This window comes from Aulonocara stuartgranti (genome assembly GCF_965226115.1).
Source record: "Aulonocara stuartgranti genome assembly, chromosome: 7".
Classification (NCBI taxonomy): Eukaryota; Metazoa; Chordata; class Actinopteri; order Cichliformes; family Cichlidae; genus Aulonocara; species Aulonocara stuartgranti.
The window spans coordinates 30588540-30732718 of record NC_138945.1 but is presented as its reverse complement, the minus strand read 5'-3'; the positions used below and the strand labels follow the sequence as shown (position 1 = coordinate 30732718).

Here is a 144179-nt window from a genome sequence, read left to right as displayed (position 1 = left end):
AATTTGCAATAACCTGAAGACACTTTGTTTGCTTCCCTCTTGCTTTTTAACATAAATTGCTATGGAAGATCTGTTTCTATGCTTCAGACAGTACAACGACATGTAAATCCTTATCATCACAATCTTTCCTGTGTGATACATGACAAGATATTGCATTTGCACAGTCAGAACATGCTCTCACTCCTTCATGCCATTCTATGTATTTGCTTTTCCCTGTTCACTCTCTTCTCTAACTTTAAAAACCAACATTTCTTATGGTCATATAAAGCAGCACTGGTTTATACCATGTTAAGAAGATATCAAATGGTATATGACGTAAAAGGGCCACTCTATCATTGTTGGGTACACTAACCTTTTGCCTCTTGTTGAAAGTGTTCTGCAACACCTGAACAGCATTCTGCTCATTAGCGAAATTGCACATCTAGCCTCTGCACCAAGTGCTCCTTGACATTTGACCACTGAGCTCTGTGTTGTGTGGTTGCTAGGAGTTTTCCTGTTTGGTAAAATTTTAAATTTGTCCTTTGAAACTTACTTGTGGCAAACATGTGAAGCCTCAGTCCTTTTATGAACCTGCATGTAAGATAGTGGAAGCACAGCAGGGGTTCTTGCCCTGGGGTTTTATTTTAACCCTCCATAACCTGATAGATTATGAATAAACTGCTGCTGATTACTGAGAATCCTGAAAGGAAGGGGAAAACTGATGAAGATCCTGAACATCTAAATATAACTTTAATACATGCTTATTATAAGCTTGTATTAAATTAAAGATCACAGGTAATGACACCATTGTAGCTCACCTGCTTGAGCAGGTGACCCATATGCCAAAAGGCTACAGGCGGGTTTAAATCCAGCCCTGACTATTTCCTGTAGTATGAAGATGGTTATAATTCCCAAACAGTTAACGCAACGCCTTTTTGTTCAAACTATGAAGTAAAGGCTGAATTTCATCAGGGTATGCATGTACCTCACTGTATATTAAAAGCAACAGTTCAGGTGAAGAGAGTGTCAGCAGCCATATAGAACAGAATTAGCAGAGTAATTATGGTCTAGATGGATGTATTGAAATTGGAGCATTCACCATAGTTTGCAGTGAGTTACGTGTCATTTAACTAGAATTTCTTTTGTATATAGGGCCTGTCATTCAAAGCATCCAAACCTTTTATCAAGATTCTTTTTTTTTTGTCTCTTTCTTTAAGCTAGGTGTGTGCAATGTGGGGGAGAAATGACAACACTAAAAGAAAAGGGAGGTAGATGAAAGACAAATGCAGAGAGACAGTGATAGAACAGGGCCGGGGGAGAATGACAGGTGGGCAGGGAAGAGGAGAGTAGGAAGAGAGAGACATTGCAGATCAGCTGGAGCCTTGAATGTATAATAGGCTTATGATGGATGGATGGCCTACAACCACATCAACTGCGGGTTACTTATGCATGCCATTAACTGCAAAGAGAGTCAAACTGCAGCGCAAAGCATAAACACTTATGGTGAATGATAGATGGACAGTCTGGCAGGTAAATAGGCAGGCAGGGAGACAGACACATAAATATGCTGGAAGAAGGAGAACAAGTCAAGTAATGAGGCAGGTAGGAAAATTAAGTCAGACTTCTGCAGAGCTGGACAGATAAACAATTTACAAGCAGAAAAAAAAAAAATAGGGCTGACTCACAAGAAGGGTAGTTTGTAGCCACCTCACTGCATAAGCACTTAAAATTGAGGTACTTGGGGTTATTTAAGTTTTGGGAGATAACTAATCTCTTCAAAAACAGACAGATTAAAGCAATTTCTTTTGTTTATCACTTCGGTAAATGCACCTTGGGCCTGGCGACAGGCCCATTTTACAAGCACTAAGTAATAATAACCCAGCTATCGTTTGTGCTACAGACAAAATTCACATGATTTTAGAAAGAACAGAATACAAGCTTTACAAGGATATTCTGTTTATCATGGTAGCAGAAAACATTAACAAGATACTGACAGACGGAAAAACAGGCTCTGCCTGATTGTTCTGTATTTATAGCCAAAACTCCAATAAGTCCAGGTGTTCTGTAAATGACTGAATCTGAGTGTCACGGCCAGTGGGGGCAGACCGTCTGGAGAGTGTGTGTGGTGGACCCAGGCGCGAACACAGGCGAGGAGACGGGAGTGAACTTAAACTGAAAGCGAGCCTTTATTTGGGCTGATGTAGAAGGGAGTAGACAAAACATAACAGGAACAGACTGCAACTAACCAAAAACCTAAACTGGAAAAACCCTAACCTGACTGAAAGGAATAACTATGATCACTGTGAACAGAATGCTGTGCAGATGCATGGAAACTGTGAACCAAATGGCATGACGAAACAGACATGAACATGACCTGCACGGAACCTCATCGTGCGGCTGCATGAAAAACAACATAAACTAAATGGCAAACATGAATTGCACAGAATCCTGAAAAACACTTAACTTGACCAGAGGGGAAGTACACAGACGACGCGGCAACAAACAAAGAAAGACTGAGGACTTAAATACACACATGAGGTGATCAGGGGAAGTGGAGACACATGAGAACACAGCTGACTCGAATGAAACATAATGACAATACAGGGGAGAGAAACACTAACTACAATGAACAAAGAACACCAGACTCTCACAAAATAAAACAGGAAACACGGAGACATAGACATGGAGATAAAACATGACATAAACTTAACCGCATAGACATGAAATGTAGGTGCAGGAACCAGGGAGACTGAGTACAGGCGGAGATGACAGAAATAACTAAGAAATGGCCTGAACAGCAACCTAGAATTTAACTAGACTGAAAATGAATACAAAAAATACATAAAAACTCAAACACTGGGTCACACGACCCAGTACCGTGACACTGAGTTAGTGTGTTAACAAATTATTTGAGTAAAATGATGTAGGTTTGGTTACAGAGGAGGAAAAAAATAGTATTTATCCTTCGTACCGATTTCTTAATTTTTAACATTTATCACACTTGCATGTTTTGGATTGTCAAACAAATTTTAATGTTAACAAAAAGAACCCAAGTAAGTCTAAGTCTCTGGGACTGCAGTGATCCAGAGAGAGCCATTATCCACAAATGGGGAAAACTTAGAACAGTATTGAACCTTCCCTGGAGTGGCTAGCCTGGCAAAATTACTCAAATAGCACACTGATGACTCGCTGGAGGTCAGAAAAGAACCCAGAACAAGAACTAAAGAACTGGAGGCCTCACTTGCCTCGGTGATTTTAGCTACAGGTCGGTGTTAAGGTCAGTGATTCAACAAAATCAAAAAAAATGGCACCCACTAGAGATCTATTACAACAACCACTGAACACAAAAGCTCTTCTCACATTTGAATGAGTTCCAAGACTAGAAAATTTGTAATTTTAATTGTTGAAAATCCTGAAGTCCAGCCATCAGACTGTGTGCAAAAAAAAAAAAGGAGGAAAACATGTTCCTTTTTTGGGGGGGGGGTGCATTTCACTTTGGTGCTCTAGGATGTCATCAAAATGCTAAAGCTACAAGACTAAATCATCAAACTCGAGGGATTTGCTCCCTGTATAATTCTCCCCTGTCTTCCTCTGCTTCATAGAGTCTTTTTGTTTCTGTGTTTTAGTATTTAGATGGATGGATGTATATTTCACATGCACCTGTATCTTGTTTCCCTTCTGGTTCTTATTCTTCAATCAGCCCTCATGTATTTTTAGTCCAGGTTTCCCTTTGTCAAAGTATCTGATTACATTTGCTTATGTAAGTCTCATTTCTTGCTGTGTTTTTGATCTTACTCACTGGCTCCTGTGCTTTCTGGAAACTGTGTATTTTTGAACTTTTGTATCAGCCACAATACAGGTGTGCTTTTATTTCATTGTTTTCTGTACTGTATTTTCTCTGAAAGCCCACAGACATGCAAACAATACAAGGATGGACAATTACACAGGTGAATAAATGAATGCATAGATACAGCTCTACTTGGCCTCTGACATAGACACAGCTGTGAATAGAAAACAGCGGTGATCAAAAAGCTAGCAGGTGTTTCAGAATATCAAGTGGCACTATGTGTGTGGTGTGTAAGACAGACAGGTCTGCATTAAGCCACGTGCAAAAGAATCTTTTTTATTCTTCATCCTTTGCTTGGAGACACTAATCAAAACCTTTTTAATCATCATGATTTCAAGAGATAAATTCCAGTCATTAACTCATGGGCAAGGCATAATATTCAGGCTGAAAATCAATAGTTGTTGAATTAAAATTTTAAATACATTTTAACCGTGGCTAGAATAATTTTTTTTTTCTTAATTTTTCCCAACTAATCAAATGATATTAAAAGTCTGGGGTCTGCTTACGAGACCAAATGTTGAAACAAGTGTAAAAACAGAATATATGACACATACTTTGTCATTAGATTCAAAGCATTTCTGATTCCTTTTATATGGCTTTCTCACGTAACACAAAGACACTTGTAGATTTATAGTAGGTAAACTTTGAAGCACATGTTTATCTGTTGAAAGCTTGTGGAAGTTGCTTCCCCTTTGTCTTTGTTCTTAATGTAATTGGAGTAGTCAGGTTTGCATTTGGGCTCCCTGCCAAAATAATTGCTGGTGTGAATTCCTAGATAACGATATTAGATATTTAAGCTGTTAAATTTTTTTTCCTTTTTTTTTTTCAAAGTCCTTTTTCATATTTCTTTGGGATAATTGCAGTCACAGTGAGAAACAACTCCAGTATTTGAGCCGAATTTCTGTTGAGTCCCACAAGATTATAATAAAGAGAAAGATGACAGGCTCACAGAGCTAGAGGAGAATAAAGAGTTTCAACTGTTTACTAATAGCTTTAGATATTGATGAGTGGCAAATTTTATCAGCTTACTGTACGTAAACATCTGATTGTTGGTCAATTCACATCACTTTGACATGTTTCAAATACCTACCTAGATGGTTTTTGCAAACCTGATTGTTTTGAGGGTTTTGCAGTGGATCACACACTGCGTTAAGGTGCAGCCCTTCACACAGAGCATGTGCTCTAAAAAGGGCATTTTCATCTGTGCCAGATTCTGCAGTAAAACAGAATGCAAGGTGGACTTTTTACAGTGTGACAGCAGTGTGACAAGAGTTACATAGAAGCCTGTCTCAGAGGTTAGCTGTTTTCTTAGGGAGTGTATCGTGAACCAGGTCTTTACTTTTGCAGCACTGACCCAGAAATGTAGCAGCCATTTATCACCACCACAGTGCATTGACACAAACTGCAAATGAGGGTTTTTGCTAATGCTGAATGAAGGAAACTTTTAATAAGGAAAAGTGATGGAAGCATTAGATGAGTGATTGTGCTGAGGGAGCAAACGATCACCCAGTCAACCATTCAGCAAAAAAGAAAAAAAAAAAGGTTCGGGGGGGAGGGCAGCGTTATGCAGCTCTTCTTTTATATAATGACCTTGCTATTATATCATTCTGTGTCTGGGGCTGTTTTTGACAATATTCAATAGATTAAACATAGGTAATATGGAAGCAGCAATACACCTTAATGTCTGCCCCAAAGCCTACATTCATTACGACTATGCCTGAAATGGCACTATTACTGTGCTATGGCAGTATTGCAATAACTAAATTATATTTTGTTCTGCTAAGTAATTAATCTTTTGTTCAGAAGAACTGCAAATATGACTCATACAGTAAAACTGTAACTTAAAGTGTCTAAAACATAATGCTAGAGGGAGCAACTTTATGTACTTGTCATTATATTCAGTGAAACTGTCAGTAAAAGAGCATTTAGGAACAGTTTGGCGGCATTTAACTTGCAGTTTGCGTGTTTGATCATTTGTTTCTTTTTAAACTGAATGTATATATTGTACAGTCACATGCAATGCACATGATTGTCTCTCATGAAGTGACAGGCAAAAATAATCCATGTTGCACACGAGTGTTGCAAGCCATAACCGAAGGTAAAACACTGATTTTCTCTCAAGTGTTTCGTTTTATTTTTAAACAGTCAATGTTATTGACATTCAATACATTTAAAGTAAGGGGACTTTTTTTTTTTTTTTTTTTATCTGTAGGAGCATGTGCGTGTAATCCCTTTCTACACCCATGGGCACTCCACACATGTTTCTGTTCAGAGCCTGATAAGACCTCTTCTAGGACTATGTTTTGATATTGAAGTTGTTTCAATGTCCTTTTTTTTTTGTCAGATTTAAGCACTTTAGACATGCAGTGTTTGATATCAAGTTTTCCTTCCAACAAAGCAGGGTCACATATTGGTATGGAATGAACTGACTGAATTGTCACATTATGAAAAGTAGTGGTGGTAAAATATTTAATGACTGAATTTCTTAAAAGGTAATACAAATTTGAGGTAAAAATAGCTCATTCAAACTGTATGACAATTTAACATTTGTACATATGTTCATCATCTTTTTCTCAATATGTCGTTCACATTTATTATCATTTTCATGTCAGGCTCAAGTGTCCTAAAAATTACACTTTCCCTCTGATAAACAGTTTAATTATATTCTCACATCATATTAGTATCACTAATAGTGGCTAACACTGGCAAAAACAGCAGCGCAACAGAAAGTTCACCACATTCAACATCTCAGCTCAATATCCCTGTCACTAGAAAGAAGTGAGCTTCACTGACTTCACATCCATTTACCTCCTCAAGAGTAAATAGATGTGGACACAAGCTGAGGTAAACAATAGACTGACAGCCTAAACGCACTATAGATGAATGGTGATTGTTTGTCCCGCAGTGGCCACTGTAGCTAGGATGATACACTTGAATTAGGAGGGGCAAGAAAACAGAATTTGGTCGACTTTAGTCTGTAATCTACTGACATCTGATGGTGAGACTTTCCAAACTGTACCTTTTAGGACCTTTAGTTACAGAGCAGATACTTGGTTCATTAGTACAACATTGGCCCATGTTTTTACATTTGGCTAATGTGGAACAGCTGGGATATAAGTAAGACAAAATAAATATTTTACACGAAGTATGAACAGCTCTAAGTTTATATGTGAACGCACATAAGGCACGCTGAGTGTTCCACTGAGATCCAATAACTGAGATCATATTTTGAGGCAGTTTGGGCTGGAAATGGCCGACATCTTTCAACAATGTGGATGGAAATGTGTCACAACATACTGTAGGACCACCTACTCAACCCTTCATCTGCCTCCTGCTGATGAAAAACAACAATGTCCTTTGGCAGAGTCGTGCTCTGGCTTGGGTACCCACATCTGTCATTTAAACATTTCTCCGTGAAATGTTTAAATGCGTCATAAGACATATAAACCAATAGTGATCCACACTCTTGTACACAAACTAGATGTTGTAATCTTATGAAATGCTGACTGAAGTAAATAAATTTTTCAGTGTCAAATGTTAGCTGGCTCCTATATGAAAGCGGCTCCTACAGTATGCTATTTAGATTTACTTGAGTTGTACTGAGGACCATGGGAAACAAGAGGAGTAGGGGCGTCCATTAATAAGGTTGAAAGCACAGTCAAAGAGTAAAACATGACCACCTCCTGAAACGAGCAGGGACATAGGGGAAATAGTGAAAAATGCAGAGGCTTGTGTAGAAGAAAGAAAGATTAGAAAAGGGCAGACAAAGCTTCACAGTTGACAAGACCTCCTGCTGAGACCCATTGGGGAGAGGTGGTGTCTGGGGAATAGAAGGAAACAGAATAGAGGAGGAAAACAATGACAAACATGCACCAACTGCTCAAGCTTGGATACAGAAAAGAAACAAACAGAATGAAACATAAATTATACCATGTCCACCCTTCAGACTTCAAGTCTGAGCCCTTGTAACCTTTTGTACAGTGATCTATTCTTAAGTCTCAAGCAAGTAAGCTGAATCTAAATGTCTATGGTATTCTTGGTATTACTTCTTGATTGTAATCCTCAGTTTTTAGAGTGTACATCCTTGCAAGTCCTAGTAAAAACAAATACAGTTCACAACTTGAGAAACCAACAGTTAACCTGTCGATCTTATGCAAAGCCAGCCTCTTCTCCAAAGAATCATGATCCTGCGTCTTCGACTCGGTATTTTGAATTTGTTCTGTACATATGATATATTTCTTTGAAATGAAGAGAGAATTTGTGTTTGAGTTATTGAGTACGGTGTGGTTTTTTAGTGTTTCTGAGTTTATATTTACTTCTTGCTTTCTTGTTTGTTTGCGTTAGTTCCCTTCTGTGTCCTTGTGTTTGTGTGGTCTCTCTGTGCCCTGTTTAGTTTGTCTTGTTTCCCCGGTCAGTTATGTCTCCATGTTTTACTTCCTTTTGGTCTATGTCTCTGAGACTGTCCCTGTACCTCAGTGCTAGATTTCTGTTTCATTGTGATAGCCCCTTGTCTCGTGTGTGTGGTGCTCAGTTTTGCTTTCTGCTCCTCATCAATAAGATTATGTTCATCTGTGTTCTCCAGGTGTGTCCCCTCTGCCCTGATTCTGTCTTGTTTCCTCCATTATGTTTCTTCCTTGTTCATATGTGGCATGCCAGTTTTGTATTTTTTGTGAATTCCAGCAATAAAGCTGTTTTTTGAGTTTTCATTTTGTCTCTGGAGTCCTGCATTTGGGTCCACCTTCTTGTTGCACACAGTCACTGCATGACACAGTGTTACACCCAAATTGAATGAATAAAGTGGAACAATTTTTAACAAACTGCCACCTTAGCAAACACACAAAAGCTTTTCATACAATGACGTGCAAAAGTCTTTAGTCACCTCTCATTTCTTTTAATGTTGCTTTTGTAACCGACCCAGAGTTTGGGCCGGTAAAAAAGATTAAATGTTCCTGCAAAACAGGGAAATGATGAGACGGAGACGACTGGTGAAGTTTCTCTTTGCCTCGCTTCTGCCATATTTATTTATACAATCACATGTATTTTTAATTTGCAGCATCACCATTCTCCATATACAACAGAAATAACAATAAAACAGTCTGTATGTTCAGGCTGCAATACCACGATCTTTACATGGGAAACAAGAATGCTTCACGTGTAGTGACCTTCAAATCATTTACTCGGCTATTCTCTCTGAATGACAATTCAAAACAATATGAAATGCATGTTCAAATAAATTTTTACCTCTATTTAACTTTTAACCCAAATACCTATGTATTCTGATTGTTTTAACCAACATACCAGTGCTTGGTCTTAAACCAATTTAGCTTAGTAGCTCACAAATACATGAAAGAGTCATGTGTATGCTGGCAGGCTTAGCTTTAGCTTTAACATTCTCAAAATCACTTTTCAGAACCAGTAAACAGTCGTTCTTCACTGCCAACAGCAGATTAACATTCATATTCACAATATCAGGACACAACAAGGAGCTTATTCAGCTAAAACAACCTGAAATAAGTGGAGAAAGGAAACCAAAATTTCTAATATTTTCAAGTGCCCCTTGGTGTTATGGTCCGGGTGAGTGCAGGGTTTTTTCCATAGAGCCGGTGGTCCAACCTCTGGGCGGAGTCACCACATTCAAGCATGCAGTCCAAACCTGTTGGCATTTAAGCTGCCAGCACTCAGGACCAGGGCTCGCAACTACTCTTCGCCAGATCTTCACCTAACCTCTGTTAGTGTAGGACATCACAGTTCTCGTGATGCTGTTGATAGCAATATTCTCTGCTCACCTTGTGCTTCTCTGCTTGCAGTCATCCATCCGATCTCCACGCTCTAACTCTGACAATACTCACCTTCATTTGGACCTTGGTTTTCTTGGCAGCTCTTCTGCCACAGCTCATGCTTACTTCACCTGCCTGCCTGCCTCCCTGCCACAGTTACTGGAGATCATCACCGGCTGTAACCTTCACCATCTCACCGCCCACCTACAATAAGTAAGATAGAACTTGTCCGTGTTTGCTCTCACCTGACCTGATTACCTTCTGAACATTGTCTCCTCTCATTACGGTGACTCAAAGACTGCTGGTTTCACTCCCCGGCCTGACTTCCCTTTTCCCCACACCACAGGATTCGTGTGTATAAAGTTCCCTAGTATTCAGTGTTGTGGTAAAGGTCATATTTGCTACTCTACTTCTTAGAATATCATGTACATCTCATAGTTCACGTAGCATCATAGTTCACATTTCATAGTCATGTTATAGTTGTACTTCTCTGTTTGTAAATAAAGTCTTGTAATCACATTTACCAGTGCCTCTGTTTGTATCTGCAATTGAATCTGTTTATCTGGTTTGGCCTTCAGCCATGACACCTGGTACAAATAGTTCTCCAGGCTTTTCATTGGACTTGGCTGCTTCACTCATTTCCACTCATCCACTCATCCACTCAGTCCTCGTACCTGGCCTTTCTCAAACGATTTGTTTCATTAAATCACCTAACACAGCGGTCCCCAACCCCCGGGCCACAGACCGGAGTCGTTTGGTACCTGGCCACGGAGTTGAGGCTCGGGTGTGAAATTGATGTTTTTCAGGTTTCCTTGGATGTTTTCCTGTGTTGCAGTTGTGTCTTATTTTGAAAGGAATAATTACGTGTAACCATAGTGACCAGAGAGCATTAAGGGGCAGAGAGGAGGATGCTGCTCTCAATGTTGTTGGCGCATTTCAGGAGGACGCTGTTAATAATTACACAGTGAATTCGCATTTATTATTATATTTACAAAATACCACAGTTTTTGTCTTGGTCATATCATTTTATTTTGTTGCATTTATCCGCGACACCTTAAAGGCCTTTCCATGAAAATATTTTCTGACATTAAACCGGTCCGTGGCACAAAAAAGGTTTGGGACTGCTGACCTAACACTCACATGTGAATATGACACACATCATTTAACCAATGAAAACTCAAGGGATGAAGCAGCAACTTCAGCAGACAGCTAAGGAATTTGAAATGGTGTATTTAGCCATTTTTTTAAAACTACTACTATGTTACATGAACACATGATTTGTATCCATTTCTTTAACTGATTTGACAAAAAATTCAAAAGATAAGTTTGCCAGGAATAAAATAGTATTTTGGAACCAACAAGGTGATTTACAAAGGGCTGGTATTTGAAGATGTAGCATATCACAACCTGGTATGTCATGTGTCATTAAAACATTTGAGGGAAAACTAATCAAGTGAAGAACAAAAGAGGTGGCTGAACAAGAAAAAAAAAATCTAATAAAGAATTAACACTGGGCCTGAGGGATATATTTGGCAGAGGATGTACCTACTGTTTGCTGAAACCTCATCACAAATGGCAATCAGAAATGGTGGCTATGAAGGAGCCATTCTTTAAAAAAAAAGGAAATGGGAAGAAAAGGGTTATCTATGCCAAATTACATGAAAACTGGTTTGAAAATCAGTAGCAACAGGTCTTATGAAGTGATGAATCCAAATGAAAATGATTTGGTTCAAATCATCCTTAGTATGTAGAGGAGAGAGGTACAACAATGAGTGTCTACAGGCATCTGTAAAACATGATGATGGCTGTATGTTGGGGATCTTGTCAAAATGGATGGAATTATGAATGCAGAAAATTGTCATCAGATTTTTATGTACCATGCAATGGTACACCATCTGGAAAGTGTCTGACTTATAGCAGCTACATTTTTCAGTATGGCATCCCAAACACACTGCTAAAGCATACCTTGATAGGAAAACATACAATGGAACACTCCAGCCTTTTTTCCCCTAGTGCCTACTCAAGTCAGTTTCAGCCGTTTTCCATTACAACTGAGCACAACCTAATGTGCATGGGGTCGTTATAATGAGGCAACCAAGAGTCCTGTGACTGGCCAATCATTGGCATGTAGCCTGTTCACATCACATTTTTGGGTTGACTAAGGTCGTTTGGAAGTCCAGCCAAGGAGGTACTAAAAGGGTACCTAGTACAAGGTGCTACTACCTAATGAAAGAAAAAGTTGAGTCGAGCTGAGATGAGTTGAGTAGGTACTAGTGGAAAAGGACTATCAGTGATGGATTGGCCTCTCCAGAGTCTGGGCCCCACCATTATTGAAGCAGTGTCAGTTCATGTTGACGGGGAATGCAAAAAAAAAAAAAAGCAGTCAATATCTGGAGCACAGATGGATTATGTAATGCTAGTGTGCACACAGGGGGTAAATGTAGTCTAAGCCAGTGGTTCTCAAACAGTGGTACGTGTACCACTATTGGTACTTGGGCTCTCTAGTGGTACGTGGGAAATCTCCCAAAATTTTGTTTAAGATTAAAAATTATATCATTGTGGAGGTATGCAAAGATGACATGAGAGTTCCTGAGGCGTCTCCCGAGTGTGAGCTTTTCCTTATCGCCAGCTGTCGCGGCTGCCACAGAGCACTGGCGGGCTTGTTTCCCTGGTCCTTAAAAATGCAAGGCGGTAGACAGCGCCGTGCTGCAGGGCCTAAATGCTGATGGCAAAAACACAGCCCTTTTCCGCGGTGTCGCTGTGCCGCAATCCCAGCCACCATCGTTGAGTCAGAGGCTCCTCTGGGAAAATCGGTGGGGGCGCAGGAGATGCCGTTGGTGAGTCGGGAACTATTGCCTGGATGCTGAAGCTCCTAGTAGCCGGGAGAATGCGATCTACAAGTAATCCTTTGCGGCCAGCAGCGGGGAGTTGGCAAGGCCAGCTTGCACTGGAGCGGGAAACCGTCGGAGGAAGAGGTGAGTAAAGAGGAGTACCTCCGTCATCTGTTCTTAGCAAGGACAGCGTGCTCTCCATGAGCTCGAGGGCAGTACCATCACCCAGGCCAGAGAGAAAGGAGTTTCTCGGCTCGTTCTGTATCAAAGAGGGAGTAGCACTGCAGCAGCAGCACCTTGAGGGTGGAGGGATCCCGGAGGAGGGTCATCACACGACGGGTGGACAGCGGATCGAGCGAGGCCACCACATGATGGTATATTTTGGTCGTTGGCTGAAACGCCGCAAAGAGCAAACTGAGCTTCGACGTGCACGAACCACGAAGGAGGGTCGTGAAGCCAGAAATCTGGCAGCTTAACCACCACAGCAAAAATTAAAACGTACAGCTCTGTTATCACTTCTAACATAAATGAAGACAGGAAACTAAACAGCAGTGGCGTTTGTAGGGTTACTGAAGTTGGGCTAGCTGGTATATAGTGATGTGCTACATGGTGGCTAGCTACTGTAACGTGCAGTGGAGATGAAGCCAGCCGCAGAGGTGTGCAGATGGATAGCGAATGAGCAACAGCTTCCGACTTTCTAAAAAGTACTCATTTATTTACAATATCAAAAATAAGAGTGCTAAATTACATGTGCAAAACTTTATAAATAAAGATTAAAAAAATAAAAAAATAAGAGTGCTACCTCTACCACACATTACTAAAGAGCACACTAGTCCACGTACACACGGGAGCATCCATTACAGGAGGAGTGCGAAGAAGAACCAAAAAAGGGGGTGACACACCAGTCATGAGACAGGAGGCGCCGCCATGTGGTGATACACTGCATTACAATAGCAACTGTTACACTACACAACAATGGTTAGTATAACATAAACCAACATGTTCTCACTCCCAAAGCGTAACATTTTATGCTAGGTGACAAATCGTCAACATATTACGTTTTCGGCTACCCACCACGTTCCTAAATGACGACCTCGGAAAAAAGAGGAAATATGAGAACCGTCTGGACTCCATCTACACATGTTCGCTCTTTTTCTTCAAATTGCTTAGAAACACGCTATTTAACATCATTATAGTCCTGGTTAATATCAGGAATAAGGTTATGGTTAGGGCTAGGGATAAGGTTAGGTTTAGGGCTGGAATACAGGGCTGGAACGTCTATTCCCGCGGGAGCGTCATTGCACTGGATTCCAGCCATAACCCGCCGCGTACCATAAGAACGCCGAAGGTCTCCTTTCGCGTTCCTCAGGAACGCCGCGGGACGTGACAAAACATCGACATGTTACGCCTCGGGAGTGAGAACCGGCTGCATAAACACAGTGAAGCTGGAGGATGAACGCTAACGTTTTACCACTCAATAAAAGAATGTTTTAATGCAGTAAAGTTGTTATTATTATCACTTGTTACATCCTGTTTATGAGTTAAAATAAATAACATTCATATAAGAAATAAAATTGTCTCTTGTAAACTGTATATGGTGTTAAATAGCCCTATATTACTGTACTTTGATGTCAGTCATAAGGGTGGTACTTTAAGAGCCATATATTTTATGAGGTGGTACTCACTGTGAAAAGTTTGAGAACTACTGGTGTAGGCTTAAACCTGAAAGTACATATTCTTCTAAGACCTATTATTGTATCAGTGTGCTTTATGCACAATACAAGTACTTAAACAAAGTAAGAGCAAAATAGAAAGGCTGGTCAAGAGTTTGTTTAAAAAGTGAAAGCAGAGGGGTTCATCTTTATGCTCTTGACTTCAGATAAATCCTCTTTAAAAGGGATTACAACAGTGATTTTACTTTGGGCATTGAAATGCTTAGATGTTCAAACAATAATCTGTATGCTAATGACTCTATTTGATATTTCATCTTAAGTCTATTTCTTTGTTGCCCTCTGATGCCTGCAATAAGCTATAAGGCAAAGCATGCATTTGGAATGGAAGTAGAAAATCTCTATTTAAAAGAACAGAATATGTGTTGCAACATTGAATAAAACTGAGTTACATCTCTGGAGGCGTTATATTAATCATATGAGCTTTTCTTTAGTGTCAGTTTCCAGAAGGCTGATGAGTATCTCAGGCTGACACAATGGCAACTGCGGTAACAGATGGGAACAGAGAATGAAACAAAAGATTGTTTCATGGTAAAATAAGAAATGCTAGAATACTATTACATACAGCATGAGGATGCAAATTTAAAAGAATTTAGCAATTTGATTCATTATTGATTCTCTTATTGTTTCTCATTGGATTCTCATTGGCTCCCCCTTCAGTCACCACCATCGCTAAGCAGCATATCAAAGACATTACATTTGTGCACATTAATTGCATGCTTTGTGGTCAAATATTTGTGCATGTTGAAAGTATGTCCACTCTTTGTTGTGAAGAGTTTTGCTGTCTTTACTCAAAAAAAGTTATGTATTACACATTGCTTGTTGCCTTTTTTAAAAGTAATGAGTACGTTACTTAATTATTGCTGGAGAGAGTAATTTGTTACACAACTCATTGCATTACACATTTCTAATTTCGTTGTACTATTGTATTAGGTATGACTGTGCAATGACAGTAAAGAGTTATCTTATCTTATTACCTTCTAATTTCTCTGTAAAATAACCTGACAATTATTGTTAACAATATAAACCTCAGGCTACAGACCCATAGGCCAACACAAACGTCTGTCCTAATGAGGACACACATACAAGCTTTCTTGTAGTTTTTAGGTATGAACACAAAGTCAACAACACAAAACAACCCTGACCACAGAAACTTCAAAACGATCTCCACATTGATTCTACAGTAGAAACATAAACAGATAGAAACATAGGCTGCAGCCTGACTGATCGTCACTGCCTTTGTTACCTGTTGAAGTTCAGGGTCTGGCTGCTGGGCTTGGGTCGGCATTCACTCAGCTTTAACATCATTCATTCTTGGCTAGCTTGGCGTTACCATGCTATCTGCACATATGCTTGCAAAGATCTAAAGTTCTCTCTCACTTTTGGACATTGTCTTCTGTTGTTTGACACTGCAATGTAATGTGTCATGTTTCTCGATGGCTACCAATAGTATGTGCTCAAGATGCAACTTGCTAAGAGACATTTAATGAAATATTTGTTGTCACATATACATATTTTTGACCTGTATGGAACAGAGAAAATTAAGAAAAAATTTAAACTCCAGGTTTTGTTTTTTTTTTTGCCGTTAAAGATGTATGACATTTGAAAGATTTGAACCAGGAAAAAGAACAGTTCAAAGAAACCATTAAAAACCCATTGCGATGATATTCACATCTCTGATGAGTGTATATGTATGTTGTTTTGCGTTGTTTCATTATCTAACAATGAAATAATAGCATAATTTTCAAAACCTGTGTGAATCACGATCACATATGTGTTGCACTACAAATTTAACTCAATGTCAGTGTTGACTGGGTATGTTCATCTACAGTAATTGCCTCCAATGATGTTTCACAGAGGGCTAACATTTTGCTGAATTTCTTTACTACCAAACACTGGAGCTGCTGATTACACTGATTAGCACCTTCAACCAGAGAGTAGGGTGCAATCACTGAAATCACCTGCCGCTGTGTTTGGTTGGAATTAAATTATGGTTGCTCTTGAGCTTCGACGACATATGGCAGGAAACCACTGTGCAAGAAATATGAAAATCTATTAAGGCAGACTCAAATTTCAAACAAAATCCCAGTGATAAGGTTTAAAGAATAGAAGGCATATGCATTTGAGAGGTGTACTAAGACACAACAGTGAAGTTAATAAAAATTGAGTCAATGGCATCATGAATCTAGAATATAAGGGAATTTCAAAATTTTCAAAATATAAAGAGCATCTTTTGTTTCACTTAAAAAAAATTATAAATAAAAGCAATATCTGGTGCCACATAGTTTCCACTTTTTGTGGCAAGCTTTTCCCTTACCTCTTTATGTATTCCATCCTACTGAATACTGAGAGCCTGCTTCAGCTGCGAGTGTGTTTTGATCCAGAGTGACATTCCTTAGTAAAGTGCTAATGGCGAGGCAGCGCTTTGGCAGAATTCCTTATTGTATTGAAGAGTTTTTGCCCCTGTGGCTTGTGGTGGAAGATCAGAAAAGTGTAATGGATTTAATGAGGCCAGTTGACTGTGAAAATAGTAGCATCTCCAGGAAGGTTCTGCAGCACAAAAAATGAAAAATACTCAACTGCAACTGCAGGCAAGAGTTTATATATTCATGTTTTAACTTTGCTAGACAAATATATGAAGCCATGGCATAACTTAAACTAGGACAAAGCCTTTTAGTAAAGTTGAATGTTGTTTTCTTCTTCTTGTGCTGCTTCTTCTAGAGGGCTAAACATACTTCCAATCAATGGCCAGTGGATCACTTTTAGTTACAACTGTGTCATTTGACTTTTCTCAGTGTTCTGTTTTGTCTTCCTTTTTCACATTGCACCCAAGATTAAGTGGCCGAGTACTTTCCCAACTCTGACAAATCAAAAATTTCTCCTGTGAGGAAGGTCCATTGGGAAATGAGCTACTGTGATAGACCAGCAACAAGCTAGTAAAATGGATTACCACTTAGTACCTTCCGAAAAAGCATCTACCTTTGCAATATTTTAGTTTATGTGAAAGGATTTCTCTTTTCTCTGTGTGTCTTTTCTCTATTTACACAGACCAATAACTCTCTACTCCTTGCTTGCCAATAACTGTGTCTTTCCTGTCCGACAGGGCCTTCAAAGAGAACTTTGTTTAATTCATGTCCATACAGTTAACATGAGTCCAACAGATACGTCGATTTCGACAGGTTGTTCTAATAGTAGGGCTCAACCAGAGCCACCACAGAATCAACAGAAAGAGAAATGGGCCAAAATGTCTCCCGCAGAGAGCCCACTGGTGTTACCAGCTGAGACAAAGCAACAATCAGCAATCAGACTATGCTGCACAACTGAAACTAACAGCTCGCCCTGTAGGGATTAGGTCCATTGTTTGAAGTCTAGACAGAGAAATACATTGATCTGCAAAGGATTTAACCCAAGCAAAAGTATAGCAATAAGAAGACTAAGCATCTAACTTGTGTTCGAATTCGGTCAGTGGAATAAAAAGACATTCAATATATTTCAAGTGAAACAACTTTATTCACAACCATCAAGTCAAAAATATTGTCTTTATGGTATTGTTTATCCTGATACACCATGTTTTGGCTATCTCGCAGCAATGCAAATTCTAATAGACACTATAAGTTTTAAGGAGCGTTAAAGTCCAATCCCTGACTAATGCATTGAGTAATAAGGTGATGTCATCTCTCCTTTAATAACAAATTCCATCTGCTTTATTTCATGTCCGTCTGAAATTTTTTCCGACAACTTATTGATAACGTTTCACGTTTTTCCTAACTATTCCATGATGACTATTAGTAAGTGATAACATTCCTATTCTGAAGTAAACAACATTCAATAGTCGGATGCAATTCTTCACTTCTGTTGTTTTATTATGTTTATCATAATAAAGAATTTTGTGTCTCTATTTTTAATGATTGAATCTGATGATGTGAAAAATTGCAGTGGGGGAAAAAAAAGCTGGAAATCGACATATAAACAGCTCACAACTTCACTCTCGTGATGAAGTAATAAACAGTGCATTTATTACTTTTCAATGATGTTTGACAGCGACACGGTGTTTAAAAAGTCATGAGTCCTAAGTGATAGAAAAGGATTTTTGTTTAATTGTGCATCATCATGCAGCTTCCAGTTAACAGTGTAAAGCTATTATGCGAGTGTATAATTTCTGTTAAAAAATGCCTAAATGAATAGAATAAAGGGCTGCATGAATATATGTATGAAAGGGTGAAAGTGGCCTGCGGCCTTAAAGAGTTTTGAGTGCTCATTAAGAATAGTGCTGTGTAAGTACCAAGAATCCTGCACATGCATATGAATTTAATTACACTTCTTTTTCTATCTCTCTTATCATGCAGGTAATTAAAGAGCTTACGAGACATAAGTAATGGCAACCCTGCTTGATTAATAATTACTGTGTGACTACTGGTAATATATCACATTACTGTACTAGAGATGTAACTTGATTAATGCTGTATAGAAATTTCTTTTACTTATGTATTAATCACATTATTTTATTGTATAATGCCTTGGTGCCACTGGATTTTAACAAGTCTCACACTCATACAGTAAGACAAATGGTGGGGGTCTAGTAAGGAAGTTGGGGGAAGCAGACAGCTCCACAGGAAGAATCTATTGTCTCTTTGAGGACTCTGGGAGGTAGCAAGGAAGTGTGAACCTTAAGGTGTAAATTTTGAAGTTTTATTTTCAAAATGTAAGTAGTGTTTTGTCTGTACTCGGTTTGTATTTTTCCCTCGTTTTTCTCCCTGATGGACCCCCTATCTTTCCCCCCATCTGTTTGTGGTTCCATTTCACTGTTACACTGTTTTCAGAGCACATATTATATTCCATGTTTGACAACTCCTTAGAGCTTGAGTGTTATAATTGGGCAGAGGAAGATGTTCACTCTGTCAGAATCCACCCTAAAAAAAAAAACTTGCGCTGCATTGAAGCAACAATCAATAAAGAATTCCTTTTGCCTCTTGAGCTATCTTTTACTTTATTCTTCTTCTTTCCCATTTGTTTTATTCACCCACTTAGCTCCCACTACTTCTAATTAGGCTGCTGCTGCCACTTCAGTGTTGTGTGAGCGTTGAGTGTTGTACTCTCAAGCTTGTCCATTTATTCTGTGTGCATGGACGAATGCGCAGAGCCACTGGCATGTGTATCTGTGCATGAGTGTGTGTGTGGTTTAACACAGAACACAGATTGTAGCTATGACAAGTCAGCTAATTAGCTGCTCAACTAACAAATGTGCCGATAACAACTTTTTTACTTTTTACCAACAAAACTTTGATGAACAACCGAAATTTGGGATCAAAATAAGACTGACAAGTAATAAAGAAAAGATGAGTATATGTAGGTAATGAAGTGCCACAGGTGTAGAAATTGTTATAAATCTGTGTGTGTGTGTGTGTGTGTGTGTGTGTGTGTGTGACCTGATACAGCTAACAGTGGTATGGTAATGGTGTGTCAGTGACAGTAAAAAAAGAATTCTGGCATTGTGGAAAGTTATGTTGTTTCTGTGTGCCTTGTAATGCCATCATAGTACAGTACTGATGTTAAATGAGCTGGTTCTTGTGTAGGTTATCATCATAACACTTTACAGAAGTGGGGACTATTGACATTAGTGCTATAAAGCTGAGCTCTTGACACAGACAGGTAAACAACATAAATTTACAACATCATGGATTGTATCCAATTTCACATTTTAGTTTTACCTTGTTTTCACTTGCGTTTTGATCCATCTTAAGCATCAGAACTAATTAGTTATATTTAGGGCTCAATTAAAAAAATACTGTTGTTAAATTGAAACATAAACCCTACAACAGATTTGGCCCCAGTCACCCAAGCCTAGAGACCATTTTTCATCAGGACCAGGCAACCGTGTGTCCCTATGGGATAAGTTTTCCCTGAGCATTTGAGAGTGGCTGCTGAAGATACTTGCAGTTACTGCCCAGTCAGTTCCTAACACAGTCATGTATTCCCAAAGACCAGATTGTAGCTCATGGTAAATGGTTGCTGGTTTTTTGGAGTCACTAGGTGAAACTGCTTACAAAGAGGTATACAATGCTGCAGCGAAAACCTCATTGCAATATGTGTTGGTTGCAATAAAATTGTCACAGTCATCTGTAGGTTGCATGGAAGGTGACAATTTCTCTCCAAACATTTGGCAGCTACTAAACTGCAAAGAGTGTGATGTAAACCAACAACAGAGGCCATTCAAAGTAAAGGTTGCATCTTTTGAAACTGTTGGTTTCAGCAATAATGCACAACTTCTACTTTGAAAGGATATGGCCTTGTTTCCAGCTTGCATCATGTTATTTCAAGCGTGGTTGGTTAGTGAGTTTTTGCAGGCAAGTCAAGCTCTTCCATGCAAACTATGAGTGGTTGCAACACTTTGGTAACCAAAGTAATGATAAGATGCAGCACACTCTTTGTGACCAGTTTCACCTAGCAACTTCTAGCAATTTCAGGAAAACACTCACCATTTGGTCAGGGAACACACATCTTTCCCTAGCAACCAGAGCTTACCAGGGGGTCACCAATCAGTTCTTAGGTCTGTGTGACCAAGCCCTCAATTTTACTTAAAAGCCTGCTTTTTGTCCAACTCAGTATCGCGGTATTAAACTACCATCATATCACACATCTGCAATTTAAATCATGCAAAAAGAAATACATGCATAAATGTCTAATGCACTGATAAGGGGGAAGCAACGACAGCATGCATAACTAAGCTATATTTGCAGTGACCTGGTTAGTTTGTGTGAAATTACAGTGATTAATTCAAAAACTGACCTTTTCATTTGTCGCTGCCACTACTGCAATATGTTTAATGGAAACTAATGATGTGAAAATTGCATTCCTCCTCCTTGAATGGCTGATGTGATAATAGCATGATTTGGACAAGCCATTTTCACATCTTTATGTGTAAAAGTGAGCTAACAGTTAATTATAGACCCCACAGTCATGTTGAGGCAAATATTATTTTAATTTCTCCTCCATGACACTTAACAAGTCATCGAAATAAATTTTTTTTTTTTTAAATGGGCTTATTTTTTGAAATACTGTGTGATGGTCTCTCACCATACATATGCATGTGTGAAGGTTTTTCAGTTTCAGTGTATGTTTTCAAAGAGTGTGAAGGCGAGGGACATTAGATTAATGAGTTATTCTTCAGCCCATAGCCTGGTGAGGCCACAGCCTGTGCTGTAGGCGGCTGAGGTTGCAGCCGCTGCTGTGAAAAGACCAAGAGATTGTGTAATACGCACAGAGGAAAACGTTTCGAGGGGCAAGTGTGCAAACACAATTCATAAAAACCTGTAGCTTGCATCCCACAACCTTTCTTTATCGAAGGAACTGTCTTATTTTGACAGAATCTTATTTACCACACCCTGAGGTTATCAGCCCAAGCTCACCCATACCTGTCCCCCCAACCACCACTACCACATGCACACATGCTTACTAACACACCATGAACCTTTATTGCCTATCCCTCTGCTCCTGTTTTTTTTCCCACTCGCCCACTCCCTCTGTGCACCTCTTTATTTCTGGGTTTTCGGTTGTTGTTGTTTTTTTGGTCTCCTTTCCTTCTTTTGTTTGACGGTTTGTTAAAGTCAGAGACAAAACAAAACAAAAACACATCTCTCCTTCATGAAAGAACTTGCCATGCTCTTTAGAATTAATGAAATTTATTTTTTTCAGGAAAGCTTTTTGAAGGTCTTCCTTAAACAAGGCTGAAAGGGTCTTCAAGCGCAGTATTGTTAGATAATATATAATAATCATTAAAAAAATAAGTAAGTTAACCAAAATATTTAGGAAATAATGTGTGTATGATTGAGTCTAGTGCCAATTCCAACTAAAGAAAAAATCAGGCAATTTAGTTGACACAAATTGCAGTGTACAACATTCTAAGAAGAAATACATTCATTATTATTTCCGGTTAATGAAATTGCAGTCTTTGTAGCCATCAGCTTTTTTATTTTCAAAGCCTCGCTCCATTTGAAACAAAGCAGTCTGCATGACATGCCTGAGACAAAAGTGTTGCTATTCAATGAGACTGTCCTCCCACAAGAAAACAACCCTACAGGTCATCTGTTCAAGTTGTTAAGACAGCCTGTCATTATGTTTTAAAGTTTAGCAGCCTCTAAAGCATTTGTAAAGAGCTATAATGAGACTGTGTGCCGTTGTTGTCACCTTTGGAGAGAGCGTATCTCAGCACCGTGTAAACACACAAAGCTTGTAATGTGTTTAACACAGTTAAAGGATGTTTTTGAACCCAAACTATGATGTCTTTCAAATCACCAGGATGCCGTTTTTTATTCCTAGATCCAAACAATTCGAGTAAAAGTCAAGTAAAAACAAATTTAATCCTAAAACTGATCCCATATGACATTCAAAAACGTAATCTAAAATCCAAAGTCCCAGTTGACAATGTTGTATTTTTAATCACATTTACCTCTTACCTTTTGACCCCATCCATGGAAACACTGAAATAATTTCATGTGCATATCAGAAAGTATGATAATTTAGTAGTGCGACTTGTGTTGTGTTTGGAACATCAGAAATTGGTTTAATTTTGATTCCTGGAGGAATTTTCTAGCTTTTCGCTTATTTGAAACCAGAAAATTAATGGAATTTGTTGTGTTAATGTTGACAAAAATAAAAAAGACATCACATTAGTGTAACTGTTGCAGTGGTATTTTCAGTTAGTTGCAGGACTTGATTTGTGTCACAGAGATATACAGCAGATGTCTTCATACACATTAAAGGTTTTGTGGAGAAATAACAGCCAATAACTCTGCACAATGAAAACATCACCCTGGAAGAAAGTTCTGCTTGAAGTATACTTGCATGTCACTGTTTCACTGCTAACTCTCTACTCCTTGCTTGCCTTAGGCTTGGACTTAAGAAGGCTGATTGGGGGCCATTCTCTCTGCACAATACACCACCTTGTTGCCCCTTTTACTCTGTCCTCCATCCTACACCTCTATGCTTTGCTGCTGTAATGACTCAATTTCCCCTCTAGCATGCCTGGCCTTCAGGGATCAATAAAGTTAATCTCATGTTGCCTTACCTTATCTCACAGTGGATCCCAGCCTCATTAAGACATGCTGGAACTTTTGCCACATAGAGGCTGAATAAAAGTAGGCCCAGGGCCCAAAAATGTGCCTGAAGCTTAGTTCTGGTGGCAGCAGTGGCAATATGTTATAATAAATCTCAATTTTAGACTCACAGGGAGTGCATTTCTCATTTTTATCCCTGACTGAAGAATCTTTAATATCCCTGGGAATATGGGTTTGTGAAGACCACAGGGCTTCTCCGGTTCATCTGTCAGACATCTGTTCATTTTACAAAACTTACCTTTTTTTCCAGTTAAATACTTGCTGATAGCAATAAAAGAGAAGACTAAGGAATTCACCTGAGATCATTCGTATCCATATTCATCAAAACTGTGTCCTGTGTTTAGTCTTGACCATTTCTTTTCATATTTTTCCTAAAGACAAATAGCAAGAAGAAAATCACATGCTCTTGTTTTTAAGTTTGTTCCTGTATGATCTGTCTTCTTGCAGACGCCATTACACTGTTTTGACCTTTTTTCCTTTGGGAAAATACTTTCAATCACAGAAATAAGTCAAGGAGGCATATTAACCTCCCACTAGCATACCCTCAGGTGCATGGCAGCACACACAAGTGCAACTGTATGCATGTATGAGTCATCCTGCTAGTACGATTGCACCCTTTTGGGTGCAAATTTTGGGCGGTGCTTGTTGGGTCAAACAAACTTTGCCTTGCTGTCTTGGTGTAGTGTCAAGCAGCCTAATCTTCCACCTCCAGATTCCTGTGCAAAATCAACACAGGCTGCCTCCTTCATTTACCTTGTTAGCTAACTGACAGCGGACTGTCTGGCCTCCAGCTTAACAGTTTTAATGAGCAGAGGGCCTCGTTAGTACTGTGTGGATAGCTTGAGACAAATGAGCTTGTTAAGTCCAAGCCATGCATATTCTTAATTAGCCTTTTGTAGTGTGTTTGATAGCACAATGATTTTGAAGGTGTGGGATAGAGTGTGTGTTTTCAACATTAAAGGCATTAAAATTTCCTAAATAATACCCCTAAGTTTAGTGCATTATTTTTATTTTTATTTTGTAATTTATACAGGATTATTAGGAAGAAGACTCTTTGCTTTTAGAGGTACACTATAATCAGACAGTTGAAAACACATTCGCAGTGGAAGCTGTCCAGTCAACTCAGTTTCATAGCACACTCACAGTCCAAAACTGCTGAACATTGAGCAACACTGCGTCAGCTGTTGGGTTTAAGGGCCTTGGTCAAGAACACAGTAACTGTGTTAAAGATGAAATAACTTGCAATGTTTTGTTTGCAGTTCTGCTTCTCTAACTACCAGTCCCCATTTAGAACAATGCTAATAGAGTGCTTCCAGCTGCAGTAGCAATGTCTGATAATGACCTTAAACATAAACTTAACACATACCAAAAATTTACCTTGTCTCTCACACAATTTCAGCCCCACAGTAGCTGCTTGAGTTGGCAAAAGACTTAAGCAGATGGGAACAAACACACCATTTCACCAAAGCATGAGACAGAACACTTTCCTACAAGACTAGAGGAAACTTCCAACAGTTACTGTTAGGTACAACATAATGCTTATTAAGTGGGCAATGTATTTTAGATTTATTATGTACATGAACGTATTAATTATTGTGGATTACAATCAGATAAAAAAAATACAAATAATTACTTATTGAGCACTTTGCAATAAATTCACATTCATCTTTCTCACAAGTGTTCATACAGCAATTTATTTGCATGCACTTCAGCACTGCATTTAACTTCCATTCACTCCTACAACACATTTTTAAATCACTATGTCACCTAACATGCATGGGAGGAGCTGGAGCTGGAGGGAAATCTGTGCAGATATACATGCACATTCCACACAAACAGGTCTCAGTCAATCAGGAGGTTTGAATCTTCTTTCTGCAACAGCACTAACCACTTCACTACCATGTCAACCAACATGGTGCTATAATAATACTATCCAAGGCTCAAGTTATCAAACCCAGAAACAGAGTTAAAGATACTGGCCATATCATTCCTACTGGGATGGATGATCCAAAACACTCAAAAGTTCAGTCGAACAGAGATGAAGAATTTGGCTGGACTTTGTGGCAGAAGCATTAGCCTTTGGCTACATGAAGAGGGTTTCTTTAAATTAGCTCCACTGGTATTGTGGTCTCCCCTTCTGCTGCTGGCAGCTGCAGAGCATCTGAGACAGAGACCTCAAGCAGGATTCTTGTAATTGGAAGATGAAATCCTCGGAGCCATCGCTGGCCTGAAAGACACAGTCATAATTGTAAGATAAATAATGTATGTTTACATAATATATGAAGCCATGTTTTGTCCACAGTTTTTACAGAATCTTTTCTTGAGCTGCTGGCCTCTTTTTCCAACTGCTCTGTTTTCTCATCTTTTTATGAATGACATACTTATTGAAAGAAACAAAATGGTGTTAGAGTTCTGAATTCCCTCATTTCTGTGCTTTGTGGTTTACCAGTCTAACTTCATTTTGTTAACTATAGCTGTCTGACAAGAGATAAATGACTACATAATTGGCAGCCTTTCTGAATTTCCCAGTTCTCTAAAACTTTAATTTGAGAGGCTGTAAACAGTGTCTGGGTTGATAAAAGTAAATTGATTGAGGTTTTTGTTTATTTTCTTTAATGCCACCAGTGGTCAGCGTTAACTAATCAAAAATACCGCAAATTGCAATGCTCAAGATAAATAAATAAAATAAAATAAAATAAAAAGCAATGGCGACAACCTTTTCTGTACAAGACCTCTAATTTGCCACTCACTTATTTCTGAGTGCAATCTTGTTTTTGTTTTGATGGCAACTGAAAGCAGTTTCAGAAGACCTGGAGTGCAATTTTTAGTCATTATTTTCCTGCTATCCCAAGGACACAGGGAAAATGCTTGGAAATTCATGGGTTTGTAAGTGTGTGGGATATCAACCTCATTAACATTTTTGACATCATTTCAGGGAGATGGTGATAAATCGGTGTAGGCAAAGCAAGTAATTGGCTCCCTATGGTAATTATGGAGTGGACCTTTGAAGCAAATACTCATATAAATGCCTCATATTTTGGAACGATAACACTAGAAAACAATCTGTTTCTTCCCCACCATCTCAAATGAGAGCAAACTGACTGTTTGTTGTAATTTGCTGATCAAACACCAAGCTCTTCTCCAGCAACACAATCTTATTGGAGATTCAAATCACTCTCTGAATTCCTTTTGGGTGCTTTTAGATGGAACCGTATTCTCAAATTTGGTTTCTTTGACAAGCTTTAAACGATAAAAAGTGAATATTTGGATATAGCTTTTTACTAAAATGAAAGAAGCTGCCCTTGATTATAAGTCTCTACCAGCTCCACAAGGGTTTCTGAGGTGGTCTTTAGGCTTTAAAGTGGCATCTATGCCAATTATTTTAGAACCTACCCAAATGAAAAAACACTCTAAAAGGTCTGGACATCCACAAAAGACAACACCAACATCCCAAACTAGTTGGGCAAGGGCCCTTTGTCGTTATTATTTGCTACAGAGATTTGTCATATCCCATATGTCCCATCATGGGGTTATAGTGAGCAGTCTGGAAAATCATTTCCCCGCTGCTTTTTGTTACCAGCAACTGGGTGTGTTCCTCTTTCATGCGACTGTCATGACTCAGTTGATATAGTCTGCCCCTAACCATCACAAAATGTGGGTAGGTCAGTGCAATGTCAGGGTGCACCATTTGAACACTGATTTTCATCATCTTGTCGAAGGTCGATTGTCGTCTTGAGAGTGGGAATTCTCCCATGGAATAATTCACTGGAGACAGCGGAGCCTCTGTCACTAAAGAGAAGCGTCACTACTACAACCTCACGTCACCACTGAACGCAGCAAAGACACTACAAATCGCTTATTGGTCATGAAAGCATCCCACACACTTCCCCAACAGGTTATTAAACCCCAGTCAATATGTTCCCTGAATTAAAGACTGCATCAGGTGGGAGCTAACTGCAGTCTTGAATTTGTGTGTTGCTCTTGTAATTTCCATAGCGATAAAGGGATGTTTGTGTATGTCCCCATGTACATACCTAACCTCCACCTACACTGCCTCAGCCAGTGTCCCTGGCCGAATTAGGGTTTGGTGGTGGTGTTTAGCATGTTTGGCGTGTGTAGTTAATGTGTTGTCTTGTGTAGTTAGTGTGTAGTGTTGTGGATAGTTTTGTGTTGTGTGTCAGAATAATGAGGTAACTGCTGTCTCCAGGTAGAGAACAGAATAATTTTTTTTTAAGTAACACAATAGCTACTTTTCAAGTAATTAATTACTTTTAGAATCTTGTAACTCAGTTACTTTTTTTGAAGAAGTAACTAGTAACTATAATTAATTAATTTTTCAAAGTAACTTGCCCAACACTGGTGGTGATGGGACCAGCTGATTTCATGCCACCGGTTATGGCCACCCCATGGTTATGGCCACCCCATCGACAGGTGGTATTCCTCCAATGTCACTGCAATGTCCAGACTGGCCGGTCAGTGGCAAACATTTCATACCATATATCAGGTAACGTGTTGTAAGGGTGATGATTTTAGCTTGTTTTTCAACCAACAGACCTTTTGCAGTAAGAAAAGTACCAGCCCACTTATACCTGGAGGAGCTGCTCAGGCTTTGTGCTGATATTAATGCTCGAGTTTTCTGAACTGCAGTTGTTTGGTTAGCAGAGTGTTGGTGACTTTTACACACTGTGCCACAGTACTCAGCCTCAAAGCAGCACTGATAGAGCATAGGGTCACTGAGTTGCTGTAGTCCGCTTTGCAATAGTGTAGTTAAAATAAATAGAGACATTTCTAAAACACAAGAAATTAGACCAACTGACTTATTGCAGATGTCACACCCTTTGAGAACAGTGTCTTTATTGCGGCTGGGGATTTTAACCACGCTGGCTGTGAGGCTCCTGAACTCTCTGCCCCCCTCTCACGGACAATAACCATATCCAACTTCTTAATAGCAATGAACTGGTCTGCATTGGTGCATCATATCTTTATTCTCTTCCCCCCTCCTGCCCCCCCCCCCCCCTCTTTCTTAAATAGATAACTATCATATCTGATATCATATCTCACAGTACAATAATATTGAATGGGTTGCATTGTTGTATTTTGTCATGTTTCTCAGGTCTTTGTCTGAATTTCTACGAACATTATTGCTAAGGATTGTCTTATTGCATTGGAGTCACACTGGGTTAAATATGTACACTTGGGTTTTAAGGGGTATTTATTATTTTCTTCTTTTTTTGGGTTGTATGGAAGCCCCAAACGCAATTTCATTGTTCTTGACAATGACAATAAATAAATACTACTACTTTTTCAGTACTACACTCATAGGCACAGAGATCTTTCAAACAACCAGTTATTTCAAAAATGTTTGTAAAGGCAAATGGCATTGCTAGGTGCTTGATTTTACATACCTATCACAACTAAAAATGGAGCAGTTTTGTTTTGCTGGCACTATTGAAAATGTCCTCCCATTTCTCTTTGTGAGCTACTAGTCTCTTTCTCATTGACAGGAGTAAAAAATGCTGATATATTCATAATCATAAACTTCCAGAGCCCATTTATAATGTCAAACAATCCTACACATTAAATATATTTTTCTTTAAAAAGTCAGGAAATGTGAGTAGAGGCTAAATAACCCCCAAAACTCCTGCAGTATAAACCTACCATTAGAGAGGCCAAGATCCTAACGGAGAAAATTAGGTAATTTCATCAATAGTTAGATCATGAGTTATTGTGCTTAAGTACTTTGGATTTAAAACTAAACATGCCCTTGACTCATGCTAATTTACACTCTGTTTGATTAATAAGTTATATATCTGATTAAATAATTGATAGTGAGGCTCACATTAACATTTTTCACGGGTAATTGATAAAGCAATTAACCATATGTTGATGAAGCAGATCTCTGAACACATGCTGACTGATAATCCATACACACACTTTGATAAAGATCGGAGGTTACACACTCACAGCTGTCACCACAAGGATTCCTTTATACCAAGAGAAAGTGTACGTGTACATTTCCACCTTAAAATGAGACCATGTGTTTCACTGTTGACCCAGCAAGTCATAAGCGTGTATCAGTGTGTGTGTTTTAGTTTGTGAGTCAGGTAGTACCATCTGTTCTCCCAGTTATAGGGCATGCTGTGCTTTAAGAGAATTTGAGACAACAGAGCAGTTCACTCATCTGAGACCAAACCATATGACTACACTATTTAGCACATATAAGAGTAAATGTCATTGAACTGCTCCCACCTGTGCTTTCGTGAAATAAGATTATATTTTTACTGGACTTTAAAAAGTCTAGTGGAAACTGTGACAAGCACAATAAAAATTACAAGTAACATTTAATGTTGCCAACAATAAATGTAAAATGGTAGCATTTTCCTTGATTAATTTATATACACTCTGAAGCTGATCACAAGGTGGAGCATGAAGCACAATAAAGTTTTGCAAATCACGTGTGAACCTGCACTGAGTTCAGGTCTGTTTCTTCACTTCCAAAGGGTACCCACTTTGAAGTAACTGTTTCTTTCAAGTAATTTCTTTTCATCCAGAAATCAACAAAGCATGCATACAAAATATGCCTCAAATTTATTAGTCAGTCTCTAAACTAAAGCCTTGGAGCTGCTTTGTATAAGTACACTGATACTAAGAAGCTTTAACTGTGGAAGTTAGAGGTCACTCAGTTTTTTTGCTACTATTTCTCTATATATAGTATCTGAAGTTAATTCAAGGTTCTGAATTTGAATTTTAAACATGAGGCCCAAAAATCCAAATAAACCAGAAAAGCACCAAATCAATAATCTGGTGCAGTAGAAGGATAACTGCAATAAAGGTCTAGTAGAAATCTAGGTAGCACTTTATTTTACATCTCAGTAATAAAGGGGTAATAGTAGAGTAACAAGGAAGAAACAAGAACTTAATAATATGGTCATTTCTAAGTTATTACCACGCAATTACCTGTGGTAGTTTCTGTGTAATAAGCATGAAACAGCGTTGCAAAATGTAAAACCTCATGTTTTGCAGTAGAATGTGACTGCAATAAAGGTCTAGGTCGATTAGCATTATTATGGTAAGGCTGCATGATATTTTGGCATTCACAAGATTTCCAGTAAACTTATCCTCTGACATCAACAAAATTGAAACTTGTTTGAAATATTTGGAAGACACTGCTATGGTATCAATTTGAAAATGTTGCTTGGGTTGGGTGTCCGTCTTGGCCAGATTGTCCAATGGACACCCTGGGCAAATGCCCAGGGGCGGGGTGATGACAATGACGCTAGACCTTCAAAATGAGGGATAAAAAATTTTAAAAGTACGCACTTCAATCATATATTAATTGTTTAACCTACAATCCACCTTGGTTGTGTACAAAGGCAGAACTACAAAAACTGTGTCTTTTTCCCAAATGTTATGGAGAGCACTGTGTGTCAATTTCAGGGAATCCAATTTGCCTTTTCTTTTGGGTGGTTAGTTTCAGAGAGGACTGCTGTTAAGAATATAACCAGCTGAAAGCTAATGTACAATCTCTTAAGTCAGGAAAAAAGTGAATCATGTCCAGCTAGATCAGCTGTGACATTAAGTTTTATAAGATTGGTAATGAGTACAAAATGAGCAAAATATATCACATTTTGACTGACTCACAGAGCCATTTGCATTTGGGAGCATTACCAAGAGGAGATATCCCAAACACCACAGGGAGACAAAGTCAAAATCCAAAAATTTAACAAGCTTGAGGTCATGCATGGGTAGTCAGTCAGCATGTCAAACAATTATGGCAGGAATCAAATGAGAGGCAAAATCCCCAAACTGGCAAGAATCCAGAAATATAGCAAGGCAAGATTAACAAGGGATAAGCCTGAGGCAAAAATCTAGGAAACAGGCACAAATGTACTACAGAAGGACATCAACTTGAAACATGAAAACAAGAAGAAAAACATTGTTGAAAATAGCTGGAAGGCTTAACTACAAGGACAATTGGGCATCCGGCTGCTGATATTCTAGTGGTCTGTGGGGTAAACCAAGATGATTGATTGGAATATTGAACGAAGAAAATACACATAAGTGGAGGGACAAAAATAGACAGAAAGTTCACACTGAAATAAACAAAGTGAATAAATTAAGTGAGATTTCAAAATAAAACAGAAAATGACTAAATCAGAAATGCAAACCCACAGCAGTAAACAGACTTGTTTTATTAAATTTGAGCAACTGATGTGTGTTTGTTTTTGGAACCACAAAAATGAGCATTTGCGATGCTTTTGCACCACGCAGAGAACAAAGCATTTGGAAAATGTATTGTCTGTTTCTATTACCTGCAATAACAATGGGATCTACAAGACAGTTAGTTTTTGTTTAGGAAAATCCAACACCACTTCAAAAATCTAAAATGCTTTCTACTGTGGTTAAAAAAAATAAATGGAGGGTGGGGGGTCGGGGGCACATTGATGGACACTTTTAGTAAAATCTACCATCTAAAAAGGGGAAAACGTGCTCTCCTCTCTACTTTGAAGGAAATTAAAGCTTACTCATGTGATACTCCTATTTTAGACATGAAGGAATCATAAATAAAAGTTGTTTTTTTTTAACTTTTTTTGGTCCTATATAAAAAGTCTTGTCTGACATGACGTATCTCTTGAGAAACTTTTGAATTACTTATAATTAGTTTTTCACAGTAGCAGGCTGATGAATGACTGGCTACTGAACATAAAGATGTTCTAATCCATCTTTAATGATAATTTGGACATTTTGTTATTAATTTTCCATCACGTTTCCTTGGGGTGACCCTGAATCGAAAGTCTTGCCATGCTCCCTCTTAGAGCTTTCATCTGCTCTTTTTTTGTCCACTCTTCACTTCCCCTCTTAATTCCACTGCCTACCTGCTCTACTTTTCTATTTGTCACCTCTCAGTCTTTTTCTGTCTTTCCTCTTCAGTTTCCTTACCCCTCTTCCTTTACTATTGTTTTGTAGTCTTTTATTAATTCTCCTTTTATTCCCTTTCATCCAGCTCAGATTTCCCTCTCCTTCCTTCTTTTTTCTCTTCCCTCCTGTCCTCTGCAGGCAGCCAATTAATCTTGCCTAGTGCTAATTCCTCATGAGTGCCATTTAGTGGCAGCTCAGTGGGAGGATCCATAAGGATTTAACGTGTTTATTAAAAGTTTGACTGCTGGTCGATGGAGACTCCTGGTGTCCTCCTTTCTCTCTGCCAGCAGGACAATGCACAGCATGTTTGTCTGTGTTTGTTCTTTCTCAGTGTGTGAATTCCTCAGGGCTGCTACTTAGTAAATGATTTTCGATACGTGTGACATGAGGGTGGTTTGAACTGAAGCAGGCAGTCACGGGTGGCAGGGTAATCACTTCTCAAAAATATCTACAGTTAATTGTTTATTGTAGCTTGGATTAACACTGAAATTGTGTATAGTGAAATGGAGTGGCACAGCTTTTTTCCATACTGTTTTGTCCATTTACTCAATCACCATTTAAAATAACCAGGTTAAAATCAGGTTATTTGTTGAAGCTGGAGGGTATTCTGTGTGTTCAGTCTTTCCTCTCAGATCTTTTATGTGATTTTAAATACATTATTACGATACACAGGGAACTATAACGGCATCACATGCTGTGAACCCTTTTTGGATCTTCTCTGTTTTACATAAATATAAGATTTCATTACCTTTTTGAGCAGAAGCAGAAAATTTGAACCATACTGAATAAATTCTTTTCGTGAAAGGACATATATGGGACACTAGGTCTTGAGATTCCGTTAATGGAAAGGTGTCCGCAGGTTTTTAGAATTTGCAAAAATCAATTTGTCTTTGTATAGATACAACAACAAAGGCTTTAACTATGATGGTACCACTATGTTTCACAGATTGAAGCGCTGTTTTCTTTCCCCAAATACACTTTTTATTCAACTTACTTTGGTGCTCAACTGTTCACTAAATATTGTTCTAATATTCCTCTAAGCACATCATTGCTGTTCTGTGTTATCCCCATAAACAGTTTGTCTAATGGTGGACTGGAGCGGCTTAACCATCAATGAGATGCTTTTGTAACCTTTTACAGCCAGATTTGTATCAATATCGCTGGAATCCAAATATGTTTTTGATCAGACTTTGACAGATGTTTGCTGTTTAAATTGCATCATGATGCCCTCTAACACTTCATAAATTGATAGCATCTGAGTATAATCACACTTTGATATTAATTTCTAATCCTGAAGGTACGTATACTTTTCTCTTCTCGCTAATATTTTAATATTTAAGTAGATTACCTTTTCTTCTTTATTGTCATTTGATCCATCAATCAATACATAAATATCCTTCTGGCGCTGGAGAATATGCCAGCTGCAATAGGGCGAGAGGCAGGGTGTGTTGGTACTGTGTGTTAGCATTATTGACTCACAGCAACAAGGTGTTGGGTTTGAATCCACCATCTGTCTGGGGCCTTTCTTTCTGTTAGAAGATTACATTTTCTCTCTGGGTACTCTAGCTTCCTCCCACAGTCCAAAGACATGCAATTAGTGGGATAAGTTTAACTGTTAGCCCTACAACAGACTGGCAACCTGTCCAGGGTGTACCCCACTATCATTTAGCATTAAAATTATTTTTTCCCAAAAATGACGTCTAATCAAGCTATATGCAGCACCATGGAAAATCTGTGTGGATGTTTTCTTGATGCATGTTCAATCATCAACGTAAAGAAATCCTGAAAAGTCAATTCTGTTCATTTGTACATAGCATTTTAGAAAATACTATGTACAAATGTTGTGCATTTTATGTTGCTAACTTCAATGAAGAAAAATTGGTATTTTTTGCACACTTTATAATTTTATTATATACTTTTTTTATAATTTGTTACAACTGTATAATTGTCAAAGCTAAAAGTGCCTGCTGTATTTTTGAACTGTCAAAACAATTGCAGTGTTGTCCTTTGGTCCTAATCTATTAATACCTTTTTAATGTGCTGGAGGCTATGTCTCACATCTTTCCTCACTTCATTTCAGTGCTGAACCAATGCCAAGACAAAAGTTGGCAGAGAAAGGGAATAAGAGAAGAGTGTTTAAACTTGTTTACCATGTTAACAATTCAGGGTAAACACATCATTTCAATTAGGATCTGCTAGATGAGAAAACAAATTGTCTATTTTAAAAAAATAAAATAAAAAAGAAGAAATAAAAAAATAAATTGTTATTGTTTTAGAGTTGGATGATGAGCATATCGCCTCCCAGGTTCAGCAAATTAATACAAAAAGTGCTACTTTTTTCCCTTCATGCATAAATTAAAACTGCCTAAGCTTAATACCTTAACCATACAGTTGTCTTGAAATATTATCCAAAAGTGGTGTTAATATAGTTAAACTTCAACAGGAATGATTCTGTGTTTGCTCATGCTCTGTGGGACAAGGTCTCAACTGATTATGTTTCTTTGCTTGCTTTTTACAAGTTACTTAATTTATTAGTTACACCAAATGTTTTATTTAAATGAATTTTGACTATGTGATCTTACATCTATCTGTCTGTGACTTTCTTTTAACTCACTAACATTGTGTGCACCTTATAATATCCTACACAATACAACTTAAACTAATTCCATACAGTCATGTAGTAATATATTATTATATTTAACTTTGTAAAACCTTTACTTCACTGCGGATAACGCTTTCTGTATTTCAGCACCATGGAGAGCTCCACCAAATGTCAATCCCTGACATTTCAACCAGAAAAATATGAAACTACATTTTGTCTGATGTATATTTTCATTCTGTGACTCCCAGAAAATTACACTGAAGCAATCTGGTTTTGGTATTGACAGCAGATTATTTATAAATTTATGTTTATTAAAAATGTTTTACAATAAACTTGCCCCGCCTCCACCCACTAATCGCCCTGTTTCCATCTTTGAAATTAAAAGTTTGTTAATTTGCCTTTCATCTTCTTACACAAACACGCAAGCTGATATCCCTTAGTGATATTGAGACAAGGTCCTGCCAGGAGGCAATCTGTCAAAGCTTGGGCAGAAGATAACTGCAGGACAATCTCAGACACCGGAGAGGCCCGTTGCCAAAATCAAGAGAGGGAGATGGCAGTCAAGAATATAAACGCAAAGGCAAGGTTTGTCGCAGGGGAGAGGGATATATAGAGGGCATATTAAGGATAAAGAAAGTTGGATTCTATCACATTTTAAATCATAGTGGTTGTGTGTGCACAGAGGACACTATGAGTACACTATTATGGTAGAGTACTCATAGAGAAGCTAGATAACAACTTCATTTCGATTATCATCGGTTAGCTATTTCAAATCTGTCTATTCTTGCCAAATTTAATCCTGTATTTTTTCTGTGTAGAGGTTAACAGTGTATAGTTATCCATAAAATTTTATATTTTTACAATGTATACTCTGCAGCATGTCCTTAATAAGGTGAGGAAACTGGACAAGTGGAGGATAAAAGAAGTGGTAGGCTTTAAAAAAGCGTTTTTCATTTCCTGTTCACTGAAAGCTCATCAGAAATAGTCTAAGTGGAAGAGTAGCTGTGAAAAAGCTGTTCTTAAAGAAAGGGAACTTTGAGAAAAAGGTGAGGTTTACCCAATTAAAAAAGAACTGCACTAAAAATCAGTGTCAGTGCTTCAAACATAGGTCAGAAGAGAGAAAGTGGCGAGTTTCTATAATCATCTATAAAACACGGTGGAGGCTCTGTCATGGTTTGGTGCTGCATTATAGCCAGGGGTATTGGAAACTCATCACAACTGATGGAATTATGAATGCTGAAAAGATTTTGATCCACTGTAAATTAAACTATAGAACACATCTGATTGGCAACAGTTTAATTTTTCAGCATACCTTGGTAGACATACGCACAATTGGACATTATCAGGCCACCCCATATCTCAGATCTTAACAATACTGAAGCATGAGGCGTGAAATCATCTTGAAACAGAATGCAACAAAAGGCAGCCAACATGCAAACAGATTGGCGCCCAAGACTGCAATTGCATATTTTTTTTTGCAATGCTTACAAATCGATCGGTTTATGAATTTGAAATATATACATTTTGCAAAGACAAATGAAAATGAACTGTCCTTTCTTTGTCTTCAAGGTTTACTGATTTATGGATTAAGAAAATGTACAGTAGCTTATTTCATGATATAAACTTACAGTTAAATAGGTTTAGTAGGTTTTTTTTAGATAACCTCTAGGTTTTTGCTTTGTTTTTATTAGACAGTGGCAGTGGAATGACTGGAAGGAAAGGAGACCGTGTGTTTGGGATGGCAGGGGCATATCAGCTGGTGCTTAGACAGGTGAGCTATAGGGCACAACAGGACTCAGTTGCTCCTGTTATTGCTTAACACCTTTTTTAACTTTGTTCAGGCAAATAGTCAGTACATATTTTACAGTGAGCACCTATTCTTAGCTGAGCCATAAAGACAGAGGTCTACCATAACAGACAGTGCCCAAATTGCAGGTTGTGCAAAGATGTCCCAGTCCTACAGTGGGACTGTAGGACTGGGATTTAATATGCAAGCTGGGATGGTGAAAAGGAACATCTGTGCTGCCTGTGGATTAGAAGTTCCCCCACAGGGCTAAGATCCTGTGAGACTACAAGTTTGAGACAGACAAGCAGCTGTTGGCCAACCAACCAGACACAGTGGTAGTTGATGATGAGCATAAAATGGCAGCTTCGGCAGAAATACAAGGGGCTGAAGGAACAACTGAAGTCCAAAGTAGCACAACCGAAACATTTTAGGCTGTAACCCCCAAACTGAGAGAGATTCCAGGCTCCACATTTGAGGTCTCTGCCCAGAAAAATGCAATCCTAGGAACAGCTAAAGCCCATCATTGTGCATATGAACTGTGATATTATCACAACATTGCAACCATTTATACTGGTCTGCTGAAATGACAAAAGTCAGATCTCAAAACAACATCAAAAAATCAAAGCAGGTGTCCTGTAGGAATAAAACAAGCTGAAATAGGCAATAAAGCAAGTGAAGAGTTTTTTTCAGGGTTTTTTGCAGAACACTTGATGTTTTCTGACAGCTTTGATGTGCCCCTTTGCGCTATTTGGAAGGCTCTATGTTACTCTGTTGATATGTCACTAAAATACTGCTTGCAAAAATTCAAAGGAGTATGCTCCCTGTATCCAGGAGTGCCTGTGCTCTGGAATATATAGACAGACACTATATATTTGTTCATCTGCCTTCAAATGCATATGAAATGCAATGTCAACTCTAACTCAATTACACACACTCACGTAACCACATCTGTACATGAGCCATCAAATAGGAAACTGTTCAATGCTCACATGCGCATGTGCTAAGATGCATATACATTTCTCTCCAAATTTCATAAAGCAAAAACAAACTACTGACACAGATACATGTAGTTATGTGAAATCATTGCATATAGTGAGAAAGGAGTGAGTCACAAAGTACAGGTTTCACAATCTTGTACAACCAACCTCATGCAAATTATTTCACAACATACATAAATCCTCAAACACACTTTAATGCTTTAAATTCAACCAGACAGAACATCTGAGACAGCTGGAGTGTCATCAGATCTTGACAACCTATTTCATGGTCTGTTTATTCAAAAATTTAATTTACTCACCATTTCTGTTTTGCATCCACAGTCTCTCTCACACACACACACAAACACAAAGCTATCACATTCACATATACAGTATATGGATTTGTTGCATTATAGAAACATGTTCCTATACTCATACAATTTTGAGGGGAAAAAAACCCCCAAAGATAACTGGAGAGACTTTTGGATGTGTTGGGAGATTTTGAGTTTTGTGTTATGTTTATTTGTAGCTTCATTTAAAGGAAGAAGAGCTTATGAGTTGTACAACTGCAGGAAAGGGAAGTGAGACATTGTGTGAGAAAATATGTGCTGTGACAGCAAAACAGCTACCTCCTGTTTCAACAGATAAGCTAACGGTTTTTCCTTTTAAGGAGTTGTTATTGAATTCTATACATGCCACGCCTGTTGTTGTTTGAGTATAAATAAAGGATGTACTGAGAGCCCCGTGCGATTCTCTCTGTGTCACATCTGTTGTGCACACGTTAGTGCAGAACAGATCGGACCGCGTGGGGGCATCGCCCATGTACATGTAAAATCTTTGAGTCTGTGTTTCTTGCCTCCTAAGAGTTTTCTCCTCACAGGATGGTATAAGAAGTGCTCTAAAGGTATATAATCTTGCTTCATGTTGCTTCAAAGTGCTTTACATTGTAGGGTAAGACCCCAACAATCAGTCAAATGAATTACAACTCTGTCTGGGTCTTTGGTTGGTAAATAAACTGGAGTGAAAGATTGCTGCTAGTCCTCCTCCTTGGCCTGCGCTTCGAGGATTCTGACAGTTAGTAGGACTTTGAGGTGATAATCTATTTAAACTGTTTTGACATTCATCCTGCTGAAACCAGGTTTGTCTAATTGATTTTATAATTAATCAACAATATGTTGGTTGATTATTAAATTATTTACTAATGGGAACTTAAATGTGGGTTATAAAAATTAGGTCTCTCTCTTCTATTTTACTCTTTGATCCAGCTGGGGATGCTGTATTGTTTTGTCTTTGTTAATTTTTATGCTTAAATCATTTTTTTTGTTGATTTTGTGTTTTTTGGTGGTCTGGGAGCAGATGGAGATGGGCTTTTTGGGAGGGAGAAGACAGAAGAAGAGAAGCTACAGAGATTTGTGTAATATTGCAACTCTGTCTCCTCGACTGAACTCTGGATAGACATATTTTGGGAGGTTTAATAAATTTGTCCATTTCTGGAAATGAGAGCTGCTCTGTCTAAAGTGGGATGATGCTAATAATTAAGCTAAATGCTTTGCCAGCTAGCAAGTCCCTAAAGACACACAACTTGTGGGTGATTCAGCAGAAAGTCTGCTTTGGATAAAGTATGTGAAGGTTATACTATGAAACAGTTCCAAGGTGCAGATCTCTTTCTCTCTCTGTCACGTCTGTGGTAAAAAAAAAATAAGACCTAAACGCAGATCTTTTCCAAAAGGAGACAGCGAATTTATTTACAGTGAACAAAAGTGAATAACAATGTGACAATCCCCACACTGTGGCTTATGGAGGACCACAAGAGCCACGCGCATTGAAATAAAGAATTCTGTTTTTAAATAAAGAATTGTAGAATAAATTCTACATTTGTAAATTAATTTTTGAATTCCAATTTAATAAACTAATTTTTAAAATGCTTTTTAAAATGGCGATTCCACTCCTCGTTTCAAAATCCATTTCCCTTTCCTGTTCGCTCACGGATTAGCTCAGGGTTTAACATTTGGATTAGCAGCTGGATTAGCAACTTCATTTTAAAAATCCTGCTGCTATTCAAATGAGCCAAACCATGGGATGTAAGGAGCTCTCTGATTGGTTGGACAGACACAGGCTGGCTACCTGCATTTTACTATGCTGCTGTTTGTGCTCATAGCTTCGCCCTGCTAAGAAGCGTGTCTTCTTGTCCAAAGGCTGTTCAGCCTCGGGATTTACACTCGGCGCGACATAAATATGTGAAGAATGAAGGAACCCTGCAGTGAAACGGAGAGCTGAACCTCTGACTGTGTGCCTGTTTACTCAGTCCGACCACCTGTTGAAGGTAACATGCTAACATGGCTAACACTAGCATCACCACACGTAGCCCCGTTATTTTAAGGTCATTTTAGCTTATGAAAATTTTACGTCTAGCTTGTACAGCTGCGACATAAAGTTTCGAGCCTAGTGTAAATCCCGAGGCTGAACGGCCTTTGGACAACACGCTTCTTAGCAAGGCAAAGCTATGAGCACAAACGGTAGTGTTATGTTACTGCTTAATTAATTTCATGTTTTAAATGTTAGTAAAATGTGCCACCCTGTGGCCCCTTTAAGTCGATATTTTGTGACAGTAGAAGAAGAGTTAGACAGGAAGTTCATGTTTTCTTGCTATGCTGTTTCAAGATGGCTGCTCCACATTCATGTCCTTCTTTGGGTTTTTGTTAAAGCATTGTCTGTAAGTAGTTAATGGTAAAAAGCAATGAGACACTCCAAGTGCTGTCTTTATGTGTGATGGATCACAGTTAACAAGTTTTCAATGTGCTATTCATATGTAAATGAGATTGCCAGTTCATATGCTAATTAGCGGTGCTAATCGTCATGCTAGCTTCTCAAATGCATTGTTAGGTCATTGGTTTAAGGCACATGTTGTTGTTAACAGTACAGATGAGTAATGTACATTTCCACATATGCTTTATTGTTACAGTTTCACAAAATGAAAGAACCAGTAAACTTCATAAGATCTCATCTATTGTCTGGAGTTCCTGGCTTCATGTTTAGCTGTTTGGATAGCTAGTCAGACTTCTAGCAAAGCCAATTACAGGCAGCATAGAAAAATCCAGGCAACCAACCTGTGTCAGCCAATCAGAGAGCTCCTTACATCCCACGGTTTGGATAATTTGAATAGCAGCAGGATTTTTAAAATGAAGTTGCTAATCCATCTGTTAATCCAAATGTTAATCCCTGAGCTAATCCGTGAGTGAACAGAAAAGGGAAATGGAGTTTGAAACGAGGAGTGGAATCGCCATTTTAAAAAGCATTTTGAAAATCAGTCTATTAAATTGGAATTCGAAAAAGGTTTATCAAATGAAATTTTAAAAAAGCATTTTGAAAATCAGTTTATCAGAATCATCAGAATCAGAATCAGAATACTTTATTGATCCCTGGGGGAAATTATTTTTTGTTACAGTGCTCCATTTTAAATCAACATTAAGACAAGACAGACAATACGCTAACTAAGAATAGTACAATATATACATATATATACATACATACATACATAAGTCACTTATAAATAAATATTTGGAAAAGAAACATGTGTAGTTGTAGCAGCAAACGTGTGTTAAGTGGATGCGTTGTACAGGGAGATGGCCACAGGCAGGAATGATTTCCTGTGTCGTTCAGTGGTGCTTTTCGGTAATCTCAGTCTCTCACTGAACGAGCTCCTGTGACTGACCAGCATGTCATGGAGTGGGTGGGAGGTGTTATCCAACATTGTCTTTATCTTGGACAGCATCCGCCTCTCCGACACCACCTTGAGGGAGTCCAGCTCCATCCCCACAACATTGCTGGCCTTACGGATCAGTTTATTAAGTCTGTTGGCATCTGCGACCCTCAGCCTGCTCCCCAGCATGCAACAGCATAGAGGATCGCACTGGCCACCATAGACTCATAGAAAATCCTGAGCATTTTCTGGCAGATGTTGAAGGACCTCAGTCGCCTCAAAAAATAGAGACGACTCTGGCCCTATTAAATTATTAAATTGGAATTCAAAAATGTGGTCCTCCATAGCACCGGGGTGCGAGTTTTTTTGATTCGGTTCACATAGGTACTTACAGTGGGGCAAAAAAGTATTTAGTCAGCCACCGATTGTGCAAGTTCCCCCACTTAAAATGATGACAGAGGTCATTAATTTGCACCAGAGGTACACTTCAACTGTGAGAGACAGAATGTGAAAAAAAAATCCACGAATTCACATGGTAGGATTTGTAAAGAATTTATTCGTAAATTAGGGTGGAAAATAAGTATTTGGTCACCTCAAACAAGGAAAATCTCTGGCTCTCACAGACCTGTAACGTCTTCTGTAAGAAGCTTTTCTGTCCCCCACTCGTTACCTGTATGAATGGCACCTGTTTGAACTCATCATCTGTATAAAAGACACCTGTCCACAGCCTCAAACAGTCAGACTCCAAACTCCGCCATGGCCAAGACCAAAGAGCTTTCGAAGGACACCAGGAAAAGTATTGTAGACCTGCACCAGACTGGGAAGAGTGAATCTACAATAGGCAAGCAGCTTGGTGTGAAAAAATCAACTGTGGGAGCAATCATCAGAAAATGGAAGACATACAAGACCACTGATAATCTCCCACGATCTGGGGCTCCACGCAAGATCTCATCCCGTGGGGTCAAAATGATCATGAGAACGGTGAGCAAAGATCCCAGAACCACACGGGGGGACCTGGTGAATGACCTGCAGAGAGCTGGGACCAAAGTAACAAAGGTCACCATCAGTAACACACTACAACGGCAGGGAATCAAATCCCGCAGTGCCAGACGTGTTCCGCTGCTGAAGCCAGTGCATGTCCAGGCCCATCTGAAGTTTGCCAGAGAGCACATGGATGATACAGCAGAGGATTGGGAGAATGTCATGTGGTCAGATGAAACCAAAGTAGAACTTTTTGGTATAAACTCAACTCGTCGTGTTTGGAGGAAGAAGAATACTGAGTTGCATCCCAAGAACACCATACCTACTGTGAAGCATGGGGGTGGAAACATCATGCTATGGGGCTGTTTTTCTGCCAAGGGGACAAGTTTCTGTCTGATTTCTCAGACTTTATATCTGATTTAGTTCTCAGCTCAGATAAAATAATTATTGTGGGTGATTTTAACATCCATGTAGATGCTAAAAATGACAGCCTCAACATGGCATTTAATCTGTTATTAGACTCAATTGGCTTCTCTCAAAATGTAAAAGAACCCACCCACCACTTTAATCACACTCTAGATCTTGTTTTAACATATGGCATAGAAACTGAACATTTAACAGTGTTTCCTGAAAACCCTCTCCTGTCTGATCATTTCCTGATAACATTTACTTTTACAATAATTGATTACACAGCGGTGAAGAGTAGACTTTATCAAAGTAGATGTCTTTCTGAAAGTGCTGTAACTAAGTTTAAGAATATAATCCACCCACTGTTATCATCTCCAATGCCCTGTACCAACACAGAGCAGAGCAGCTATCTGAACGCTACCCCAACAGAGGTCGATTATCTTGTTAATAATTTCACCTCCTCACTACGTACGACTCTGGATACTGTAGCTCCTGTGAAAACTAAGGCCTCAAATCAGAAGTACCTGACTCCGTGGTATAATTCTCAAACACGTACCCTAAAGCAGATGACTCGTAATCTGGAGAGGAAATGGCGTGTCACAAATCTAGAGGATCATCATTTAGCCTGGAGAAATAGTTTGCTGCTTTATAAGAAAGCCCTCCGCAAAGCCAGAAGATCTTACTATTCGTCACTGATTGAAGTAAATAAGAACAACCCCAGGTTTCTCTTCAGCACTGTAGCCAGGCTGACAAAAAGTCAGAGCTCTTTTGAGCCAACCATCCCTTTAACGTTAACTAGTAATGACTTCATGAACTTCTTCACAAATAAAATTTTTATCATTAGAGAAAAAATTACCAGTAATCATCCCACAGATGTAATATTATCTACAGCTACTCTTAGTACCATTGATGTTAAGTTAGACTCTTTTTCTCCAATTGATCTTTCTGAGTTAACTTCAATAATTACTTCCTCCAAACCATCAACCTGTCTTTTAGACCCCATTCCTACAAAACTGCTCAAAGAAGTCCTGCCATTAATTAATTCTTCGATCTTAAATATGATCAACCTATCTCTAATGATCGGCTATGTACCACAGGCCTTCAAGCTGGCTGTAGTTAAACCTTTACTCAAAAAGCCATCTCTAGACCCAGCAGTCTTAGCTAATTATAGGCCAATCTCCAACCTTCCTTTCATATCAAAAATCCTTGAAAGAGTAGTTGTCAAACAGCTAACAGATCATCTGCAGAGGAATGGCTTATTTGAAGAGTTTCAGTCAGGTTTCAGAGCTCATCACAGCACAGAAACAGCTTTAGTGAAGGTTACAAATGATCTTCTTATGGCCTCTGACAGTGGACTCATCTCTGTGCTTGTCCTGCTAGACCTTAGTGCAGCGTTCGATACTGTCGACCATAATATCCTATTAGAGCAATTAGAACATGCAGTAGGTATTACAGGTACTGCGCTGCAGTGGTTTGTATCATATCTATCTAATAGACTCCAGTTTGTGCATGTAAATGGAGAGTCCTCTTCACACAGTGAGGTTAATTATGGAGTTCCACAGGGTTCAGTGCTAGGACCAATTCTGTTTACATTATACATGCTTCCCTTAGGCAGTATCATTAGAAGACATAGCATACATTTTTACTGCTATGCTGATGACACCCAGCTCTATCTGTCCATGAAGCCAGATGACACACACCAATTAGTTAAACTGCAGGAATGTCTTAAAGACATAAAGACCTGGATGGCCGCTAACTTTCTGCTTCTTAATTCAGATAAAACTGAGGTTATTGTACTCGGCCCTGAAAATCTTAGAAATATGGTATCTAACCAGATTCTTACTCTGGATGGCATTACCTTGGCCTCCAGTAATGCGTTGAGTAACCTGGGAGTCATTTTTGACCAGGACATGTCCTTCAACACACATATTAAACAAATATGTAAGACTGCTTTCTTCCATTTGCGCAACATCTCTAAAATTAGAAATATCCTGTCTCAGAGTGACGCTGAAAAACTAGTTCATGCATTTATTACTTCCAGGCTGGACTACTGTAATTCATTATTATCAGAATGTCCTAAAAACTCCCTGAAAAGCCTTCAGCTAATCCAAAATGCTGCAGCAAGAGTCCTGACAGGGACTAGAAAGAGAGAGCATATTTCTCCTGTTTTGGCTTCCCTTCATTGGCTTCCTGTTAAATCCAGAATTGAATTCAAAATCCTGCTCCTCACATACAAGGTCTTAAATAATCAGGCCCCATCTTATCTTAATGACCTTGTAGTACCATATCACCCTATTAGAGCACTTCGCTCTCGCTCCGCAGGCCTACTTGTTGTTCCTAGAGTATTTAAAAGTAGAATGGGAGGGAGAGCCTTCAGTTTTCAGGCCCCTCTTCTGTGGAACCAGCTTCCAGTTTGGATTCGGGAGACAGACACTATCTCTACTTTTAAGATTAGGCTTAAAACCTTCCTTTTTGCTAAAGCATATAGTTAGGGCTGGACCAGGTGACCCTGAATCCTCCCTTAGTTATGCTGCAATAGATGTAGGCTGCCGGGGGATTCCCATGATGCATTGAGTTTTTCCTTTCCAGTCACCTTTCTCACTCACTATGTATTAATAGACCTCTCTGCATTGAATCATATCTGTTATTAACCTCTGTCTCTCTTCCACAGCATGTCTTTATCCTGTCTTCCTTCTCTCACCCCAACCGGTCGCAGCAGATGGCCGCCCCTCCCTGAGCCTGGTTCTGCCGGAGGTTTCTTCCTGTTAAAAGGGAGTTTTTCCTTCCCACTGTCGCCAAAGTGCTTGCTCATAGGGGGTCATATGATTGTTGGGTTTTTCTCTGTATCTATGAAGCGCCTTGAGGCGACTTTTGTTGTGATTTGGCGCTATATAAATAAAATTGAATTGAATTAAACTCAACTCGTCTTGTTTGGAGGAAGAAGAATACTGAGTTGCATCCCAAGAACACCATACCTACTGTGAAGCATGGGGGTGGAAACATCATGCTATGGGGCTGTTTTTCTGCCGAGGGGACAGGACGACTGATCCGTGTTAAGGACAGAATGAATGGGGCCATGTATCGTGAGATTTTGAGCCAAAACCTCCTTCCATCAGTGAGAACTTTGAAGATGAAACAAGGCTGGGTCTTCCAACATGACAATGATCCAAAACACACCGCCCGGGCAACAAAGGAGTGGCTCCGTAAGAAGCATTTGAAAGTCCTGGTGGCCTAGCCAGTCTCCAGACCTCAACCCCATAGAAAATCTGTGGTGGGAGTTGAAAGTCCGTGTTGCTCGGCGACAGCCCCAAAACATCACTGCTCTCGAGAAGATCTGCATGGAGGAATGGGCCAAAATACCAGCTACTGTGTGTGCAAACCTGGTAAAGACCTATAGTAAACGTTTGACCTCTGTTATTGCCAACAAAGGTTATGTTACAAAGTATTGAGTTGTATTTTTGTTATTGACCAAATACTTATTTTCCACCCTAATTTACAAATAAATTCTTTACAAATCCTACCATGTGGATTCATGGATTTTTTTTTTCACATTCTGTCTCTCACAGTTGAAGTGTACCTCTGGTGAAAATTACTGACATCTGTCATCATTTTAGGTGGGGGAACTTGCACAATCGGTGGCTGACTAAATACTTTTTTGCCCCACTGCCCCACTAATTGATAGAGAGCCATACTCTCTGGCCAACTTAATAGATGGGAGCTGGAACGATGTCAATCTACGAGATGTTTGTTCTGTTCCACTGACTTTAGGAGAGCTGCCCGCGTGGTCCTCTACAAGTCGTGGCAGCGGCACTTGTGATGCTGCACAGAAGCAGTTTAACAGTTTCGAGGGCAGTGTGCACCTTAGGGTAGAACAGTAAAGTGGACAGCTTTGGAGAAGCAGTCAATGATGGTGAGGATGGTTGTGTTACCTGATGAAGGAGGCAGTTCCTGTGAGCCATGGCAATGTGAGACCATGGCCTCTTGGGCATAGGTAGTGGTCGAAGCAGGCCATCTGGAGGAGTGTTTAGCACCTTATTTTGTATGCAAACAGAGCAGGTGGTCATGTATTCTTGTCTTTCACTTAAGACAGCCACCAAAACAGATGTTGAAGAAACTGAACCGTGCAGTTCTTACCGGGGTGGCAGGCAAATTGGGGCATGTTTGCCCAGTGGATGACCTTGCCTCGCCCACAGTGGGGACGCACAGTGGGCTGTTGGGTCCTGACCCCCGATCTGGTTCATTCTTTTGAGCCTCCTGAATCAGCTTTTCGATCTCCCAGGTGAGGGAGCCTACTATGCACATGATGGGTAGGATGGGCTTCTCTCTGTCTGAAGCTTCTTGATGCGGTTCAAACTGGCATGATAGAGTGTCCAGCTTCTTATTTTGAAATCCAGGCCTGTAGATGATAGTAAGTTAAAACTTGGAAAAAAACAAAACAAAAACAGTGCCCACCTAGCTTGACTCAGGTGCTTGGCAGCTTGCAGGTGCACCAGGTTTTTGTGGTCCGTCTAGATGAGCATGAGGTGCTCACTTCCCTCCAACCAATGCCTCCATTCTTCCAAGGCTAATTTGATGGCCAGCAGCTTGTGATCCCCCGCGTTAGTTTTGTTCGGCCTGAGAGATACGTCAAGAGAAAAAAAGCATATGCAATTTAACGTTGTTGATATACTTAATTTACCTTATTCTACCCAATTATTGAGCTCCATCGGGATCAGAGTGGATGCGGAGGAGAACAGCTGCTTGAGCCGGTTAAAAGCCTGCTGAGCAGGGAGACCCCTGAAACATAACTTTTGGTGACTTGGGTTGGGTTAGGGGTGTTACCACCTTGTTGAAGTCTCTGATATACTGTCTGTTGAAGTTTGTGAACCACAGGAATCTTTGCAGATCCTTCTGATTCTTTGGCTCAGGCCACTCCCCCACAGCCCTGATTTGGCCCGGTCTGCCCACAGCGGCCCCTGTTCACGAAAAGATGATTCTCCAACAGGCATTGCAGGATGAGGCAGACATGTTTCACATGGTTGGCGTGACTCTTGGAGAAAATGAGGATGTTGTCCACATAGACAAAAACAAAATGGTTAATAAAGTCTCTCAACACATCATTACAAAGCACTGGAAGATTGAGTATTTAGTCATGCCATTTGGACTGATCCGCTAAGTGGCCTAGATGAATATGGAACACAGGTTTCCACTTGTCACCCTTTCAGATACTAACCAATTGGTAAGCACTGCGGAGGACGAGTATGGTAAATATGGTGGCTCCCTGCAGTAACTTGGATGCAGAAGACAGCAGAGATAAGGGATATTTATTCCTTAGGGTGATTTTGTTTAGGTCACAGAAGTCTTTGCCGGGACGGAGGGTCTTGTCTTTCTTTTCGACAAAGAAAAAGCCCGCATCGACCGGAGGAGTCTCTTTTGGGTTTAGACAGGCAGTACAGCCAGCTAGTAGCCAGAGGAGCACCGGGAAACAGATCTATGCTCCAGTCATAAGGTCGGTGTGGTGGAAGTAATAGAGACAGATCTTTATTGACCTTGGCCAGATTGGGATACATCTCAGGAACGACGACGAGGTCAGGTTTAGTTAACTGCTCGGGAGGTTTGGATACTGCAATGCTAGGCACAGTTGTCGTGGCACCAAGTACTCCACCCAGAGACGTGGCCCTTGGTCCCAGTAAATCTGGGGATTATGCCAGTAAAGCCAAGGATAACCTAACATCGAAGGAGTACTAGGTGCCCAAAACAGAAACAAACTGACCTCCTCCACATGATTGCCAGACAACGTTTGCTAAATCACCTGAGTGCAGTGAGCAATGTTGACTAGGTGGGACCCATTTAGGGCCGAAATCCCACACAGTGCTCGTGTCTGTGGCGTGAATCGTGAAATTACAAATCCCAATCTGTACAGTGGCTCTGCTCCCATGACAATCTCTGTTCCCAAATCCTAGCAAGACAAAATGCATAGATTAGTCTGGTGAGCATCACACACACAAAGTTTTCACTATCGAGCCCAGACTGCACTGAGGAGTAAGCTCAACGATCCAGCGTCGACTGAAACTCAGCCACACAGTTAAGTAGGGAGACTGCCCGTGGTGACAATCAGCTGAAGCTGGTGAGGGCTGATGAGCAGCAGGTGTGGCTGACTTCAGCGCGGGAACTCTTCCCACTCTGATGACTCTTGAAACACATGCCCAAACACAAATACACACAAACAGGGAAATAGGGGACTGGGAGGGGAGCCCAGACAAATAATAATAATAATAATACATGGACACAATGAGCAGGTCAACTGGCAAGGGCTGCCAGACCTTGACACTCTACATCTTTTTTACTTCAATTTTTAGGTACGTCTTCAGTGTTAGACTTAAGACTTTAAAGGAAAGTTAGACTTTCCAGAAGACTTGAGTTCAAGACCTACTTTCTGCATACCTTCTATTGCTTAATTAAATATAATAAAATTAAATAAATAAAAAATTAAATAGCAAGAATGTGAAGAAAAAAACAGCTAAATAGTGACTTGAATCCAGGATCTCACATGTTCAAACCTGTTTTTTTTGTTTGTTTGTTTTCCGTCTGAGATATAGACTTCAGTATCCACTAAACCCATCCCCTGTTTTATGATGCTGACATCTAGAAGAAAGAAGTGATATTTGTAACAGTCCAGCACATCAGGCTCTGTGGGTGTGCTACAAAGTGAGATTATTGGCTCAGCAAGCTATGTCAAGCTCAGAAAGGTAGAGTTTTCCAGCTCTTTTTACTTGGCTAAATCACTGTGATAACTTCTGCTGAACACAGAATTTGGTCAGGAGCAGGTTATGTTCCAAGTTTCTATTTAAAATTGGCTGGAAGTGGTATTTTCACTGACTCTTTGATTTACACCTTGTTTAAGTGCATTAAAGATTCTCTGCTGCGGGACTACTATGGGCAGAAATCTGTGCCATCAGAAACTGAATTTGAATAAGTTCAATTCGAATTTGAATTGCTCAGATTGAATCTGAATTGTAACTTGAATAAATGCTTTTGAAAACTGAATTTGAATTAGTCTAATTTGAAATTGAATTTATGGTTTGAAAATGATCATCACTAAATTGAAATTGAATTTTATATTTTGAAAATGAATTGATTTGCTTTGAAACTGAATTTTATCCTTTAAAAATTCAGCTCTCGAATAATTTCAGCTTCACTTCTCACCATTCAGTTTCAGTTCTACAATTCAATTTCAGTTCCAAAATTCAGTTTTTTGGAACTTACATCCGGTTCCGGTTCAAGTGCAGATTAATAGAACTACATTTTACTAGCGGACCGAAAGTGTTACTGACGGGAATCTACAGCGTCTTGAGCGTCTTGAGCGTCTTGACTACATTTTCTATGAGCAAGTTGTTAAGCCATACCTTACTAAAACCACTGAATGAAAAGCGCAAACTGTACATCACATTGCCATGGAAATGTGCATTATTTATTTGGTAATTCACAAAATGTATGTTTCAATACTTGATTCTAATCTGTTGCTAAGTCTTCTTTACACTGCTGGAACTGCAGCTACTAGACTGCAATTTCATTTCAGCAGTTCCAGCAGAGGAAAACAGACTTATCAGTAAGTTGAAATCAAGTATAACAACAATTACACATGTTCTGCATCAATTCAATTCAATTTTATTTATATAGCGGCAAATCACAACAACAGTCGCCTCAAGGTGCTTTATATTGTACAGTAGATCGTACAATAATAGATAAAGAGAAAAACCCAACAATCATATGATCCCCTATGAGCAAGCACTTTAGCGACAGTGGGAAGGAAAAACTCCCTTTTAACAGGAAGAAACCTCCAGCAGAACCAGGCTCAGTGAGGGGCGGCCAACTGCTGCGACCGGTTGGGGTGAGAGAAGGAAGACAGGATAAAGACATGCTGTGGAAGAGGGACAGAGATTAATAACAGATATGGAGGCTCTGCCTCCCATTCTACTTTTAAATACTCTAGGAACAACAAGTAGGCCTGCAGCGCGAGAGCGAAGTGCTCTAATAGGGTGATATGGTACTACAAGGTCATTAAGATAAGATGGGGCCTGATTATTTAAGACCTTGTATGTGAGGAGCAGGATTTTGAATTCAATTCTGGATTTAACAGGAAGCCAATGAAGGGAAGCCAAAACAGGAGAAATATGCTCTCTCTTCCTAGTCCCTGTCAGTACTCTTGCTGCAGCATTTTGGATTAACTGAAGGCTTTTCAGGGAGTTTTTAGGACTTCCTGATAATAATGAATTACAGTAGTCCAGCCTGGAAGTAATAAAGGCATGAACTAGTTTTTCAGCGTCACTCTGAGACATGATATTTCTAACTTTAGAGATGTTCCGCAAATGCAAGAAAGCAGTCTTACATATTTGTTTAATATGTGTGTTGAAGGACATATCCTGGTCAAAAATGACTCCAAGGTTCCTCACAGCGTTACTGGAGGCCAAGGTAATGCCATCCAGAGTAAGAATCTGGTTAGATACCATATTTCTAAGATTGTCAGGGCCGAGTACAATAACTTCAGTTTTATCTGAATTAAGAAGCAGAAAGTTAGCGGCCATCCAGGTCTTTATGTCTTTAAGACATTCCTGCAGTTTAACTAAATGGTGTGTGTTATCTGGCTTCATGGATAGATAGAGCTGGGTGTCATCTGCATAGCAGTAAAAATGTATATTATGTCTTCTAATGATAAGATAAATTAATCACCAGATTAATACATTTCCATTCTCATGACAATATGACACATAGTATGCGCTTCATTCAGTGGTTTTAGTAAGGTACGTCTTAAACTCTGACTTTAAGCTCAACACGGTTCATTAAGGTATTAACCTTGCTTCATAATACACCTCACAGACCTTTATTCTGCATTCAAATAGTGTCACATCTCTCAATCTGCAGTTCAGTTTTTGACACAACCAGTTCTGACCTGGGAGATGTTTTCTGTAACTGTAGTCAAAAACAACCTCAGAACACAACAATGATATATTTTCATCGCAAGAAGATATTATAGTAAGTGTGTTTTTCACTAATGACCAGTGTTGGGACTAACGCGTTATTAAGTAACGCGTTACAGTAACTACGTTATTATTGTGGTAACGAGCACGGTAACTAGTTATTATGCTAAAATCAGGAACGCGTTACTCGTTACTGGGATTTAGATAGGGTCGTTACTCGTTACTTCGTGTGGTGGCTATCACTAGTTCTGAGTACAATCGAAAGCACCACGACTGCAGTTTTTGTGTTGGATGTAAAAGGCGCACATGACTCTGTGACGTAGGCTAGAATCATGGCAGCAGTCAATGACGGTCCAGGCGTGGGATTTCTCTCGTGGAAATATGCATTATACATTATATTTTCCTTTCTATTGGTAGGTGGCACAGTGCACTTGTGGCAAGTAAGCAAGCTAGAAGACCGGCAAAGTTATGGAAGAAACACATTAACAAGAGAATTCTGAGTAAAACCAAAGTTACTTTCCCTAGTAACTAGTTACTTTGAAAGTAACGAGTAACTTGAAGTAACTGAGTTACTTTTGAGAGAAGTAACTAGTAATCTAACTAAGTTACTATTTTAAAGTAACTTACCCAACACTGCTAATGACTTTTTGGAATAACCACATGCGGGGCCATATTCATTCAATATGCATTTTTTAATTGTCCTTGTTGCCACAAACAACATAATTCAGAATGAAATTAATTAATTACATTTAATTACAGCCTTTTTCAGATTTTGTTCATTTACTGTGTTTATCCACTTGAACGCCATATAACCCTAAGATAACCTAAATCTAGTCATAAACCTAATTTCTCCACCTCCCCTTATCTAACAGTGTTATAAGCAAAATGCTTTGGGGGGGGGTTGTCTTTCTAAAACTGATAAAAATTCAAATTGGTCTGCACAAAAATAAACGTACAAGAGCTGGTACTTACTCACACACAAACACTTACCCATGGTTTCAACTTGTGATGATCAGCACCAATAAAACAACTTTGGACAAAAGCCTGAAAATAAGTGGAGTAGAAATGATTAGAAATTCTAACAGAAGCTGGCATAGTGAGTGTTCATAAAGTGAGACAGTATGAACAGCAAGCAGCCTTACTTCATTATCCTCGGTCAGTGTTCACCAAGCTGTGAGATCCAATATAACCCAGCAGCTGTCATTTTCTGTCATCTACAAGACACACACACACACACACACACACACACACACACACACACACACACACACACACACACACACACACACACACAAAAGAACCTAAATATATAAACAAAATACTGCCACTCTAAACACACAGAACTTAACTTTCTAGAACACGCTAATATAGCTTGTTATGAATACACACACCTTTTCCTTGACTCTCTGCAGAGTCTTTGTAATGAGCACCCAATTAAACAGAAACACATACACGCGCTTTGCCTTCATCTAAGTTGATGGGCTCATCTTCTTTTTTTTCAATCTGCTTTGTTCTTAGGACACCAATTACTGTCTTTCCCCCTTGTCATATCGACCAACTAAAATTGGTCACACAGGGTAAATAGGTTGTTATTGCAGTAATTACATACAGTAGTTATAATTCTCTTCTCACCACTCTTTCTGTCAGTTTTCCACTCTCCTCTGCCTTCACCCCTCGTATCCACTCCATCATTTTTTTCACCTCAATCTGCTACTTTTGTTTTGCTCCCATCCTTATATTTCCCCTGTCTGCTTATTATAAGCAACTATGGTCTTGTTTTCCACAGAGCCAATGATTGATAGCCATGTTTTCAGGCAGTGTATTACCTTTTGGGTCTATTGTGTCTAACAGCGCTGATGCTTACACACTGAAGCACAACAAATCTAATGTAAACTTCAAGCTTAACTCTTTCTTTTTCTTTTTTACATTTTTGACCCACCACATTCTTCATTTCAGCATTTTATTACTGGAGTAATTAAAAAGGAATCAAACACCATAAACTGTAAGTCATCGAAATATGGTATGCATCGCAGGGTACTTGTTGTTTTGTTCTGCATTTTATTTAGATTTTTTTTATTCTTCTTTATTACCCTCTACAGTTTGCAGTAACAAAACAACACAAAATAGAACAGAAAAAAAGCAGTTCAATGTAAATTGCGTCTTGCTAATAAGAGGTATCTGTCAGCTGCCAGGAGCCCCACTTCAGATTTGATCATACACACCTGCAAACTTAGTACAACAGCTCCACAATACTGGTGGGCCATGAAGGAAAAGAATGACATCGGTGCTAGAATTTCAAAACAACAGCAGCTAGACTGCTAAAGCTTTTAGCCTAGTCTGTCCAAAGGACATTGTTCCAAAAGTCTTGTTGTTTGTTCAGATGCAACTTTGCATACCTAAGCCATGCTGTTTTTTCCTGGCAACCCTTCCAAACAAGCCACACTTGTTCAGTCGTTTTCTAATTGCACTGTCACGAACTTCAGCATTGAATATGCATTGAATGAGGACTGTAGCATCTGAGATGTTTTTTTGTCTGTTTGTTTTCCAGTTTTTGTAAGCAATGCATAGTCTGACCTTAGGATGGAAAGGTTAGCAACTGTTTTCCACTTGCGAATAGTCTTTCTCAATGTAGAATAATGAGCTTCAAGACCAGTGGTGATGTCTTTCCTCCTTGGCAGTGTTATTGACCAGCATGTTTTTATATAGGTGGTCACACTAGCAGGACTATGTATGCACATATCTGTAAAGTAACACGTTTTTTTTTTAAGGTTTTTTAAAGATACTTAACATGGTCCTGTGCTGTGTACAGAAGATCAAACTGAGAAATGTTATTTCAACTAAAAGTTCCACCTATCAGTTTTTGGTAGGCTATATGAAGTTACTCTAAATAATATTTTGATATTTTTAATATTTTAAATATTATTGTAAATTTTACTGTAAATTTGTAAATTGGTATCAGCATCAGTAGTTACTGTAAATGAGTAATTCTTGAAAATACCAGGTAAAAACTGATTTGTATGATTTACATTGTTGTAAGACATGTACACTCATAGCACATTCTGTGAAGTGCCATTACTGTGAAGTTAAAGTAAATGGGGTAACTTGTGGGTACTATATTACAATGTGCATAGCTTTTAATTGTCCTTCTTTCTGAGCTATTATTATCACTATGTATTAGATTAATTCAGTCAAATAATAAATATTTTACAAAGCGTTGCTTATATCTTATATAGAGCACTTTAACAGTTTATAGTAATATTCTCTTACTTTGAGAATATTAATACAGATCTTACTGGGTTTCTGGTGTGCATTATTCCTCAGCTCTACCAAAGGCACCTTTAAAATTGCCTATGAAATCTATGGAAGATTGTGGTTACCAGCAGTTGGTGGTTGATTATCTTGGACATCAGGGTGGTAATATCCCGGCTTCAAAATCCCTTAACCGCTACTGTAAAGATTGAGCGTTTTAGGGCTGACAGCTCGATATTTGGAATTTATTCCAGAAAAAAGGTGGTGATAAACTCAAAAGTTGCTTCTGTCATCTGAAAGACAAAGAGCTTATCATAGATAGATGTAAGCAGATCTCAAAACTTTCCAGTTTTGAGTTGACATTAGTGTCTCCAGTCACATTGACATATAACTCTCACACTATATGTCATGGGCCATCCGCTATATCATGTAAATCCAGACATATCATATAAAAAAATAAAACACAGATGTATTTGTTGAGCTTTAAAAGCTTTAAAAAAAAACTAATGCATAGATAGATAGATAGATAGATAGATAGATAGATAGAAGTGCAGCACAGCTGCACTTGAATAACTGAACTTACCGTACAAAATATTACAAAATGGGAAATGTGGCTTTTAAACACTCTCACTAACCATATTAGTTTTGCAGCAGGAAGCTGTTTCAGCAAATGATACCTGTGTTTCCTCTGTGTTTTTCTTGTTCTTTAAATCCATGTGTAGCATGTGCAGTAAGTGGTTTGCAGTCATGCTTTCTTAGGTGAACAGTTTTATTAGATAAAACCCATTTTCCCACAGACTGAGAAATATAGTAACAAGCTCTCTAGAGGTCTATAAAAGTGGAACCGGGGCATCAGGTGACAGAGTATGGGCTGCTTTTATATACTGTAAGTGATTCTTCCTCAGTGTTTTAAACAAAAATCTAAAGGAATACTGCTGAAGACCAAATCAAAGAGGTCCACAGTGTGTTTACATGTGTTGTACCAGAAGGAATAACATTAACAGTTTCTCTGTGGGGGGGAAATCATTTTTATTGATGTTAATCAGTTTTATTAAGCTATTCTTTTATTTCTGTTGAAATGTTCAATCTTACTGCCAAGATTAAATTACATGTAAACTCAAGTGCTAATTTTTACAGCATTGTCAACAGATGGCTGGTCTATGATTGGATTATATTGTCAAAGAGAAAATTCAGACATGCACTGCATGGAGATTTAGAGTGCTGTGCCAGGCAATATTACTTAGTATTTCTGTGCTATGTGCCATGTACAGTATCACTACTACCAAGCATGCCTATTATCTGTGGACATTTTCCCTGGCACAGTCCACTATTGATATGAAAAAAGATATACAGGCTGCCATTTTTTTTTTTCAGCTGTCTGGGATAAATGTTAGCTAGCGGTGTCATACAGTCCACAAAGATACAATGTGAAGTCTGGTGTGAGACACTACTGAACAGACTAAAGGTCATGTTTGTCTGTTTTGGTTTTTCAACCACTTTTTACTGATATATAAAAACGTGTTTTTTACAAGGCATCTAAATTTTAATTTCTGTTTGGACTTTGCACAGCACTTAACCTCCAACAAAGGTGAAGTTGCAATGTGAAACCATAAAAATATGCAGTAAAATATCAGTAATGTAAAACTGTAGCCTGTTTATTTATTTATTTTTCTTTTAGCTCATTCAGCATTTAGGTGATATTTGTCATTTTACAGGCAATAACCTGTTAACTGTGCTGGATGCATTGGATGTGGGGGTTATGTCTGTGATTGTACCGTGAAACATGTACAAAATTGTATCTGTGCAATGAATATGATCTACTTAAGGATATGATTAATGCATGCATCAAAGTTGAGTCCAGTAACTTCTTTTGAAGTCAGATCAGTCTAACAAACTATTCACATTAAGGATTAATTCACTGGCCATTGCTTAGTTGTTTTTTGTTTTTCTTTTGTCATTTGTATGATTTTTTTTTTTTTTTTGCTTCATTTTGGCCACTGAAAGGAACATATTTATGAACTTATTTTTGCTTCCATGAAATTGTATCTAGAACACCAAACTCCAGCCCCATATTACATAACACGCTTGCACATATGCAAATAGGGCTGTGCGATATGACCAAAATCTCATATCCCGATATAAGACATCTATTGTCCGATAACGTTATAAATCACAAAAATGTAACATTTTCTGTAAATTCTGTGAATCTCGGCCAGCTCGACTTGCATGAAGTGTTTCCAGCTGTGCGTCATGTAGCTGGAGTCGAGTGCTTTAACCGATGCATGAAACTATATATTTTTAGACATAAGTTGTAAAGGCCACCGTTTTCTTTTTGAGTATTTATTACATGGCGTGCTGCGGGGAAAAGCCTGTTCTAACATTTGAGTCTAAGATTTATTTTTTTAGCACCTGACGGCTCTTTTTTGCTTCTCATCCGTAAATACTGCATACTATTTCATGTGATTCAGTTTATTTTGAAAAGTCTCAACAGGTTCTTGAGTTTTATTGTGAAAGGTTTATGTGGAAAATAAACAAGCGAACAGCGATGGTTTTACCGTCGTTGTTGCTAACCACAATGCATAAAAACAGGCGCTTGTCTGTCCGAAGTGTGGTTATATTAAATATAAGAGAAAGAAAGAACTTTAAGAAATGAATATAACCACTACAGTGACCATCAAAACAATGAAAAAATATTACTGGAAACGTTTATTTTGCGACACCACGAAACAAACGATAGCGTAAAATGAAACGGTAGATGTTTTTATATCGTCATCCGATATATATCGTTATATCAAACAGCCGTATATGTAAACTTTCCCAAGTAACAATGATTTACAGTTTTAAATCTTAGCAAATTCTCTCTTTATGCATGTTGTTCTCAGCCTCTGGCTTTTTGGTGAGACCATAAATAGGCTCAAAGAATGAGCCAGATGAAGATCATGATCAGTTATGAACAACATACGGTGACTTAAACTACTTAGCTACTGTAATGCTTCAATTTTCCTCACCTCTGACTCAGTGAGGTTGTTTTTGTGAACCTTATCTTATGGCTTTTTCCAGTTGGCTTGTGATTGATTGGTAACAGCCTGATGGAGTTCAGTAGTTAGTTACAAGCTGCTGGCAGGCCAGATGGCTGCTAACTGGCTGTTGGCTGACTCTCTGTGCAGCCATCAGCTACTGTCTGACTATGTGGCTAGTTACCTGCTGTTGCCAGGCTGCTGTGGACGCAGACTTGCTCCTAGAACATTGATTGGCTTGTTCTTCTGTTGAGGGATTGTACTGGTTGTGCAAAAGTCAGAGTCAGACCCTGGAAAGTAAGTTGTTTCATGGCCACCTCTGCACACTAACTTGTTGGGATTGTGTCAATACAAAATATAGAAACTATGTTCACTCAAGGCTCATTTTTAACAAAAAAAATAATTACATTCAGGTGTCATAGCATTAAGTTACATTTGATGAGAAGCAGAAAAATAATAGTAGAGATAAACTGCAGACATGAAGGCAACATTATCATAACTTTTACTACAAGATTGATGAGGACACTCTAAATTATCCTGTAGATGTTTACTAAATATCTCCATTAATTTCCCATGGTAACACACACAGTAAACATAGGAATTTTTATTATTAAATAATTCAGCAAATCATATTCTGAATGAGCTGCTGTGCATTTGTGGCAAAAAAGTAGCTGTTGCAGTGCTGATGTTAATGTTTGATAAGCCAGAAACATTAACATAAAGAAGTCCAATCCAGACTTCAGAGGTTGAAAATGTTAACATTAACTGTATCTATTGACCACAGTCTGTCTGTTGTAATTACTGCAGAGTACAGGACATGGTTACCTCAGTTTTCAGTATATTTGTGATCATATCCATCCAATGGGCAATGACAATGACACCAGAAAACAAACAGAAGAGTGCTGGGGCAGAGAGATTGGACTTGAGCCAGCTAAAGTAGCAGCAGCATCCACGGCAACTAGAGCAGCACCTGGCTGAATCACTGGAAGCTGCAGCTTCACTCTGTCGGGCAACTTAGTTTCTCTTCTGTGAAGTGAAATCACAATTTGGCTAAGGATAACTTGCATACTCAGAGTAGTCTTTAGGTTTTAAGGCAAGTACACACTCAAAGTCTGCCAGTAGTCAGTGATATGAAGCGAGCAGATGAAGATGCTGTGGATCTGGATTCCAACAACAGTTTGCATATGAAATGTGCTTGAAAAAGAAGGGCCTGGTCAATGCTGAGGCAGATGATGCTAAAAATCATTTGGCAGTCATTTTTTCCTTGATGTGTCACAGAGCCATCGTCTGGTCAAAACGTCAGTTGATCTAAGGCTTTTTTGGGTTATGATCAAACAAACCTAATCACATTTTAATCAGACTCAGCTTTGCTTTATTTTCAGCAAATGGAAATGTTTTCAAATACTATTAAGATGTGAAAATGTTAACTATTATACATTATTAGTGTCAGAATTTAGCTTAAATAATTATCTGCTAGCATGCAGAAGGTTGGTGTAACAGAAAAGGATGCAAGACATGAGATGGAGGCAGATGATCCACTGTGGCGACCCCTAAATGGAGAAGCTGAAAGGAAGAAAAAAAAAGCTGAAAGCATGAAAAGAACTGGCAATTTACAACAATGGTAAAATGTTATTGTAAAAGTGTGTGTGCGTGCATCTTTGTGGCAGCATTGGATGTTTCTAATGCTGCAGCTGTGTTGATGCTTTGTTCGGAGGCGAATGCACAGGCATACACAGTCCCCAAGGTCTGCCACTCTGTCCTGTACTAATCACGGATGTCTATTCACCCTCTTTGTTGCTGTAGTTCCCTTTCTGTCCTTCTTCCTGCTCTTCCTTCTCTGTTCTCCTAATTTTCTTTTTAGTTTCCGTCCCTTTGTTCTTCTGTCTGTTCTCCTCCACATTCTCTGGCATATAAAGCTTCACCTTGTTGTAATTGCCTGCTCTGTTTTCTCTGTTTGGGGGGGGGGGGGGGCTCACATATGGACCATCTTTCAAACAGCCTCTAAATAAAGTACACAAAGTTGTATCTGTTTCTTCTTCATACTATACTATAATAAGTATAATATTTACTATATATTAAGATATATAAATCTCTTACATTTTAAATAAATGTCCTTCATACCTGCAGGTAGATCAGTTATTGCATTACTTTCATTTTTTTTTTTTCTTAAATACACTCAAAAAACAATCAGAATTAGTCCTGTAAAGCTTTTAGATGAAATATACTTGCCTCTCCTCCAATTAGTGTCACCCTGTACTGGTGTTGGTCTGTCTAGACAGAAAACAACAATTATTTGATTTTAATGCAAGTCACACGAGAATTTGACATTTAATGCTGTTGTATAAAGCAGAAATAGGTAGTTCTATTAAAATCAGTAATTGGCGACATAATGTCACACATTCTGAATTTGACTGGGATCACTGGAATATCAAAATACCGGCAATAAACAGGGGTGTTAAATTGTTTCAGGGTGAATCTTCTTCACTTTTTCACTTCACAAGACCATCATACTTCATCTCTCTATCTTGTACATCTCTGATAAGTTATGAAAAATAATAACATTAGGAAGGTATCAAGGTGAAGATCACCATGTGCACAGATGTGTTTTTCTCTCTAACACCATCTGTGGCTGTGTGAAAATACTGTGTTGACATTATTCAGCAGGTCAAATGTTTGCCTAATATCCCAGTGACAATTTCACATAGTGAAGGCTAGATGTTAGGTGGAAACATGCTTCACTACACTTCAAAGATTAAAGTGTGAGCAACATAGAGACACAGGACAGCCCATCCTCCTACAATGTAAGAAGGTCAGATCTTTTCACAAACTTTCCAGAGCTGATAGTGAGAACTGATTTGTATTTAGGAAGTAAATCAGCCCCCTAGAGAGGCTTAAATTAGATTTCAGTAACTCGCTTTGGTAATAAAACAAACTCTACAAGACAATAAACGAGACAATAAACAACATGGAGTGGCCAGTGAGATAACATCCACAAACTGTAGCAGCAGTGGGCAACACAGGTCAACAAGTATTTGTTTAACAGTGCTTGAAACACCAGGATAAAATACTTAGTTTGTTTTGTTTTCTTGTAGCTCAGAGGCACAGAGGCGGATACAAGAAGTCATACAGCGTTCAATATTTCCTATCTTGATTTAACTAGAGCTCAGGTTATTACTTGCAGCCTCTCAGTGTGTTTGTGTTTCATTATCTACTAAAGTAACTTTTTTGTAGGATCTGATGTTGGAGGAGGCATATCTGCCTCCTCTTTAGATCTAACCAACCCTCCATTGCCCACCTCCTACCCCCCTAGTGGTATATGTTTTTGCCATATCTCACAGGTGTTTGTTTGTTTTTTTTGTTTTATCTATCGTTCCAGTTTTATTTATCACTTCGTCGATCAATTTGTTCTTAATAATGCCACATTGTTTTTTCTGCTTCATGTTTTGGGGTCCCTAGAGATGGTCAGAAAGTCTGTGTACATTAGTCCTTATTCTACCCACATATTTAAAGTGAGTGTAAAGATTTAGGAATATAGTAGGGGATTAATCCAGTTAATCTTGCAAACACACAAATGAACTTTATAATCCAACGCCCATCTCTATGGCTTTATGAAGTGGAGTTAAGGGAGACTGGGTCTGTGCTGAGCTGCAGCAGCTAATATTCAGTTTCTGAAATCCATCTGCTTGTTAATTCTCATGGCAGCTATGAAACTCCTCCAGAGCCAAGTGGGGCTATTGATCGTATCTGTTTCTCTTGTCAATGTTAAAATAAAAAAACCAACAATAACACAAACAGCTGCTTAGTCAGCTCTCATACAGATGAATTATCTATGTGTGTGGGAGGAAAGGACAAAGGCAAGTATAAAGAAAAGGAGGATAAAAGGATGAAGGTGATGATCAAGGAAAATGAAAGAAAGAAAGTGAAAAGTCTAAAGTTAGGGAAGAAAAAGCAAAACTAACTGGAAAGAGAACAAATGAGACTTGTGACTTTTATAACACCACCCACAATAACCTTTAATAATAAGGCTATAGTATATCGTTGACATCCATCCATCCATTTCGTTCCACTTATCAAATTCAGGGTCCAAGGGGGTACTAGAGCCTATCCCAGCTGCCAGTGGGCGAGAGGCAGAGTACTCCTAGATCCTTTACGCAACTGTTGTTGTGATTATTTGGTGCTATATAAATTAAACTTAATTGAACTGAACAGGCCACCAGTCTATTACAAAGCTAACACTGTGGAAGGAAGCCGGAGCACCCAGAGAGAACCCATGCAGACGCGACGTGAACATGCAAACTCCAGCCAGAAGTGCTCAGGAGTGGACTCTGGACTTTCTTCCTATGAGGCAACAGTGCTAATGTTGCCCCGTATTGTGGTCATATATTAAAAAAAATCAATATATGAATAAGTAAAATAAAAATTAAAACGTTATGTAACACCTTTAGATTCAGCCTAAAAAGTAATTAATGGTGTTTTCCAGTAGTTTACTATTGTGAATGCAACCAAAGGCTGAATCATCATCAGTTTGTAGCATAAAATGCAAAGTAACTGGGTGCAGGTAGCTCACCAAATGCCAAAAAAGCTAATGCAGAGCCTGTAATTGGAATCTTCTCCAAGGCCTCTTGGTGTATCTTCTTCTTCCCTGTTTTCCTATCTTCTCTCCACTGTCCAATAAAGCTAAAAAATAAAGTGCAAGTGCACTCACTGGTTACTTTATTAGGTGCAACTGTTCAAGTGCTTGTTAATTCATATATATAATCAGCCAAATGGCCATATTTAGGCATATAGACAGGGGAAAGCTAAAGTTTAAACCAAACAAGAAAGGTGATGTAACCCACTAAACACTGGATGTCGGATAGACGTGCAGATCAGACCGTTGGGTCCGCTGGTCCACGACCAATTCTGTATATCTATACAATGTCTATACAATTTGGACTGCCCAAAATTACTTCGTGCAATGGAAAGTCCTTTTGAATGTGGCATGGTTGTTAAGGGGGTTTGTCTGAGTACTTCAGACACTTTTGATCATTTGGGATTTTCCTACACAGTCAGTCAGAGCCAGTTTTCTGGGGAAAATAACACCTTGTTGAGGTCAGAGGAGAATGGACAGATTGCTGATAGGAAGGCTACAGCAACTTAAATAACCTCTTGTTACAAGCAAGAATGTGGAAGAGCATCTCTGAATGCACAACATGTCAAACCTTTAAGCAGATGGGCTGCAGTCTGTGAAGGTTCTCAGTCATCCAGGTAGTCTAAGGCAGCGGTCTCCAACCCCCGGGCCACGGACCGGTACCGGGTGTGAAATGTATGGTTTTCAGGGTTTTTAGCGTTATTTTGTTATCGTTTTTATCGTTAACTCAGTTTTCCTCTGTCTTTTCACGTGTGTTATGAATAAATCGTATTTTTTTCTGTACCGGTACTAGTTTTATTTTGTTGTATTTATCCACGACACCTTAAAAGCCGGTCCGTGAAAATGTTGTCAGGCATCAACCGGTCCGTGGCGCAAAAAAAGTTGGGGACCGCTGGTCTAAGGAGTCAAAGGAGCTTGGATTGGAAAGAAAAACGTCTGGACTTCTTTAAGTTGCTTGAAGACGTTTCACCTCTCATCTGAGAAACTTCTTCAGTTCTAGGGTCAAATGGTGGAGTGCCCTCCCAAGAGGGCCATGGACCCCCTAATGATCCTCTACCTAATCAGACGAGCCAAGGTGTTAAAATGGGTGTAGGTCACAATCAGCCAAAGCCCCACCCTATCATGTGATTTCCTGAGGTTGGGCTACAGCAGCAGAAGACCACACTGGGTATCATCCAGAGTTATAACAACATTTTTCCATTCAAAAAGTCTCAGATCTAATCTGAGATAAGCAGCTGTGATCTCGCTACGTGCTTCCAAACCAGCATTTCATCTCGGAGAAAGCTATCCAAGAGAAGTAAAGCAAGTGTGTAAGTTCATCTCTGAATGTTCGTAAAGCATTTCCACATTAAGCTTAACAACCAATATATGGAGCGACTGCTTCTTCTCTCTCCCTCCCTCTCCTGTTGCTACTTCAATCATGAAACTGATCAACGATCAGCTGATTGACTTTTCTGTCACAACTCCCGTCTCTCTTGTTTGTTTATTTTATTTATTTATGTACTTTTGTACACTGATTCTGCTGCATCTTTTCAAAGCAGTGTTTTCATTGTCACACTAAAAACTCCCTGCATGCTGTAGAAGCCATCACTTTTTGTTCATTTTCATTATGGCAGCTCTGCATGGCTCCGGGACCCAACTGTGAAAGTTTTCAGCTCTGTTCGAATTCTGTTGCTGGTCTGATCTATGTATTTATTTCATTTAGTTAATCGTTTATTTATTTATTCATTTCTGTATTTTTAAGACCTCTAAGGCAGAGATAAGTCACTGTATGTCTGAAAAACTTTGACAGAGCAGAATTAGCTAGAATTATTAATTCAGAATTATTAATTCAGAATTAATATTAAGAAACTTAAATGAGATGGACACACAACAGTCTTTCTGTTGTGATCTTTCCCATGTTTCTTTTCATCATATTTATTCAAATAGCATTTTTTTTTAACACTGCAAATCTTAGGCAATAAATAAAGAAGAACTGCATGGGTTTAGGAACCGTGAGAGTTCTCAGCTTTGTTGTTGACCTGATTTAAAATTAAGCTTTAAGGAACAATAAATAAATAAATAAAGGTGAAAATACAATGAAAAATGTAATTATAAGAAATTCCTTTTCAGTTAACAGACATGTCCCTTATGTCTTGACTTTCCTTTATCTAAAACAAAAGCTTCTTGGTAGTGCAGTAAGGGCGACCTTTTAATACATCTGTAATACAGAAATATGCACAACAAAAGACTCAACAAAGTGATGAAAAGCATGAAAAAGAGGATCCATATTTATCCAAGGTGCCCAAGTTTGACCACTTTCCCAGCTTTGTCAAAACTGCTAAAACCAAAGTCCATTTTGTCTTTGAGAGATTTATCTTTTATTCTTGTAGTTTATGGGCGCAAAAGACTACCACGTTTTATCATTTGTCTCCTCTGGCACTGCAGGAGCTTTAAAAAAGGATAACTAACAAGTGTCACTGGTGTTAATTCTCAAAATTAATTTGCACGGTCAGTCAGAAACGCCACAAGCTGCTGCTGCTGCCACAAGCCGCAAGAATAAAAAGCTGTGCAAAGGCATCAACAAATAATTTCCACATGACTTAAGTTCAACTCATACAACTACCAGTGAATCAAAAAACAGTGTAGACCCCCCCTCCCTCCCATCAGTGGTGATACATACTGTAGTACTATCATTTTGGTTTAATAACCTTTACATTGTACTCCTTGAGCTCCACAACCCAGCTGAGACCATGTTAGCAACAAGCATCCCACAGGAACGTAGAAACTGCTTGCAGAAACATCACTCCAAATGAATCCCAGTGTTTGCTGGTCATGCAGGAAACTGTTTGTTATAATGAAAGCACATTTATAAGGCAATAATATGTCAGAGCTGTGCTGAGCTAAGTGCAAAGGAAACACAGCTGATGTGGTCAGGCACAGATGAGTGGGAGGGTGACATGTCAGAGCCCCATAAAAGAAAAAAAGGGACTCAGACTATAAAATGGAACAAATTGCAGGAACATCCTGCAATATAACAAAATCAAATTCAATAGCCAATAAAAATGAACAACCTTATGTAACAATAAATTGAAATTGTGATTTTTTTTTAGGCTGCGGCCTGTGGGAAGTGAATTTTTAGTTTTATTTTTTCAAAATCTAATTAAGTGACTCTGCGGTGTCCTCAGAAACTGTTGCCACAACCTCCTCCTCATCCTTCATATGTTTTGTGTGTGTGTGCTCTCCTCCTTACCTTTCTATCCCCCTGCATCCCCTTCTTCTGTTTCATCTCAGGATCTACAGCACCCAGTGAGGTGACAGATTAGCAGGTGAGAGACCTGCTCACGCTGCCCTCTAATTGGAGTCTGCTGAGCTGTTAGCGATGTCTGGATTTATTTCACTCTCTCTGGTCAGCCAGCAGATGAGTGGGGAGTGGGCTCCAAATTCTTCAATAAAATCTTTTGAAATAAACTCTTTTGCCAACCTGAATTTGCATCCTAAATTGACTGGTGCTTTAGCCAAAGGAAAGCGGGATCACATTAGAATGCCAAATATGATAGCTGGATCTGTTCACGAGCTCTTTTTGTTGGACTATCAACCTGTGACCAGTTGCACACACATTTTTTATTTCCATGAGATGAATTTTGTTGAGTTGGTGACCCCTTTAGTGCTAACGGCTTGACATTTTTGTAATTTTCCTAAAAATCTGGTAAAGACATGCACCCGATTGACTGCAAGCATCACAAACTTGACATGCATGTGACGAATAAAGAACCTTGAACCTTAAACCAAATCAACACAGTTCTGTGTAAACTATGAATGCCGTTTCACTGTATTCTACTAGGAAGTCATGCACATCTTCCTGATATCACATCCAGTCTTTTAATCAATAATTATTTTGCCTACTGCTTAATTTTTTAAAAACACACAAAATTGTTGATACAACAGGGCCATGCAAATTACAGCCTACTAACCAGATTTCGTTTGGCATCAATAGCTAGCACTGGGAGAACAATTCTCTACCAGAACGCCTGCAAAAGACAAGCGACAACAATTTGGCACAGAAGCCAACCTATCCTCTTTCCTCTGCCAGTAAGGAGATTCACAAGGGTAAGACACAAACACAGACTCCTCTTTGTGTGTGGAGATAGAAAATATATATTGTCAACAAACACACACACACACTCAGAGAGTCTCAAAGGAGTGATGAAAGAGATGAGAAGGGGATCCATGGTGAGCCTGGAGGACTGGATAAATATTGACCTGAATGAATGAGGCCTGTCACAGTACATAAAAAGGGTTATACACTCACACACAAGCTCACCAGCAACCATGACTCCAAAGAACCTCTCTGTTTATAAACTACACCTACATCTCTACTGCTCAACCATAAAATTTAAGAAAACCTGGAATCGACATTAATATTTATAGAAAAACTGAAGCTGAGGTTGAGTGGAAGCAGTACAAATAATGAAAGTGATGTGTGTCTGTAGCTGATATTGCTTATTTGACATTGCGTGTGCAAATATAGCCAATGTTTTTGTGCATGCCTGAAATCCACTTCTATGCTTGATTGAGGGGGAAGTAGCTGCTGTATGGATGGAAAGAAAAGCTGATGGAAAGATGATTTTATTTTATCTAATTGACACTGACATTGCTGGATTCATGTTTGATGTTTCCTCTTAAATGCAACAGCATATTCCGGCTGCCAGCCTACAGACAAAAATGCTGCACAGTGTGTGGAAAAGGAGATAAGTAACTCATTAACATAACATTAACAGGTTATGATGTCCTTAAAGGTACCACTCTGGTAATGTGTGATGATATTTGCTTTTGCTTCACTCAGCCATGATGAAAACAGTTGCACATCATCAGTTTTTCTTAGCAGCAAGTGACAGGAAGTCACTTGTTGACTGCTGACAAGTGGGGGAAGGAAGGAAAACTGTTTTGAAGCAAGTTTATTTACTCCTGTGTTGATGCTTTAAAGTGTATGTTTGTGTTTCTGTAGCCAAATTTGGATTCCAGCAGGCTTTGAGAACTCTTGGCTAATGTTCCCCTATGTGTTTAGTACAACGTGTGCTCACCTAGGTACATGGTACATTCTAATTAAAGTAAATGAGTTTGAGGAGCTTAAAAAACAAAGGAAAACAGCGATCCACCATGTGTTGCAGTTTGCTGTGCTTCTGCAGGTTTTAAATGTTTGTGCAACTTGTTAAGCAAGTATGACCCCTTTTGTCTTGCTTTGAAAGATTCATTCTGTCAAACCATATTTTTCTTGGATTTTCATGCTGTTACAGTTTCATGCTGTTGGATTTTCATAGTTGCTGTCGAGGAATACAACATGATTGCATGCTAAGTTTTAGTGAAACTGATACATTTGCTAAAGTGACTTTAAACAGATAAAGAATTGTTTTATCTATGATGCTAAATATCTTAATTAAAATATACTGATTTTCCACCACACTAGTTTAATATCTAATCAGTTCTAAGCACCAGATAACACCTAAAAAGATTTACATTTACTAGGGAAAAACAATTATTTAAACTCCTATGAGTACCGGCAATGCTTTCTGACACTGTTGGGTTCAACCTCTTGTGGATTTGCAGGCACAGACAAACTCCGCTTGCTTACTGCATAATGAAGGGGGAACGCGGCATGATCATGAAACAACACTTTTCCCAGAACACAGCATGTGGCAATTTGTGTGGTTTTCTGCTAATTATCAGCTATTTGGCTCTGTTTTAAGGCAACGCTGATTATCCCAATAAAAAGAAACGTGTTTAGGAAGTAAAGATGAGCAAGTCCCGTTGTGACACTGCAGTAATTTTTTAAGAAGCTGAATAATGAATGTCTGCAATGGGAATTATCGTGTGCAGCACTATGGTATGAATACAAATACCCTGCTCTAATGTTCTGTAGCTACACACTGTGCCATTCATTTTTCTCCACAACTGAAAAAGACCTACAGCCCCCATTTTCAATCAATCATTAATAATAAAACGGGATCAAAGAAGGACTTTAGCAAAGTCATACTCACTGTTGATAAATTCTCTAAGGAGAATGGCAATGTTCACTACTGTAAAGGTTTTGGCTACATCAAAACCAGAAAAAGAGACTGGGAAGGTAATGGTTTTTAACTAAAGCCTTGTCAAAGTCTCAGCCTAAACCAAATCACCCCCCTTACTTTTTAAACAACAGTACCATCTACTGTTATCATAGTGAGAGCACACCTCATTTAACATGTGAAGAGTACAGTACTTACTGTTGTGTTTCATTCAGTAGCAGGTAGAACATTTTATTTCATGAGTCCTCTAATAGCTCAATGGAAATTTGTCCCACATCACCACTGACCATAGATTTAGTATCAGAAAAAAGGATAACTTTTCAGTGTTGAATGTTAAGACGTTATGATTTGAAAAAATAAAAATAATAATTATAATGAAAATAAGAGTAGCACAGTCTTAGACCTAGCCCAGTTTTTCAATACTACTAACAAAACACTGTGTTTGGTTATATTGGAAATGCCTTTGTGGCTGAACACTTTCCAAAATAACCAAACAAATGTTTGTAAGTATTTAACAGAAGGGATGTGAGGAAGGGGAGAATACTGTTTGGAGAGGTTTCACACACATTTTATTTAAAGTCCTTTATTACAGTCAGAAATCCAGTACCAAATTTTGTGCATATGTACTGAAAATAGAAAATATTCACATATTCCTTTGATCGGTGCATGTAGAAAAAGCTTTCGGCCCTGTGTCGGAAATGGTACTTAAACATGTAACTCTGAGACGGGGTTTTTGTCTCTTGCAAATGCCTTTTGTTTTTTTTAAATAACAAATCTTTTAAATACACCTCTTCCAACCTTCACACAGTTTGTTACAATTCAGTGCCTTTCTTGCTCTGGTTTTCATGGATCTATCTGGTTTTATAGTGCTCTTCTGGCAGGTTTCTTAGCTTCTCGGCAGCCTAGGGCAACAAACACAAAGTTATTATGCAGTTTGACATAGTTTTTATGTGATTTTATGGAGTTCTATGCATTTTCAAAGCAACAGCATGAATCAGTGGAATCCTGTACTCATGTTTTTTCTTCTTTTGATTTAAAGACATTAGCTTTTTATCTCCAAAATTAATATTTGTAAACATTTGTAAATCAAAAATTAAGGTGTCAGTCCCATATTAGCAGTCACAACTTTGACTTTTAATTGAATATCATTCAGTTTATGATGCTGAGCTTCTCCTTGCAGTAGTTACTCACTATAGGAAGCTTTGAGTAAAAAATAGTTACTATGACATTTGACTGTAGTCTGGATAAGCTCAATGGAGATGAGAAAAATCAAAAGTTCATGTTCTCTGCTCGGTATGAACGCATGTGCATAAATGTATCACCTGTTCAGGGGTGAGATCTCTTTGCTCCTGGGCAAGCATCTCATAACCCACCATAAACTTCTTAACTGTTGCTGAACGCAGCAGAGGTGGGTAGTAGTGAGCATGAAGCTGCCAATGGGAGTTATCTTCTTTTAAATATGGGCCAGTAGGCGCTCCTGGAAAAAAAGAAGACAGAAGAGAATCTTGAGTTGCATTGTGTGAAATGAATGGACCCCGCGCAGCCTCAGGTGGGAGCTCAGCTTTTCAGCTGCTTCTCCACTCCAGACTCAGCTCCCCTCTCGAGCCCCTGCATCACTGAAATAGGGAAAAACTGATTACAGAGTGGCAGCAGCTGCCCTGCCAACCACAGTGGCACTGACCCTCGAGCCCACTGCACCACCCCTCCACAGCAGCGGAGCCAGAGACCACACCCCTGCTACAGATTGAGACTACAGATTATTCAGAAAGATTAAGGTTGATAATGTTCAACTTTTTCCACAACCCTAGAGACCCGAGACTTTCTATATATGCATACTGATGCTTTCATATTGATAGGTCCACAGATCCTGAAGAACCTTGTGTAGGATCAATCTGAAGAATAAGAATAAAAGCTACAAATGGGAGCTGAGTTTTCAGTGACAATATAATGTTAAACTGTTGGTCTGTTGTGGTGAAATTGTTTATGCTCGTTTCTGTGAGAGCCAGTCTGGTCTAGCAGTGGCATGGAAAATCAAGAAGGCAAATCAAAGTACAAAAAGGATGCCTATGCTAAGCAGCCATGAAAAATATATCTGACATATCACATCAAGGGCTTGGTGGAAGAGTCATGAATGCCTGCTCCTTCATATTTTCATGTTAAGACACCATGTTTCAAGTCTAAGAACTGTAATTTTCAAAGGACAGTATGACACTGCATGTTAAAATACATTCACTGGCCTCTTTGTTATGTACAACTTGTTAGTAGGGGTTGGACCCCCTCCCTTCAGGACTGCCTCTGTGGCACTGATTCCACACGATCCTCAAGTATTTTGGTCCGTTATGTGAATGTCTGAGTCCAGGACGTACCAAAAGTACTGCATTGGTTTCAGATTTGGTGACTGTGGAGGCCATGTGAGTACACTGAACTCATTGTTGTTGTCATAAAAACCAGTAACGATGAGCTTTGTGACATGATGTGTTATTGAAAGCAGTCTATCAACACCAACAGCCTGAACAATTGATACAAGATGGGTGGATCTATGCTTTCATGTTGTTCATACCAAATTCCTAAGACCCTAATATACAAATGGTGCAGCAAAAATCGAGACTCATTTGACCAGTGACCATTTTTCCAATTTCCCACCATCTAATTTAATGAGCCTGTGCAAAATGTAGCATTAGTGTTCTGTTCTTAGCCGACCGGATGAGCAGCCAGTTTGGTCATTTCATTTGGCGTTTTTGTTTAGATATTTTCTCTATTTCATACCATTCTCTGTAACCTCTAGAGATGGTTGTGTGGAAAAATCCCAGGAGATCATGAGTTTCTGAAACAGACCACCAGTGGATCATGTGTACCGTATTATTTATTTCCTCAGTGTGCCTGTGAAACTACGAAACAAATAAATACACAAGCACACTCACAAATTGACAAGAGCACAATCAAGAACACTAAAAGGTAAAAATATGCACAGCCAGCTCACAACAAGCTTAACAATCAGTTAACTAACATGGTAAATTAAAGAATAACCCATGATGTAGTGTAACAGAAACAAAAACTTCCCTCCAACTTGGGCTTTTGTGAGGACATGCTTTCTGATTTAAAGAAAAAAGTGTGCAAATGTGCCTCCTGTTGCTGTTCAGCTGGCTTGAGATCTGGTGACTCACAAAAGCAATAGCCTGTAATTACCATAACTTTCATGATCATTCAATCATTTGCACTCATCATGTTTGTCTGCCATTTAATTCTGCCTTTTGCCTTTAATTTGCTACCATCCGCATATGTAAATTCATAAAACTTGCAGAAAATTCCAAAAACATTTGGGTTATTACATCGAGTCTCTAAATCCCCTAAGTGCCAAGACCAACAATACATACTCACTGATTTATGAGTGAAGCATTTAAATAATTTTTTGTATCTTACTGCAAGCTAATTAAGTGATCAGGGAAGAAAAAAATGCAGTGGCACATATCTTTGCAAAAGAAGTATGAAATATCCCTTGGGACATTGTATTCGCAAGGAAAGCTTCTCCTTTTGAGTGAGTTTCCTGACAACGGGGTCTGATCAGACACAGATACAGATGACAGGAGGGCGACATAAAGAAAACTAATGGATGGGGGAGAAAAAAAAGGAGGAACAAAGAAAAGCCTGAAGCAGTCAGATAAAGAATGAATAGAGACAGATGTTCCTATTAGAAGACAATTACCTAGTTTTAAATCGTCTTTGGGTGTGTTTGCTCTGCTGGCATGCGTTTCAGTATATTACTGGGTGCATTATTTCACAGTTAAGAAAGTTACAGATATTCCTGGATATGGGGCCACAAATCAGAACAGTTAGCAGTGTAATTTTCAAAGACAAGCAATAACACTATATATCTGACAGATGTTTTACGACTACCATACATCACTGTTACCCTGCATACTGTGTCTGCCTCAATCTGTGTTCAAGTCCTTTACTCAGCCTGGTAATATTGTCTGTGATGCGCTGCACATCTCTCTGCAAGCCTCCTGAAGGAACAGAAAGGTAGTTTAATATAATGTATTATTTCCCAGGTGAATCAAACAGAATCCACCCAGTCCTCCATCTTTCTGTGTCACCACTCTGACACTAATAAGCCCAGCACTAAATAATAAGAGCTGACTTCTGCCAAATTAACTAAAATAAAGAAACAGCTATAAACTGATATACTGTAAGCTATGTGCTGTATATATAGAGTGAGAGGTCAGTGTGTTTAAAGTAAACAAAGTTTAAAGTAAAGTTGTTGCCTACGGGACTAGAAAGCTTGGGGTCAGTGATTTAACTATATGTTTAAAATCATATAATGCTTAAAATAATCCACCAAAGAACTGCACAAACATAAAAAATTGAGGGTAAGGGGGGGGGGGGAAAGTCCAGGTTTAAATTCAATTGAAATGTCATTGATCTGAAATGAGCTGTCTATTTTAAATATGTGTAAACTGAAGCAATTTTGCATAGAACAAAAGTTAAAAGTATGCTGATGTGAATGCCATGTGGAAAAAAGTACAATGCACCATGTTGATAAAGCATTCATAACTCTCTGAAATCTTTCAAGAGATACAAAACATAGCAGGAAACAGGCAGGCATTTAATCCCCTAATTGTCTGCAAGTACAGAATATGTAAATAAAAACCTGGCTATAGGTTTTTGGCTAAGTGCACACTACAAAACCGAACAAAATATGTATTAGCTTAATATTCTAATATTTAAAGGCCTAATTTTGAAATACTGTGTCTTAATTGTTAAACTGAGACAACTCTCCAATGTATCAAAGTCATTCTGTTTGCTAAAAAATAAAGGTGCAGCTACTGAGTCCCTGCTTACAACCTTCAACACATTGCTTTAACTTGACCTGAGTCTTTTAGACTCTAAGAAATGAAACAGACTAGAAGATTAAAGTCAAAACTTAACACAAGATCTGTGGGATCTTTCACCATAGGCAACTTTAGAGTGCTTCAAAGATTTGATATCAAATAAAATAAAAAGAAGAAAGTGATTCGATGACTGTGTCCTCTGGTGCCCTCTGTCCTTTTCACCACACTGCAGTTTGGGTGGGAGTGTTTCATCTCGCCTTTTAAAACTATCTTTCATGTGGGCTGCCTTGTTCCTAGTGACCTCCTTTAGAAAAAAATGATAGCATGACAACTCAGGTGGTAGGTCTTAAAAATACAGGATTTCATTTTCTGAAACTGATCTGTCAAGAGATATTTATGGACCAAAAACTGGCTCTCTGGAACATAACAGATTTCTGAATTCTTTCTTGACTAATCAAAATAATACATTTTAACCTTGTGTTTATTATTTCCAGTCAGATTGCTATCAAACCCTTCCCTGGTCTGAGGATGCTAATGGAAGAAGACACAAGTCACAACAAAAATTAAAAAAATGGGGAATTACAACAGACCAAATAGCAGTAGAGTTGACCTTTAAGCTAAATGATAAATTTAGCATACTGATATGCTCACAAGGACAATGCTAACTTTATAATTTCATGTATTGAGAAAGGAAAACTGATGTCTGACAGGTACTGTGTCTCAGTATTAATTTAATGTGTTACTTGGTTACTTACTAAATGCAAAGACCAGATGAGACTGATGGGAATACAGTAGTTTTGGTCATCATTAATAAAATATTGATTTTGCCTTCTTACATACAGTCAGTGAGCAGTGAGATTTCCTTTCAGTAAAACAACTCACAGGGCACAGGTGCTGCAAGGATTGAACCAACAACCTTTAGCTTATACAAGGATCACTCTGTCCACTCAGCCATGATAGCACTACAGTCCTTTCTGCCATTCATCACCTCATCGCATCACTGCACTCTGCTAACCTCTGCCCCAGCTTGAACACAATGCAAGGACATTTCTGTGGCTTGACTCACAGTATGTAATGTATTTCCTTTACTTTCTAAAGCACAGGTTACTATCAGCCAGTATATTCACGAAGCACCTCTGTAAAAAGCAGAGAACTTTCTGGATAAAGTTTGAAATCTTGCTTTTGTGTACAAGTTGCTTCTTCACCTCAGAAAACTTATTTTGGGCTGATATTTGATATCCAATATAAATTGCAAAAGTGATATTTTTCTACAGTTCCCACAAGTTTATTTGCTTTTTCACTTTGCTGTTCTTTCATTTCCCTTATGAGTTATAAATTACGGGGAGGTACAAGAAAAATGGGCGCAGCATTGAAATACATGACGGCAAATAAACATTTGTTAAACTGAAAATACAAAAGAGCAGCAAAACATTTAGAAGAGCCACCTGCAGCATTTTATAAATATGTAAATTTATTTCATCACAAAGGCAAAACGTGTCTTCAGTTCCATGCCAAACCACTGTCATATATTCAATTCGCAATGACTTGTAACTCAACAACAAATTCAGCTTTCCTCAGAGGATATGACTTGATCGGTTCAACCTGAAATGTAAATTCAAATACCTTTTCTGACTTCACGCATTTTTTTTCTTTTTTTCAGCAAAAAATGCTATAAAGACATTACATGGATGAAAAAATAAATAAATAAGTAATGGGCCTCCTACACCTAAAGGGGCTTTTATGATATCTCATTCTAAGTCTATTGATTTGACTGCTTCCACTCTTTTGGGAAGGAATTACACAATATTTTAGAGTATGTTTATGGGAATCTTTGCCCATTCATCCAGGAAAACAACTGATGAGGTCAGTCACTGCAAGCGAGATCCTACCGTCCAACAACAATCTCTGTTCCAATTTATCCCAAAGGTGTTCTGTGTGGTTAAGGTCAGGGCTCTTTGTAAGCCAGCAAAGTTCTTTCTCACCAAAGACATTCAACCATGTTTCATCCAAATTTGGAAGCACAGAATTGTCTAAAATTGTAAACTAAAGTTTAGAGATTTACCTTCACTGGAATTTAGGAGCACAGCCCAACCCAGAACATAAAAAAAAACAAAAAACCCAAACAAAATAGCATCCCTCCTCTGCCAAACGTTATAGCTGACACAAGGGTTGCTTAGTCAAGGATTGTCGTGATTATTTTTGATCAATATTGAGATCATGATTATTTGTCATGACTATTCATTGATTTTACTGACAGAATTTGTTCATTGCATCTGTAAACAGAACACTATTTTCACATCTTCAGTGGATCTTTTTGATTTGGATGGATTGTTAATGCTGGACAATTTATATTAGCAGCAGCTGCTTTGCTTTTCTTGGCCTTCAAGCATTAGTTATACTGTAGTTTTGTCATTTGTGTTTCCAGGCAGTTGTGTAACTTTGCAGTGAACTCTTTGCATATGATTCGCTCTTGGTTAACATCACTTTTGCTCAATCCAAAGCACTTATAAATAATGGATGTTGATCCACTTCAAGGGAAAGTTCTTAAACTTCTGCTGTGGCAGACATTTGAACTTTGTTGTACATCTTTTTCTTTTTAATGTATTGTTACTTTTCTAGACTGGTGCAGGAAACTTCAAGCTGCATGGCACAGAAAAAAACTGGCTGGTATACTCAGGGAAATATTCAGGCAGTGAATATTTAGAGGACACTTTATTTGCTTTTGCTTCATGTTCTGTTGGTGGAGTGGGCAATTTAAACATCACTCGATCATCGTCATTTAATTGTAAGAAGCCAAAATCATGATTAAGATTAAAACTGCAGCCCTAGATGCACAATTAATCCAAAGAGAACACTTCGACCCATATCCAATTATGGTATGACAGTGTGAACAGCACAAATCCGACATTTTCAAGTCCGATCTGGGTCACTTTCATATGTGGTACTGAATCCGATACATATCTGATGTTTTAGAAAGTGTCTGCTGTTTGAACGGTCATGTCGCATTAAATCCGTCTTTTACGTCACTGACACAAAACAGACACCAATTATCAGCGCCGGAGAAGCGCCCGAGAAGACATCGTTAACGCTTCCTGGCCATCCGGTGTAGAGGAACATTTTATTTGTACTGTATAATCTGCAGATTCTGACAGAAATCTGCATCCTTTGAAGCATGGCTCCTCTCTAAAACAGCAATAAGGATCATTATTACTCCATATGTAAATAACAAAATAACTTTATAACTTAAGGCAAAATTGGGAAACGTAAAGTCTGAAACAGTCAAATAATACTGTTTGGTCTGGGTCTAAACAGAGCGCGTTGTGTGTGATGTCTTCTTTTGCGCATGCGGGCCGCTTTGAGGGTTCACACTAGAGCGCGTTTGCTGTCACAATTTATTTGTAGTGTGAATGAGCAGACAAAAAAAATGGATTTGATCAAAAAATCGGAATTAAGCATTAAGACCTGCAGTGTGAACGTAGCCTAAGATCTCCTGTTTTACATAAGAGACAAAAAGGTTGTATCTTTTGTAGAAGTTTTAAAAATGTAAATATTTCAATGTGTCTGAGTGCACACTAAAGTGGTAACACAGTAAGTGGCTGATGTCAAAGCTGAGACTTTATCAACCAATTTATTACGGCAGAGATGATGCAATTGCAGCAAGAGCTATCTAAACATCAGAAAACGTGTGTTGCACCTTAACGAACATATATCTTTCCAGTGACATTGGACGAGCTGATCAATATTCATATGTTCATTTTGTGTTGTGTATGATGAAGTGCCTTTGCAAAATTATGTTGGGGAGAAAAGACCGATCAAGGAGATAGGTGGAAGACTGGGGATGAGAAGTCCTCTGCATGTTAATTATGCCGATCTGCCATTATTAAAAAGCATGTCACAGGGTGAACGTTGACTTAATGGAGAAAGGGTGGCACAAATAATTAAATATAACAAGAGGTGGAGAAAAGCAATTGAAAGCTCAAAGAAAAACCAGAGGATGTAAGGAAAAAGGCAAGAAGTGGCATCTTTAATCTTGTGTTGCAGAAAATATAATGCATATGAGGTCAAAGTGGGGTGGATTTTCAGTATTAAAAATCTGCGGGGCTGTCAAAAACATAAGGTGTGACAGAATTTTAATCACCCTCCTTCCATATGACTTCTCATTGGTGCCAATTTGGTGTGGTATGAGAAATCATTTAAATACTGACTATGAAAACACTTGAAAACACACATTTTTATAGATTATTCTATAATAACTGCACTAGCTGATCACTCAGATTCAGTCAAATCATGCAAAATTGATTAGATGGAACTTTACAGTATAAACTGATAATGACCCAAAGCACAGTGCAAAAGCGAACAAAGAGGTTCTCAAGGAAAAGGAATTGGACATCCTTCAATGGCCAAGTCACTCACCTGATCTCAACCAATAGAGCATGCACTTCAGTTGCTAAAGACAAAACCAAAGAACTAGAGATGGACAAAGCAAAAGCCAAGTGATTGCAGTAAAGGCCTAGCAAAGCATCTCAAAGGAGAAAATGTATAATTTGGGGTTCTAGATGTCAGGCAGTAACTGAATGCAAAGTAGTGAAAACCTCCTAATATTTAAAATTGTTAGTTTGTTCAGTTAATTTTGAAAATGAGGCATTGTATAAAAATGGCTATAATTGCTGAACAGTTAAGGCAATACGTTTAGTAAACCTCTTGATTTAAAACTGAGAGTCTGCACTTCAATCACACCTTGATTGACTGATTTAAAATCCACTGTGACAGTTCACAGAAGAAAAGATATACAATCTGTGTCATTTTATATTATTATATGGATATATTACAATATTTTGTAGTAGTCTACATGTGATACATCCATCTATTTATTTAAACTAAAAGTATCTTGAAAGTTTTCTGCCACCTGTCTCTCATATTTCTTTCACTCTCTTAAAATATCATAAAAATATGACTGTTTCTTTTTAATTCCCCCCCCGACCATGCCACTTTTTGTCTTACCATGCCAGCCCATGGAGTATGGAAAAGAGACTTCGAACAGATTGTCATATTTGGTCAGTAGTCGCTTCATAATGGCAGCCAGACCTGACAAACAGTAACACAGACATAGATATAATGACTAAAGGCAAATAGTGTGGGAAATAGGGAGCATGAACACATTTACATATACTTTTATACCTGTGCGCATAGTTAAAAATTAACTACATGAGGAAGGGAAGCTGAAGCAAGGGTGTAAGAGTGAAAAAAAAAAAACTTTAAATGTGAAATGAGAAACAAATGCAAGCAAAAAAGCTTTGAACTGAAAAATTTAAAAATAAAAAAATCAGTATTTTGGAGGGAAACTGGAATATAAAAGAAAAAAGTCCAGAATTATTAGTATACAAACAATTACACACACACACACACACACACACACACACACACACACACACACACACACACACACACACGACAGATAAATAAAAAAATATTCAAAGTAATCTGTCACAATTAATCAGTAGTTTCACTTCTAATATCTAAAATATGATCTCTTCTTTAATTTTATCTTTATCTATCTTTATCTTTGAGAGCTAAAATATTTGTAACACACAGTTCAAAAACATTCTGTCATTGGCTTACAGTGGGGCAAAAAAGTATTTAGTCAGCCACCGATTGTGCAAGTTCCCCCACCTAAAATGATGACAGAGGTCAGTAATTTGCACCAGAGGTACACTTCAACTGTGAGAGACAGAATGTGAAAAAAAAAATCCATGAATCCACATGGTAGGATTTGTAAAGAATTTATTCGTAAATCAGGGTGGAAAATAAGTATTTGGTCAATAACAAAAATACAACTCAATACTTTGTAACATAACCTTTGTTGGCAATAACAGAGGTCAAACATTTACTATAGGTCTTTACCAGGTTTGCACACACAGTAGCTGGTATTTTGGCCCATTCCTCCATGCAGATCTTCTCGAGAGCAGTGATGTTTTGGGGCTGTCGCCGAGCAACACGGACTTTCAACTCCCGCCACAGATTTTCTATGGGGTTGAGGTCTGGAGACTGGCTAGGCCACTCCAGGACTTTCAAATGCTTCTTACGGAGCCACTCCTTTGTTGCCCGGGCGGTGTGTTTTGGATCATTGTCATGTTGGAAGACCCAGCCTCGTTTCATCTTCAAAGTTCTCACTGATGGAAGGAGGTTTTGGCTCAAAATCTCACGATACATGGCCCCATTCATTCTGTCCTTAACACGGATCAGTCGTCCTGTCCCCTTGGCAGAAAAACAGCCCCATAGCATGATGTTTCCACCCCCATGCTTCACAGTAGGTATGGTGTTCTTGGGATGCAACTCAGTATTCTTCTTCCTCCAAACACGACGAGTTGAGTTTATACCAAAAAGTTCTACTTTGGTTTCATCTGACCACATGACATTCTCCCAATCCTCTGCTGTATCATCCATGTGCTCTCTGGCAAACTTCAGACGGGCCTGGACATGCACTGGCTTCAGCAGCGGAACACGTCTGGCACTGCGGGATTTGATTCCCTGCCGTTGTAGTGTGTTACTGATGGTGACCTTTGTTACTTTGGTCCCAGCTCTCTGCAGGTCATTCACCAGGTCCCCCCGTGTGGTTCTGGGATCTTTGCTCACCGTTCTCATGATCATTTTGACCCCACGGGATGAGATCTTGCATGGAGCCCCAGATCGAGGGAGATTATCAGTGGTCTTGTATGTCTTCCATTTTCTGATGATTGCTCCCACAGTTGATTTTTTCACACCAAGCTGCTTGCCTATTGTAGATTCACTCTTCCCAGTCTGGTGCAGGTCTACAATACTTTTCCTGGTGTACTTCGAAACCTCTTTGGTCTTGGCCATGGCGGCGTTTGGAGTCTGACTGTTTGAGGCTGTGGACAGGTGTCTTTTATACAGATGATGAGTTCAAACAGGTGCCATTCATACAGGTAACGAGTGGGGGACAGAAAAGCTTCTTACAGAAGACGTTACAGGTCTGTGAGAGCCAGAGATTTTCCTTGTTTGAGGTGACCAAATACTTATTTTCCACCCTAATTTATGAATAAATTCTTTACAAATCCTACCATGTGAATTCATGGATTTTTTTTTCACATTCTGTCTCTCACAGTCGAAGTGTACCTCTGGTGCAAATTACTGACCTCTGTCATCATTTTAAGTGGGGGAACTTGCACAATCGGTGGCTGACTAAATACTTTTTTGCCCTACTGTATATGTTGGAGAAAAGGTGATGTATTTGCAATTTTAATCAAGTATATAATGTCTATAATGTCTTTAACCTTAAATGCATGTAAACCACTAAACCATACTTTAACAGTGATTAATTATTTGGAATAGTGTTAACACGAAAACCGAAAGATAAAGTTAATCATTATTTTACAAAAAGAAATTGCAAAAACAAAACAATAACAAAAAATTAAGTAATCAGTTACAACAATTTCACATAGTGGAGGATTTGACAAATGTATTAAAAGGTAATACTCTTCTGTAGTTACATAGTACTTAAACAGCTTAGAAAACACTTTTTGAACTTAAAGTGTGTAAAAGGGTCTAAAATTATATACTTTTTCTACTTTGAAGATGATACATATCAGAAATCAAAGCTGCAGGTTCTTCACTCAATCACAGTTTCACCTCAGAGAACTCTAAATTGCCGTATCACTCTCTCAGTCACTAACTCTGTAAGTATCCTTACACACAGACAGTCTTAAAACACACACTTACCCTCTCTTTCCTCTGTTGTCAAGTCACTGATTCGGAGGACATGTCGTCTTGGTAACAACAATGTCTGATAGGGCCAAGTTGCCCAATATGGAACCACTGCCAGCCAATCAGAACTCTCCACCACAACACGTTCCTAAGAGGATACACATTAACATGTTTTAAAGTGTGCAAAGAAGCAGAATTATGTATTACATATCAATAATATAAAGTCTAAATTGCTGATACAAAGCTAAAGTGGCTTCCCAGATACTTCATGAGGTCATCACATTACCATTTTTACAAACCAAAATTACTTCTGCTGTGCAAAAGTCTTTAGCCTCCAAGGTTTTATTTAAATCTCAGTTCTAATAAGCCAGACTTTTTTTTATATTTTTAAAGTTGCCTTAGCAATAGTTTCTTCAGCCTTTCTGAATAACTTCCAAAGCTTTTCTTTGTACATTGGCTGATTTACATTCATTTTCACTCCAGTCCTTGTACCCGACCATTTTCATAGGAATGTGTGTTTATTTATTGAGACACCTAACACTAACCTATGAATCATTCAAGCATAAAAAAGACACCTGACTCAAGGGATGACTCAACAGTGTCCCGTGTACACCTAACAGAGAACAAAGCAAAGAAGCAACATTTAATTGTATCTTTAGGTATTTTTGGTCACGTGCTTTCCTTGAATTTATGAAAAAGCCAAAGATAACACTTTGACAGGCATAACATAGTATTTTCATATCAACAAGGTGATTCCCAAAGAGCTGTTATCAAAAAGCTTGGGATATCTCACCAGGATGTTAAGTGTGTCCTTAAGAATTTTGAGGAAATCAAACAAATAGACGACAAAAAAAGGAACAGGGCTACAAAATTGACCTACAACAGATAAACAGTATCTGAAAGTCATTTCCTTAAGAAATAGGAAAACGTGCAGCAAAGACCTGACACAGGACCTGAGAGGTGCATCTGACCCATCTACTGATACCTCATCGAAATGGTCTCATTGGAAGATTGGTTGTCAAGAAGCTATTTGTAAGCAAGAAAAACAAGGAGACAAAAATTGAGGTTTGCCAAATTACACAAGAACTGACAAGAAAGATCAGTGGCAACAGGTCTTATGGAGTGATAAATCCAAATTTGAAATTTGAGAAAGGTAAACAGTAAAAGTCTGCAGCTGACTGTAAAATACAATAGAGGCTCTGTCATGGTTTGGGGCTGCATTTCAGGCAATAGTCCTTCAAGAAGCTATGAAGACAGTTCATGCTATGTTGGATAATAAAAGGAGATCATACCAAATGTTGATTTTTCAAGCCCATTAAATTGTACAAACTTAGTTTTTGCCTTGTATTGTGCATCTCCATTTGTTTCATGTTTTGCGCCGCACCCATTTCCCATTTTCCTAACAAAAAAAACCTTTCCACATTATTGTATACTGTAATTATACCTTTTATGGTATGTGTCATACAGATACTGTATACCTGTATAGGGTTTTGCTGTCTTATATTATGCAAACAGAAAAAAAAAGAGAAAAGAAAATTTCCATGATACATAAAGATATACCCGATGCTACACAGGAACATTCACACTTATGTTTGCTAAACTAAAATTACCCTACACATGTTGAAAGTAGTAATTTGATCCCTTTAGCTTATTACACTAGAAAAAGGAGCCATAAAGTTAAAAAAAAGAAAAGAGCATGTTGTAACAAAGTGGGTTCAAAATGGTAATATAATGAGTCAGTCAGGTTTGGCTGTTCGCAGCAAGTAGCCTAATTATCATAAATTGTTTATATGCAAAATGTGTCTGAAGCCAAGAATTAACAAGCTGATGAATGGGCACAAACAAGCCCTGACCTTGCTATTACAATCCATCAAAAATAGATAAGTGTGTGCACATGCTTGTGTGTGTGTTAAATCACTAGCATGAATCTGATGCAACTTGGCTAGTAATCCCAACAGAATACATGCAATCGTTTTTTCCTCTTTGCATTTTACTTCCAGGTTCTGTTTGTTTGCATGTATTTCCTAACAGAACTCACTGCTTATTGTTATCAAAGCACAGACCTGATAAATTAACACCTCAAAGGGTTCTTTAACCAAAGATATGAAGCTAAGATGCCTGTCTGTTGCTTAGTACTGCCAGGTGAAGAGTGAATTTATAAAAGCTGGAAATCTGAAATCTGATCTGTGAGTGTATTGAGACTGAAAAGAACTGTGGCAGAAAGCCAAAATCATCAGCTATACAACTGCACTTCTTGGTTTCCATCATCCATAGCACCTAATTGACACACTGCACACAGGCTTGTATGATGTGTGATTTCGCTTGCCTAAAAAGAACAAGTTGAATTCAAGTCAACGAGCAGAAACAATCCAAGGATCACTGATAGAAGAAAGGATTTACCAGAGCCTAACTGCAAAAGTAAAGTTTGTGTTAAATTGATAATGCTGAATGGAGCACTCAGTGAATCACATCTCTCAAAATGGTACTAAAATGATTTTATAGTGTGCTGTGTATAATCATAAGGTTTGTAAGAGACAAGAATAAAATAATACACAGATCAACAACTCAACACAATGCATTGTCAAAGGAAATAAATACACATATCTTCTCTATACTGGCTTCTTGTAATTTTGAGATTGTTTTTAAATTTTACTTATCACTTTTAAAGCATGTTTTGATCTGGCTCCAGGCTACATAGCAGATGTGTTACCCCAATATCAGCCATCTTACAGCCTTAGATCCTCAAGTGCTGCCCTCCTGGTGTTTCCAAAGTCAAGGCTTAGAATATCCTTTTGAATAACCCACCTGAGTATATAAGTCTTGGAAAATCTGTGACTTGTCTCAAATTAATTCCAAAAAACACATTTTCATAAACTTGCTTTTATGTGATGTTTGCGCTCTCTTTCTTGTTCTTTATTTTGTTGTTATTTGTGTATCTTTTTTGACTGTCTTGTGTATTTTGTATGCAGTGTTTTTCTGTCTCTTAACCTAAGTTTAATTTTACAGTTTTATTTCTGGCCATAACCTCTGGCTTTCTTTTCAAATTTCTACTTGTACTTGCCTCTGAAAGCACTGTGCAAATTCTGTTTTTGAAAGGTGCTTTAATTATTCAGTGTACACCTAGTTTGCCTGATTTTTGATTTCCTTCACTCTTTTTATTTGCAACCATTTGCACATCAGAAATCATAACTTATCAGAGTCTAGCAACATACCTACAATCCAACCTGAGCAAAGGGAGTTAGACTAACAGAAAACAATTAACAATAGTTCAAAGGTTTAAATACTGAACATGTTTCTACCAGCATGTTGTTCACCCTTGTTGCACCTTCTGTGCGGTGATTGCCGAATTTTGGACCCTGGATTTCCTCCAGGTATTCAAGACATCCCCCACACCAGCAGAAAATAATGTATTGTGACTCATTCTGTCATTTCCCATCACTGTGTTTCTAACCCCAGAACTAGAGTTGTTGTGCAATACTACTATAAACCTAATTATCAGTAATCACACTTCTAGCCAGATAAGAGTCGGAGCTATAATTCTTCCACAGGTTTGAACAAGCTTGCCCAGAAAGGCATTAGTGCATAATTAATGGATCTACAGGGAATAATGTGCTGTTAAATAACTGTGGGGGGAAAACACAAAGTAATCTAACAGAATCACAAAATGTTCAGTTCTCCTAATCAAGTGAATTTGCTGTATAGAATTCTACTTAGTGCCTGGAGTAATACCACAGAGACCATGGCTTCTGTTTCACCACATACGCTTTATTTATTTATCTTTTAAAAGGGATAATGTAGCGCAACACTGTAAAGAAAACTGTATAATATTTTAATGCAAATTATTTAATCAAATCACCATGACTCACATTTTATGCTTTTAACGGTAAAAATTTTTTTTAACCTAAAAGCACTTACGCTACATATATCTACATAGTTTCTTCTATTTTTGTTCTATTAACACTCAGTTTTTTTATTCTTTATCCTCAAGCCTACTCAAGTTCTTTTGTCTTCAGTACTTTCAACAGAATTACAGAGAAACACAATGAAGATGGAAAACTGAGAGCCAGAATGGTGAGGAAAGATTGAAGAGGAGGTGCTATTAAATGACAGAGAGGAAGCGAAGGGTGGCGTAAAACAGACACTTCACGGACAGCAAATCCCAAGGAGTTTTACTCAATTAGCTTAGAAAGTTTTTGTTTCAAAGTCAAGAGTGTCACCTGGGAGCCGAAGACCAATTCAGAGACCTCTAAACACGGCAGTGTGCCAATTTAAGGTCCTAACCACGAGGTCAGAGAGACAGGAGCAAGGAGCCAGCGAGAGGGAGAGAAGGAGAGAGACGTTAGAAGACGACAAGGCTTTTTTGCACACACACACTTCTACTTTCACACTGATTTTATAAAGGTCAGTCCCCATGAGTACCTGTCTAGGAGATTCAAGTGTCTACTCTGCTCTTCTCAAAGCCTTAATGCTATCCTCTCTATCTCCCTCACACACAGACACACACTCCCAGTAGAACAGGTCAGCTCATTCCCTGAATGAATCAGAGGCTGTCTGATTTTTTCTTTTTTCCTCTCACCTGCATGTCTTTCTCTCTTTGTGACTTTGCATCTCTGTTTGTGCCTTCACTCCTCTCTCTCTCTCTCTATCTCCACTCGACTCCTGCAAGCTTCTTTTGTTCTTTCTGTCTCTCGTTCCATCTACTTGCTTCTCTGCCTTCGTCTTACTTTACTCCTTGCAGTTAATCTGAAACGCTCTTCACCCATTCTTAAACTTGAAATACTTTTTTGGCATAAAAAAAAAAACAACTACAAAAAAACCAAAAACGCTTTCAATTCAAGAGTAGGCTACAAGTAGAAAAATATCACTGTCTAGTTGTATGTGATTTTCAGCTGCATTTTTAATATCTAATCAAAATAATAATGACCACAATTTACGGTAAATGAGCAGGAAAATGAACAGTTTACAAACCAAAAGTGAAACTTTAGCAACTAACAGAAAAGAAGTTAAGGGTCTTTTTATATTTAAAAGGCTTATTTGAGTCTATGCGTGCATGTGCACGTGTGTATGTGTGTGTTCATAAATGTTAACTGATGAATCATCCTAACTAAAAAGTAAAATAAAAAAGTTCAACATTATGGATAAAAAATGATTTCCTTTCTTGCAAATATTTATATAAAATGATTGGTATCAGTCTTTCAAGGCCTTTACATTAAGTATGCAGGTGGTGCTCATCAGTCTGACTTTGCCCAAACATTGCTTTTTAAAAGGAAGAGCTACTCTGGCTACTCTCTGGTAAAAAAAAAAAACAAAAAAAACAAAAACAAAAACTAACTACCATGATCATCACTATTTAATAATGTTGTATATTTATTGTTGTGCGCTTCCCCTCTTTAATATATAGAAAAAAGTGAAGTCAAGGCAATTAACTGTCATGGTGTGTAGGTTATACATAGTGTGAGAAATGTGATGAAGAGGGCCCAAGATCCTTACACAGGATGCAGGCAGGAATTAACCAAAGAAAGACATTTATTTAGAAAGTCCTGATTTTCTGTCTTCTTTCTCAGAATTATGAAAAAAGTCAGAATTCTGACTTTATTGTCTGTAGGTTTTAATATCAGGTTTAATGTAGACATGAAAATGTAGTCATTCTTGTCATCTTGGTAGAAAATATAGTTTGTGATATTAGTAATGTGATATCATTACTTTAATTGGGAATAGTTGCCCCAGTAAATTTACATCAAACTACAAGAACATCTTACAGGTGGAAGTCTAAAACTGAAGGCACAGCTAGGTAATATCATTACAACAAGATCAACTGGTAGCATACTGTATTTTCCGCACTATAAGGCGCACTTAAAATCCCTTAATTTTGTCAAAAATCAACAGTGCGCCTTATAATCCGGTGTGCCTTATGTATGAATTCTGGTTGTGCTTACTGACCTCGAACCGATTTTATGTGGTACACGGCGCTCAAAAATCTGTCAAGAAATGTTTTAGTATGACTTTGGTAAGCTACGAAGCTGCACCGCTTAATGGATTGTCAGAGCATTACGGCTACCGTAGTCAGGAGCCTCGTGGAGTAATCTGGGTCCAAAACTCCGTCAACTTCAGGTCCCAAAGTCAAACGAACACTGCGGCATCACTCAGAGTTAAACACTGTCTAAATTCTTTCATCTTTAATAAAATGATCAGCGTTGCTGCTTTACCAGGTGTAACAACTAAATTTAACATCCAGGCATCCATGAAAACAGAATTTATTAAATTTAACGGAATTAAGTTAGCAGGAAGTTAGCTCACTAGTTTCTACCTAAACATTATATAGCATGTTCTGACTGAGAGATTTCTGAAAAAATTAAAACGTACAGCTCAGCTATCACTTCCAACATAAATGTAGAAAGGAAAGTAAACAGCAGTGACATTTGTAGGGTTACTGAAGTTCGGCTAGCTGGTATATAATGATGTGCTACGTGATTGCTAGCGACACAGCTATGTTAGCATAACATAAACAGTGAAGCTGGAGGACGAACGCTAACTTTTTTCCACTCGATAAAAGTTCCCAATGCTGTAAACAGACCAAACTTCAGTCAGGAGAATTGAGATAATTAATCCACAATACAAGGTTAGTCATTAATATACTGCAACAACACAGGAATGGAGGAGCTGCGAGAGAATTCAACATTGATTAATCAATGGTACGGAAGTGGAGGAAGCAAGAAGAATGAGTTGAGTAAAATTTAATCTGATTTTTTTTCCGTTTAATGCACCTTATAATCCGGTGTGCCTTATGGTCCAAAAAATACGGTATTTGGGTAGCTTATGGGTGGATAAACAAAAGTGAAGCAGGTTTACAAAAAAAGGGTTTTAGCTGTGAATATAACCTGAGGTTAAGTATATTAAAAGTGGCATAAGTAAGCCAGTTCTCCATGGTTTCAGATAGAGATGTAAAAATTCACTCCCAATTCGTTCTGGGTTTCTGCTAAGTGTATGCTCACTAATAAGACATTTGCCAACCTGCTAAATGTACTCAGTGCTGTCTTCAGTGGTTACTGCTGCTGATGCTGTACACATGACTGAAAGATCACTCAAATACACCCACACTGAGTTTTCCTGTTCTTCTGGCAGGTTGAAGATTGATGCTGCAGCATTATGTTAATGAGCATCTCTGCTGTCCAATCACACGCTTCACTGACCAAGAGACAGGCAGATGATGTGGATGGGAAATCAAAAGAGAATGGTGAGGTATAAGTAAGAGAGAGGAAAAGAGCAGCATGGCAGAAAAGTGTAGTAAAGTAGACAGATAAAGAGAGCAGTCATGGTGAGAAAAACACTACGGCAGAGGAATTTCCATCAACATTATATCAAAAAAATAACTGAAGTAATATATTAAGAAAATCATTTGATTAAACAGGCCTTCGGAATCATGTATTATGGTTTGAGTTGCATATTTGACCTGGGAGACCACATCTCTTGTATGTCTCCTTGTGGAGCACACATTAGACATCAATTTCTGGATAATACACTGGATACACTTTCCATAATTCATGACTTTAGAAATTTTGAATCTGATAATAACCTGACCTCACAGGAAGAGTAAAATACAAGCTTTGGGAACACTTTATAATAGCTACTGTTATTAAATAGGAACTTGACAGGTAATTAAACTTCTCTTAAAAGATAATTACAAAATTACACAATGGAATGAGTTCGGTTTATGCACCAAAACTACAGTGTAGGATTTAACAAACCATGCTTAAAATCTACTCATCCACAACCTTAAAACTGGACAATGGAAAATTTTGCTTAAAGGGTGCATACTGTATTAAAATGGGGTCCTGCCATGGCACAGATACCACAGTACACCTTCATCCATCTCTGTGTCCAACAGTTTTAGACACACGGCAAAAGAAAGTCTTGCTGTTATAATTCCATATACAATAAATAATATAATTATTTTAAATTACCCAAATGTAATTATTGAATAAACAACTGATGGCGTAACTAATCATTCAGAAACATTATTAATTATCATTAATTAATTATTATATATTTTGTTTGTTTATTTTGTGAATTAAAATGTATTAAATTACAGATTACAAATTACTATTTCAAAAATGTTCACGTGTTTTAAAGGTTACCAAAACAATGTGTTTATGTGTGAGCCGTACCTTTTTCTCAGCCTCCCGTTTGGCATATTGCAGCAGCATTGGCTCTCCGTGTTTCTCATAGTATGCTCTCTGACAGCGGTCTGACAGGGCCGGCTCATTAGGAAGAAAGTTGCTGGCCCACACCTATATGAAAGCAGAACGCTGATTATGATCATGATGATGATGATGGAGATGACAGATGGAAAAACATAGAATATAGAATAACTTAATATATGTGTGTGTGTGTGTGTGTGTGTGTGTGTGTGTGTGTGTGCGCGCGCGCGCATGCGGTTACACTACAGTGTGTTTAGATAATCAAAGGGTTATTAAGTGAATCTACCCACTTTTTCCCCACTGCCCTGATTCCAAATGACCACATTACATTTGCTATTTAATAGGGTGATTTATCAATATCACTCAATCAATAAATGTTTTACAGATGCAGAATTCAAGCTTTCAAAACACTTTCTTTTCTTTCAGGCTTCTCATATTGATAAATGGGTTTTCCCCTGCAGCCACAGGCTTTCATTTATTTCAATACAAAGTAAAAATCAGTTCCCATACACTAAAACTTAATTAAGACAGGTACTTTATCAATGTGAAAAGCACTGACTGGCCCTGAGAATGTATTTTCTCGATGTGCTCCCCAGTCAGAACCTTTTGTGAACCCGGTTTGGTTCACAAAAATAGATTTGGACTATTGTGACACCCTTCTCTCTGCCTCCAATAAAGTTCTTGTCTATTCTTAATGAAATCTGGCCGACACCTGGGTCTTCATCTGAGGCACTCAGTGGGTCTAGAAAGTTTCTGTTGGAAAAGAATTACTTGCAAGTCATAAGATCCTATTGCACATGGGCTCAAAATTATCTACTGCAGTTGAAACAGTTGTTACACATTAGAAATCTGCTGTTCTGCTACTGTCTAAGCTCATCACACGCAACTAATCAAATGGACCAAGGCTGTGTTTCAAATATGGTGCCAAATGCTTATAATTATAATCTATTGACATTTGTTGGGCTTTTTGCTTAATTTGTCGACAACTACCAATCAAGAATTGGAGCTCTAAGGTTTAAGACGTATGTGAATAAACTCTCTAGTGAGTAAGGAAGTAAATAAGAAAGTGAATTATAAGGAAACACATAGTGAAAATACTCCAGGAAAATAATTTAAAGTTAGCAAAAATGACAAATCTCTGTCATTGCGACACCTGCATTTTTTTTTTTTTGTCTACTCTACTGTGCTTGGGATCACTGCCCTGTTACATTACCCAGTTTTGGGCAAGCCTTAGCTCTCAGACAGCCTCACATTTGACTCATGAATATTTTGGAATACAGAAGAGTTTGTGGTCAACTCAATGACTGAAAAATCTAAAGTTTTGTGGTTTGTACAAATGCAACTTTGCAAATCTAAGATGTGCTGTCATGTTATTTTAAGAACAAGCATGGCTTGTTTGTCTTCTAAACAAGCCATGCTTGCTTGGTACTTTTCTATTTGTGCCCTTGGGAATTTTAATATTTAACATGCTAACTGAAGCCTGTAGATGAGTTTGAAATGTAGCTTTTAATTTTTCACTGGGCACTGCACAGTCTGACATCTGACATCCATTCCTGGGAAAATTGAGGCATTGTTTTAATGTTCCAGACCAGCCAAACCCAATACTGGTTCTCCCAGAGGTGTCTTCCTATTCAAAGGGAGTTTTCCTTTCCAATGTTTCCAAGTGCTTGCTCATAGTCCTGTGAAACCTTTTTTTTTTGCTTTGTACACACAAAATTAAATTCTTGTGATAATTGCACCTGGCAAGAAAAATAAAATAAAACAACTGTCTTGATCGTTAACAGAGACAAACAAATTGTTCAAACTTTGCTCTCATCAACCACCAACTGGCATTCCCCACCAGGCTATGTTTACTCTAAATGAAACAATGGTATTATCTCTGATTGAGAAAGTGAGCATCCCTGGAGAAAATGATGCTGCAACATATTCATGCAAATTTATGAAACAAAAGTATTTTTTTGGTTTCACACTATAGTTCAGCTGCATTCTGGGAAGCTTTATATGGATAATAGTGAGCATCAGACCAGACATTTGCATTACCCATGCAAAATATAGGATTTTAATGGCTGTAAAAGCAGTGCCAAATAACTCAACTTGACAGTGCACGTTAAATGATTGCCTAAGACAACTGTTACTGAGGTTTTGAATGAGGCACTGTATTTAATTTGGGGTTTGTTAAGAACATCACTGCCTCCCTACATATACTTGTGCTCATTAGTGTGGATGCAGAGTAGACAATGCATTGTATATTCATCCTCTAAAGACTGAAAACTTCACCAGAATATTGATTAGGTATGTGGCTGCTTTGTGTGCATACGTCTGTTCTTTTAAGGTATTTCTTTCTACTACGGTGATCTTGCTTTCTAGTGGGATGTCTTTTTTAATATTTGTCAATTTTATTGGAATCTTTTAGGTCTTCCATAGTGTTCTGAAATCGAAAATAGCATATTTGTGTCAGGCATCAGGAGTAGATTTTCCAGTTAAATCATTCCACTATATGATGAACAGAGTAATAACCGGAGGCATCCTCTGATACTTTAAATCAAAATCAATTCAAATTCAAATTTTATTTGTCACGTACACAGTCATACACAGTACGATATGTAGTGAAATGCTTGGACAACTGCTCGTGACCTAAAGAAAACAAAAAAGGAAAAGGCTATGAATAAGATAGGAAATAAATATGAAAAATTAAAAAGGGTAAATTTAACTAGGAAGGAATAAAATATAAATTAAGGTTAAAAATGAAATAACTGTACAACACAAATTAGAATGAAGGGTAAATTTAACTGGGAGAATAAGATAAAATATATAAATTAAAGTTGAAAATAAAATAACTGTACAACAAAATACACAATATAGAACTATATAAGAATGTATGAAGAAATATAAATAAATATATACAAAATAACAGCAGCGTGATTTAAACACCACCGCTTTACACTGTGTTGGAGATTCCTTTCTTATTTCAGACTTTTTTTCTTTTTTTACCCATAATGTAGTGCAGGGATAACACAGTGACAGATTTGAACCTGTCAACCTTTCCTGCTTTGAATACAGAAATTTTAGGTGGAAATGCAAAATGGTTCCTACTGAGTGCAGGCTGGAGCTTTCATGTTCTCACGGTGCCTACGTGGCTTCTCTCTGAGTATTCCAGCTTCCTCCCACAGTTCAAAGACATGCATGTTAGGTTAACTGGTGATTTAAATTAACTGTAGGGATGAATGTGAGCACAAATGCTTGTCTGTCTCTCTGTGTTAGACCTGCAACAGACTGGATAGGATCCTGGGATAGGCTCCATAGCCCTCACAACTCTGAATTGGGTATGTGGAAGGAAATAGATGGATGATAATCAAGATTTTCTTCTTCCCTTTCAGTCAGTTCTGCTGACCTTGCCCAATAGTTGTCATATTAACATGGGTTTGGATTTATGAATAATACTTAGCATGTAATAAAACAAATGCAATAAAGTAATACTTTTAAGCAGCTGGAAGTTATTAATGTTTCCTGGCATGTTGCCTCAAGCTGCGATAAGACCCTTTCCACAATCACTGCTGTAGAAACTAGATTTATGTTCATATTAATGGCTTTTGGCTAAAGGCTGCACCATGCTTTTTCAAGCATGACCCTGGGAAGGCAGAAAGAAACAGACTTTGTTGTGTTTTTATTAAATGTGCACATGCTGTTTATCTTCATACTTCCCGGTACGTGTAGATACATACATGCCTGCCAACATCTGCAGTTTTGGGTCTATTTGTACACCTGTGTTTTGTGTACATTAATTAATGGCCAACAGGAGACTGCTAATTCTCAAAGAGAGAAAATTAAAGAGAACACAGACAAGAAAAACAAAGAATGTAATTACTCTGGCAAGATAAAACTTCTGAAAAAAAAAGGTATTATCTTTTACTGCAAATAACAACATCATCATGGCTTTTACTTCAGCTTCCAAGTATAACATCTGAAATAAAATATATACTCTGGAAATAAATATTAACTCAATGAATATCTGGTCCTCACGGTCAATTCGTAGCACTTTGCAAAATTAATTTTCTATATTCTTTGGACTGCTTACATAAAAAAAATTATATCACTATTCCAGAGGCATATGTTTTCCTTCCTCCACTTACATAAAAATACATAAAGCTCTTTTCCTTTGAGACCAAAGTTATCAGAAGCAATGCTGCCTCCAGAACATGATTAACATTTTCTGTTGATTATTCTTCAAAGTCTTAGATCTACCCTTCGTATGTGTTGGCCTGGAGGGGTTGCCTGGCTGTACACATAGACGAACACACGTTTAAACCACTCTTTTCTTGGACTTTGATGTATAAAGCAAGGGAAATCTAGTCTGCAGGAAAATCCTAAATAAATAAATAATAAACATTTTCAAAAAGCCCCACCAAAGACTGGATCCAGGTTTGATTCTTGATCTTTATAACAGACATGAAAAACTAAATACATATGTGTCCTTTTTATCTATTTACAGTAATGGAAGTGTATTATAGAAATTTGGTGTATAGAAAGTATACGTATCTTCAACAAACTTGGATTATTTCTATTACAACCCTGTTATTTTGAGGTTGCGTACTGCCATCTGTTGGTCATTTCTATATTTCAGAAAATAGCAGCTGATTCAGATTCTATTATGGTTTTGCTTCTATCTGTGTAGTGATGAGCATATTATTGATTTTATTTATTATTTTTCATTGATTGCCAAAAGGGAAGAAACTAATCAACTAAGCCAATAGAAATCCTTTTAATAAAGCTTAAGAGTTAAGAGGGTGACATCAGCTTTATTTTCAACACATTATTTTAACTATGCTTTTAAAAAAACATAGGAAAATCAACCCAGCGGTGTTTATCAGAGCTAAAACATCTCTATGATTTTGTCTCTGTTGTTTGCTCAACATCACACAGTAAGGTGACAGTTTGACAGGAAATGCCTCCCTATTTCAAGTTTTAGTTCTGCCTTATTAAAAGGCAGGAAAATATGAGCACAAGAAAATAGCAAAGCTGTAAGGTGTGATTTGTCTTTAGAAAAAGTAATAAAGGAAGAAATGACCGACACACAAATACAGAATTGTTGATAATTTCTGGATGAAAAGTCAATTAACAGCTTCTGTGCTGAGGCTTGTCTGGCTCAAAAACTTTTATATGAAAGCTTTGCTGTTGGGGTTTTTTTTTTTTTTAAATCACTTCTCATCTTCATTGTCATAAACTGGTCGCTCAGATGTGCAAATTGGACCAACGAGACAGATTTGTATTGCAAATGTGTGATAAGAGAATTTAAGGTTTTGATGCTGCAACATGAAAGTAGCTGGAATGAGTGTATGTATATATTCTTGCACTTATTCTCACTGTGAGGACATTTCATTTATCAATGAAGATGAAAAGTTTGTGGGAAATTAGATCCAGCATTGTTTTAATTGCCCTTTCTCACATGTCGCACACAAGAGGAGATTACTACTGAAATGTGAGGTCGCTGCCAACGCAGAGCATGCAGAAGGAAGGACAGACTATTCTCACATGGCCACAATCAGACATCACACAGACTTTCTGCTAGGAAGCTGGCAGGTTAAAGACAGTTTAATGGTCGATTCAACTCATTATGACATTTGCATTCTAACAAGCATCACCATGACTGCAGTGCATATGCCAAATCAGGTAATGTGTGCATCGCTTACCTGGCAGTGAGGATGTGGATTTGAACAACCCATCATAGCACCCTTATTCTCGAAGATCTAAAAACAACAGCAGCAACAACAACAACAACAACAACAAAGCAGCAGAAGTTAACACAGGATTTAGATAGCTGTTCTTATCTAAACAGCATGCATTTTCTGGGCTGGATTGGTTGACACCAAGTATGAGTATCTGAGTATTAGGTGTTATATGAATTTCTATATCTAAGGAATTATGACAAAATGCTGAACTGAAACAAAAGGTGTATTTTTTAGTTGGGTCCAAATAAGTGTACATCCTACAAATGAACAAAAAAAAGCTTCCAAAAATATTATTTAATATTTGGCATGTGGCACATTTGAAGTTAGACATCTTGCCCATGTCCTGCTTTATTTGAAACAGCTGTTTGAATTTGTGAATTTGACCGGAGGCGTCATTAAAATTTTATGTGATCCAATAAAATACATATTAACGTGAAAAACTAGAGACGGCAGAAAATTGAAGGATTTGTGACAGGGTAAAAAGGTTAGCAGTTACAATTTTAGATGTATCCAGCCCTGGGAAAAATAAAATCAATAATGTGACTGTGTTTGTGTGTGTGTGCGTGTCAGAGAAAGTGAGAATATTGCATACCTGAACCCATGGGTAAATAGTGCCTAGTTCCTCAACAAGCTCCGCCCACTTGTCTATCACGTTTACAACCTCTTCTTTTTTCATGAGAGGGAGCGTGACGTCTGACCAGGGATGGAAACACATGACCTTACTGAGGAAGGCATTTAAAAATGAAAAAAAAGAGAAAAAGAGGAAGGAAAGGTGGTTATTGGTGTTAAAAGACTGAAACAGAATCTAACACTTGCTGAATTAATTAACCAGGATCAGCTTCTCAAAATTAATTAACATTAATAACTTAACACTGCACTACCAAAAAGAAAAACAAAACAAAAACAAAAACAAGAAAACCTATTACGATGCCTATAATAACAGCAAATTTGAGTCTTCAGAAATTTTAGCCTGCACACCAGAGGGTAATGTCATAGTGGCTTAATCGATCTTCTATCCAGGCAACAGTCTACGCACTTACAGTAGCATTAAATGCAGATAAGACGGTGGAAATGTCACTAGTTTTTTATAGGGATTTGGGGTGATGTGTTCCTTTTGTTGTTAGAGGTTCATTTAAGACACATTACATTGTTGCTGTTGCTCTTCTTGTGAATAATAAGAATTGAATGATGTCATTGTTTTAGTATAAAACAGACCCTTGCTCTGTTTTTGAATTTCCTGGTTAATTAAAGCAAAGTGATAATCTGGGGGAAGGTAAAAGTCATTGCTATGCACTTCCCATAAACTGCCTGTCAAATACAGCTACATAGCCTTTACTTTTGATTTTCTGTTGACTCTCACATTGGCAGGGCCCTGGGGTTCAGTTGAAAAATTACTGCACATAAAAGCAAAGCTGACATTTTGCTCCTTTTAGATTTAGATGAATGTCACAAACAGACATGGATTACAACTACTGGTTGAGTTCAATCTTGTTTTTAAGAGGTAATATTATAAAAAGTGAAGTCAAATAGTCAGTGGAAACAGAATGGAATTGGTCTATGAAAAACAGAGCCAAATAACTGAACACAGAGTAATAACCCTAAAAAATGTCTGCAGGAAAAAAGAGAATGGAAATAAATGCTGATGGATATGTGAGAAAGTGAAGGTGCCATTAATGAATTGTGTATTCTTCATGTTCACTATATAAGTTAAACTACCTCACCTGGCAATAAAGTCTAAAGTCTAGATTTAAACTACGGTTCTAAATAAATAAATAAATAAATATATATATATATATATATATATATAAAAATGTGAATTCTATGACAGCTGTGAACAACTATTTGCGTTATTTTTAGAGAGTCTTCCTTTGTGCAACCAAACAAAACAACCTTTTTAAGCAACCAAAATAGCTGTCACAACTATAACATCGTATGTTACATTTAATGAGCCAGACTCCTAACGATAATAAAGGTTTATTCAGCTAAGAAAAAAAAAGAAAAAACAAAAAAAACAAAAAGCAGGTCGTGGGTGGGGGGTTGTTTAGGCATTTTAACCAACTTTTGTAAACAAACAGCACAAATTAAACATCTGACACAATGAAGCTGATAGAAAGCAAAAAGTCAGAGGATCACTGAAGATATCAGCACTTGCTATTTTATTTATATTTCCAACAGCAGTTTTTACTGTGCACCAGTTTGACCAGCTCATCAAACCATGTAGCGCAGCTAACACAACATCAAGCAACTGTGAGCTTTCTCTTTTAAAACAGTTTACTTTGGGCTCTGTTGTAAAATGTCAAAAATACTTTTTTTAATGCATGAGGTCCTGTGAAAAATTAAATACATCCGTATTGCTTCTATAGGAATTAAGGGGGTGAGTAACAGCCAGGTGCTGCTAATAAAACACGCTTGATTAATTGATCGTCCGCAAATGTAATCACCTCTGTAAAAGCAGATGTTTGGGCAGATTGCTGGCCTGAAGCATTCAGGTGTTTGTTAACACAATGCAATAATGTTCCCAGCAGTGGATGTTCCAGCAAGTTCACCCTAAGGTCAGACCGTGCAATGTTGAGACAAATTGCAAAAAAAAAAACCTAAGGGGTACTTATCAGACTACTCTACATGTTAAATGTTCATTACAGCAGAATTACAAAAAGACTGAACAAGTCTGGCTTGTTAGAAAGGGTTGCTATGAGAAAGCCTCTTCTCTTTAAAAAATATAGCAGTATAGCAGGAATATATAGAAGTGTAAAAACCAACAATCAACACAACAACTGTCAAGCACGGTTTGCTTTCCAGCCACAGGACCCGGGTACATGGCAGTCACTGAGCTAACCTTGAACTCCTCTGTATATCAGAGCAATCTAGAGTCCAATCTGAGGGCATATGTCGGACATCTAAAGCTTGGGCGAAAAGGGGTCACATAACAGGACATTAGCAAATGAAAGACAAGACTCAAGGTGGTTGTAATGGTCCAGTCAAAGTAAAAACCCAAATGAAATGCTGTAGCATGACCTTAACAGAGCTGTGCTTAAACTAAATTGAGGGGTTTTTTGTTTTTGTTTTATTACTGTATACACAAGCTAGCTTTAAAGTAAATGAGTAATTAGATGGAAATTGTTGATTTCCAGAGACATTTTTTTCAAGAAATATAATCTTAAGTTACCTTAAATCTGACACAACAACAAAACCAGAACACCTAATTATCTCGTGAATCTTCCTTTTGCTTGAAGTTAAATTTAAGACAAAAAGACACCTGTACTGACAGCAAATTACACCATTAAATAACTATAATTATTGTAAGGTGTCAACTGACATTGCTTTTACTAAAAGTTTTAGCAAATTTCAAAGTCCTTCTTAGAAATATTCCTGGGCAGCTATACTTAGTTTTCCTAGAAAGGGAAAACAAGACACTGTCAGATCTGTAAAATAAAGTGAGACCAATTTTTTGTCACCACAGTGCTGAGAGGGGTACTATGATAAAGTGTTAAAAACGTTCTTATTTCTTTTGTTGCACTACAGCTTTCTATTGCCTTCCGTGACCCAGATCCCCTAAATTACATTTCCAATTCTGCACTCCCCTCTAATTGGCACTGAACTTTGCTGCAGGGTACAAAGATCTACTTTATTTTTCACGTTTATTATTCTGTTAATATGGCCACAAAAGCATATACTGATCACAGATACACTAAAAGGAAAGCAGCAGCATGCTGGATGTGTGAACAAATATGAATACAACCTCACACTGCGAGCAAAATCACACACTCTCACCTAAAGTGAGACAGGGGAAGAAAAGTACCCTAAAATGTACTATATTTTTTAAGTCAGTCACTGCTGTTTCTGTGCTTCATCACATTGCGAGTGTGGTAAGCAACACCTGACGGCCTCTACATCTGCCAGCACATGGGATTTAGAAAAGAAAAAAAAAGAAGAGTCTTCAGTTTTCAACCAGCACAATATTTTTTGATTAAATCTATTATTCAGTAGTTATGCAACTCTGCTGTCAGACAGAATCAAGCAAGAATTCCCAGAGCACAGGATTGTTTGGGAATGTTACCTTCAGACTGAATATTATTTATGCAAAAATATCAAAAAACTCCAAAGCACTCTCTATTCATATAAAATTTAAATCCCTTTATTCTTGTTAGATTTAACCTTCGAAGGCAAATAAAGTTTATAACAAAGTAGTAAAATGCATTTTTTAAGAAAAATTTTACTTTGTTCTTATAGACTTAATTTGCCTTTGAAGATGTATTTATATTATCTGTGTGGTCTTTTTTGTCTGATTTGAATTGACTTTGGTGAATTTTTGGTGATTTTGTTGATTTCTGGGCTCTTACATCTGTCCACTCTTATTGGTTGAGTTTTACTTGTGGAATTTTCCACTTTCACCTTGAAGTTTGCTACTAGTAAAACACCACTTAAAAATTTTCAACCACTCATTTTGTCTCTTATAAAGGCCTATATGCCACAACCTGTTGGAGTTTTAGGTTCATCTTTTAATATTTTACCCTGAAAGCGCTCCTTAAACCAATTTGACAATTATATATCTTTGATTCATAGCATAGCAAGAATCATGTGTGGCCAAGTACCCAGAGAGGGAAAAATGTAATCTGTGAATTTTTGAAATAGAAAATGCTGTGTATTGTATTATAGAAGTGTGCACTAACGAAGGATTTAGGTCTTTTTTAAGCTTCTCTGGAGATGTATAAATCCAGCAGCCAGTGTTTATTGAGCTGACTCCTGTTGTAAAACATTCTTCAGTTGAACTTTGTAGAATACAAGATACACCCAGGAATAGGCATTTTGAGCTACCGAAGGACATGTTATTTATCAGTGTGGATGGATTTAGGAAAATATCACTCATGCACCAAGGAGCTACAAACTAGAGTACTGATAAAACATCTCCATCTGCTGGTTGCACAAAATAACATCACTTTCTAATGTATGTACGGTGGCTTGGTGATTTTGTTTTGCTCAAGTTCAAGATGTCCTGAAAACAGGAAGCATGCAGTGCGTTGATGAACAAAATTAGCGTCATCTAATAGCTGATTATGATGAAGATGATGACAACAACGAATTAAGAGTTGCCTCAGCATGACTGCTCTGATTGCAGTCATCAGCTTAGATTTAATTAGTCATACATTTGAATGCATCATAATTTTGAAAAGGAACACTGATTAAGATGCATCGTGTCCTAGATTAAATTATAACTTACCAACTGCATATTAATTTATACTATGTATTATACATTTCATTATGAGCACTGCATTTCATACACATATAGATTGAGATATTAAGATTTGTTCTTACCAGACACCTCTTGCAGCTTTAGACTGAAATAATGGATCTTGGTCTGAACCTGAAGAACAAAACAACAATATATACTTTATCATATTTAAGTATTATAACCAAATAGCTAAAGAGCTACACGAAAGTCGAGTTTGCAAGAAAGAAAGAATTGCAGTTACTTGCTTAAATATTTTATTAAAAAAGGTACTGCAGTTACTTCTCCTTTTCCTTACAGTATTTAGACTGCACTAGAACTCACCAGGGTCTGGAGCGTCAGGCTGAAGAGCGGGGAAGTCATTCTCAAACACAAAGGTACTGTCATAATCTGGATTCCCCTGGAGAAAAGCAGACAGTTGGAGAGATATTAGAAAACAGCAGACAAAAAACATTTTCTTTCAAAGCCCAAGCAGAATGAGGAGTGAAGAAACCTCTTATTTGGAACTGCTGGCAATGTTACAGCGCAATTTAGCATTATGTATGATTGTTAATGTCTACAACATCAATAATAAATGGAGAGAAGAATAGATGAACTATCCACGACATTATCAATATGTTTTCCAATGGATGCCTTGTTTGTGGATTTACTACTTGTTGTGATCAGAACCAAAGAATGCTGTTCAATGCCTCTTCTCACCTTTCCATTTGCCCTTTTGTTCCCAGGACAAAGTGGGTTATTTGGGTCATATCTTGGTATGTGCTCCTCAGGTGGTCTTTCAACTTGACCTGCCCAAGGTCTCTTCATGCGGTGGGCGGACACAAGAACCCAGCTGTCCCTAAGAGGGTTGTAACGCAAGTGCTGGTGCTCTAAAGTTACACAAGACAAGTGATAAAATGTAACAAGACAATGTAATAACACACATACATTATTGAAACCACAGGCTTCAAACATAAGGCCCGGGGGCAAAAATTGGCCTGGCAAAGACTCCAATCTGGCCCCACTGGACAGTGGGGCTGATCAATTAATCGGATTTTAATCACGATTACGATCTGGGCTTTCAACGATCATTAAAAATGACTGAGCCGATTATTAGCCCCTCCCTCGTGCTTTACTCTCGCGCTGCTCCGTGTGGCAAATCGAGCGCACCTCTCTGCATTTCGAACACGTGTCACAACAATTAAGAGCAGCAGTCTCTATGGGCTCAAAATGTGGTCATAAATATTTTGTACTTGTAAATCGGTTTTGTACTTGTAAAAAAGATTTGTATGTGTAAAAAAGATTTGTGTGTGGACTTAGCCCAAAAAAAACCCTGCAAGTTACAAGTACGAATTTTGACCCTATTTTTCTTCCTTTAAGCTGATTGGTCAATGTCATGTCAATCACAAATTAAACAATCCAATCAGAGAACAGATGGGTTTGGCTGTCGGAGGGGCACTTTTTTGAACTGCAGGTCCTTGAAGGGTAATCTCTATATAAATATCCGATAGCAGTTAGGTCCCCTTACTTTCAGCAGCTGTTGAAAGGATAATGTTGTGGTATGTCAGTGGTTAGAAATACATTATTACTTTAGGATTAGTTTAACACAACGTCAGGGCTGACCCGGGACCATTGCTGTGAGTCACAGTGCGCAGCATAAAAGTCCTTTCACATCGGACGCAGGATGTGCTGCTAATGCTAATTGCTAACTAAAAGCAAAGGATCCAGAATTTGTTGCTGGCTGCTGAGCTCTGTGGGTTTTTGCAGCAGCTCTACCTGTACTAGATGCACCTGCTCCTTGTCGTTTTTACCTCTGACTTTATGTGAACTACAAGAGTTTGTGGGGTTTTTTTGCTAGTTCTTCAAATGTTCAAAAAAAACATGTATGCTAATTCATAACGAAGAAAGCTTTGTAATGAAGACTGTCATTTCCAAAGCACTGCCCCCCCCCTGCGTCTGCAGCGCTGTTGAAAAGGCTGTGGAAGTCCCTGTATTAAACACGTAGTCCTGTGACACAAAAATCACCAAACTCGGACGACCACAGACTGTTTTCCTTCGTGGTGATGAAGGAAAACGCTGGGTTGGCATGTAAAAGGGCATTTATTCCCTTCAAAGACCTGCAGTTCAAAAAAAGCACCCCTCCGACAGCCAAACCCATCTGTTCTCTGATTGGATTGTTACATTTGTGATTGACCACCAATTCACCAATCAGATGAAAGGAAGAAAAATAGGGTCAAAATTCATACTTGTAACTTGCAGGGTTTTTTTGGCTAAGTCCACACATAAATCTTTTTTACGCACACACAAATCTTTTTTTACACACACAAATCCTGATTTACAAGTACAAAACTGATTTACAAGTACAAAATATTTATGACCACATTTTGAGCCCATAGGTCTCCAACCTTTTTGCGCCACGGACCAGTTTATGCCCGACACTATTGTCATGGACCGGCCTTTAAGGTGTCGCGGATAAATACAACAGAATAAAACTAAAGAAAAAAAAAATTATTCATAACACACATGAAAAGACCCAGGAAAACAGAGTAAACGATAAAAACGATAACAAAATAACGCTGAAAACCGATAAAAACCCTGAAAACTATACATTTCACACCTGAGCCTCAACTCTCGCGGCCCGGTACCAAACGACTCACGGACCGGTACCGGTCCGAGGCCCGGGGGTTGGAGACCACTGATTAAGAGGACCCGAGGGAAGCTCGGAAAGCTAAGCAGAAGTTATTTGGAGAGGAGAGTGACTGCCGCTGGTTGAAAAGAGAGGTATAAAAACTTCAGTGGTGTGGAAACATTGTGGGTTCGCGGAGTCAGACGTGGATCAAGTAGACATAGTGTGTAAACTTTGCTACAATGTTGTAGCGGCACCACAAAGCAACACTGCAAAGTTCACTAAACATAGATGTTTAGATTTTTCATTTATTTTTTATATTGCAAACATTTGCACTGTTATCAGTATTTGCACACTATTTTATTATTTTTTGACAATCTTTAAAGTCATTATTCAATACATTGTTGTTGTTAAATAAATATCGTCAAATAATCGAGATCTCAATTTCAGTGAAAATAATCGTGATTATCATTTTTGCCATAATCGAGCAGACCTACTGGACAGTTTTGGAAAGTGTGAAGGAAGGCATAAATCTTGGACTTTTAACTTTATTTTCATACGTTTCACAGCTTTAATAACAAAAAACCTCCCCTATGGGCCATGCTACACCAAAGGAATTAGGTAACAGATAGAAAATTAAATTAAACAACAGGAAGTTCCTTTTTGTTCAATAGAAATGTCTGGGTATTTTTTACAGTGGGTACACAAAAAAGGACATTTTCCATAAAAAAACAAAACAAAACAAAAATCTTTGTGTTTTATACTTTTTCAGTAATTTTACACATTTATTTCTTACAATTTCTTTAAATCACTACAGAAAAGGTTATTTACCATGTAGAAAAACGGTGATTTCCTTTGCCAGGAGAATAACCTCCTCCTAAACGTCAGCAAGACTAAGGAGCTGATCGTGGACTTCACTACAAAGCAGGCGAGGAATTACAAGCCCCTCGTCATCAGTGGCACGCCAGTAGAGAGAGTAGACAGTTTCCGATACCTGGGTGTCCACATCACTCAGGACCTGTCATGGTCCTGTCACATCAACACCCTGGTTAAGAAAGCCCGTCAGCGTCTCTTCTTCCTCAGAAGACTTAGAGACTTCCATCTGCCACTGAAGGTGCTCAAGAACTTTTACTCCTGCACCATCGAGAGCATCCTGACGGGAAACATCTGCACCTGGTTTGGGAACAGCACCAAGCAGGACAGACGAGATCTGCAAAGAGTGGTGCGCTCAGCCGAACGCATCATTCAACCAGAGCTCCCTGACCTGCTGTCCATCTACACCAAGCGGTGCAAGACCAAAGCTAGGAAGATTATGATGGACCTCTCCTATCCCAACAATGGACTCTTCTCACTGTTGAGGTCTGGGAAGCGCTTCCGCTCCCTTAAGGCCAAAACAGAGAGAATGAGGAGGAGCTTCTTCCCCCAGGCTATTCGGGCCCTGAACCAGGTGTAGGACTGGACTCTCCCACACACATCACATCACTATAAGACTGGACTCTCACACACATCACATCACCACACGCACTCTGGTTTTTCTTCATGCACACTTCCTATAATTTATAATCTCTTTCTGCTACTTGCACATTTTTTTACTGTAAATTTCTAAGTTAAATCTGTAAATTTTGTAATAACCTGTAAATTGTAAATACTGTAAAACCACTGTCATTTAATGTTCGGGCATTGCATTGCACAGCTACAAGCATTTCACCTCATGTCATACTGTGTATGGTTGTGTGTGTGACAAATAAAATTTGAATTTGAAACTGCACTTTTTTCTTATATTAAAATATCTCAAGGTTTAATTTGTGTATCAAACTTTTTTACAGTGACAGATCAAAGTTGGGTGCATCTTACCCACGATGTACAATGAGTTTGACATTCCCGATTTAAACATTTACTATTACTTATAAGAAACACCTCAAAAAGCATTCAGGAGCAGGTTTTGTAGCTACAACATGAACTACAGGAACTACAGGAACTACAGTCACAAGACAGCTGGCAGAGTCAGCATGTCTGTCAGGCCGACAGGGGAAAAAGTGCAGGGTACAACATAACTAAAGACTTTGTGTAAACTCCTATAACCTACCAGTGAATTCGAGTAGTGAACAAGCCCCGAAGCATGACTGAATGCATTTTAGCTTTAACTGTTTCCAGTGCAGTACCTTTTTGGTAAACAATAATGAAGAACTCGGGAAATTATAGAAGTCATTTTGACGCTTAAACATTAAGGCAAACTGACAAATTTAAGAAGTCCTACTCATTATCCAGTGTCTGTCATTGGATATAGTGAGTGATTGAAATTAGCTTTTTAACGTTTGTAAATTCACAAAAAAATGCGTACCTTTTGGGTCAAAACTGACGTCTTGCTTCCCGCTCATGTCGGTAACTCACTGTTTCACAGCTGTCTCCTCCCCGGTGTTCTTTTTTTGAACCATGAGCTTTCTCTGGACTTTAGCGTATGACGCTAAATCAACACGGTCCACAACAAACCTTGGCCTACTTCCTGTTTTGTTGACAAGCGAAAGGTTGCTACTGTGCACAAGCCGGTATGCAATGGCACACTTCTAAAAATCTAAACAAATAAGTAAGTAAATAAGACTGAAAACGTCAAACTAAGGATAATTGGTCATTAGACTGTTACCACCCAATACAGCAGCCTGAAATGTTTAGCTTTGGTCAACTGGTTTTTTTTTTAAATATGATATTTTAATGTCTTTAGAAAAAGACGGTTTTGCATTGTGCTGGCAACCCCGGAGTCGCGCGCTGCCTACGCTACTGACTCGGCCCATGATTGGCTAAGCGTAAAGTTCCCTCCCTCACCTGACCAGGAAGAGGCTGTGAGCGGAGCACCACGCCAGTCCGCCTCCCTATATGCATGTAGCCAAACCTGTCTGTGCGTTTTGTTCAGCCATGTCCCTGCTCAAAATCATTTTAAGACTTCTGGTGTTCGCCGGAGTCACCGTCCTGACCGTGCTGTTGTTGCGGTATTGGTTGGCCAGCAAGCAGTATGTGTTCAACAAAGAAGACGTCGCCAAATTGGCCAAACAGTATGCAGGTGAGTTTGGGTTTGCATGTGAAAAAAGTTGCCACTTCATTTCGTTTATATTTAAAGCGAAGCTAATTTTGGTTGCCTGAACTGCCATATCTGCATGTCCTGTGCATTTTAAATGTGTCTGTTCTCAGGACAGGACCATGAGCAAGCTTTCTCCAAAGTGGTGGTGGAGCTGAGAAAAAGGTAACGATACCGTTACACGCAGGCTTGCATGTATCAGGCAGCTTGTGGTTGCTTCTGTACAATTTCCATCACTATTAGGTTGTTTAAGCTACTTATTAGCTGCAACATGATGCAACTTATCTCTTCAGCATGTGCTCATTTCACTTCATTCTTTCTTGGTATAGTATGGATGTCTTATTCACTTTCATTTTTTAATACTGTATGAAAAATTGGTGTAGTCTAAAATAAAGCCAAAGTGAAAGTTGTCCATAATGATTTCTTTGACCTTGAGGTACTTTCCTCCGATTTTCCTACTAAAACTCAAAACTGGTAAATTTGCACAGAAAACTCTCACTTGGTATTCAGATTATTAATCAGTTTTTTAACGTTAAATAAATGGCTAACAAAGTATATTTGAACTAGGTATCCTGGACACATCCTCCCTGATGAGGACTTGCAGTGGGTGTTTGTGAATGCTGGAGGCTGGATGGGCTCCATGTGTGTCCTCCATGCCTCTCTCACAGAGTACTTGATACTGTTTGGCACTGCGGTGGACACTGGAGGACACTCAGGTGAGGAAGGAGAGCAGTTAAAGAGAGATACCGTATTTCCCGGACTACAAAGCGCACCTAAATATTAGCCGCACAAGCTAAAATCGGGGGAAAATCCTGTTTTGTGCATACATTAGCCGCACCTGACCAAAAGCCGCAGGTGTTTCAATGTTGACTTATCATATGTAAGAGAATATGCACAAAGGGAATTGTCAGGAAAGAGATGGCTGTTTGGAGACATCACTTTTATTAATATTTTGAAAAACAAGTTATGGGTACATATTTGCACATGTAGTACATAACAGTAGCCTACAGCACACCAGAAAAATAGATTCGGACTACCTTTTAGGCTGAGGTGCAGTGACACAGCTTTAACAAGAAGAAAAGTCAGTCATTCACCACCATCTTTCTCTTCTTCCTGCGCACTAAAACCACCAAAGTCCTCTTCTCCAGTGTCGGATACAAACAGGCTCAGGATGGCTTCGTCATCCACTCTTCTTCTCTCCTTCGTTGTCACTTTCAAAACCAAAGAAATCCTCATTGTCAGTTTCAGAGTCGAACACCCTCAGAAGGGCCGTGGCGGTGTCCTCCTCTCCATCATGCAGCAGTCCAGCCCTTCAAAATCCGTTGGTGATCGTGGATGTTTTCACACTTTTCCACGCTGTCAGAATCCACCGGTGGAGTTGGGCATAACTTGCTTTTTGGGCATAACTTGCAAGTTTATCGCCGCTCATCATCCACGACTCCCGCTGAACGCGTAGCGCTACTTTGAAGTTTGTTTTTCGCGCTACTTCGTACGGCACTACGTTGCCTGGCGGACGGACATGTGACGAACATACCACTCTTGAACCCCGATCCTTCCGCCAGGCAACGTAGTGCCGTACAACAGCGGAACAAACAAAACAAATCGTCTTACGATATGACAAAAATCACGGACAATCCATAGAAAAGCCGCACCTGACTAAAAGCCGCAGGGTTCAAAGCTTGTGCAAAAAGTAGCGGCTTATAGCCCGACATTTACGGTACATAGATGGATCAGCTCCAAAAAAAGTTTTTTTTGTGTAAGTTGACGTAAACATCTGCAGACATAATGGTTTTGGGGAACAAGTTACTCTAGAGCAGGATACTCTGATCTCAAAGTTGAAATCTGCTGGAGTTATTTACAGTATGGTGTCAGATATGAAGGGATGAATTGCCCTTCTTATGCTCTAAAGTGAAGTCAGTCTGAAGCACCCCCATTCCAGTCCAAGTCCTTACAATGTTGCACAGTGGGCTACAACTTGATCCTTGCAATCTAGGAGATGCTGATATATAGTCCCATTCTTAGTCCCAACAATAATATTTGATTTGTGACATGATTTACAGAAGACTATTGGAATTGTATGTTTAGAAAACTATAAATACTCTGAATTGTATCATTTTGACTCTTTGCATCTTGCTGTTTCTCTCAGGTCGTTATTGGGCTGAGATTTCTGATACCATCATTTCTGGAACCTTCAGACAGTGGAAAGAGGGGACAACCAAGAGTGAAATATACTATCCTGGTAATGCATTAACTCATTACAATATTCAATTTTGCATTTATACACAATGGAAACTTTAATGTATCTCAATAACTATAATATTTTTTTTCGTTTGTTTGTTTTTTGTTTTGTTTTTGCACAAATTGGCTGGACATTTTCTTTCAAGATTTTTTGATAGAGAGCAGGAATGATGATTTTAAATATGGCAAGTTGTTCAGTTCCTAAAGCAGCCCCAGACCATCACAGTACCACCACCATGTTTGACTGTTAGGATGATGTTCTTTTTATGAAATAGTATGTTATTTTATTTTTTTAAACAGATGTAATGGGACGTAAACCCTCCAAAATGTTAAACTTCTTCAATACTTCACTAAAATATTTTCCCAAAAGGCTTGAGGATCAAGATGTTTTTGCCAAATGTTGTTCTGGGTTCTTTTGTGACCTCCGGGAATAGTCATTGAGGCACGAGTCATCTTGCAGTAATTTTGGTAACCTGCCTACTCTTGGAAAATTCCGATTTCAAGTTTTCTCCATTCATGGATAATGGCTCGTTCTTTGGAGTTCCAAAGTCTTAAAAACGGCTTTGTACCCTTTCCACACTAATAGATGTCAATGACTTTGTTTCTCATCTGTTCTTGAATTTCTTTAGATTGTGGCATGATATGTTGCTTTTTGAGATCTTTTAGAGGACTTCACTTTGTGAAACAGATTCTGTTTAAGTGATTTCTTGATTCATCAGGTCTGGCAGAAATCAGGCCTGCGTGTGACTACTGAAATTAAACTGGTTAATTACCCTCTTATGATTTAACAAGAGGGGTAGGGCTGCATGATTTTGCATAAAATGAGAATCACGATTTTTTTTTTTTTTTTTTTTTGGCTTAGAATTGAGATCACGATTCTCTCACGATTTTCTTTTCCAGTATAAATATTTATTGCACTTATTAACTGCACTTCATAACAGTTGAGACTGAACATAAAAACAATAAATAAACATAAAAACAAATGTCTCACGTTTTGTTGTTGCCGCAAAATGTTGTACTGCTTGAAATTCCGTCTCCACCGTTGCTCGATGCTGCGTGTATAGAGCAGGTAGTGCAACAATAGAAAAATAGTTGCGGGACGGCACTGTGTAGCGTTTCAGAATCAGAATCAGAAAGGGTTTTATTGCCAAATGTTGAGCAGGTTTACAACATTAGGAAATTGCTGCGGTGCTTCAGTGCAAACATACTGTCATAAATTGCGCTTAAATAGACATGAAAAAATAAAAGTAAGAATAAGAATTAAAAGTGCTACGTAGAAAGATATATACATGAGTGCAGGTGGTGATCAGTGCCAAAACATGGAATGATGCAGTGAACACAGCGTAGGGTCATGTGTTAGTGGTGGGAACAGTCGTACGTTTATTGTTCATGTGTCCAACAGCGGAGGGGAAGAAACTGTTCTTATGGCGAGAGGTTCTCGCCATAAGAGAGGTTTGTCTAGGGTGTTGATCATTTTCCTAAATCCCTCGTTTTGCACAGTGTTGATGGGAGCCATATCTTTGGTCAGGTGATAAGTAATAGCCTCCGTAATTTCTTTGTGCCTGCGAGAGTTCGACGTGTATAGGGAAGCGCTGTATAAGGTTCTCGTTATTGATGTTTGGGTGGTTGACCGGGACGGATTTTCTCCTGTCACTTTCTCGTCATCCCTGACGTGCTCTCCGTAGTTTTTTCCCTGCTAATTTTAGCATCACACGGCGCAGCTTCTGTATCACGTGGTATAAGGCTCCGCCCTTGTCATTTGTTGAGCACGAAGAGTGAGCGCTTGTTTTCATGCAGAGTACGTCCCGGATCAAAATGCGGCACAATCGGCGTCGTCCTTTTTTTTTTTTTTTTTTTTTTTAAATCGTTGTCATTTGGAAATGAGATCGCACATAAGTATGAATCGAGATCGCGATTTTCTAACGATTAATCGTGCAGCCCTAAAGAGGGGGTATTTATTTTTGTCACATCGGGCCAGGTAGCTCTGGATAGCTTCCCATTTTAAATAAAATAATTTAAACCACATTTTAATTTACTTTAATTATCTTTGTCTAATGTTAAAATTTGATTACCTGAAACATGTAGGTGTAACAATATGCAAAAGAGAAAAAAATCAGGCTGTTGGTAAATAAGTTTTCACAGCACAGTATGTTATTAGCTAAACTCCTGTAGTATTATTGGGTAGTAGTAATTTTTTTTTCCTGTTCTTTCATATTCTTTACCCACAGGTGACACTATTGTGCATGCTGTAGGAGAGGCTACGTCAGTCCAGTGGAGTGCCGGGACTTGGATGGTGGAGTATGGCAGAGGATTCATCCCTTCCACGCTGGGCTTTGCTTTAGCAGACACCTTTTTCAGCACCCAGGACTTCCTCACAATGTACTACACTTTTAATGCCTACATGAAGGGTTTGCTACTTGAGGCTGGTACACTACTTACAGAAGCTGGAGTTTTCTAAGGCAAAATAGAGTCCTAGATGATTGCACATGGACATTACCATCAAATCTTGTGCTGTGACATTTTCTTCCCAACCACTAAAATCTGGTAGAGGAGAGACTTGCTGATAATTCAGAGTGCTGACATTTAATATTTTTATATGAAATTGTAGACAATCCAAATTTACATTGGTACAGTTGATCATCTTCATTGACTCTCTTGACCCTCATAAAGGCTATGCAAAAGAAAATGTCTTACTCCATTTCACCGTAACATTTGGCATGAGATTTCAAACTGAGCCAAATCACCCAAACAAACATTGCATTCTGAATGGCAGCCTTCCTTACTTTACCTCGATTTTAACAGTGAAACTAAGCATCAGGTCATTAAACATTCCACTGAGAGCTCAGACTGCCTCCAGAGTCAGAATGACTAATAAAAGGAAAGAAAATCCATATTATTAGGATCCAATTTAAAGATGAAAGCCTTAAAGCTTATTTTGCCAAATTTATCATTCTTTTGATAAAAATAAGGCAATATATGCAACCAGGTTTGGTTGTTTACTTCTTCATAACCAATGATTTTTACAAATAAATACTGATATTCAAAGTGTTTTTTTTGCAGGCCAATCTTTCAAAACAAATATGCAATGTTTAATCTGGATTGTAAAACCTACAGTAATGTATATAATGCACAGCTAAAGTCACTATTTTCTTATTAGATGCCAATTTCCACTTTGTGCAGATTCTCTGCAGATGAGGTCTATTGTAAATGTAGCTGCATTAGGATTCGGGCTCTCTAAGCTACTCTCGGTGAGAAGATGCAAAAAAGAGAAATTCTGTTCTTTGCTTTTAAAGCTTCTCTTGGCATTGGCCACCATTTACCGATTCAAAGCTCACCTTTTGTGTACCGTGTGTCTTTTGAAGGTGTTAAAAACCTGGGAGGATATGCTAATGAAAGCTCTCGTCTTGTCAGCTGTGCGAACCTTGGTGGTTTTATTTTTATTTTAACCTGTCTCTGCTCGAGCTCATCTTCAGAGCTACATCATTGTGGCAACCACCAAATTTTCTGACTAGATGTGTGTGGTTTTGACTTTTTTTTTTTTTTTTTTTTTTTTATATCTCAGAACTGTGGAGGTTAAGGTGGAAAACTGAAATCCTTTCAAACAATAAAGCAAAACATTTACATCACATACTGTACATACTGTGGTAGGACACCAATGATGTTATTTGGAGAAACTCTTTAAAATGTTTGTGCAAGTCATTTAAGGTAAGAAAATGGGAAAACACGGTTGTATCATACTACAGACTTCTGCTAGGTTTACCTGTAATTCTGTCATTTTCTAATTTTACAGAATGGTTTAATTATGTAAACTTGATTACTTTTTTTTTTTTTTGTCAAAAATGTTCTGAGCTCAAATAGCCTATAAATTAACTTGAATAATACTGGACTCTGACCAAGCTACTTGGCTTCAGTATCTGCAACTTCCGTTCCTGGTCTTGAATTTTGCACTGGCCCACTGGGAGGGCTAAATATCTACATCCTATTGTAGCACTGTGGATAAATGTAATTGTGGTGTTTTACACTGCTGCTGATTGTGTTCTCAGTTTGTATCTTTTCATGTAAAACAGCCTTATTTTCAGGCTAATGGCTGAACTTACTAAGAGCTATGTAGGGTTTCTAGTCTAGTGAAAATGTGCTGTTACTACTCTAACTGATGTTAATTGGAAGCAGCATCAGTAGCAGTGCATTCTCAGATGAATTGTAATACTGTACCAGATGTGCAATTTACTCGGGGTTAAGAATGAAACTGACGGTGCCAAAAGAAATAAATGTCTTTGAACTTAATAGAAGTGTGTTTTGCTTATTTCTCTCTATACTGTGTATTTAATCAAGGCAATGAGAGGACGACTGGCATATAAACAGTAGCTGTCAATATTTGATCTTGGCTGCCTTATTCATAATAGAATTGTGAAATGACATTTAATATTTCATTGCAATGGTATTGAATCCATAAAAAGTGCCTTTGCCATGATGCTCCAATGCTAAACACAAGATGAGTGAAATCTCAAGCTTGACACTCCAAATCCTTTATTGTAAATACTCAATGGTCAGATGGTATTTAATCTGGTCATCAGATGAGAAGACAAATATATCAGTCCTCATCTCTGTCTGTAAATGTCTCAGGCAACCTGGTTGTGTTTCATATACACAGAGGTGTGTGGTAGATTTTTGTGTGATATGTATAACTAGGTAACTATATACACTATATATCTATGTGCACTGAACATACATATTTTAACTTTCATGTAGAGTCTTAAGCACAAGACATTTTGCTTCACCGAGGTTTATTAAGGTTTTACAGTAACAGGGCAGTTAATACTGTTGAGAGTTCGCCTAAATAACTCACTCTCCAGCTCCGGTAACTAACCTTCCCTAATACACACTCAATGTCTTTCATGAAGTACAACCAAAAGAATAAGTAAAAGTAAGTAAGTAAAACTTTATTTATATAGCACCTTTCAAGATAAAAATCACAAAGTCCTTCACAGAAGCTAAAACCTAAAAATATTGTAACAGAGATCCTGAACACATCACAACTAAAATATCATACGATATAATCACACACACACACACACACACACACACACACACACACACACACACTATGAACCTACACTGAAGTGTTTTTTCCAAGATTTAATAATTAGGATTAATGTGTGATGTTTGACCGTGTCATGACCTATTGTGATAAGCCAAAGCCAAAGGGTAGCTGGAGTCCTGACTGGCCTCTGGCCAAGACCTTGGCCGCTACCTGAACCCTGCAGCTGTGTTTGGACGGGTGGGAAAGTTACCCAGCAGCAGGGGGCGGGGATACTGGTCCCTATATATCAGGGGACCAGAGGACACCCCAGCACTTTTTCCCCTCTGCTGTTTCTCTCTGTCTGCCTCTGTGTTGCTCTGCTGTCTGTGCTTAAGGCTGTACACCCTGGGGTTTTGCTTTGCTTGTTTTCTGCTTTGTAATTCTCTTGCTAAATGTCTGTATGTATTTTTCCTGCTGTTCATATGATTCAGTGTATTAAACTCTGTTCCAAGAATTCTACTCTTTTCCAGAGCATCTTTTTGAGTGTCTTGATTTTAATTGGATCTAAAAGAGGTTGGATCTCCACATCGTTGGTGGGAGAAGGTTATCAGGTTGGCTTCAAAATTTGCGACCACATGTGATAGGCATTTGTGTTGTACATTTGCTTAAAGCTGTAGAATATCCTTGCTGTTGCTTGTTCACCTATTTATATATACTGTATATATTATACACTCATTAGACAATTAGGTACTTCTTGCTAGTACTGTGTTGAACTCCCATTTGCCTTCTGAAGTATTCCTCAGTGATTTTGGTCAATATTGGCATTAGAGCATCACACAGTTGCTTCAAATGTATTACGTGCACATCTGTGACACAAACCTCCCATCACAGCATATCCCAAAAGGTGCTCTACTGGATTGAGACCTGTGACTGTAGAGTCCATTTTAGTAAAGTGAACTGATTGTTATGTTCAAGAATTTTTTTTATCTGAGCTGCTTTGTGACATGGTGTGCTATCCTGTTGGAAGCAGCCATTAGAAGATGGGTACACTGTACTCACAAAGGCATGGGCATCAGCAACGCTCAGTTGGTACTAAAGTGTCCAAATTGTGCCAAGAAAATATCCCACACACACTCAAAAAAATGAAATTGGGTGGTTGTTACATGCATAAGATCCAAACTTATAATTTGAACTAAATAATTCCATGTTTTTAAGGTGAACGTAATTAAATCATGTAGCATCTGCATGAAATTTAGCAACTTAATTTGTTCTTGTTGAGATGACATCATACAATCTAGTAAGAGTGGCTGGATCCAGGCAACTAACCGCTCTTACTAGATTGTATGATGTCATCTCAACAAGAACAAATTAAGTTGCTGAATGATTTAATTACGTTCACCATAAAAACATGGAATTATTTAGTTCAAATTACAAGTTTGGATCTTATGCATGTAACAACCACCCAATTTGATTTTGGGGGTCGACTCACGAAATTCACAAGATCACATTAGATGTCAAACCACAGGAAAATCAGTGGGGTTACAAGAGGAAGACAACCACACCACGTGTATGCTGTTACTATTTCTTGTGGTTTAACTTGTCAAGAACAACAACATAAAGCATCATCAAGCATAGCTTTCCTACTTTTGTTAAGTCTGTATTGACAGATTAATGCCATGGTGGTTCGTGCTGTTGCCTCAGAGGAAGAAGATCCTGTGTTCAAATCCACAATGTGGCGAAGTTTGCAGTGGGTTCTCTCTGTGTACTGTGGTTTCCTCCACAGTTAAAAGTCATGCAGTTGTAAGGGTAACTGGTTATTCTAAATTGCCCAAAGGTGTTAAAGTGCAAATGATTGTTTGTCTCTGTATGATTGACTGGCGACCTGTCCAGGATGTACCCTGTCCCTCTTGCCCTATCACTTCCGCAGCCCAGATAAAGCTAAGAAGATGGGTGGATTGGAAGTTGCTATAAATCCATTGATTTCTTTTTTTGGTTGAACATTACTTAATATGAATACATGTACTACAGACATAAGTTACATTTCATTCATTCAACAAGATTATCATTGGTGTAACAAACAAATATTTTACTAGTTCATGTAACAAGACTGATTTTTGATGTGCCAAAGTGTTTAAACAATATAAGATGGATTTAAATAAATTTAATTAGACTAACGTGGTGCAAACATGTTGATTGAACAAAAGTCAAATTAATTGAATGTTAATGTTAATATTATGTTAAACCTACACACATATATCGTGTTGAGACAACACAATCAAGATGGATTAATATAACATGATTTGTTTAGATGGAATATAAGTGGCAAGATAAAATTACGTTCATCCAATGAATTATTTTTTTGAGTGCAACTTTATACCACCGGCACCCTTTCATGTTGTTTATTGCAAATTCTGGCTACCATCTGCTCGTGACCTTGACATGTCATCTTGATGGCATCTACATGCCTAGATGCCATGAGCTGCTGACATGTCATTGTCTGATTAGATAATTGCACTACCAATCACTGAACAGGTGTACCTATTAAAGTTTTCAACAAATGCATATACTTTAATATTCCCTTATTCCTGCTAGTCTATTGTGTGTGTGTTACCATGTTATCTTAAATATAGGTTTAATGTCAGCCTAACAGACTGGCTTGACCTCATTACCGTTTTGCTCTTTAAGCTCTTTGGGGGAGATTTATTCAGAATCGAAGCTGGACAACCAGTGTTGAAATACCAGCGTGATTGAGCAGGAGCTGCACCTAATGGGATAGACAACACTCTCTTTAACTAATTGTTTGGCTTATTCCAGGGTGTTTATGTCCTCCCACTGGTTGCTGGAGTTGTGCAAATAGATGTCTCTGTGTGTATGTCTGCCCCTGGAGACACACATGCACACAAAGAGTTAGAGCACAATAGTTACTAAGGATGGACACAAGCATGCCCTCAAAAACCAGACAGCCAAAACGGATCTATTCATCACCCATATTCACATTTACAAAACACTCACACACATTCTGATAAATTAAAGTAGCTTAAAATGGTGTCCTTTGATAGTACCGCTGTGACTTGCATGTTATATAGATCTCTTCTGCTCTCTAGTGGTGGAGATAATCAGGATGACATACATCAACTGATCAGTTTCAACCTGAAAAGAAATCAAATGTGAGCTCTACAGGAGGCTTTCAAAAGATAATAACATCAGAGTAAAAGGTAGTAGGCTACATGTCAAACTTGGAAAACATTTGTGATTGAGTACAAAAGTGCAATATAGGCAGTTAAGATATTGCGGTTTAATGAAACCTAACAATAAAAAAAACCCAAAACTTTAGCATTCTAGCTTTTAAAGAGCTTTTAACATCTCATTTTTGCAAAACTTTAAGTCAATGAAACATTTTGTCATTGAGATTTTTCTAAATTCTCAAAGTAAGCATAGGTGATGCTTTTCTTTACCACCGTTGCTGCTTCACAAAAGAGGCATACTCTTAAGTACGGTAGCCCCGAGGGGAACGTAAGACCCGACAGAACTACGCGGTGGACCAACTTCACCATCACCTAACGAATAATACCGACCTTACGAAATTTTTACAGCAGTAATGGAGCTCAATTATCAGTCAATGAAAGTCGCCCACCAGGCCCGAGAGGCGGTGAGTGAACACGGGCTTTTGTTTCTTGTTGTTTTACGCAAATTTGACGCACAACTGTTTTCAGATATCAGCTTGTGACTAACTAGCAGTGGCAGTGAACAGATGGGCACTGAACTGTCTGGTACTGTAAGCAGTGTTAAGCTAAAGGCATATGTATCCAGGTGTTGGTCGATTTGTTTTACACATGTGATGGGATTTCTATATTGTCGCTTTCACGAGCGTGGTAGTTAGCCGTCGAGCTAATCGTTAAGTTCTGCATGCACTCACTGGTTGCCTAGAGACAGCGTCAACTGGTTGTTGTTTGTGGTTGGCTGGCCCCCTCTGCTGGCAACTGTGTTTTCCCTGTATTTCCAGCCCAATATAAAATATTCCTCCTCCACATGTTTGAACCAGGGAAGAGAAGAGAACTGAAGCATTAACGAGCACAGGCTAACTCGTTAGTTGATAATTAGTGGCTACTTTTAGTTAGACCACAGACATAAATAAATACTTTAGGGAGTGTCATTTCCATCTTTATTGTCTGTGCAGGTTCTTAGTCATCCAGGTCATGGCAGTCTTTAAGAACTTGTAAAAAAAAAAAAAAAAGCAGTTGGACTTCTTTAAGTTTGATGATGTTTTTCATCTTTCACCCGAGAGGTTTCTTAAGTTCTAAAAACAGCAGGTGGAAGGTGCAAGGTATTTAACCAATAGTGGGAATTTTCACAAGCTTAAAGAAGTACAGTTCTTGAGACTTCCATCTTTACTGAAATTAGGCATACAGTTAAAGCCCGTGGGTAGCACAGTGGTAAAGAGTTTTGCCTCCCAAAGAGGTCTATCCACAGGCCAGCTGGCATGTCTCTGTGTGGAGTTTGGATGTTCTCCTCGTGTCTGTGTGGGTTCTCTTCAGCTACTCTGGCTTCCTCCCACAATTCAAACACATGGACATTAGTTTAATCAATGACTCCTAACTTGATCATAAGATAGGAATGTGTTAGCCCTGCGTTAGGTTGGCAGCATGTCCACGGTGTACCATGCCTCTCGCTATATGACAGCTGGTACAGACTCCAGCCTAATGGTGACCCTGATTGGATAAGGCGAAGTAAAAGGATGAATGAATGGAGTTCCAACCAGTATTTGTTGAGTGCTGTGGCTCACTTGTGTAATGCTTTTGCTATTATGCATAGCATCATGGCCTAAAATAATACTGTTAAATGTTATATCTTGCTATAACCTGTATATGGAGTGGCTAATTTCTTTGCATTTCAGTGATTCACTTTAAAGTTTTGTTTATCCATAAGTTGTGACACTTCATATCCTTCTGTTAAAAAAATCCTAATATTCTTCTAAAATATTTTGCTTTTGGGGGGACTGTATTGGTCTTTATTAGACCATATCTGTTCTTCATGACACCTGTGACAAATTGAACAATATTATTTGGTAGTTCTTTCTCATATAACAGCTCCATTTGAATTCCCCTTTTGTCCTCTTGTTGTTGCTGTTCTTGTTGCTGTCCAACAGGATGAGCAGAGGACTGAGATGAGGAAGAAAAGTCTCCTCATCCTCATCTATCACCACCTGCTGGGGCAAGGGTCAGTATAAAATTGTGTGTGTGTGGATGCATCAAGTGGTGATCAAAAAGATGAACTTTTCTTTTAAGTACATTTTTAGCATCAGGTTTAGATACGGACTTTTAAAACAGGTGGCTGAGTTTCTTTGATCAGAGCAAGTAGAATACATAAATTCACTCTTTGTTACTTCAAAACAGAATGGCATTATGCAAAATGGCATTGCTGGTTTATTATTGAATAAGTGGTAACAAACCAACCAAAAGGTCATATTTGTATGTCTGTATAGAAAAAGTGAAGTGCAATTCATCAAGACAAGCACATCAAAAATCTGTTCCTTGCAATGTGTCTGTCCACCAGCTATGTAGCTGCAGCAGTGGCCTTGGATCAAGAGACAAATGGAGGTGTGAGGAGGTTCGAGGTTAGCGATAACATCGATCTGGAGATGGTGTTGATGGAGTATGAGAGCTACCACTACGTCAAATTCCAGAAGTATCCCAAACTTATCAGAAGAATAGCAGAAGCAGGTGCAAGAACTCTGCTGAAACACTGAGAAGCAATGAAAATTATATCGCATGCTCTGTAAAATTATTAAAAACTAACTTATAGTCTTAGCATGTTTTTTTCTGATATTTTTTTCTGTCCAGGTGAAAGAAAATATCCAACACGTAGTGCAACTAAGAGGTGAGTCAGTCACGGGCCAAGTATGCTGTGCATACATGCTCACAGTAGAGGTGGGGAAAAATCGATACAACATCGAATCTCAGTATTTTCGGTGGCAATATTGTATCGATAAAGCAACACAGACACTGTCTTATGGCGACATTTAGGGCAGAAAAAACAAAAACTTATTGCATAAAACAGATATTGACAAGTTGAACTTTGAGGAGATAATTTGTAGTTGAAATGGGTGATAAATTGCAAATATGTTATTGCAAAACTCAGCATGTCACAAAATATTAAAAATCACAATAATAATTATGAGTGAAGTATTGTGATAATATTGTATCATGGGTGTGTCTGGTGATTCCCACCTGAATATATAACAATAAGTGAGTCTGCCATGCTGCTAGTCCATGCATGACAGTTAAAAAAATACATGTGTTTTGTTTTTTATTTGTCCCCAGGAGTCCCCGTTCAGCTGTGAAACCCCTCCCAGAAATCAACCCTTCCCGGAACACAAACACAGGAACTGGAGCAAAGAAGCCAGCCACTAGTGTACGGGCAAATGTGGAAAAATGAAGTCAAATCAAAACAACTCTGTACTCTAGCTAGCAATTATTCTGACATTTATGTTAATTTCCTAGGAGAATGGCACCTATCTTGCTCCACAGTCATCGGACTTTGGTCTCAGCGTATCCTCCATCAAAAATGCACCAGCTGGAGAGTGTGCCACAAACAGGAAGGTACTGGAGAAGTGAATACTCTGAGAACAGAAGCAAACCTCATCGTCCCAATTGAAGTTAATCACATTTTTTTCTTGTATGACATTTATGAGACGGTTTTCATTTTACGATGATGCTGCAGCAGGATGCTAACAAAATTGTTTATGTTTAATTCATTACAACATAAACCAGCACCTTTATGATCTGGGGTTGATTTGGCCGTGCCAAATGCAAAAACATAAAATAGAAGTCCTCACCCTTTTTAAAACAAAATTACCGCTGTCACTTTTGTTCCTATTATGTTCTCTTATGTATCTTGGGGGCAGATGACTGATGCCAAAGGTGCAATCCAGGATGCTGTCAGAGGAGCTGGGATTGATTCAGACCATATGGTAATTATGCTGGAGCCTTTGAACTAAACTGACTTGTAAAAAAGGTCATAATATTCAGACAAGCTTCAAACAACTGTGAAATGTGTAAAAATATATTTTGGTAACAGTCTGAATTGTCCAAAATAAAAACTATTTGAAGGCAACAAAAAGTACAAAATGTCTACTGATAATAATAAAAAGTCTATGTTGCAGGAACGCCTACTGAAGCCACTGAGTGGCTTTTCTGGAATGAGTGGTGAGATGAGGGCACTAGCTACGATCGTCAGCAGGGTACACACACACACACACACACACACACACACACACACACACACACACACACACACACACACCTTAATAAGCCTGAGGAGAAGCTGATTTTATCTTAATTTGTTCCTTGGAATATGATGTAAAAATATGAAAATCCTCCATATGACTACAGAGCAGCAGAGGGCTTTGTTTTGAATGAATTGATCTTTTGTATTAATGAAGGCCCAGGCTCTATCCACTTCCCTTACCTGATGTTTCATTCTAAAAGACACCTATTTACGCAACCAGGATGTGTGTGGGGGCCAATTTCTGGCTTATGTCTTCCACATGCATCACTCACTCTCTGTTGTGTGTGTGTGTGTGTATGCTTTTCCAAAGGACATCTATTTGCACAGCCCCAATGTGCGATGGGAGGACATCATCGGTCTGGAGGATGCCAAGCGATTAGTCAAAGAGGCCGTCGTTTATCCCATTAAGGTGCGGCCGCTACCCGAGCATGCTGGTATTTCAGCTCCGGTCGCCCATCTTCGATTCTGAATACATCTCTTTTAACGGGCTTAAAGAGAAGGAGGGCAGTGGGGTCAGGCCAGTCTATTAGACTAATATTAAATCTTTACCTGGGATATTATGGTAACACAGATACAGAAATGGATAGGAAGACACATGTGGCATGCCATGTAGAATTTATTGTACTGCTACAGTCACACAAGTTGTGCTTCTGCAAATAGATAAAAACTGCATCATCAGACTTATCAGGTTTCTTTGCACAGAGCTCAGTTTGCTATTGGTGTGCTGAAAATGGAAATACAATGTGTTCTCATACTGAGCTAGGATGTGATTTACTCAAGTTGTATCTATACTGTTTTGTTCATGTTTCCCCCTCATTCTTTGACTCAGTCTCTCCTCCTCAGTATCCCCAACTCTTTACAGGCATCCTGTCTCCATGGAAGGGTTTACTGCTCTATGGTCCCCCGGGTAAGGACTCAAGTGCAGGATATTAAAAAATGTCAGGGTCTCACTATGAAAACTTCACATTCCCTTACCCACGCAGGTACAGGTAAGACGTTGCTGGCCAAGGCCGTAGCTACAGAGTGTAAGACAACCTTCTTCAACATCTCAGCTTCCAGCATTGTCAGCAAGTGGAGGGGAGACTCTGAGAAACTGGTCAGGGTAGGCTGTCAGCTATGGGAAGAATTTTACAAAAACATGTTTGAATACTATTCTCTGGGGGGGGGATGTCTAATTAGTGTAAATGATTTAATACATGTGTCTGCAGGTTCTATTTGAGCTGGCCAGGTACCACGCTCCATCCACCATCTTCCTGGATGAGCTTGAGTCAGTGATGGGCCAGAGAGGAAGCAGCATGGGGTGAGCTCAACCACGAAGTGCAGTAAAATGTAGCTGTGCCACTGCTGCTGTCCACAAAACCTCTGTTTACTGCTTTCAGGGGCGAGCACGAGGGGAGTCGCAGGATGAAGACTGAGTTACTGGTTCAGATGGATGGACTAGCCAGATCAGATGACCTGGTTTTTGTACTTGCTGCCTCCAACCTACCTTGGTAGATTAATCACATGCACATTTGGACTTATTGGCCTTCTGTTGCATATACAAATAAATAGGAAGACAGAAAAATGCAACTCACTATTTTTGCTGTTTCAACCCTCCTCGTAAATTTATTGCCAGCATCATCTCAGCCTGATTTTAACATTCATTCATTTTTCTTGCATTGAATGCATTTGAAAAAAGACCCTTCATTTTCTTGACAAACACAAGATTATGATGTTATGATTTCAAAGTCACAGCTGTATAAATACAAAAAGATGACTACTAATACAGCTATAAAATTATGACAGTTAAATCTGCCTTTGTTTGTTTCTAATAAATCTTCTCTCAGGGAACTGGACCACGCAATGCTGAGGAGGTTAGAGAAGCGGATTCTAGTGAGTCTTCCCTCTTCACCAGCTCGCCAAGCCATGATTTCTCATTGGCTGCCTCCTCTCAGCTGCACAGGAGGGGTGGAGCTACGCACTGTGCTAGACTACGAAGCACTGGCAAAAGTGCGTATGGAGTTTGTCAAGTGTTTAATCGTTATGCTTAACAATTTTTCTGTAATTAATATTTCATAAATCATATATGTTATCTGGAAGGAAATGTGTTCACTCATGTACATCTGTACATTTGTGTGTTTTATCTCCAGGAGATGGAGGGCTACTCTGGCTCAGATATAAGATTGGCATGTAAGGAAGCTGCCATGAGACCAGTTCGAAAGATCTTTGATGCTCTGGAGTCACATCAGGATGGTAGGACAACACACACACACAATGTCAAGATTGACCCCTACAACAGCCATCTTCTCTGTCTTACTGTGATTCTCTTTTACAGATGACACAGACATGCCCGCCATCCAACTGGAAACTGTAACAACAGCTGATTTCCTGAATGTGATTGAACACACCAAACCCTCAGCACGAAACCTGATGGACAGATACACAGCCTGGAAGAGAGAGTACCAATCTGTCTGACACTAGTACACATAACATGAATGTAAAGACTTTCATACTAACGCCACTAAAAGTGATGATAACTCGTTTTTACTGTTACAAATTTATATCCTGCACTATACTAAAAATTTACACTAATGACTATATATTAGCGTAAAATGTTTCCTATACTTTGGATATTTGTGACAAGCTACTGCAGGTTGGAACGGTGTACATTTTAATAACTGTGGAGCTTTGAAAAACTCTTTTTGACATGGAGAAAATATTTGTTCAGTGATCATTTGTTTTCTTTTTTATTATTTGAAAACAAAAAGTATACAACCTAATACAAATACGCGAAGCCATACCAAATGACTATTAGAGCTGGCCTACTGGTATTATACAGCTAATATATATATTGTTTAGTATTAAACTTTGCTTGTTCCATATTCAGTTTTTCAGCAAAACGTGTTTGAGTCCATAAGAAAAGATTCATTCTCATATCTGGAGGAAGATTTTTTTTTTCAATAAATATTAATGTTAGCCCGCGACTTTGTTCCAGATTTGAATTTTGGCCCACTGTGTATTTGAGTTTGACACCCCTGCTCTAAACCAAGGCACAATGTACAGTGGGGCAAAAAAGTATTTAGTCAGCCACCGATTGTGCAAGTTCCCCCACTTAAAATGATGACAGAGGTCAGTAATTTGCACCAGAGGTACACTTCAACTGTGAGAGACAGAATGTGAAAAAAAAATCCATGAATTCACATGGTAGGATTTGTAAAGAATTTATTCGTAAATTAGGGTGGAAAATAAGTATTTGGTCACCTCAAACAAGGAAAATCTCTGGCTCTCACAGACCTGTAACGTCTTCTGTAAGAAGCTTTTCTGTCCCCCACTCGTTACCTGTATGAATGGCACCTGTTTGAACTCATCATCTGTATAAAAGACACCTGTCCACAGCCTCAAACAGTCAGACTCCAAACTCCGCCATGGCCAAGACCAAAGAGCTGTCGAAGGACACCAGGAAAAGTATTGTAGACCTGCACCAGACTGGGAAGAGTGAATCTACAATAGGCAAGCAGCTTGGTGTGAAAAAATCAACTGTGGGAGCAATCATCAGAAAATGGAAGACATACAAGACCACTGATAATCTCCCTCGATCTGGGGCTCCACGCAAGATCTCATCCCGTGGGGTCAAAATGATCATGAGAACGGTGAGCAAAGATCCCAGAACCACACGGGGGGGACCTGGTGAATGACCTGCAGAGAGCTGGGACCAAAGTAACAAAGGTCACCATCAGTAACACACTACAACGGCAGGGAATCAAATCCCGCAGTGCCAGACGTGTCCCGCTGCTGAAGCCAGTGCATGTCCAGGCCCGTCTGAAGTTTGCCAGAGAGCACATGGATGATACAGCAGAGGATTGGGAGAATGTCATGTGGTCAGATGAAACCAAAGTAGAACGTTTTGGTATAAACTCAACTCGTCGTGTTTGGAGGAAGAAGAATACTGAGTTGCATCCCAAGAACACCATACCTACTGTGAAGCATGGGGGTGGAAACATCATGCTATGGGGCTGTTTTCCTGCCAAGGGGACAGGACGACTGATCCGTGTTAAGGACAGAATGAATGGGGCCATGTATCGTGAGATTTTGAGCCAAAACCTCCTTCCATCAGTGAGAACTTTGAAGATGAAACGAGGCTGGGTCTTCCAACATGACAATGATCCAAAACACACCGCCCGGGCAACAAAGGAGTGGCTCCGTAAGAAGCATTTGAAAGTCCTGGAGTGGCCTAGCCAGTCTCCAGACCTCAACCCCATAGAAAATCTGTGGCGGGAGTTGAAAGTCCGTGTTGCTCGGCGACAGCCCCAAAACATCACTGCTCTCGAGAAGATCTGCATGGAGGAATGGGCCAAAATACCAGCTACTGTGTGTGCAAACCTGGTAAAGACCTATAGTAAACGTTTGACCTCTGTTATTGCCAACAAAGGTTATGTTACAAAGTATTGAGTTGTATTTTTGTTATTGACCAAATACTTATTTTCCACCCTGATTTACGAATAAATTCTTTACAAATCCTACCATGTGGATTCATGGATTTTTTTTTCACATTCTGTCTCTCACAGTTGAAGTGTACCTCTGGTGAAAATTACTGACCTCTGTCATCATTTTAGGTGGGGGAACTTGCACAATCGGTGGCTGACTAAATACTTTTTTGCCCCATTGTACATTCCAAATTCCTTTAATTTTAAATATGTTTATATTGTCTATTCTGTAAAATAGTCAGATGTCTATTCACCTGCTTGCTGCTACTACTGCACATTCACCCAATGTATATACTATATATATATATATATATAATGTTCTTCCTCTACCCCCCCCCCATTTTTTGCACATGTCGAGGAGCGTGTCAGGCTACATTTCACTGTGTGTTATACTTGTATAACTATGCATGTGAGAAATAAAGAACCTTGAATTGTCTCTCTATTATGTTTTAACTGCATCTTCCTTTGTTTGAACCTATTCTCCCAAAAAACTGCATTAGCAGTGTGTATGCAATGAAATTAAATGCTTATTGCAGTGTAGGAGGCTCTCATTGTTCCTTCGGGTAACTCTGTGTCATTTATTCTATTCTCTCCTCCTTTTGTTTTCATTCTCTCACCTTATTTTCATTGGCACGCATGTCTTTCGACTCTTTTCTCACCTTCTTTTTTCCTTCTATGCAGCGTTTTTGTCTTTGTGCACATTGCCTTTCCTCTAAACTTTACTTTGAGACTGAGGAAGCAGAGTACTCGGAAATGTACTATTTTGTGTACTAAGTAGAGTTGGATGTCTCGAGACCGGTCTCGAGACCACTTTTACGTGGTCTTGGTCTCGACGTACTTTTGTCTCGGTCTTGCTGTCTGAGGTCAACATAGTGGTCGGGAGATTTGGAGTCAACAGTATCCATGACACACAGCGTAACGTTCGATAATGTATCATGCGCAAAAGCTTTAGCTCTGAGAGCCGTGCTTAGAGAGTGCTTTGTAGTGAATCAGAATAGTCTACTCCCATTGAGCGAGAGCCGGCTCCTCAATTAATTTCCTTTCGCTGCTCAGCTGTCACACAGCGACACACAGTGGCTCAGCCATGCTCAAATCCCTCCACATTGTGGCATTTTATTATTTCGCCTTTCGCGCCCTTCAAACACAACTAAATGCAACCCGTTAGATTGAGCAGTATGCCCGGTCAGTAAGTTACAGAAATGTCAGCGACTTCGTCTGTCATAAAGTTTGCGTTCATAGAACACAAAGAGTTTTTGGTAAATGCAAAAAAGAAGCATTCGGCAAAGTGCAGGTTTTGCAAAGTCTCCTTGACCGAGACAGCTGGGACTACCTCAACCTTCCCATATGGAAAAGATATATATAAATCTTATAAAGTTTGTATCTGTCTTGTGTGAAACTTGTATGAAAAGCATATAAGAGTGAAAACAGATATAAGATCCCTTGAAAAATTATATAATGAAACTTGTATGTTTTGGATACTTACTAAAACAATGTATGAAAGTAATGCGAAAGTGGCCACTTTCATGAGTAAATCATGTAAGCCTTATATGATTTACTCATGAAAGTGGCCACTTTCATGAGTAATCACATATAAGTTTTTACTATTTCTTTTCCGTATGGGCTTCACCAGGCACCTGGAGCGCAAACACCCTCAAAGGTAAGCTAGCCAGTAGCCATCTATCCATCTTCAAACTCTTCTAACTACCTTTCCAACCTCAGATGACCAGGTCATGTTTATGTAATATTGTTATTTATAATGTGTTCTTCAAACCCCCTACGGTGGCCCATAGAGACAAAGCATGTACAAACTCCAAGACGCTTACAAATTCCAAATAGCACGCACAAACTCCAAAACACATACAAAATACAAAACACATGCAAACTCCAAAACACGTACAAACTCCAAAACACGTACAAAATCCAAAACACATGCAAAATACAAAACACGTGCAAAATCCAAAACACGTACAAAATACAAAACACATGCAAAATACAAAACACGTACAAAATTCAAAACACGTGCAAACTCCAAAACACATGCAAAATCCAAAACACATGCAAAATCCAAAACACATGCAAACTCCAAATCACATACAAAATCCAAAACACATGCAAACTCTAAAACACGTAGAAAATTCAAAACACATGCAAACTCCAAAACACGTGCAAAATCCAAAACACGTGCAAAATCCAAAACACATGCAAACTCCAAAACACGTAGAAAATTCAAAACACATGCAAACTCTAAAACACGTAGAAAATTCAAAACACATGCAAACTCCAAAACACATACAAAATACAAAACACATGCAAAATCCAAAACACGTACAAAATCCAAAACACATGCAAACTCCAAAACACGTACAAAATCCAAAACACATGCAAAATCCAAAACACATGCAAACTCCACAACACGTACAAACTCCAAAACACATACAAAATACAAAACACATGCAAACTCCAAAACACGTACAAACTCCAAAACACGTACAAAATCCAAAACACATGCAAAATACAAAACACGTGCAAAATCCAAAACACGTACAAAATACAAAACACATGCAAAATACAAAACACGTACAAAATTCAAAACACGTGCAAACTCCAAAACACATGCAAAATCCAAAACACATGCAAAATCCAAAACACATGCAAACTCCAAATCACATACAAAATCCAAAACACATGCAAACTCTAAAACACGTAGAAAATTCAAAACACATGCAAACTCCAAAACACGTGCAAAATCCAAAACACGTGCAAAATCCAAAACACATGCAAACTCCAAAACACGTAGAAAATTCAAAACACATGCAAACTCTAAAACACGTAGAAAATTCAAAACACATGCAAACTCCAAAACACATACAAAATACAAAACACATGCAAAATCCAAAACACGTACAAAATCCAAAACACATGCAAACTCCAAAACACGTACAAAATCCAAAACACATGCAAAATCCAAAACACATGCAAACTCCACAACACGTACAAAATCCAAAACACATGCAAAATCCAAAACACGTACAAAATCCAAAACACATGCAAACTCCAAATCACATGCAAACTCCAAATCACAACGGAAGTGCTCCAGGACGCTAGGGGCAGTGTTGAGCTCGATTTACAAAATAAACGGCAAGTATGTTGCAAACACATGGGCTCTAGTCTCCGTCGCGCTTCCCAGGTTGCCTAGCAACCATGATACTAACAGCTGGAAACGTGTCATACAACTTTGTTTGACAGAAATGAAGGAGAACATATTTTTTTCATTTGTTTGTTTGTTTCTACAAGAGCTTTGTGTGATTTGATAAGTATCTGAGGCTGAGACCACAGGACAGTAAAACATGATTGTTGGTCTTCATTTCTGTACTGAACAGTCATTTAAGATTAGCTAGTAAATAACAATTAGCTAATGTTGTTCATGAGACTAAAGTCATATCACTTTGGTAATGTAAATATAATATGGCCAATATTATGGTTATTATATTAGTCATTATTAGCTATTACAGCAGTGAACATGAACTCTGTGTCAAATACTGAGCTTCAGTACAGATTCAAGTTGCAGTTATTTACAGTACATGTCTTACCACCTTAAATCTTCACTCAAAGACAAGTATATAGGAATGACTGCCAAATTTATTTGCCACTGAAGCAGAAGGATGGCATCTGAATAAAACCTCTCTTGACATGCCTAGATGACATTAAAGCTTGGTTGGCTCTAAACTTTTTAAATTTGAATGAAAAGAAAACAGATTTGTTGGTGTTTGGACCCAGTGGCTCCTGTGAGTCCTCTTCTTTTCATTTGGAACCCCTGGAAGTTTATTTTAAACCTGTTGTTACTGCCCTTGGTTTTAAGTTGAACCAGTCCATTTTTATCATTTAAGGCGACTGGCAAGAGTGAAATCTTTTCTTCCTAGGCAGCACTTTGAAACCGTGATCCATGCTTTTATTTCTTCCCCTGTGGACTACTGTAACGCACTTTATGTGGGGGTCAATCAGTTGTTACTCTGACATCTGCAGCTGGTTCAAAATGTATATTGACAGTGCATATATAGGTGTATCATATATAAGAGACAAATGTTGTTCCTTCAGTATGTTGGCATTACTAAATTTGGCTCAATGCTTACATACATGTGTAAAAAGAACATGTACAAGCTGTGATAACTGTTTCTGATAGAATGAAGGGTAGACTGATATATTAAACATTCCTTTATTGGGTTAGAAAATCAGACCATGTCATAACTGCTTTAAGTCATACAGAATAGATATCAGAGCCTTAAACAGGCTGGCTTCTGCTAAATGGGTCAAACTGGGCAGAAAGTATACAAACACGTAACATCCTTATAGAATATGATGTAACACTATAGATCAACTTACCTCAGAATATATAAAGCATATAAACAATTACAGCAATATGATGCAACAAACACAGCAGTACTACTAATCCAAAATACTCAAAGCTTCATAGAACTGAAACAAACATTTATTTTTAGTTCCATTCTGCTGCTGATACATACTTTATTTTTCTGAACATTAAACTTGTTGCTTCCTTTCATAGTGTGTAACCTGAATGCCCTGGGTACTTTCTCCCACACTGAAAACACTGGAATGATCAAATTATTTGAACATTACCTAATAAGACTGATTCAGGACAGACAATTAGTTATGTTAAACTTTCTTAGCAGTCCTTCACAAACAGGGAACAGTCTGTCTATTCTCTCCATCTGTCAGCTGCTGCTGGCTCTTCCTCCTCCTCTTCCTCACATACTGCTGAGTTTGTCCTGGTGGATCATCAGGGGTGCAAAGCCTCACAGATGATGTGTAGCAGTGGGTCCCTCAGTCTGTCCTCACTCTGGACACTTGCAGTTGTCACACATAGAAATCAAATGTGTGATAAGCTGCAGGATTCAAACACAAGTGTAACTTATAAACACATGTTCATACTTTTATTCCACAATCAGAGAGAAAGAAAAAAAGAGAGAGTGCAGGACAGACAGACAGGTGACAGTCTCAGGTGTATACACTGCTACAAAACAGCACACGAGAAGGAGGATTTAGTGTTTGTGTTATTACGAGTGCTAAACAAGAAGAATTCCCAGATGGTACAGTGGACACGTGTGACTCCTGTGATTAAAGCATCTTTCTTTCAGCTTAACGAGTGAACCGTCAGCTGACTGACATGACTGACTTTAATTATGCATAAAATCATCACATTCTCTGTAAGATTAAGCTCAGCTATTGAACGGCAAATATTTTGAAGTAAAGGCTTTAAAACCAAGTTAGTACAAACGTCGCTAATGTCACATAACTTTCCCGACATGTTGCCAACAGTAATGTTTTAATGTTCTTCATTATAAAAACATTTGCACATAAATAAGTGACATAATATTCAGTACTTACTTCTGAAAGTTTACTCTTCGTCCGCTCCGCTTCCGCCGTTTTTTAAATTATCCACACCACCGCCGAGCTATGAAGTCTGGGATATGTTGGGCCATGAAGGCTACACCGACCCATCCTTAAAATTCAGGGAAATTAAGGACGCATTTGAGGGCCGCATGTAGAGCAGCCTTTGAATTGGGACAGTCTTCGTCGTGTCACTGTGACGTAATCGGCCTTAAAATGCGGCCTTTAAGGCTGCAGACCCCAAATCCGGTCATTGGTACTTCCTGGCTTGTGTAGTTACTAGGTAACAAAAGCTCAACACTGCCCCTAGCGTCCTGGAGCACTTCCGTTGTGTTTTGGAATTTGCATGTGTTTTGGGGTATGCATGTGTTTTGGATTTTGCAAGTGTTTTGTATTTTGTACGTGTTTTGGATTTTGCACGTGTTTTGTATTTTGTACGTGTTTTGTATTTTGCATGTGTTTTGGATTTTGTACGTGTTTTGGATTTTGCATGTTTTGTATTTTGTAAGTGTTTTGGATTTTGTACGTGTTTTGTATTTTGCATGTGTTTTGTATTTTGTACGTGTTTTGTATTTTGCATGTGTTTTGGATTTTGCATGTTTTGTATTTTGTAAGTGTTTTGGATTTTGTACGTGTTTTGTATTTTGCATGTGTTTTGTATTTTGTACGTGTTTTGTATTTTGCATGTGTTTTGGATTTTGCATGTTTTGTATTTTGTACGTGTTTTGGATTTTGTAAGTGTTTTGTATTTTGCACGTGTTTTGTATTTTGTACGTGTTTTGTATTTTGCATGTGTTTTGGATTTTGTACGTGTTTTGTATTTTGCATGTGTTTTGGATTTTGTAAGTGTTTTGGATTTTGTACGTGTTTTGTATTTTGCATGTGTTTTGTTTCTTGCATGTGTTTTGTATTTTGTATTTTGTAAGTGTTTTGTATTTTGCATGTGTTTTGTATTTTGTAAGTGTTTTGGATTTTGCACGTGTTTTGTATTTTGTAAGTGTTTTGGATTTTGCATGTGTTTTGTAGTTTGTAAGTGTTTTGGAGCTTGCACGTGTTTTGGATTTTGCATGTGTTTTGTATCTTGCATGTGTTTTGTATTTTGTATTTTGTAAGTGTTTTGGATTTTGTAAGTGTTTTGTATTTTGTACGTGTTTTGTATTTTGTAAGTGTTTTGGATTTTGCACGTTTTGTATTTTGTACGTGTTTTGTATTTTGCAAGTGTTTTGTATTTTGTACGTGTTTTGTATTTTGCATGTGTTTTGTATTTTGTAAGTGTTTTGGAGCTTGCATGTGTTTTGGAGTTTGTAAGTGTTTTGTATTTTGCATGTGTTTTGTATTTTGTAAGTGTTTTGGAGCTTGCATGTGTTTTGTTTTTTGTACGTGTTTTGTATTTTGCATGTGTTTTGTATTTTTTAAGTGTTTTGGAGCTTGCATGTGTTTTGGAGTTTGTAAGTGTTTTGGATTTTGCATGTGTTTTGGATTTTGTACGTGTTTTGGAGTTTGTACGTGTTTTGTATTTTGCATGTGTTTTGGATTTTGTACGTGTTTTGGAGTTTGTGCGTGCTATTTGGAATTTGTAAGTGTTTTGGAGTTTGTACGTGCTTTGTCTCTAGGGGCCACCATAGGGGGGTTTCAAGAGTGTCCCTATAACATTGCTCGGCTAACAGCAGCGTTCTCGACAGTGAAGTCCAGATCAGAGCGGTCTATGGCTCTGGTCCAGATAGCACGGATCGCAAAACTGAGTCCTAAGGTTCTTAAATCGAACTTAAGGACCTTTGACTATGACTTTCTTAGGTGTTTTCTACTATGTTGCCCTACTAAACCAGTCCAGTGTGTAGGGGCTATTTTAGCATTATTAGACACAGTTATTTTGTATTGGTGTAACTTCAGACTTTATTGAGTAGTTCATTTCTTGTCAATACAGCTGTGTCTGATAGCTGACTGGCAGGAGGAGGCTTAATGCAACCTGCAAAGTTAATGCACAGACATTTTGTCTTTTGTAGATTCCATTCAACAGTTTTTCTGTTCTTGTTATTTAAGGTCTTGCAACCCTGAACACTCCAGTATTTTCATTATTACTAGTTGTGCCTAATGATCTATATGTGTCACACTGGATTAGATTAGGTTCTTTTGTATGCAAAGGTCTGCCCTCATTGATAGGTTTAAAATTACTGTGCTTGTAAGATACAGTAGTTTTTGTGGTTGAATAGAAACCGATGTTTTACAGATTCCTATTTCCCTGTTTTGTAGGTACTTGGAGTACAAAGCAGGATCTGCAACATCAGTGATAGCGGTCAATCCCACACAGCCTCAATTATCATTGTTTGCTCCAAGCATCCACTTATTTTCCCCAAATTCACCCAGGCAACAGGCCATCACCCAGTCCATCCTCCAGGACCCTATAGTTGGATGCTCTCTCCCCCTGTCTATCGTTGAGAATCCACATTTTAGACACTTCCTGAATGTCTTGGATAGCAAATACACTCCTGTGTCTAGAACCACCTTGACAGAGAAGCTGATACCTCACCTTGTCACTAAATTGAAGGGTGACATAATCAAAGCCCTGGAAGTCCAGCCAAATGTAGCAATAACAATGGACCTCTGGTCTGACCGGAGGCTTCGTACTTTCCTGGGAGTTACTGCTCATGCTGCCTGCAAGAACAAGGACTCTTACAGTTTACAATCATTTTTGCTTGACAGTAGGCGTTTCACAGGGAAGCACTGCGGCGAACGAATCGGCTCAGCATTTGACAGAATAGTTGAGGAGTATGGCATTGGCCATAAAATAAGCTACATTCTGACGGATAATGCATCCAATATGAAGCGGGCCTTTAAAGTCAGGATGCCAGAAGTAGAGCACCCTGAAGGTGACAGCAGTGGTGACCTCGATGATGAAACAATGTGGGAGGATGCAGAAGGTTCTGATCCATGGTCAACGGGTGAACGTCTTTCTTGCTTCGCCCACTCGCTGCAACTTGTAATCAGTGATGGGATGAAAGAGGTAAAGGCAATAGCTAGAGCCATTGCCAAAGCCAGCAAGTTTACAAACCTGCTGCACAGCAGTAGTAACCACAAAGACTTGTTTGAGGCACACTTTGGCTCCAATAAGTCCATCCCAGCAGGAAACAACACCCGCTGGAATAGCACCTACAGACAGTTAAAGGCTCTGATCACACTTGACCACGGGGCCATCACTGAAATGTGCAGCAATACAGAGAATTTAGTGTTTTCAACCCGAGAGTGGGCTCAGTTGAAAGATCTTTGTGCTTTGCTTGAGCCTTTTTCTGATGCAACAGACCTTACAGAAGGTGATCATCAGGTGACTATTAGCATGGTGGTCCCCACTGTTCTGGACTTGAAGAATCATCTTATAAAGATGGAAGTACAAATGCCCCAGGCCGTAACTATAGTCAGGGCACTGAAAAGATCCTTAGAGAAACAGTTCTCTGGAATTTTCAGGCAGATTTGCATGGACGAAAAGGATCCAGAAGAGCCGTTTAGCCATCGGATCTACTTCCTTGCCACCATGCTTGACCCCCAGTTTGGACTGACCAGGGTAGATTTAGATGTCCAAAATGGTGAAACCGGACCAGCACTGAAGAGGTTCAGAGATTACCTTAAAAAGTCATTAATAGGTGACTGTATAATAATAATAATTTATTGTTATTGTTGTTTTTGTTGTTCCACTTATTATCACTGTCTTTGGTTTTATAGCATCATTAGAAGCATCCTGTCTAATCCTGTCTTTGTGTGTGTGTGTGTGTGTGTGCACCCTTTTCCAGACCTTTTGATCACAGAGGTAGACAGAGACGGACCTGCAGCACCAACAGAAGAAGACACAGAATTATCAGATAGTGACTCAGCGCCACCCCCAAAACAACGTCTTCTTTCACGCTACAAGGCATTTAGGTTGCAACGCAGCACAAGCCAGGACTCGAGCACTGATGCACAAATAAGCAAGTACCTAGACAGCATAAATGACTCTGTGATGCACTCACCTTTTGGTCAAAAAACAAAGAGCGTTTCCCCAGTCTACACAGTGAGGTGTGCACATGTCTTTATATTGTTTGATTACAGAATTTTACTTAAAATGGTGTTGTTTGACTAAATAAATGTGACCATTGACTTTTAAATAACATCTGCATATCACTTTGTGTTGACAGGCCTTATCCATTTTAGGGAAGTTGATATCATACAGTGTAATTTGACTAGTACTACTACAATAGGACATGATGCAATTTCAAGTTTATAATCTTCAGTTTGATGTTACAATTTTATCTATATATAAAGTATAACTGAAACCAGTTACATATTTCATATTTTACAGTTGTTGGAGGTGATCGCTGTTTTGTCAGATGACTTTGGGGCCAGTCAGTACCATCATGTCAGCCCTTAAAAGCACACAAAAGTTAGTCTTTTTTGTCCCGGTCTTGGTCTCGTCTCAACTTGCCTGGGGAGAAGCTGATTTTATCTTAATTTGTTCCTTGGAATATAATGTAAAAATATGAAAATCCTTTATATGACTCTTGCTGAATGTGTCCACTACAGAGCAGCAGAGGGCTTTGTTTTGAATGAATTGATCTTTTGTATTAATGAAGGCCCAGGCTCTATCCATTTCCCTTACCCGATGTTTCATTCTAAAAGACACCTATTTACGCAACCAGGATGTGTGTGGGGGCCAATTTCTGGCTTATGTCTTCCACATGCATCACTCACTCTCTGTTGTGTGTGTGTGTGTGTATGCTTTTCCAAAGGACATCTATTTGCACAGCCCCAATGTGCGATGGGAGGACATCATCGGTCTGGAGGATGCCAAGCGATTAGTCAAAGAGGCCGTCGTTTATCCCATTAAGGTGCGGCCGCTACCCGAGCATGCTGGTATTTCAGCTCCGGTCGCCCATCTTCGATTCTGAATACATCTCTTTTAAAGGGCTTAAAGAGAAGGAGGGCAGTGGGGTCAGGCCAGTCTATTAGAGTGACATTAAATCTATACCTGGGATATTATGGTAACACAGATACAGAGATGGATAGGAAGACACATGTGGCATGCCATGTAGAATTTATTATACACAGCCACAATCACACAATTTGTGCTTCTGCAAATAGATAAAAACACGCACACACACAGAAATAGATGCACACACTTTTGTCATCATCACCCAGACCTTTCTCATGGATATGATGACAACAAATCAGGTTGTCTGCATCCTCTTGACATTTACAGACGAAGATGAGGACTGATGTGTCCATCTCCTTGTATATATTCTGCTGGCCTGTTTTATTGAACATCGTCTCTCTGCCTTCCCACAATCCTAAACTTTTGCTTCCATTATTATTCATTCTCTGAGCTATAGGTCAGTTTGGTCATTTCAGCCAGCCTGTGTTTGCCACCTAAAATTTAAACTAATTTGTTGTGTGTGGTATTTGCAGCACTGATCAGCTATAAATCAGACTTATCAGGTTTCTTTGCACAGAGCTCAGTTTGCTATTGGTGTGCTGAAAATGGAAATACAATGTGTTCTCATACTGAGCTAGGATGTGATTTACTCAAGTTGTATCTATACTGTTTTGTTCATGTTTCCCCCTCATTCTTTGACTCAGTCTCTCCTCCTCAGTATCCCCAACTCTTTACAGGCATCCTGTCTCCATGGAAGGGTTTACTGCTCTATGGTCCCCCGGGTAAGGACTCAAGTGCAGGATATTAAAAAATGTCAGGGTCTCACTATGAAAACTTCACATTCCCTTACCCACGCAGGTACAGGTAAGACGTTGCTGGCCAAGGCCGTAGCTACAGAGTGTAAGACAACCTTCTTCAACATCTCAGCTTCCAGCATTGTCAGCAAGTGGAGGGGAGACTCTGAGAAACTGGTCAGGGTAGGCTGTCAGCTATGTGAAGAATTTTACAAAAACATGTTTGAATACTATACTTTGTGTTTTGTGTTTCATTTTTTGAGGTCTGATTACACTGGTCAACACTGAAATTGTTACTGACCTAAAAAGGTCCTAATCTGTAGTGTCTTGGTGTGTTGAACACAAATATGAGCATGAAAATATTGTGTTTGCTCTCGTTTGGAAGATATTTCATATAGTTTTTTTTTCTATGTTTCACTGTGTACATTTATCCAGCAGGACTGTAACAACATCCTAAATAAGCATAGAATGATGTAATATTGCATCACATTGGATAATACCATCATGTACACATCATCCAGAGTTTATTCCATTATTTCCTGAAGGAATGCAGTACTACTGCCAGGCAGCTGCTGAAGTAAGCTGACATCAGCAGTGTACTATACAAAGCCTAGTTGGAAAATTTGAGAAATCTTTCAGACTTCATGGGATACAGCTTAAGCTACTGTTACATAAAACTGTCATTATTCTATCCATTTAGTTACAATACAGAACACTAATGCCTCAAAAGTGTGTTAATACTGTGGACAATTTTTGCTATATTTGTGGGGAAATGACATTTGCCAACCAGAAGAAAGTATCACTTCTCAAGTGAAGAAGTCATATCGTCTTTACTTTGGATGCAAGATTGGCGATCAAGACAAGCCTTGGGCCCCGCATATATGCTATGCTACATGTACAACACAGCTTTCGTAGTGGTTACATGGCATACATTCCGTGATAAACTAGAGCCAATTTTGCATTTTGACTGTCATATTCGTTTTGAGTACATAAAAACTGATAAGAAATGACTCATTTTATTTCAGTAACATGACTTTTGTACAATATGTTGACCGTGTATGTAGTGTAAATGATTTAATACATGTGTCTGCAGGTTCTATTTGAGCTGGCCAGGTACCACGCTCCATCCACCATCTTCCTGGATGAGCTTGAGTCAGTGATGGGCCAGAGAGCAGCATGGGGTGACCTTAACCACTAAGTGCAGTAAAATGTAGATGTGCCACTGCTGCTGTCCACAAAAACTCTGTTCATTGCTTTCAGAGGCGAGCGCGAGGGGAGTCGCAGGATAAAGACCGAGTTACTGGTTCAGATGGATGAGTCTTACCTCTTCACCAGCTTGCCAAGCCATGATGTCTCACTGGCTGCCTCCTCTCAGCTGCACAGGAGGCGTTGAGCTATGCACTGTACTGGAGTACGAAGCATTGACAAAGGCGTTTAATCATTATGCTTCACATTTTTCAATTACCATTTGATTTCATGAAATTATATATGTTATCTAGAAGGAAATGTGTTCATTCACATGCTTCTGTGTTTTATTTCCAGGAGATGGAGGGCTACTCTGGCTCAGATATAAGATGGCATGTAAGGAAGCTGCCATGAGACCAGTTGGAAAAATCTTTGATGCTCTGGAGTCACATCAGGATGGTAGGACAACACACACACACACACACACACAACCTGCAGCTGAATGTAGCTATAACAAATGAGCTGGTGGTAGAAACAGATCTGCATTGGTGGGACTGATGTCGAAATAGTCACATCCTATAAGTATCTGGGAGTTCAACTGGATCACAAGCTGGAGTGGTCTGCCAGCAAGGATGCTTCCTACAAAAGGGGTCTGAGCTGGCTTCACTTTCTACGAAGACTCAGATGTATGCAGCAGGCTGCTCTATATGTTTTATCAGTCTTTTGCTGCGAGCACCATCTTTTTTGCTGTAGCATGCTGGGGTGCAGGCATCAAAGCAAAGGATGCAAACAGACTGAAGAAATTCATCAGGGAGGCCGAGTCTGCTGCTGGCATGAAGCTTGCCACCCTGGAGGAGGTGATCAGTGAAAGAATGCTGGCAAGACTGCTGGCAATCATGGACAATGACTCCCACCCCCTTCATAACACACTGGACAATCTGAAGAGCAGTTTCAGCAACAGGTTCCTTCAGCCTTGCTGTCTGAGGGAAAGTTACAGGAGGTCGTTCCTTCCCGCTGCAATCAGACTCTTTAATTCATCCACTTGGGTCAGGTCCACAAATGTGGAACAGAATTAATCACACCTCAGTGCACCCTGTCACTTTTGTACACATGACACATATTTGCAAACATACTTGTCCTTTTATATTTATACTTATATCTCTATATTTATCTTAATATTTATCTACCAGTATCTCTGTTTCTACACTCATTTTATATGAGTGCTTGTTGTTTGTTGTATATTTGCTGCTATGACAACTCAATTTCTCTCTGGGATTAATAAAGTTTCTCTGATTCTGAAAGTCAAGATTGACCTCTACAACAGCCATCTTCTCTGTCTTACTTTGATTCTCTTTTACAGATGACACAGACATGCCCGCCATCCAACTGGAAACTGTAACAACGGCTGATTTCCTGAATGTGATTGAACACACCAAACACTCAGCACGAAACCTGATAGACAGATACACAGACTGGGAGAGAGAGTACCAATCTGTCTGACACTAGAACAGCACAATTTAAAAAAAAATGCTGGTTTAATCATTTGTTTTCTTTTTTTATTTTCTGAAAAAAAATATACAACCTAATACAACGAAACTTTTGTTATGGTGACTGGTACTTTGAGTCAAACTACTATAGCATGACTGTTTTCAATTTATCAGGATGTTCTGAGGAAAATAATTTCATATCTTAAGTCTCTCCACTGTTGAAACATTAGCAGTGTTACTTGTGCAAATGAAACCAGAAGGTTATTTTTACTTGGCGCTCAAAGCAGATTCTGCAGGATGTGTTCAACAGCATCTGGGAAACTGTCACATATCAGGTGGGGAGCTGGGCTTATTTTATTCTCATCGTCTTCTCTGTATTTACCTAAAACATAACAGGAGAGAAGATGGTTAGCAACAAGAAAAAAAAATTATGATAGATGAAGTAGCTAGAAATGTAGCTTCTAATAAAGACACCACAGTGGAAGAGAAAGCTGAAGATGAAATGAGAAGCTGACTGTTTCTCAGCTCACCAGTTCTGACAAGAATACCCAACATTCCTGAATTTTGAGCCCCGCCTACATCATCTCTGGCGTCCTGTTGGAGAAAACAAACAAACAAACAAAAAAAAGCACAGACCTACTTTTAGTAAATTGTGAGGGTGTTAATCAGTCACAGGCTGGTGAAGAAATATATATCACAGGGCCACTCAGTGTAAAGACCACCATTTTATTTTAATGTTACCACTAGGAAGAAAAAAAAGATTTTTTAACATTAGTATATCTTGTAAGAGGTACTAAAACTGTCAACAGCAACAATAACATTACAATAAATGGTTATACTGTATACAAGAGAAAGCCAAAAACTCACTTTCTGTCAAAAATGATAATATACTTACATCGCCTATCATGACAGCTTCACTGGGGCTACATCCTAAATCAGACAGAGCCTATTTGAAGAAATGAGAAGAGGCTTCAATGGTTGTTAGTACCAAAAAGCATAAAAAAAAATCAAATACTAAACACAAAAAGATTGTATAGATGCTATAATGTCAAGTAAGTATCTGACATGTCTGTTATAAAATCAACAATTGTCTTATTATATGAGGAAAAATAAAATCAAAATAAATTCCACACCTGTGTAAAAAATGTCTTTTCAGGCTTTCCAACTACAGTAGCTTTACAGTCGGTGGCATACTCCAGTCCCGTCACGAAAGGCCCGGGTCCGAGGGCCAAACCATCCTTACGTTTGTAGTAGCGAGCCTTATGGATGGCGATGAGAGGAGCTCCATCCAGAATCATTCTTGAAAGGAATACACATTTAAAACAATGACATTTTAGAAAACAAAATCACAAACACCAAGTTTATTATATGGTCTCATTTTTCAAGAAATAAGACATAACTGCACAAATATGCCCAAATAAAACGCTTGCTTTGCTACTACTGTATATCAAAAATAAATAAATAATACAAAGTATCTGATATTTTTGAGTAAAAATATCAGACACACTGAAGATTTTGCTGATATATATGTCAGCTGATAAACTTGACCAAGTTTAACACCTGAAAGCCTTGTTGAGTGTGGAGTAGTTGAAGTGATCAGGAGCAAGTCCAATGACGACAGCATTCGGCTCTGACGTCTCAATCCCTGCAAAAGGAAGAAAAAATATATAACTGGAGGTTTTTTAAATAAATTATTATTCATCTATATAATTTTATAGTAACTGCTAAAGAGATATCGATTTATGAATTCTTTGTGCTTCATTTTTAACAAAATGCTTGTAGACAATTAGAATTTTTTATAAAGCTATAATGTCTTAAACATAAATAGTTTATCTTATTTGGTTACTGAAACAAATGATAATTAAAACAACATAAATTCAGGTCTACCTCTCCGTCACTCACACACACACACCACCACACACTCTCAACTTCGTACCAGTGAAATCTTCCAGGGCGCTGTCTTCCACCAGCAGCAGGGGTCTGTGTTGTTTCTGCTCTAACAAACTCCTTGCTGCACTCAGAGAAGTGAAGATCTCATTTTCCTGTACAGTAAAGGTCATTTTTCAAGATCACATAAGGCAGCACTCTCGAGGTCAAAATGGCATCACAGTCCTTTCAGTTTGTTGATTTATTAAGTAAATCACCAGTTTTGCTTTTCTTCGCCTAATTTTGACTTCTGCACTAACATTCTTTTCATCACTTTACTTTTGGGAAAAAACAGACATTACAAAACAAGATCACAGCGGTTCCCCTTCTAAAGGTCATTTTGATTTCTTTTGGCACTGCAGTAAAAGTTTCTGCTATAAGAAAGGGTGTGGCTATTTCACCTGGAGGTTAAAATTGAGGCGTTGCAGCCTTTCAAATAAGATCCTCTTACTCTCCTTGGTTGTGTTGGTCACAAACTTGACAGCTACAGACGCCTGCCGTAACCTGATAATGCACAAAAACACAAAAGAAAACACCTAGCAATTCAAACCATGTTTACAATTCACAGCACTCTATCACAGGAAAAGAACTGATCTAAGATAAAGATATGCAGCAAGCACAAGACAGAAAAAGGTTTTTGAGTAGTGTTCAAGTAATTTAAAAAAATAATTTTCAGTCTTTCTTTTCATTCATAGAGTAACATCCTGACTCTCAATGCGCCATTTTAGGTCTGATTTTTTTCCCTCCTGCCATTTACCTGTTAAGGGCATCCTGCGCCCCGGGCACTGCTGTGTCTTCTATATGCAGAGTTCCACTCAGGTCAATGAGCACAGCCTTCAGCGCTCGCCTGCCTGCCATCCTGGAGGCCTGCACAGGTAAGAAAGGCAATGATGTCACGAGAAGTCATTTTCTTAATAAATTAATCTGTTATTTTCGTAAGGAAACACTAAAAATTGTAATATAAGGTGAATGATATTCTGTAATCTAAATTTATCTGCATTTATTCAGATTTACAGACAAAAATCGTAGTATTTACAAAGTCAGAACTGGGGAATTTGGGACATTTCCTTTTTGTTGTTGCTTAAACTAATGATCAAAATCCTCTTTACAGTGTTTTCACTTGTTGTGAACTAATCTGAAAGAGCACAAATACAGGATGTTCTTAACATTTTAGATAACACATTAGATAAGACCTGTTTGGAACGCAGTATCTGATTACGATTTCTAAACCGCTACATATGACCATCGTCCACTGTAAATGGAGCTTTAGTTGGTTTTTTTTTTTTTTTTAAAAAAAGCTTATTCTTTGATAACAATTTATTATTTTGGAGATTATATGTTTATAATCATAATTCACAGTGGTGGTGGCAGAATCTGTCAGATTACCGGCCAAACTGAGAGGATTACTCACCAGTTTCTGTTATGGGTTTCTGCCGAGAATGCAGATTTATGGATCTGTAGGTATTTGATTTCAGGCTATGAGTCCCTATTATTTAGACATACTTGGATTTGCGTCGTGTAGTTATCAGTGCAAGGGTACAATTAATGCTCTTAATACCCACCTAAAACCACACACACACACACACACACACACACACACAGAGCGTGTAAGGCTACCTATCTAACATCTGCAGTCATCTCTACAGACAACAGAAAAAATACTGAACTGTCAAGAAAGTGCTAGGATAAAAATAATAAACCTGGTTTATGTGTGTGGTAAAGGTACTAAATCATAACCTAAAGATGTAGCTTAACAGGCTGTCAGTCTCTTACATTCAGGCCTGATGTATTGTACAACATTACTCCACTTTGTATGTTTATTTAATATCTGGCACACTTGTAGCTCGTACACATTTGTCGTTCCATATTTAAAGCTTTCAGCACTTACTAATTGTACTAAACATTGTAATGGCTGGTTTTTGAGAAAAGGTGTATAAACTGATGTGTTGTCTGTTTGACAACTTTAATGTGTACTATCCGTATGATAATTGAATCGAATAAAAGCATACATACAACTGTTAATACATCTTTGAATAGAATTCGCATTAAAACATCTCATGACAAAACTCTGAAGCAAAAACAGGTTTGGTCCTTGGGAGATAGACAAAAACACAAGGGGGGAAGGGTTTTTTTCGAAAGCTATTTAGTATTTTAAATAATATTTCTGAACCACTCTTTCAAAAACTGGGTTTACATGCTGTATCAGGAGAGATGTAATGTACACAATAACAATAAATAAGCTTTAGTATTTTGTGCATGAATTATTTTCAAACTCATTGTGATAACACAGAAAATGGTTCGAATGTTTTCGGAATTATATACATGACACAATAATTTAAAAAACCTTTATTATTCATTCCCAAATGAGAGAATTAATGATAAAAGTTTCCATTTATATAAAAGGTACAAAAGCGCTACAAACTGACCTACTGAGAGCGTAAAGAGCCAGTACAGCTAACCTTCAACAGCATCAGCAGCAACCCTCCTACTTCCTGTTGACGTTTTCTTCTTCGTAGATTTAAAACGGGTTTGTTATGTGGTCACTGCTGACCCCTGCAGCTCAAATGCAGTACAGGATTATGTTTTCAAAACAGAAAAAAAAACTTGTGTTCTACATTTTTGTAGAGAAAAAAATTTATCTTAGTACCATATGTTTAATATCACTCTCTCTTGTCAATATCAATCTCTTTTTGTCGTGTTATTATAACTTATATTTTTTCAATTTCTATATTTGTAATCAGTTAAGAGGGTTATCCTTAACCACTTAATCACTCATTAGAGTAATAAAAAACATATGTGTCCCATCACACTAACAAGTAACAGATGTATTGCATTAGTGGGTCGCTCAGTGCATTCGGATAGATTTAATATGGTGGGAGGTATTAACGCAGCGATAAAGACCTTCTCTCTACAGGATGCCAGAGGCCGCTATTCAAATCCTCTTTGCATGTTACCTCCACATAGTGAATAACAACTGTTGTTTTTTTAGCTTTCTGGGTTTATTTTTTGCATAAATAGTTTGAAGCGCACATGATAGATGTGGAAAAAATGAAAACATAAGCTAATCCCACATGTCTTAAGGTCCTTCCAACAAAAACACAACTTTAACGTGTTGATCTGTTTCTGATTTTAATTCTGGTTTATTTTCAGTAGCTCTTTCTTTTTACACTTCCTCTGGCTCTTGCTATTGCTCTGTTGTTATTAAATTATAATTTCACCTGTAACACCTGCAGCCTTCTCTCTTCCCTGCACTTTTTTCCATCTAATATGTATTTTAAAAACTGTAATCAGTGATTTGATCTGTGTTGTATTTTGTTTTTCTTTAAACTCTGTTGTATATATTTTGTATTGTTTCACAGAATGGGTATTTTTCCATTATAGCTACAGTAAATTATATTCAATGTGAATACTTTTCAAATTAAACTCTAAAGTAAGCACGACTCACCACAATTCTTTCAAAAAATATTTTTGTGATTTATTATTAACGGCCCACAGATCAAAACACCACACATCCTGACCTGTGTTTTGCAGACACATATTCAGATATAATTG

General features: G+C 38.5%; 4 protein-coding genes and 1 pseudogene across 6 annotated transcripts; 3 read left to right on the top strand and 2 right to left on the bottom strand.

Moving 5' to 3' along the window:
- Positions 1-69099: 69099 nt before the first annotated feature.
- On the bottom strand, positions 69100-105610 carry galt (galactose-1-phosphate uridylyltransferase). Its single transcript, XM_082538887.1, has 11 exons — positions 105196-105610; positions 100949-101118; positions 100574-100649; positions 100336-100384; positions 95615-95744; positions 94984-95040; positions 89264-89386; positions 81114-81246; positions 78378-78461; positions 69870-70024; positions 69100-69449 (listed from the first exon to the last, which is right to left on the bottom strand). The coding sequence occupies exons 1-11, from the start codon at positions 105230-105232 to the stop codon at positions 69399-69401; spliced, it is 1065 nt and encodes a 354-aa protein (XP_082395013.1). The 5' UTR covers positions 105233-105610; the 3' UTR covers positions 69100-69398.
- Positions 105611-105668: 58 nt separating this feature from the next.
- sigmar1 (sigma non-opioid intracellular receptor 1) lies at positions 105669-112445 on the top strand. The gene is made up of 5 exons (XM_082538905.1): positions 105669-105909; positions 106038-106089; positions 106492-106640; positions 108071-108163; positions 110391-112445. Exons 1-5 carry the CDS (start codon positions 105726-105728, stop codon positions 110618-110620), a joined length of 708 nt encoding a protein of 235 aa, XP_082395031.1. The 5' UTR covers positions 105669-105725; the 3' UTR covers positions 110621-112445.
- Positions 112446-116597: 4152 nt separating this feature from the next.
- LOC309709903 (katanin p60 ATPase-containing subunit A-like 2) lies at positions 116598-123513 on the top strand. The gene is made up of 16 exons (XM_082538876.1): positions 116598-116831; positions 118329-118399; positions 118736-118902; positions 119023-119059; positions 119503-119593; positions 119683-119781; positions 120087-120152; positions 120345-120422; positions 120780-120878; positions 121313-121376; positions 121453-121571; positions 121678-121769; positions 121849-121959; positions 122296-122458; positions 122599-122701; positions 122784-123513. Exons 1-16 carry the CDS (start codon positions 116781-116783, stop codon positions 122921-122923), a joined length of 1551 nt encoding a protein of 516 aa, XP_082395002.1. The 5' UTR covers positions 116598-116780; the 3' UTR covers positions 122924-123513.
- Positions 123514-134803: 11290 nt separating this feature from the next.
- Positions 134804-138743, top strand: LOC309711514 (katanin p60 ATPase-containing subunit A-like 2; annotated as a pseudogene). Its single transcript, XR_014280905.1, has 6 exons — positions 134804-135191; positions 135954-136017; positions 136094-136212; positions 137123-137224; positions 137572-137673; positions 138575-138743. The product of XR_014280905.1 is annotated as a katanin p60 ATPase-containing subunit A-like 2 (transcript).
- A 5-nt stretch (positions 138744-138748) lies between these two features.
- On the bottom strand, positions 138749-143162 carry hdhd2 (haloacid dehalogenase-like hydrolase domain containing 2). Of its 2 annotated transcripts, none has more exons than XM_082538900.1 (9): positions 143054-143162; positions 141385-141494; positions 141029-141131; positions 140638-140743; positions 140262-140346; positions 139835-140000; positions 139597-139647; positions 139232-139295; positions 138749-139083 (listed from the first exon to the last, which is right to left on the bottom strand). In XM_082538900.1, the coding sequence occupies exons 2-9, from the start codon at positions 141483-141485 to the stop codon at positions 138980-138982; spliced, it is 780 nt and encodes a 259-aa protein (XP_082395026.1). In that variant the 5' UTR covers positions 141486-141494; positions 143054-143162; the 3' UTR covers positions 138749-138979. The 2 variants fall into 2 exon arrangements, with proteins under 2 accessions (XP_082395026.1, XP_082395025.1); XM_082538899.1 differs by having other exon boundaries at positions 143087-143137.
- Between the last annotated feature and the right edge of the window lie 1017 nt (positions 143163-144179).

Excerpts from the sequence above, each read along its gene's own strand:
- galt (XM_082538887.1), bottom strand. The coding sequence starts at position 105,232 with ATGAGCGGGAAGCAAGACGTCAGTTTTGACCCAAAAG. Across the intron at positions 95,745-100,335 it reads AAAGCTGCAAGAGGTGTCTG|TAAGGTCATGTGTTTCCATC; the intron begins GTAAGAACAAAT and ends TGCCTTCCTCAG. Across the intron at positions 78,462-81,113 it reads GACAACAGAGGAAAGAGAGG|GTCTGGCTGCCATTATGAAG; the intron begins GTAAGTGTGTGT and ends ACTGTTTGTCAG.
- sigmar1 (XM_082538905.1), top strand. The coding sequence starts at position 105,726 with ATGCATGTAGCCAAACCTGTCTGTGCGTTTTGTTCAGCCATGTCCCTG. Across the intron at positions 106,641-108,070 it reads GGACACTGGAGGACACTCAG|GTCGTTATTGGGCTGAGATT; the intron begins GTGAGGAAGGAG and ends TGTTTCTCTCAG. Across the intron at positions 108,164-110,390 it reads GAGTGAAATATACTATCCTG|GTGACACTATTGTGCATGCT; the intron begins GTAATGCATTAA and ends CTTTACCCACAG.
- LOC309709903 (XM_082538876.1), top strand. The coding sequence starts at position 116,781 with ATGGAGCTCAATTATCAGTCAATGAAAGTCGCCCACCAGGCCCGAGAG. Across the intron at positions 121,377-121,452 it reads ACTGCTCTATGGTCCCCCGG|GTACAGGTAAGACGTTGCTG; the intron begins GTAAGGACTCAA and ends TTACCCACGCAG. Across the intron at positions 122,702-122,783 it reads TCTGGAGTCACATCAGGATG|ATGACACAGACATGCCCGCC; the intron begins GTAGGACAACAC and ends TCTCTTTTACAG.
- hdhd2 (XM_082538899.1), bottom strand. Across the intron at positions 141,132-141,384 it reads GCGCAGGATGCCCTTAACAG|GTTACGGCAGGCGTCTGTAG; the intron begins GTAAATGGCAGG and ends GTGCATTATCAG. Across the intron at positions 140,347-140,637 it reads CGCCCTGGAAGATTTCACTG|GGATTGAGACGTCAGAGCCG; the intron begins GTACGAAGTTGA and ends TTCCTTTTGCAG.